General features: G+C 41.7%; 5 protein-coding genes across 6 annotated transcripts; 3 read left to right on the top strand and 2 right to left on the bottom strand.

The window, feature by feature from the left end:
• Positions 1-11,645: 11,645 nt before the first annotated feature.
• Positions 11,646-21,711, top strand: LOC121395805. The gene is made up of 2 exons (XM_041570157.1): positions 11,646-13,137; positions 18,279-21,711. The coding sequence occupies exon 2, from the start codon at positions 18,282-18,284 to the stop codon at positions 19,635-19,637; it is 1,356 nt and encodes a 451-aa protein (XP_041426091.1). The 5' UTR covers positions 11,646-13,137; positions 18,279-18,281; the 3' UTR covers positions 19,638-21,711.
• A 6,416-nt stretch (positions 21,712-28,127) lies between these two features.
• Positions 28,128-36,405, bottom strand: LOC108696023 (C-type lectin domain family 2 member B). Its single transcript, XM_018225003.2, has 5 exons — positions 36,099-36,405; positions 31,138-31,251; positions 29,101-29,276; positions 28,855-28,961; positions 28,128-28,465 (listed from the first exon to the last, which is right to left on the bottom strand). The coding sequence occupies exons 1-5, from the start codon at positions 36,196-36,198 to the stop codon at positions 28,336-28,338; spliced, it is 627 nt and encodes a 208-aa protein (XP_018080492.1). The 5' UTR covers positions 36,199-36,405; the 3' UTR covers positions 28,128-28,335.
• Positions 36,406-61,174: 24,769 nt separating this feature from the next.
• prdx3.L (peroxiredoxin 3 L homeolog) lies at positions 61,175-70,244 on the top strand. The gene is given in 7 exon segments (NM_001096147.1): positions 61,175-61,237; positions 61,998-62,118; positions 62,227-62,368; positions 64,883-65,018; positions 65,608-65,711; positions 65,915-66,080; positions 69,661-70,244. Coding segments are annotated over 7 exon segments (756 nt in total). The 5' UTR covers positions 61,175-61,201; the 3' UTR covers positions 69,712-70,244.
• Positions 70,245-77,961: 7,717 nt separating this feature from the next.
• grk5.L (G protein-coupled receptor kinase 5 L homeolog) lies at positions 77,962-106,104 on the top strand. Of its 2 annotated transcripts, XM_041570154.1 has the most exons (16): positions 77,962-78,126; positions 87,693-87,788; positions 92,771-92,883; positions 93,886-93,963; positions 94,279-94,379; positions 95,173-95,265; positions 95,565-95,628; positions 95,999-96,139; positions 96,294-96,484; positions 97,279-97,316; positions 98,106-98,195; positions 99,662-99,870; positions 102,694-102,831; positions 103,241-103,378; positions 104,706-104,837; positions 105,457-106,104. In XM_041570154.1, exons 1-16 carry the CDS (start codon positions 78,075-78,077, stop codon positions 105,553-105,555), a joined length of 1,773 nt encoding a protein of 590 aa, XP_041426088.1. In that variant the 5' UTR covers positions 77,962-78,074; the 3' UTR covers positions 105,556-106,104. The 2 variants fall into 2 exon arrangements, with proteins under 2 accessions (XP_041426088.1, XP_041426089.1); XM_041570155.1 differs by lacking the exons at positions 77,962-78,126; positions 87,693-87,788 and having other exon boundaries at positions 92,865-92,883; positions 95,169-95,265.
• A 2,575-nt stretch (positions 106,105-108,679) lies between these two features.
• rgs10.L (regulator of G-protein signaling 10 L homeolog) lies at positions 108,680-122,297 on the bottom strand. Its single transcript, NM_001092108.1, is given in 5 exon segments — positions 108,680-109,410; positions 110,284-110,427; positions 111,932-112,018; positions 116,897-117,015; positions 122,222-122,297. Coding segments are annotated over 5 exon segments (549 nt in total). The 5' UTR covers positions 122,271-122,297; the 3' UTR covers positions 108,680-109,260.
• Between the last annotated feature and the right edge of the window lie 677 nt (positions 122,298-122,974).

Genomic DNA, 122,974 nt, shown 5'->3' with positions numbered 1-122,974 from the left:
CGAAGTCGGTTACCAGGCAGGGGTCAGGATACAGAAGTCAGAATCGTCCAAAAACAGGCAGGGGTCACAACAAGAATCAGATCACAGAATAACAGAAGCTCAAATAGCACAGAAGCACCAGGAACAAGATCCTATAACAGGCAATGATCGAAAGCCCAGTTGCGCCTTTTAAACCTTTTAATTTTGCGCCATTTACATGCTGACGTCACACACCAGCGTGAATGCGCCTATAGAATACGCAGAGGAGCACCGCGCCCTAAGAATCCCCAACCCTGGAAGAAGAGGACTCGGCTGGCGACGGGCGTCCCCGCCGAGGGGACAGCAGGCGTCCCTGCCGATCCCCCACTAGACCACCACCACGGTATGTTGCATTACCCCCCCAATGTTTTGTTAGCTGCATCTATATCTAAATAAAAATGTAAAATTCCAGCTAGCTGTCTATGCAAGGACCATCTGCCCCTGATCTCAGTGTTGAGGATGATGCTGCATCCTGTGGACTTAAAGGAGAAGGAAAGGTTAAAAGTAAGTAAGCATTATCAGAAAGGTCCATCTAAATACACCAGTAAACCCCCAAAGTAGTGTTGCTCTGAGTCCCCTGTCAAAAGAAATACTGCATTTCTTTCCTTCTATTGTGTACTCATGGGCTTCTGTATCAGACTTCCTGCCTTCAGCTTAAACCTCATTGCCCTGGGCTTGAGCATGCTCAGTTTGTTCCTCTCCCCCCACCCCTCCCTTCTCTACTGTAATCTGAGCCCAGAGCAGGAAGAGACTCAGGCAGGAAGTGATGTCACACCACATTAATACTGCAGCTGCTATCCTAAACAAACAGAGAGTTTCTAGAGCTTTTTACTCAGGTATGGTAAAACATTCTACAGAATAAATATAGAATTCTAGCTTCCACTATTGCAGCTAATCTATTGGCAATAAAATGCCTCCGTAGCTTTCCTTCTCCTTTAAGAATAACCATTGCAAGCATAGACGAAACGCGTCGGCTGAACAGTGACGTCATCAGAGGGAGACCAGGAGCGCGTGTCCTACCAACAACGCCAGGCAATTAAACATCCAGAGTGGAACGCAGGACTGGAGAACCCCAAGACGAACTGTATTTATGCTTATTCTAAGCGCACATATGTGAGTGCAACCTGTATTTTTATCCTTTTATTATATTAAAGAAGTTTTTACACGATTTTAGCATATCTTTTTAGAAACCTAAAGTTAACCAGGATCGGGACAAAGAATCATATTATATGCTAGTGGCAAAACTAAACGTTTGTAAGTACCCATTACCTTACACAGGAGGTGGCCACGTATATTATTAAAAAGTCACGGATAAAGGGCACTTGAATCCCTTGGTGGAAGACGTCAAACCACACTATATAGCGGTTGCACAAAGGGGTGCAAATCTTATTCGAAAATACTACACTATATTTTATTTTTGTTTCTTTTGGTGTCTATCCCTAAGCTTTTAGCGTTGGTATATCTTCGTATGAAGGAAAGGTTTTTTACATTGTGGTCGATCTAAGGGAGAACAGATCTTTTACCGGCAAAGGGAGTGAACTGCAGAACCTTTGGATTTCATTTACCTTTCACATACTTATGAACAGCAGGGGGAGCCCCCGCCTTACTTCCCAGCCATGCAGAACTCAAGCTTGTCCTGTTTTGATCATTTATGATGATCCCTAAGCAGCCCAGATCACACTGAGCATGTGCACAGTCTTGGTCTTGCAAAGATGTATAACAAAGTTACAAGATGGTGACCCCCCTGTAGCCAACTTTGAAAGCACAAATCATTTGTTTGATTAGGCTTGTGGTGCAGTAAGTTCATGTTTATATTTAGTATACAAAATACAGCATTTCTAGCCTTATTCTATTTTACACTTTCCTTGTCCTTTAATTTTTGAGATCATTTTTAGTATAATGTAGAGAGGGATATTCTGGGACATTTTGCAATTGGTTTTCATTTATTTATTATTTGACTTATTTAGCTTTTTATTCAGCAGTTTGCAGTTTCAGTAATCTGGTTGCTAGGGTCCAAATTCCCCTAGCAACCATCCACTGATTTGAATAAGAGACTGGAATATGAATAGGAGAAGCCTAAATAGAAAGACAAGTAATAAAAAGTAATAATAACAATACATTTGTAGCCTTACAGAGCATTTGTTTTTTTTAGATGGGGTCAGTGACCCCCCATTGGAAAGCTGGAAAGAGTCAGAAGAAAAAGGTAAATGATTAAATAACTATAAAAAAAATAAATAATGAAGACCAATTGAAAAGTTGCTCACAATTAGCCATTCTATAACATACTAAAAGTTATTTTAAAGTGAACCACCTCTTTAGTACTTGAACATGTTATAAAAAATAAGAAATTACATGTAACAAAAAGGGATGCACCAAATCCAGGATTCGGTTCGGGATTCGGCCTTTTTCAGCAGGATTTGGAAAAACCCAGAATCCATCAAACTTACACAAAAGGGTTAAATATCCCCACACACACACGACTTAAAAAGTGAGCAAAATATAGTTTTATTAAAGTACAGCTGGGAGACCTGTTATACAAAATGCTCAGGGACCTGGGGTTTTCCAGATAATGGATCTTTCCATAATTTGGATCTTCATACCTTAAGTCTACTAGAAAATCATATAAACATGAAATAAACCCAATAGGCTGGTTTTGCTTCCAATAAGGATTAATGATATCTTAGCTACTGTTTTATTATTACACAGAAAAAGGAAATTATTTTTGGATTATTTGGATAAAATGGAGTCTATGGGAGACGGCCTTTCCGTAATTTGGAGCTTTCTGAATAAGGGATCCCATACCTGTACCAACATTTTAGTCTTGTGTGACCTTTGCCAAGGTGATGAAACTATATTTTATATATATATATATATGTCACTTTTTAAGCCCTTTAAGTGCAAATCTTTCACTAAAGGATTCTGGGATTTGTCTGAATCCCAAATTGTGGATTTGGTGCATCCCTGGTATGTCATACCCTCCCCTTTGAAAATAGAACGAGGGACAAAAAGATTTGGTGAGCGTGGCACGTCGAAACATTTTCGACCACGCCCATTTTTGTGACCACACCCCCTAATTACCATCCCCGTTTTAAAAAATTGGCCAGAATATGAAAGTTTGAACAGATTTCTGTGGTTTTTATGTGTTTACAGTTTTGCTAATGAAGGTGGATTGCCCTTCAAGCTGCAAGTCTCAGTTTCCCCAAGAGACCTGCTTATCTTAAATTGTTACAAATGTATCTAAGTGCACCTGCCAAGTATTCTGGGCTCTCTGCCAAAAGCCAATTAAGTTAGAAACGTTGTATCTTTTTCTGGCTGTTCAGTGAAGCAGATCAAAGGGAAAGTTAGGACATTTCGGTAACTGTGGGTAGAGCTGCCAAAATCGGGACTGTCCCGTGAAAAACGGGACAGTTGGGAGGTATGGTATCTATATACATACTTGAAATGAAAAATAAACACTTCAATAAGTAATAAGTGCTACTGTTTCTCAGGAGACAATAGGAGACACACAGCCTGTAAGGCACCAGGTCAGGGAGGCTTGACCCTTTCATTCCCTTGTTCCAGATATAATTCATACCCCAGCATTTTGCTCTACTGGCTACAGTAATACTGAGTATCTCTCTTCCCCAGGCCTAGACTGGAAGTCAAAATAGGCCCTGGTATTTCAATTACAGCCCCCACAGACCCATTAAACAGTGCGGGTCTACGGCATCTTACAGCAGCTGCCAGTAGCCACAATCCACTAACTGCCAGTCCAGTCCTGCTCTTCCCAGTTCAGCTCATACAGTAACATGTTCATTTCAGCTTTGGGATACATTGAGTTTGTGTCTATCACCGATCCCCTCAACCAAATCCTGATGTGTTTAACTAACAGGGAGATCAATTGTACTAAGTGCCTTACTATCTATGATTGTGTTTCCTCTTATTCACAAAAGATATCTTTTATACCACGTGCAAAGTGACAGTTGCTCTGCCTGCAGAGTTCCACGTGTGCGGTGCCTGTGTATTAAAGAATTGTAAAGTATAAAAATAAAAATTAGGTAAATAGATGTGAAAATGCACGAATCCAGGATTCGCTTCAGGGTTCGGCCAGGATTCAGACTTTTTCAGCAGGATTCGGATTCAGCCGACTCCTTCTGCCCGGCCGAACCGAACTTGAATCCTAATTTGCATATGCAAATAAGGGGTGGGAGGGAAGCAGCGATAAAAGAAGGACCCACTAGTCCACGTGTGACTTGTAATATAAGGCAGATTCAGTGCGGTAATTAGAGAAAAGCCATATTCCTCAGTTGAAGAGAGTTATGGTTCAAGCGTATGATGTGGAGATGTTCTTTTCCGCAATCTGTCCTATTTTTGCCGCGTTTCCTGCAGGGTAAACCGCATATGGTGAAGTACCGTCAGGTGAAGTGCCCTGCGGTCGTCTCTACTTACCGGAACGCTGACTGTTAAGTCACAAGGTGTATATTTCGGTAGTCCCACTGGAGCGGTTCCCAAAGGTGGGTTATCGGATGATGTGGAGTTTATTGGAGTGGAGAATTGGATCAGTTGTGATCGGAAACCATACCGGAAGCACTGCAGAGGCCCCCCAGCCCCGTAGAAAGGACCCACCTTTGGGAACTGCTCCAGTGGGACTACTGAAATATACAGTCAGCGTTCCGGTAAGTACAGACGATCACAGGGCACTTCGAATAAGAGCCTGACGGTACTTCACCATATGCGATTTACCCTGCAGGAAACGCGGCAAAAATAGGACAGATTGCGGAAAAGAACATCTCCACATCATACGTTTGAACCATAACTCTCTTCAACTGAGGAATATGGCTTTTCTCTAATTACCGCACTGAACTTGCCTTATGTTATAAGTAACTACAAAATGTTTTCCCTTTCCCACACCTAATTTGCATATGCCAATTCGGATTTGGTTCGGTATTCAGCCGAATCTTTCGTGAAGGATTCAGGGGGTTCAGCCGCATCCAAAATAGTGGATTTGGTGCATCCCTAATAATATAGTTAGCCAAAAATGTAATGTATAAAGGCTGGAGAGACTGGATGTGTAATATAATAGCCAGAACAATACTTCCTGCTTTTCAGCTCTCTTGCTTTCCACTGATTGGTTACCAGGCAGTAACCAATCAGTGACTTGAGGGGAGGTCACATGGGACACAACTGTTGCTTTTGAATCTGAGCTGAATGCTGAGGATCAATTGCAAACTCACTGAACAGTTATGTCCCACATGGCCCCCCTTATAGTCACTGACTAACTCCGAGTTAGAGAGCTGAAAAGCAGGAAGTAGTGTTCTGGCTATTATGTTACACATCCACTCACTCCAGCTTTTAGACATTACATTTTTGGCTAACTAACTATATTAGATACATTTTTTTATTTTGCACAGCCTATTTACTCAGTTTTTGTTTTTACACGGAACTGTTCCTTTAAGGACTGTACAGGGGCAGGCTGACCAATCCCCCAGGGAAAACAAAGGGAACATGTTCCATCCCTACAGGGAAGAGCCCACTAACATAACAGCAGCTGGAAATGAGTTTCCCCTTCAAAATGTTATATCTATTTTATAGACATTCTGTTTGAAATAAATACAGGTTCTCACATCACATTTGTGGGACATGGAGCTTCTCTGCAGTTTCACTTCAATAAATGAGGTTTCCTGTAACAGTTGCTTAGTGCAGCCAACACAAGTTTCGGTGCAGCCACAGTCTCTAAACTAAAAAGCCACTCCCACGGCAGAGTGCACATGTGATTTAAAGGAGAACTAAAGCCTAACTAAAGAAGTAGGTAGAAATGTTGTACATGATGTTTTGTGCTTCTGTACCAGCCCAAGGCAACCACAGCCCTTTAGCAGTAAAGATCTGTGTCTCCAAAGATGCCCCAGTAGCTCCCCATCTTCTTTTCTGCTGATTCACTGCACATGCTCTGTGCTGCTGTCACTTACTGAGCTTAGGGACCCACTCACAATATACAGTACACATAGAATAGAAATGTCACAATATAAGGCTTATTAGTAATTAATACACATAATTACTACATGGCAGCACAGAAACCAGTGCAATTAGCATCAGAATAGAATAATCAGCAAACCTGTAGCATCAGCTTATATTACAGCCAGGGAAGCTCATTTTCTGCTGGATAATTAGTGACGAGCCCTAAGCTTAGCTTCTCAACAGCCAATCAGAGCCCACTGAGCATGTGAGTGTCACAGACACTTTCCAAGATGGTGACCCCCTGTGACAAGTGTGAAGTCCTGGATCATTGCTGCTATTGACAAGCTGAAACTTTAGCCTCGTACAATAAGTTCACTATATAAAATATGCCATTTTTAGCCACATTCATTTTTAGGGTTTAGTTCTCCTTTAAGCATCAATTAAACCTGGATTACAGATGGACCAAGGACCACGTACAGACATAAGGTATCGTGGTTAATGTATAACCAAATACAAGTTAAATAGAACATTCAATGCCAAAGGAGTACAAGCAAAGACACATGCAAAAAATGAAAAGAAGAAAAAATAAAGACATAAATACAAAAGGGAAAAATTCACTAAATGGAGATTTTTCACCTGGGAAGTCATCGGCACACTTCGCGCCATTAATTCGCAGCACATTCGCTAATTCATCAAAATGTGAAGTTGCGTCTTAGCAGCCTAGCGAAACTTTGTTAGTTCATGTCATACATTAGCGTAAGTATAACACATATAGGTCATATATATATGTCTTTATTAGAGGAAATTACTGGAAGTGGCCACTTATTATTGCATATGTCCATGGAAGTAAAATACAGATTTTTCGGCAAACAGGATATGATGTCACTGACATGAGATTGAGGAGGATGTGGCTTCATCTTATCAGTTCACCAGGTCTAAGCTGGCGAAGGAAACTCTGGTGAAAGGAATAAAATAATGGAAAATTCTCACTGACTTTGCGGAGTAACGATCGTTCGCTTGAGCGCGAATTTGCCTGCCCAAAGGGCGCGAAACGTCATTAGCGATGATTTCTTTCAGCAATGAATTAGCAATGTCCCTGTGGATAGGGTTGCCACCTTTTTAAAAATGTTTTACCGGTTGCTGGGGGGCAGGGACACAAAGGGGCGGGCCGTGACGTCAAAAGGGGCGGGGCGTGATGTCAAAGGGGGCGGGGCCACCCCACGGAGGCTAGAAGAAGTACAAGAAAAGGTAAATTCCAGGGGATTGGGGGCAGGCCGAGGGCTCCTTTTAATCGTATTACAAATTTACCGGCAGCTACATTGCCGGTAAATTTGTAATACCGGCCCCGGCCTTGGCAGGTATTTTACCGGCTAGGCTGGTAAAATACCGGCCGGGTAGCCACCCCTTCCTGTGGATGGTATTTCTGCCGAATTTTCACCACTTCAACCTTTAGTAAATCTTCCCCAAAATCTTTAATTCTCTAGATTAAAAAAAACAAACATTTGCAGAAAACAACCAGTGTGAGTAAAAGCAAAGATTGATTCAGTGCCGTTGCTTCTTATACAGCCAGAGCCTAATTAAATATATTATTAAACAGAGACTCTCTCTTCTGGTTTCCTTCTGTCTGACAAATTATGGTAGAGAATTTTATAGATTTTCTCCCATTCACTTGGGTCCGTATTATTTATAAATGTGCTCTGAGTGTCCAAAACAAAGAGGTCTATTTTGTTAATTGTTGCCCCGAAATCGAATTGCTTCTTGGAAACACAAGTTGTGTGAATAGTCTAAAATAACAGATAAATGAGGTCTTTCTGTTTTCAACCGAAAAAAAGACAAATTGCTTTCTTTGAAGCAGCAAGTGAAATTTAGGACTACGGAGTCTCCAAATCTCTCAAACGTCAACTTCTTCTCCTTTTAGATTGTAAGCTCTTTTGCACAAGGCCTTCTTCACCTTTTGAATTGGTTACTGGCTGCTATCTGTGTAATTCTTTATGTTCTTTGTATAAAGCCATTTATTTTACAGCACTGAGGAATATGTTGGCACTCTAAAAATACGTAATTAAAGGACAAGGAAAATCTAAAATAGAATATGCTGTATTTTGTATACTAAACATAAACATGAACTTACTGCACCACAAGCCTAATCAAACAAATGATTTATGCTTTCAAATTTGGCCACAGGGGGTCACCATCTTGTAACTTTGTTATACATCTTTGCAAGACCAAGACTGTGCACATGCTCAGTGTGGTCTGGGCTGCTTAGGGATCGTCATAAATGATCAATACAGGACAAGCTTGAGTTCTGCATGGCTGGGAAGTAAGGCGGGGCTCCCCCTGCTGTTCATAAGTATGATTGTTTCCTTGCAGAGCAGTTAGGGACCGTCTGACAATTCCTATCCACAGCAGTAAATGAAGGGAGAATTTCACTGCAATATAATCAGGTTTCTTATAAAAACGGTACACATTTTTTAACTAAAGTATATTGGAGATAGATTTATTTTTGATTAAAGAAAGTAAAAATGGGATTTTATTTTTTTGCCTTTACATGCCCTTTAATAACAATAATAATTGAAGGGATATGCTTAATCAATAATCGTTAGGTCGCATAGATAAGTGCTAGAAACTGCTATTGCAAAGCTAAGTGAAACTTCAGGCTACATGGCTACACCCACTGCACAATATTATCTGAAACTTGCATGCATAACGGAAAAAAACAGAAGTAAATATGTTAGCACAAATGTAACCCCTGTGCTATTTCTGAATCATACATCCTGTTTTTGGTCATTTCTGCTTCCTGTAAACAAGGGAGTTCAAAGGGTATATAACCCAGGCGCACAAAACAACAAAGGAACAAGTATTTGCATCACATGTTGTGTATTGTAGTTCTTGTCCCCAGAGATCTCGGGATCCTGAGTGGGGTACTCCGGCAGGTGCGGCGGGTGAAGGCGCTCAAGGACCCCTACAACAACAACAATAATAGTAATAATAATATTTAATGACCTTGTAATTGGGTCAGATCGTATAACCAGAAATCATCGCGCAATGGTACAAATCACTGTATAACAAATACAATCCAGTTGAACTATTATGACACAGAATAAGTGCCAAACACAACTGATTTAACCAGGGCCAGAACTAGGGGTAGGCAGAAGAGGCACCTGCCTAGGGTGCAAAGATGTGGGGGCGCTGGGCAGGTACCTGTTCAAAAGTTTTCTGCCTACCCCTAGTCCGGCTTTGCTCCCCTGCTCGATTTCCTCCTCCCCTATCTCTGTTCGTCACTCCCCTTCCTTTTTCTCTCCTTCGCTCCCCTTACTCCCTCTGTCATCGTCACTTCCCTCCCTCTGTCCATCACGCCCCTCCATCACGCTCCTCCCCCTGTCACTAACCTGCCCTTCCCCTTTCCTTTCTTTAATCTCCCCGCATATCGCATGCGCACTCGCGCATGCGTCTCCCCCTATAGGGCATGCGGTAACAAGCTCACACGCTCGCATGGGGGAGGGTGGGGGTAGCTGACTGGATGCCTAGGGCACCCCGTCGGCTTGGCCCGGCCCTGGATTTAACCCTTTGCCACCCCGCAACCAGTGATTCCCACAGATACAGGTAGTTGCACTGAGGGTGTTTCTGAAGCTAAATGGGGATATTGGGAGTATTTGGGGGAATCAGTAATATCCCAAAGCTCAAAGCCATGATCTGACTGTGATTAAATAAAGGGAGAGCCATATATTTGTGCCTGGATACAGGTACGGGCTCTCAGACTGACTCCTCAATCAGAACCACCCCGATGTTTTAGTCAAAGGGAATTCTGAGAATTCCCCTTAGTAAATGCGGCTTTTTTCCCGGTGTCCCGCCGGGCCAGTCCGACACTGTTTGGGGCCACTTTTAGGGAGTGGTTAGAGGCTTCATGTTTAGCTTCTTAATTGGAGTTCCCTCCACCCATTGTTGTTTCCACAATCAGAACATCAAGCAACAGCCACTCACTATCATGGGGTAGTGCGTCTAACTCAAACCTCCCAACATTTTGGAATTAAAAAGAGGGACTAAAAAGTAGGCGCGCGCAGTGCAGCGAATGTTATTGACCACGCCCATTTTTGCGGCCACACCCCCTAATTACCATGTTCATTTTACAAAATTTGCCAGGTTATGAAAGTTTGAACATTTTTCTGTGGTGTTTTTCAGTTATTACAGTTTGGCTACTGAAGGTGAATTGCCCTTTAAGCTGTGAGTCTAACTTCTCCCAAGGGACCTGTTATCTTATTGTAACGCTAATCTGGGCTTTCCAGATCACAAGGGGTTAAGTGTCCAGCTAATGATATGAGCAGGGGTTACATTGCGACTCACACTTCAGCATCAGGGCCTTCGCTAAGTGGAAGCTTCCCATAAGGGTGTAGTAGAACTACAACTCTCAGGCTACTGTACATAAACATAGGAATGATTGGACGCCGGGAGGTACATCACATACGGCAGAACAGGCAGATGACACAGCATAGAGAATGTGACTCCCTTAAGGCATTGTAGTCAAAGAGTATATCAATTCCATCAGGCAGATATACCTCAAAGTGGTCCGGATCCCACCCAGTGGAGGGGTCAGGGAGAAGGAGTCTTAGCTTGATCCCACTCCACTGTGGTCCCTTCACTAAAGACAATCTAGGAATCTTGGGAAGCTACTCCCTACTACAGATCCTCGATGGAGCACAAAGCTGCTCTTTCTATAAAAGCTCTCTATCTTACTCTCCTATAGAGTCTAGAACATAACTATCCTGTTCTAGGTAAACCTCGTTCATCACTTAAGTTTGCGGTCCCTTTAGGGACGGTGGCTTTACTGGGCCTTGGTGAACCCAGACTCAATGAGCACAACCAGCAGGTAAGGACACCAGCAGCCAAAAGGAAGATCCACCCCTTTCCCAGCACTATATTAAAGTGTGGCAGGAAGTGGTCATTACACCTCTTGGCCAATAACACTGGTTATGTAAATAACTAACTAGATACATAGGGGCAAATTTACTTACCTTCGAAGTTGCGCCAGTGTTGGCTTCGCCGTCCTTCGCCAGGCGTAGATTAGCCAGGGCTGTGCAAATTCAGGAAGATCTGAAGCTGCACACAAGTTACAGATTATTTGCAAACTTGCGCTATCGATGTTACGACCAGCGGTTTCGAAGTTACGCTAGCGATGGCAAATTTGCATACGGCGTGCAGTTAAAGTACAATGGCCGTATTTGCAGCAGCAAACATATTACACTACACAAGGCCAGGGAAGCTTAATAAATGTTTTCTAATGCATATGTAGGGGGGGAAGGAGGGTACCTTAAAAAAAATTAGAGAGGGGTCATCTGGAGAAATACTGCAGCTCTAACTGTAACAGGAAGAGATCACCTGACCAGAAATACTGCAGCTCTAACTGTAACAGGAAGAGATCACCTGACCAGAAATACTGCAGCTCTAACTGTAACAGGAAGAGATCACCTGACCAGAAATACTGCAGTTCTAACTGTAACAGGAAGAGATCACCTGACCAGAAATACTGCAGCTCTAACTGTAACAGGAAGAGATCACCTGACCAGAAATACTGCAGCTCTAACTGTAACAGGAAGAGATCACCTGACCAGAAATACTGCAGCTCTAACTGTAACAGGAAGAGATCACCTGACCAGAAATACTGCAGCTCTAACTGTAACAGGAAGAGATCACCTGTAAGATTCTGTTATATTTTTAATTATACATTTTACTAACAAGAACTAATTCCAATAGTATCCTTGGCTCTTAGAGGAGACACTGTCATTAAAAAACCTTGGTCATCAGTCTGGTGAATCCCTATTCTTAGGATTAGGGTCATTCCTTTACATTCTTGTAGATCTATTCATGGTCTGTATGGTAGAGTGTGTGTGTGTGTTAAATGACAGGACAGCTGTCTTAGGTGAGGAGTAAGGAGAAACTATATTTGGTTTTTACTGTGATGCATGGCCTGGTCACAAAAGAGTTTGTACAGAAAAAACATGTATTGAGGTTTTCTCATTTAATAATAGTATATATATTATTCATATAAATAAGGAAAGGGGTGTTTTCTCTTGATGTATTTTGAACATATAAGGTTTTGTGATAATTTATGTATATTCATTTAAGGAAGAGTGATTGTTTTATATATCAGACACCATTTACATTATCCTAATGAATGGTCATTTGGACATATGCCAAAAGTAATCCTCTACTGCCCCCAAGAGGGGTAGAAACTTTGGAAGAAAATAAAAAAACCTACCACAACCTATTTCTAGGAAAGTACTAATATGGACTTAACCACAAGTGATGGGAGGATCTAGAGGTGTTCAATGCATTTGTATTGGACTGAAAAAGTATATAAACTGACCTTCAAGCTAAGAAGATCAGAGAGAGAAAACCATCAATAAGAAGGAACAACTCTTCTAAAGGACTTTGTCATCAAGGACTGCTCTCTCTCTCTCCCATTACCAGCACATGAAGATCAACTAAGGTTGTATACCTGTTTTGCAATAACTGAATTTATCAAATAAATAATCTTTTCTTTCAAAAGGCATAATTCTCTGAATTTTATAAAGAAGTACAAAATAGGAGCAATATCCAATTTTGTTGGCGAGCAGTTATTTTTCCTACATATTTGGCTAAAGCCAGCCAGGTTACAGAAAATCCTTCATTTTGGGACACCAATCCACTCCTCTGATCAGGTGATATCAATTGTTTTTAAGACTGCAAACACCTGTGGTTTTTTTTTTCATCTTAAAAAGGGGGGAGAAGACTGTCTGTACTAACCCAAATCATACAAGACTAAAGGATTTTTTGTTTAAAAGAACTGTATTCTGAAAGCCCAGGAAGAGGTTTTCTAGAGTAAGGAAAAGGCCCAACAGAGAGATTTCCTAGTTCTGCTGTTAAGCCCAGGAAGAGGTTTACAGAACAAAAGGGAAAAGAGCCTAGGAGAGGTTTTTCACATTGTACTGAAAGCCCAGGAAGAGGTTTACAGAACAAGAGAAAGCCCAGGAAAGGTTCCAAAGCCTGAACTGAAGGCCCAGGAGAGGTTTTCAGGAAAAGAAAAGAAGAAAATCAGTGGCCACTGTACAATTTTCCCTTGGATCCAGGTAGAGATTCAAGAGGCGCAGCTGCCAAGGTTTCCTTGAGTGTACATAAAGAGGAAAGTCTGTGGAGCTACGAAAGACATACCAGGTGAGTATGGATATTATTTCAAGTTTTGCAAAAGATAGTAATGTGATCTTTAACTTTACATATAATGTTAGAACAGATGCTGAGTTGTGGTATAAATTATATGAGCAGTGTGAACATGCAAATAATACGTTAGACAAACAGTTGATATGTGTTAATAGAGAAAAGAAAAAGTTGAGGAATATTTTAAAGATGATAAATATTTTTCATTCGATGATCTTTAAAGAAGATCATACACATATTGTTTGCATGAACACAAAAACAGAAATGCCAACTGGATGTAGTGATGAAAATGTAATTGATTGCCCCAACTGTGATATTCTGATGCAACATGTACATGAATTAGAGGAGCAAGTACAGTTGAGGACAGATATGGTGTGCAAACTTACAAAGAGTAGTAATACACAAAAAGATTTGAAACAAATCTGTGCAGGGAAAAATGTTAAGGGTGCTTCTGCTATTCCAGAACCAGAATTAGAAGAAGAAGAAGAGGAAGACGAAGGTGATGTTAGGGAGAAAAGGAAAAAGGAGTTACTCAGTAAGGCAGCACGGTTAAAAATTAAGATACACGACCAGTTAATGAAGGTTGTGAAGGATATGCCAGCTTACAACAGTAGTAAGGATGCATTTATCAATGCTGATATTTTTGAATCTCACACAGATAGATACAATCTGAGTGAGGAACAAAAAAACAAGGTATTCAAATTTTGGTTACCAACTTATATGAGTAGGAGATTAACACCACCTGTCAGTAGTCCTGAAACAGATATTCATGAGAATGTAGCAGTGCATGGTACAAGTAAGGATAGGCTGACACAATTAATTCATTTTACTACTGGAGAAAATGAGCCTAACACGGAAGTACTTGATACTCTTAAAACCTCTATAAATGAGGACCCATTTGCATTTATGGTCATATTTGAACAAGCTTACAGACTTGTCATGGATATAGAGGATGATCAGGTACCTAGGAAAATGATACAGGCATTTGTAAAGAAATTCAAATATTTAGATCCAGTAGCAATGGTTGCAGCCTCTAACTTTATGACATTAGAAGAAGCAGCAGCCTACATAGATAAATTAAGGCGTCAGATTAAAACTAACAGTTCAAAGGCTAAAATTTCAGAAGTAGTAAGGACAGAGAAAAAGACTGCCTATTACTCAACACAAGGTCAAAGAAACAGAGTGGGAGATGGGAGACCATTGTCAGGCCTACACAATTTATTTTGCCATAGATGCCGAAAAAGGGGGCATCTAAAGAGAAACTGCAAAACACCTGAACAGGATATAAAACCTAGAGAATCAGGTAATGAAAATGGATTTGTAAGGCAACCTTCAGCACCACCTGCAGAGTCTGCATGCATACCGCAACAGTCTCCATATGCACCACTAGTAAGACAGATTAGGGAATTGATTGCCCACACTGATTTACCCACAATTAAGCAAGACACATCCACTGAGTCTGTAAAAATATCTAATAGTCAGTGACTAAGCCATCCCATAATTCGTCCTCTAGAATTTCTAGCCACTTTACATTTAGACAATTGTGGCAGACCTTTTGTTAAGGCTGTGTTAGGAGGATTTAATATAGAAATATTAATTGATACAGGGGCTCAATTGAGTGTGACTAGTGAAAAATAACCAGTGTCAAAAGGATCACCTTTCTGCACCATTATAGGGTTTAATGGTGGAGAAAAGTCCACAGCAACAATGGTGGCAGATGTTTCTTTGGAGATACCAGGTTGGTTACAAACAAAAATTGACATATGGTATTGCAAAGGAGTAGACAGCATAATAGGAACTGATGTTATGCAAAAACGAGGATGGATTGTAGACTTAGGAAATAAGGCAATATGGAAGGATGCAAAAGGAAGGAAACCAATTGTGATTGATCCCACAGAATATGATCATGTAAAAACCATTTGCTCATTGGACACAAGTCCAAAACAGTTTCAATGGCCAGATACTGGGGGAAATCATGCTTTAAAACAGTTGGTGGAAACATTTCCAGGTTTATGGGCCCAAGGTAAGAACGAGTGTGGAAATTGAAAGGAGTTATAATTGACATCAAAGGTCCAGATACTCCACCCCAAAGACAGTATAGACTTCCACCTGATTCAATGGAATCAATTGGAAAAGTGATATCGGATTTGTTGGAAGTAGGGGTGATTCGAAAAGCAAACTCTAAGTGTAACAATCCTCTATGGCCGGTTAAAAAACAAGATGGATCTTGGAGACTGACAATTGATCTGAGAATGTTAAATAAATATACACCTCCCTCAGCTCCAATTGTAGCAGACATTCCAGATATAATGTCAAAGTTGATGGCAAATGCAAATTTTTATTCCAAGATTGACATCGCAAATGGATACTTCAGTATCAGGATGGCAGAATCATGTCAATATAAATTTGCATTTACATTTCAAAATCAACAATATACATTTTGTGTATTACCCCAGGGGCTGCATTGTTCCCCAAGTTTATTCAATCAAGCTTTGGCTGGGGTGTTATCAACTTTTTCAAAACCAGAATGTCTATTACAATATGTTGATGACATATTGTTACAAACGGTCACAGAGGAGGAACACTTGATTTTACTGGCCGAATTGTTTGAACTGATATACAATTCAGGATTGAAAATGAATACAAAAAAGGTAGTATTCCTGAAACCTGAAGTAGAATATCTTGGGGTTCAAATAGGTCCAGGTTACCGAAGGCCATTACAAGAAAGGATCAAGGCCATTGCAAATCTTCCTGTTCCTACTACGTATACAGGCTTACGACAGTTTTTAGGACTTGTAAATTTCTCAAGAGATTTCATTGAATCATTTGCAGAAAAAGCAAAGCCTTTATATGAGCTTCTAAAAGGCAATGATTCTGCATTTGGACCGTGGAATAAAGAACATCAAAAAGCATTTGAGACACTCAAAAGAGAGTTGCAAATGGCACCAACCCTTGCCACTATTGATCCATCTGCTCCTTTTGCACTACAAGTACATACCTCTGAAACGGCTGTTTCAGCTGTACTTCTGCAATTACAAGGAGGAGAGTGGAGATCAGTAGGCTATTTTTCCAAAATCCTTACACCAGTTGAGAAAGGATTTGACACATGCACAAGACATTTAGTGGGAGTACACTTTGCAATCCTGGCTTCAGAACATATAGTAGGTTTCAAAGAGATTGATTTACAAACACCACACACACCTTTAAAACTCCTTCTTGAGAAAGGAATTTCAGGGGTCTCAAATCAGAGATTTTCACAATGGTTAGTGGCGTTGTCAACCAAACGTGTAAAAATTGATCATAAAGCAAAGTATGTACTACCTCAACTGATGCAATATGAAGGTCAATCACATGAATGTCTTGCTAACATGGAAGATGCTTATTCTATTCTTTTCCGTAGAGAAGCAAACGAATCAGATGAACCTGTATTTGTGGATGGTTCTAGATTTTTTTCTGAAGGAAAATATTACACAGGTTATTCCATTTGGTATCCAAATAGAAATATTTCTGTTAAACACAAACTACCAGGTCACTATTCTGCACAAAGAGCAGAGTTAGAAGCAGTAAAAACTCTATTGACATTAAATGATGAAAAAGAGAGACATCATATGGTAATTTACAGTGACAGTTCTTATGTTGTAAGGTCATTGACAGATTATCTAGTAGTATGGCAACGAAGGGGTTTTGTAGATGCAGCAAACAAAATTCTAATACAGAAAGATACATTAGAAGAAATTTATGAATTTGCTTCAAAAGTACCTTGCCTCTATGCTATTGTTAAAGTACCTGCACATAAGAAAGGCGAAGACCCTATCACTATGGGAAACACCATAGCAGATAACTTAGCCAGAGAAGCAGCACTGACTGGAGACACATTAATAGTTTCAGAGCCAATAGTGATGTCACCTGTTAGAAAGACAGATACACATTTTCCATCTTTTATAGAAGAACAAGCAAAAGATCCGTCAATTGCGAATCTTCTGGTTAATCTGACATTCCCATTTGTTCATGAGAACGGAATGTTATGTTATGACGTAAATGGAAATCTGTGTCCTGTTGTTCCCAAACATCTACAAGTTGCTTTTACAAAATATAACCATGAAAGCCTAGGTCATATAGGTCAACAAAGACTACTTGAGGTGTTAAAAGGGAAATTCTATTGGGAACACATGAAAGATACTGTAGAACAGGTTCTAAAAGGCTGTCTTGTATGTGCGCAAGTAAATCCACGTCCAAAAAATCAGAAACCACCACTTCATCATATTGCCCCAGCTGATGGTCCATGGGCTACACTCCAAATTGACTACATAGGACCACTACCATCTGGTAGGTATGGCCTACGTTATGCCTTAGTGGTAATAGATGTATTCTCTAAGTGGGTGGAAGTAATTCCAGCAAGAAAAGATGATGCACTTACAACGGCTAAAATCCTTTGGGAACATATTTTTTCAAGATGGGGATTCCCTCAGATATTAGAATCGGACAGAGGCACACATTTTACAGGAAAATTAATGCAAGCCACCTGTGCAATTTTAGGTGTCAAACAAAGATTTCATGTTCCATATCATCCGCAATCAGCAGGAATAGTGGAACGAATGAATAGGACATTAAAATCCAGAATTACAAAAATGCTGTTAGACAAAGGGAATACGTGGGTAGAATCATTACCTGCAGTTTTATTGGGGATTAGAGGGACAACCTCATCATCTACCCAATACACTCCGTTTGAATTGATGACTGGAAGACGAATGCCATTAACATTTCCTTTTGAACCACAGCTATCGACTCCACAGAAAGATGCTATTGTAAAGTCTCAATGGTTGCAACATTTGCAAAATAATTTGGAAACCATTCTTCCACATGCTGCATCAAAAATGCAAAAGATGGTTCCACCTGATTTTACAAAGTTTCAAAAGGGGGGTATGGTGATGGTAAAATCGTTTCGTAAAACAGGTCCATGGGAAGCTAACTGGGAAGGACCTTATAACATCCTGAATACCATGGGTCAAATAATGATACAGGTGCAGAGGCCACCTAATTCAAAAAAGAATAAACGGAGGCAACAAATGTTTTGGGTCCATACGGACCAATGCAAATTGTATATACCAAATTAATGATACTGCATTTTTTGTTTTAAATAGGAAATGGCGATATATGGAAAAAACAACTTTTATAACAACAGGAGGAGAACATATCGGATTTTAAAATGGGATTCTATGGATTCTGTGGTTGAATCAGAGGTTAAAGGTGAATTATGTGTAGGAAGCGAGAAGGGTCCAGTATTAACATGTTGTGTAAAAATACAATTTAGTAAAGGAGATGAATTAAATGTTAATGTAACAGTTGGACCTAGAGGAAAATATCAATGGATGAAAGGGTTTTATATGCATAATAATGAATACAGGGCTATGGAATGCAACATTGAGGAAAAGGTTTTCTGGACCATGTTTATAAAAGGTCACCAACCCATTAAAGTAAACAGTAGTCCAGAAATAGGTGAAACCCCTTTAACAAAACAAGGAAGTTTACAACCTCTGAATATTTATGATGTACGATCTTGGATAAAATATGTTGAACCTGAGAAAATACAAGAAAATAATATTTCTAGTGATGATATTAGTAACAGAGAATGGCAGATTCAAATTAGTAGAGAATTTGCATCAGTAAAATTAGGATTAATATTTACTGAAGTTGAGATTGTGTTTCCAAATGTGAATGTATGGCCAAAAAATATAAATGTACAAGAAGGCCATAACATACGATTAAGTTGTAATGTGCAATTACAGTTACCTTATGGATCCACAATGTCATGGTCAAAAGGTAATGATTTTCGGGGTAGTGTATCCTATGGTTCGCAGGTTGTTATACATAAAGGCATAGTTGGGAAAGTGGAATGGTCTAAACAAAATTTCACTTATAGTCTAACAAATTTGAAAGTATCAGATCAAGGGGAATATCAATGTTGCATAAACATAGTAAATCAGGAAAGATGTAGCCAAGTCAAGATTGTGGTCAATCCTCACCCTGCGAATATAACTTGTGTAAATAAGTCATTTATTCCATCAAGTCCATTTCAGATAAATTATTTCCATTCTAAACCTTTGTTAATGAATGGACAGTTTATGACCATAATGTGGCATTTTAATTTATCTAATTGGAAAATTTCATCGAGATTTCCACAGTGTAGCAAATATCTTATAAATATGGAACAAGGTATGGAGAATTGGTTTGGTAAAATGAGTAAAAATATAACCAGATCAAAGAGAGATTTAATAGAAAAGGTACTTGGAGGTATAGGTACTTTGGGTACTATAACCAATAGTATGGGAATAAGTTCCCTACAGAAGAATTTAGAAAATGTTGGATTGTTGGACAGCAAAGCAATGTATGTTCAAAGAGGATTGAATCAGATTCTAAATAATATGATTGTGGAAAACAGCTTCTGTTTTCGGCCCTTCTGTATTACACCTCCAAGACATAACAATAGGTCTATTGAATAGTGAGAACGCTGCACAAGTTTCAAGAATTTGTATGGAAATCCAAATGGAATATTCGACTGATTTTAAAGTTATTGCACAAGCTTTGCAGGGTGGAATTTCTCCTTTAGGCATTAGGAATAGTTTACCCAAAGAATATAAAATAGCCTTAAATCATGTAGATTTATGGGTGAATAAATGGATTGGGTGTAAAAATTCTGAATGCCTAGGAACATCATTAATACCCATAGCAGGGGAAGAAGTACCATTATACTCCATGAGTGTTTTAGGAATTCCTATAAGCCAGTCCCAATTATTATATTATAATCTACAGTTTAATGATTTTATTGTAAATTCAACAGCTGAAAACCCGGTTCAGGTGGATTTGTCTGCATGTTTACGGTTTAATTCAAAGGTATTATGTTTACCTCACCAGTTAAGACCAATTTATCATTCATGTTTTCATAATCATTCTACTTGTACTGCAAGAATTGAAGATATGAAGTCTCCTTTTGAATTGGTAACACCTTTACAAGAAACAAAAGTTTGTTTACAGGTAATGGCTAAAACTGAATTAGTAAAGGTATATTTTTCCACTTGCACAGAGATAGCGGAATTGGAAAGAGGGTTATATTGTATAGATAAAAGTCCTTTAGGAATACTTTTACAAGGAATTCTGGTTAATATTCCTCAAATATTAACAACAGATATAGCTTCAAATCCTTTTCAATTTAATATCTCCCTTACAAATGAGTTTCCATGGTTAGAGTGGGCAAAACAAATTCAGAAAGATGAAGGCCTATTGCATATGTTGGGAAAAAGGTTACAAAAGACAGAAATTATTTTCCAGCATGAGCAAGGGAAATTAAAGGAGATAGAACATGAATATTCAGAGATGTCTGGGTCTTCCTGGTGGAGGAAGATGACAAAATCAGTAAACATGTGGTCAAAAACATCTGTAGGAACAGCTGTTGGAAATATTCTCATTCACCCATTAGTTATTTTGTTATTGATTATATTATTTTGTATAGGATTACAAATGTTTGTAATGTGTAAAACTCGATACATGTATAATCATTTAAAAGAAGTTATTGAACAGAGCGGAATAATTTTCAAGCAAATGGTATATAGGAAGGCCGAACCTCCATGCCTCTTAGCTAAAACAGCTGATTCATGTCAAGTTTAAATGTGATACGGAAGGTGTATGGATGAATTTTCCCATTTCAGACCATGAAAAGGGGGACTGTAAGATTCTGTTATATTTTTAATTATACATTTTACTAACAAGAACTAATTCCAATAGTATCCTTGGCTCTTAGAGGAGACACTGTCATTAAAAAACCTTGGTCATCAGTCTGGTGAATCCCTATTCTTAGGATTAGGGTCATTCCTTTACATTCTTGTAGATCTATTCATGGTCTGTATGGTAGAGTGTGTGTGTGTGTTAAATGACAGGACAGCTGTCTTAGGTGAGGAGTAAGGAGAAACTATATTTGGTTTTTACTGTGATGCATGGCCTGGTCACAAAAGAGTTTGTACAGAAAAAACATGTATTGAGGTTTTCTCATTTAATAATAGTATATATATTATTCATATAAATAAGGAAAGGGGTGTTTTCTCTTGATGTATTTTGAACATATAAGGTTTTGTGATAATTTATGTATATTCATTTAAGGAAGAGTGATTGTTTTATATATCAGACACCATTTACATTATCCTAATGAATGGTCATTTGGACATATGCCAAAAGTAATCCTCTACTGCCCCCAAGAGGGGTAGAAACTTTGGAAGAAAATAAAAAAACCTACCACAACCTATTTCTAGGAAAGTACTAATATGGACTTAACCACAAGTGATGGGAGGATCTAGAGGTGTTCAATGCATTTGTATTGGACTGAAAAAGTATATAAACTGACCTTCAAGCTAAGAAGATCAGAGAGAGAAAACCATCAATAAGAAGGAACAACTCTTCTAAAGGACTTTGTCATCAAGGACTGCTCTCTCTCTCTCCCATTACCAGCACATGAAGATCAACTAAGGTTGTATACCTGTTTTGCAATAACTGAATTTATCAAATAAATAATCTTTTCTTTCAAAAGGCATAATTCTCTGAATTTTATAAAGAAGTACAAAATAGGAGCAATATCCAATTTTGTTGGCGAGCAGTTATTTTTCCTACATCACCTGACCAGAAATACTGCAGCTCTAACTGTAACAGGTAGAGATCACCTGACCAGAAATACTGCAGCTCTAACTGTAACAGGAAGAGATCACCTGACCAGAAATACTGCAGCTCTAACTGTAACAGGAAGAGATCACCTGACCAGAAATACTGCAGCTCTAACTGTAACAGGAAGAGATCACCTGACCAGAAATACTGCAGCTCTAACTGTAACAGGAAGAGATCACCTGACCAGACATACTGCAGCTCTAACTGTAACAGGAAGAGATCACCTGACCAGACATACTGCAGCTATCACTGTAACAGGAAGAGATCACCTGACCAGAAATACTGCAGCTCTAACTGTAACAGGAAGAGATCACCTGACCAGAAATACTGCAGCTCTAACTGTAACAGGAAGAGATCACCTGACCAGAAATACTGCAGCTCTAACTGTAACAGGAAGAGATCACCTGACCAGAAATACTGCAGCTCTAACTGTAACAGGAAGAGATCACCTGACCAGAAATACTGCAGCTCTAACTGTAACAGGAAGAGATCACCTGACCAGAAATACTGCAGCTCTAACTGTAACAGGAAGAGATCACCTGACCAGAAATACTGCAGCTCTAACTGTAACAGGAAGAGATCACCTGACCAGAAATACTGCAGCTCTAACTGTAACAGGAAGAAGTGTGGAAGCAAAAGACACAACTCTGTCTGTTAATTGGCTCATGTGACCTAACATGTATGGTTTGTTTGTGTGCACCGTGAATCCTTCGATCCCAGGGGATGGTCCTTATTTTTTAAAATGGTAATTTTCTATTTATGATTACCCAATGGCACTTACTACTAGAAAAGTATATTATTATGAAAATGGTTTATTTACACGAAGCAGGGTTTTACATATGAGCTGTTTTATGTGATATCTTTTTATAGAGACCTACATTGTTCGGGGGGTATAGTTTTCCTTTCAATAAAGCATTCTGATCCACATGCCTTCAGGCACTCGAAGTATAAAATGTCCTTTAATAGGTTCCTGGGGCCATGATTCAGTAACTGTGATTTGAGGTTTTGGAATTAAGAAAGGTGGGGGCAGGTGGGAAGTTGGGTGAATAAAAAGATTTTTTAAATAGACATTTACTTATTATTGGGTTATCTACAGTGCAGCTTATTCTCATGATTTATATTCTCTACTTAAACAGCCCCCTCCCGGTTACACCATTATGGAAGCTGTGACCTATTTCTTATGAACCCGGCATTACCTTAGTATCTGTCTCCAGAAAAACAGGTTACATTTGTTTGATGACTTTGCCCCCCACCCTTTGGGAATATCTTCTGAGAAACGCCCACGTCTTTCTATAGTAACGGGAATGTTAAGCAGAATGATCAGAAATTGGCTAGGGATCCCTCAAAACCACTACTTTGGATTCGGACGAACCCCCAAATCCTTCGTGAAAAATTCAGACAAATACCGATCCAAATCTGAATCCTAATCTGCATATGCAAATTATGGGTGGGAAGGGGAAAAAAATTTTTCTTCCTTGTTTTGTGACAAAAAGTCACGCAATTTCCCTCCCGCCCCTAGTTTGCATATGCAAATTAAGATTCGGATTTGGTTTCGGCTGCCAGAAGGATTCAGCGGAGTCCGAATCCTGCTGAAAAAGGCCGAATCCTGGCCAAATCCCGAACCGAATCCTGGATTCATTCCACCCCAATAAATCAGCAGCCACCCTGATGGAAAATATGCCAAACCTGTTTCATGACTTCAAGCTGCCCAACCATATGTGTGTGTGTGTAATTTGCCAAATACAATACGTGTGCAATGAGTTTTAACTTGCAAGTGTCACACATGTACCCCTTGCTGGGACAAGAAAGATCAAGATCACAGGCAGTGGTGGATTAAGGACACGTGCGGGCCCCTAAACTACACTTTCCACAGCGACCCCTTCTAGGGCAAGGCTTTATATCATTGCGGTACGCGCCACTTTTTTTTAAAGAAAAACGCCACCCGACGTGTAAATTAACTCTCTGCAGAAATTATTTCACTGTCTGCAGGCTAGAAAAATTATTTTACTGTTTGCAGAAATTATTTAACTGTCTGCAGGCTACAAAAATTATTTTACTGTCTGTAGAAATTATTTTACTGTCTGTAGAAATTATTTCACTGTGTGCAGAAATTATTTCACTGTCTGCAGGCTACAAAAATTATTTTACTGTTTGCAGAAATTATTTAACTGTCTGCAGGCTACAAAAATTATTTTACTGTCTGCAGAAATGATTTCACTGTCTGCAGGCTACAAAAATTATTACACTGTCTGCAGAAATTATTTCACTGTCTGCAGGCTACAAAAATTATTTTACTGTTTGCAGAAATTATTTAACTGTCTGCAGGCTACAAAAATTATTACACTGTCTGCAGAAATTATTTCAGTCTGCAAAAATGATTTCACTGTTTGCAGGCTAAAAAAATAATTTTACTGTCTGCAGGCTACAAAAGTTATTTTTCTGTCTGCAGAAATTATTTCACTGTCTGCAGGCTACAAAAATTATTACACTGTCTGCAGAAATTATTTCACTGTCTGCAGGCTACAAAAATTATTTTACTGTCTGCAGAAATTATTTCACTGTCTGCAGGCTACAAAAATTATTTTACTGTCTGCAGAAATTATTTTACTGTCTGCAGAAATTATTTCACTGTCTGCAGGCTACAAAATTTAGTTTACTGTCTTCAGAAATTATTTCACTGTCTGCAGAAATTATTTCACGGTTTGCAGGCTAAAAAAAATAATTTTACTGTCTGCAGGCTACAAAATTTAGTTTACTGTCTTCAGAAATTATTTCACTGTCTGCAGAAATTATTTCACGGTTTGCAGGCTACAAAAATTATTTCACGGTCTGCAGGCTACAAAAATTATTTCACGGTCTGCAGGCTACAAAAATTATTGTCTGCAATTTTTCTCTGGCTGCAGTTCAGCTCTACAGCTGTTTCTGGGCCCGGCTGGGTCCCCCCTGCTACTGCCCGACCACCGCGTCACGGTAGCTTTTCATTTTAAAAAAACTCTCTGCCCGGTGCTCACTGGCACTGACTGCTGCAGCCTGTAGGACCAGGGTACTGCTACCACCACATTGGCTGACCCGTTGGGACCCCCCCCCCTGCATGCCTGGGACTGAGACAAGTTGCAGCAAAGTGCAGCCAGTAATAGGCAACTTGAACTTGGGCAGCAGCTTGGTTAAGAAATTGGCAATGGCAAGACTCAGCGGAGTGGTGAGTGGACATGGAGTCACGAAGAAGACAGACAGACTGCTTGTCTGCTGCCTCTACCTGTGTCGGACCCTGCGTTCAATGCTCTTAAGTAGCCACGGGTTTTCGTCGGCGCACACTGGTGAGCAACTGCCCTTCCACATGAAGATAGTGAGTGTAGAGATTGGTTGCACTACACTGTGACACAGAGAGATGCTGTGAGCCTGTGACACTGCCGCACACCTGCTTCATGTCTTCACTTGTCTCCCAAGGGGGGTTAAAAAACCCATGGGCCCCTACCACTAATGGGCCCCTAGTCTATAGCCTAGGCATTTTAATCCGCCCCTGATCACAGGTATAATGCCACAGGGCAGGATAAAAGCAGCTGATAAATATGTTGTTGTGCAGTGAATATACATGTAGCACACCCGTGAGTGTGTTATGAAATTGTGCTATTGGGTATGATCTTGCAAAGTATACTGGTGACACCCCAGATCCAGTGAACAGACAAACAAGAATGGCAATGCAACAGGCACAGCCTTATTTTATTTAACAGCTGAAGCTGTAAGAAAAGAGATTAGTTACTTAGAATAGTAGTAAATAACAATAATATAACAACAATAACAGCTGTAAGAATAGCCCAGTGTAACCCTGGTGTGCACACCTAAGTCTCTCCCAACAAGTTGCCAGCTGGATATAGTGTGTATATCGGTGGGGGCCCCTTGTGATGAATGCAATGCTGTCAGCCTTACTTATAATCCTTGCAGGTTGATGAGGTGACTATGCAATCCCTGAAATCACCTTCAGTAACTTTACTGGTTCACTGCAACACTCTCAGCTGATGATTGTAATAACAAAAAGGCACATCTGAACACATGTGAAAACATCCAGCAACTTAGGGGCTCCTCTGTCCATAGAAACCTCACAGTCTCACAGATAGAATAAGGCTGAATATTAATCTTCCAAACTGGCAGGGCAGGGGTTAATGATGACTCACAGTTTATCAGAACTCTGCTTCTCCTCTCACTGGATTTTCCTCCTGATCAAAATTGGCTGGAAGGCCACAACCCAGGATCACACCGACTACTGGGACCTTGTGCACTTTCCCTCCAGGGAATAACAGGAACCAACTTTCAGCAAAACTGCAGTGTCTTCCTCTGCAGATAAGTGACAGTTTCTCTTTCTGACTAATCACTAATCCTGGCTGCAACACAACTGCCCCAGTCACTAAGTCTTCCAGCACAGCACAGTCCTCCTTGCTGGTTCATTCCCCTTCCGGTTCCTGGGTTGGGCTCCTATTGGCTGTCTCCATGCACTTCCTGTAGCAAGGGCTTGTTGGAAATGTAGCAATAGTTCTGCATCCAGAAATATCAAACGTTTGCAGTCTCTGTTTTATCACAGGGAGCAATTTAGTAATCCATTGTCCATTAATACTAATTATAGTCCCGCATTATAATGTTCAAACAGTCTGCACACATAATAGGGTGCTACATACATAATATTATATGTGCCAGACACTCAGCCTTAGTCACTGTGACCCCAGAACGCATTCGGCTCCCCCCAATTTTATTTATTTACTCTTTGTCCTTCTTCCGTTGTTTCTGCCACATAAGGTCTGGCTGACAGTTTATCCCTCAGCCGCATCTCTTGTATAGTGACAACATGGCAACAGGATTTCTATGTGTTTATTCTTTCCTCATAACGAAATACAAAACTATAAATACAGTATATACAATCACACCCATACAAACACTGTACTGTAGGGTAAAGAATGAATATTTCTTACAATGTTATCTTAGAAATTTCATATTGAACTGTAATATTTTACAGTTCTCTGTATCCAAGTAGTGCTACATCAATACATTTACAAATATAAACACATAAAAATCACGTTTGCCTTTGTCAGATCATACACTGACTCATGCTACACAATAAAAAAAGGGTTAAAAAAATACAAAAAATCTCCAATATAAAGATATACATAGGAGACAATATGAGATGCTACACACAGTCCCATAAATGAACATTATACTGTATGGGGCAACATCAGTCTCATCTCATACAGTAAAATATTCATTTCAGCTTTGGGATACATTGAGTTTCTTACAGAACAACTGGCCAATTACCCAACCAAATCCTAATATGTCCAACTAAAAATGACAATAATTGACCTGAATGCCCTAAAAAGTATCTGGTTCTCTTTCAGCTCATTAGTTAAAACGTATTACTGTTCCTGAGCTCACGGAATTATCCCTCTGTCTGTAAATGTCTGGATTAAGGTTGTTCACCTTTGAGTTAACTTTTAGTTTGATGGAGAGACTGACCTGGTTCTCTACTAAAGCATTATCAACATTCTGTTCCATGGAAAATATTACCAAGAGGGTAAGAATGCGGATTGCAGGTTGCGGGTACGGGTTCTAGGGTTGCCACCTTTCCCTGTGCCTCCAGCCGGACAGGGGGCGGTCCCGTGACGTCACGGGGCGGAGCTATGACGTCGCGATCGCCAATTGGCCGATCGCGGCGTCAATCAAGCTAATCCCGCCCGGTTTTCCTTATTTGGAAAACCGGGCAGCCCTTCAAAATACCGGGCTGTCCGGTTCAAAACCGGACAGGTGGCAACCCTAACGGGTTCCAAAAAATGGACCCGGACTCTAACTCAATGTACATCTGCACCTGCAGCCACAGAGGTTTATCTGCCCATTCAGAGCTACTACCAGACCAGACACCCCTCCCCCACAAATACACTTCGGGGGGAGCGACATGTGTACACCCTCATCACACCCTCAGCCCCTCATGACCACCTACTTGTTTGCAGCAACTGGCAAATTTTAAGCAGCAGAAGGGGCTGGGGAGGGAAGAGCCCCTGTGATTTTGGGTCATCCCCCCAGTTGTGCAGGACTGGAGTATGTCAGTTACACTACGAATCATATTCCACACAAGAAAAGGCAACGGAACTGCACCCCCAGCTGCACATTTGAGCCAATGAGCAAACAGTAACAGTGGGGGTCATTTATCAACACTGGGCAAATTTGCCCATGGGCAGTAACCCATAGCAACCAATCAAATTGCTGCATTCATTGTTCTACTTGCAGCTGGCTTCAAAAAGCTAATCACTGATTGGTTGCTATAGGTAACTGCCCATGGGCAAATTTGCCCAGTGTTGATAAATGAGCCCCAATGTGTTTCGTCCTGTTTGGGACTCATCAGTGCAGCGCAGCCCACGAGGGGAAGGGCCCGGGCAGCCTGTAATGGGCACAAACCTCTGTGGCACGTGGGCAACTGCAGACACATGTGGCAACATCTCATAGTGTCTCCTATTAAAAATGTGGCATGTGACTATTTGCATCTATTTTATTACAGATCCATTTCTTGTCTACACGACACTCTGTGCTGCCAATACGGTTGTTATTAAGGTAAACACACGGGTAGTCTTCTTCTATACGGAACCTGTGGGGAGAGAAATAAACATGAGATCCAGGAATCAGCACAATGTCCTGCACAGAGCGACTATGAGAATAGAAACACAGGTCTCAGCAGGAACAGCCCATAAGTTTGCTCATAGTCTGTATAGAGAGATCCCATAAAACTATGGCAGCATAGGTATTCCCTGTACTAAGCACAATTCAGCAGGAACAGCCCCTAAGTTTGCTCATAGTCTCTACAGAGAGATCCCATAAAACTATGGCAGTATAGGTATTCCCTGTACTAAGCACAATTCAGCAGGAACAGTCCCTAAATTTGCTCATAGTCTGTACAGAGAGATCCCATAAAACTATGGCAGCATAGGTATTCCCTGTACTAAGCACAATTCAGCAGAAACTGTCCCTAATACTTACGTATTTCTGAACAAGGATCCATTGGCCCAGACCCACGCCGGCCCATCAATGTCTCTGTACAGCCCGATCCAGTGGTCATAGAGACCCTTATGTCTTCTTAGAAAATCCTACAAGTGATAAAACATTAATTGTGGAGAGAAAAAGAAAAAGAGAACCATACACACCCACGTCAGCATGAATTCCCTTGTTTATACAAAACACAAACACGTTATTATGCCGAGCTGAACCTCAACACTGGCTACTCACCAGTTCCTCCTGGGAGTCGATGAGAGAGAGAGATGCATTGTGGGAGGCACAGAAGTTCTGGCTGTTGTTCCACTCATCATATGTCTCAGAGAAATAATAACATTTCCCCCGGTACCAGATCCAGTCCTCCTCACAGGGGGCAGAATAACCACAAGGTTTGCATGATGAACAGGGTTCTGTGGCAGAAAGGGTTAAAGTTAATTCAATCCCATAATGGCTCTATTTTTGGAAGAATATTAACTTAAGGGAAACTAGATCCTTAAATAAATGTGGGCTTGTTTGATCAACAGAGATCAATTATCCCGAATACTCGGGACCTATGGTTTTCTGGATAAGAAGTATTTCCATCATAGTTGTGTCTCTTCCATCAGCCCAGTGGCTCTTCAGTTACAGCTTTTTATCAACATTTCACTCACCAGATTTCACCAATGCAGCTCTTTATGCCTGGGGTTAAGTGTTGAGAATACCAGGTGTGAGTGCCAAGCACTTGAGACTGGGGTTGTGAAACCAGTAAATCAGCCAAAGGGGGCTCCCCGTTTAAACTTTGCACATTAAATTCACACGATACTGCAGAGCAACTACTCCTGGAATCACTCAGGTGCCCAATCAACTGAAGGGGGCTCCCCTTCTAAAAGGGTTGTTCACCTTTGAGTTAACTGTTAGTATGGTATAGAGAGGTATATTCTGAGTCAATTTGCAATTGGTTTTCATTTTTTATTATTTGTGGTTTTTGTGTTATTTAGCTTTTTATTCAGCAGCTCTGCAGTTTGTAATTTCAGCCGTCTGGTTGCTTCGGCCCAAATTCCCCTAGCAACCATGCATTGATATGAATAAGAGACTGGAGTATAAATAGTAGAGGCCTGAATAGAAAGAGGAGTAATAAAAAGTAGCAATAACAATACATTTGTAGCCATACAGAGCTTTTGTTTTTTAGAGGGGTCAGTGACCCCCTTTTGAAAGCTTGAAGGAGTCAGAAGAAGAAGGCAAATAAGTCAAAGTATAAGAGAAAATGAAGACCAATTGAAAAGTTGCTTAGAATAAGGGCTCTTACACACGGCCGTTCCGACCTGCGCTCCCCTGCGTTCTGTTTTTTGGCGTTCAGCCGCAGGGGAGCGCAGGAATAGACGCAAGTAATGATTTGAAATGGGGCTGTACTCACTCAGGCGCGTGTAGGCGCCGAACGCAGGAAAAATGCAGCATGTTGCGTCTGAACCTGCGTTTGGCGCCTACACGCGCCTGAGTGAGTACAGCCCCATTTCAAATCATTACTTGCGTCTATTCCTGCGCTCCCCTGCGGCTGAACGCCAAAAAACGGAACGCAGGGGAGCGCAGGTCGGAACAGCCGTGTGTAAGAGCCCTTAGCCATTTTATATCATACTAAATGTTAATTTAAAGGTTAAATTCACCTGTTACTACAGAGCAACTACTCCTGGAATCACTCAGGTGCCCAATCAACTGAAGGTGCACTGCCCATTGCATTTCTATGTGCAGGAGCAGAATTACCTGGAACTTCAGAATTAAAATCAGGTATATTTTCCCCCAAATGACACTAACTGACTGATGGGGATGCCTTGTAACCCTTTGCCACCCCTTTGTCTTTAGGAGAAATACCACCCTGCCATTGACACAAGCTACTTTTAGGTACAACTACACGGACGATTTCTCTGCGTTTGTGCCGGATCCGATGCGCTGGGTCAAAACGCAGGCGTCAAGTTAGATGCGACGAAAAACAAGGTATGGTCCTACAGTCGTATCGCGTCAGATGAACGCTGCAACACCATGTGACCATACCTTGTTTTTCGTCGCATCTGACTTGACGCCTGCGTTTTGACCCAGCGCATCGGATCCGGCACAAGAGAAATCGTCTGTGTAGTTGTACCCTTAAAGCTGCCAGTCTGCTTGCAGTATCACAGGTTAAAGAACAAAAACAAATGATCAGCCACCAATAGAAATGATAAACACCACCAAAGTATTTGGCTTCTACATATGATTGACAGTGTTGTGCCCCTCCCCCTCACTTGCACAAAAAAGACTCACCTCTGATGTATAAAAGGACAGTCAAAGGCACAATCACACTAACGAATAAAACTGTAACGATACAGATCACTGGCACCAAAGGAACATGCCGGGAGGTTTTGTGTTCCCATAAAGCTGTAACATAAATAAAAATATCAGTTAGTTGTCGCATACCTCCGGACAGTCCCTCTTTTGACAGCTCAACCCTCAGTCCCTCATTTTTCTCTGCACTGAACAGCCAGAAACAGAAACAAAGTTTCAACTTAATTGGCTTTTGGCAAAGAGCCCAGAACAGCCACAGCATAAGATAAGTTACTTTTGTAACAATTTTTAGATAAGCAAATAAGTAATTGTAACAATATAAGATAACAGGTCCCTTGGCAGACGTTAGACTCACAGCTTAAAGGGATAGTGTCATGGGGAAAAAAAAATTTCAAAATGAATCAGTTAATAGTGCTGCTCCAGCAGAATTCTGCACTGAAATCCATTTCTCAAAAGAGCAAACAGATTTTTTTATATTCAATTTTGAAATCTGACATGGGGCTAGACATATTGTCAATTTCCCAGCTGCCCCAAGTCATGTGACTTGTGCTTTGATAAACTTCAGTCACTCTTTACTGCTGTACTGCAAGTTGGAGTGATATCACCCCCCTCCCTTTCCCCCCAGCAGCCAAACAACAGAACAAAGGGAAGGTAACCAGATAGCAGCTCCCTAACACAAGATAACAGCTGCCTGGTAGATCTAAGAACAGCACTCAATAGTAAAATCCAGGTCCCACTGAGACACATTCAGTTACATTGAGAAGGAAAAACAGCAGCCTGCCAAAAAGCATTTCTCTCCTGAAGTGCAGGCACAAGTCACGTGACTGGGGGCAGCTGGGAAACTGACAAAATGTCTGGCCCCATTTCAGATTTCAAAACTGAATATAAAAAAATCTGTTTGCTCTTTTGAGAAATGTATTTCAGTGCAGAATTCTGCTGGAGCAGCACTATTAACTGATTCATTTTGAAATTTTTTTTTCCCCATGACACTATCCCTAATAACCGGAAAAAAACCCCCAGAAATACGTACTACGCGCTGCAACTTTTATTTCCAAAGGAGGTATAACTTGTGAGAGGTGAATGTAGGACAATGTGCAGCCAATGACTCATGTAAGTGTTGGGATCAGACACACACAGCGGATATTGGCACTGAAATCACTTGTGTGTTTTGGAGCTGTTTTTTGGACCCATATCAAATAAAGCAGGGACTTTATCCTCTGATGTGCCTGTTAGACTTTAAAGCAATGGACAAAAAAACATACAATTCATTAGATGTGAGAACTCTAAAGATTATTATTGATTTACAGCAATAAAAAGACAAGTAAAGTCCATCAAGATAGTGAGTATAATGTTATTATTGTACAGTAACAACACGGAGTGGCCCCATCTCTTATGTTCTCAGTAGAACTGGGTTTATCAACATTCACTTTCTATTCACGGTTTTAATTCTTGTTCTGTGATCCCCAGATATAGAGCATTTGTGCTTCCATGTCTATTGCACATACACACACACACGTGTGTTACACTCACCAATTCTCCAAGCAAACGTTGCAACAATTTTATAGTTCAACAACATCCCTTCATTTCGATTCTTCCACCGGTGCTCTTGTTATTTCTTATATTTCACGATATTCCATTCTAAATTCACATTGAGCTTACACGCCATTTCCCTGCTCAAGTGTTCAAGAAATATATCCCACAAAAAGAGAGAGCACCCCAACTTAACAACTAAACAAAAAAGGGAAAATAGGAGCAAAGCTCCTCCTTGTCTGCACTTTTAGTATAAAGACTGTGGATCTTCCTCCTGAGGATCAATTCCAGTAGTCAGATAATCCCATTAAAGTATTAAAGGGCACATTTATACAATATATATAGTAAATAAAGTGCCCCCTCTTGTAAAATATAAGGATATTATAAGTTACCGAGGACTTTCATGATCATATAAAAGTACGAGGCCGAAGGCCGAGTGTTTTTATACAGGTCATAGAACTCCGAGGTGACTTCTAATATCCTCATATTTTACAACTGGAGGTACTTTATTTATTATAATACACAAGTTTCAGTGAGTCATGTGACAGAAATGACATCAGAACTCACCGTTTATAACTGATGACATCAGAACTCACCGTTTATAAGGATATAATTTACAAGATATTCATGGCTTTTGTGTATTATATACACATATATTACCATTTCCAATAAAATAAATAATACATATATAGCCCAATTCATGTACAGCAGCAATACATCAGCATCCCTCCCAACTGTCCTGTTTTCAGAGGGACAGTCCCTCTTTTGACAACCCAACCTGCAACCCTAACCCTCATTTGTACTGGGAAGTCCCGATTTTTCTCTGCACTGAACAGCCAGAAAAAGAAACAAAGTTTCCCACTTAATTGGCTTTTGGCAGAGAGCCCAGAACAGCCACAGCAGAAGATAAGATACATTTGTAACAATTTCTAGATAAGCAAGATACATTTGTAACAATTTCTAGATAAGCAAATAAGTAATTGTAACAATATAAGATAACAGGCCCCTTGGGAGAAGTTAGACTCACAGTTTAAAGGACAATTCACCTTCATTAGCAAAACCACAGAAATATGTTCAAACTTTTATAACCTGACAAATTTTATAAAAGGGGGTGTGGCCACAAAAATGGGCATGGTCAAAAATGTTCGCTATGCGCGGCAACTTTTTTGTCCCTCTTTTTATTTCCAAAATGTTGGTAGGTATGGATCAGTTAATAAATCACAGAGGTGCAGTCTGGACATAAGTTCATATAACACTAAAATATCAATTCATTATCCAGGACAACATCAGAGAACTGAGATAGGGTCGTATTGGAGCAATGTTGAGCAGTTGAATACGGCAAGATTTTGCAAGTGTTTGAATGTGTGGTGAAAAAGACAGATGAGAGTCTAAGATGACTCCTAGGCAGCCTGTGTGGTGGAATGAAAGGTGGTGTTTACTGTGAGTGATATCTGAGGGACAGGGGAAGATCTTGGAGGAAATATAATGAGTTCTGTTTTAGAAAGGTTCAGTTTCAGGTGACGCTGAGACATCCAGGAGGAGACATCAGAGAGACAGTCTGTGACTTGGGAAAGGACAGAATTAGAAAGATCAGGAGTAGACAAGTAGAGTTGGGTGTCATCAGCATAAAGATGATACTGAAGTCCAAATGACTGAATGAGTTTTCCTAGTGAAGTTGTATAGAGAACAGCAGGGGGCCAAGAACAGAGCCTTGAGGAACTCCAACCGAGAGTGGGAAAGTAGTAGAAGTAGAGTTAGAGAAGGAAACTTTAAAGGAACGGTCAGACAGATAAGATGTAAACCATGAAAGAGCAGTGTCCCGAATGCCAGATGAGTGTAGAATGTCAAGGAGAGATCTAGAAGGATTAGAATGGAAGGGAAATGCAACATGTGACAAAATGACACCGTATTGGCGGTAAATTCAGTTTTGCACTTGCACCAATATCCATTAGCGAGTTGAGCTAAATACAGCTCTGGTTCCAGTTAAAGTGGAACTAAACCCACTCTATTTTTTTTTTAAAGGACCAGTAACATCAAAAAAAAATAGTTAGTATACATCGGGGAAAAAAAAACCAAGACAAATTAAACGTTACAATCGCAAAGTCTTTATTAAGAAATAACTTATCGAAACTCTGCTTCCGCTCCTCTTCAGGAAGCGATTGGGCAATCCATCGTGTGGCGCTCAATTTCTCCTCCCTGCCTTTTTTTATAGGAGAGAGCCAGGGAGGAGAAATAAAGATTAGCAGAAGCGGAGTTTTGTTAAGTTATTTCTTAATAAAGGCTTTGCGATTTTAAAGTTGAATTTGTCTTGGTATTTAAAAAAAATAATTGATGTTACTGGTCCTTTAAGCACTAAATCCCCCCCCCCCCTCATTCAATTCATCACACTGTGCAGCTGTTACGACTCTCTGGTACCTGCTTTAAAGGAATTATAAAGTATAAAAATAAAAATTGGGTAAATAGACAGGCTGTGCAAAATAAAAAATGTATCTAATATAGTTAGTTAGCCAAAAATGTAATGTATAAAGGCTGGAGTGAGTGGATGTGTAACATAATAGCCAGAACACTACTTCCTGCTTTTCAGCTCTCTAACTCTGAGTTAGTCAGTGACTATAAGGGGGGCCACATGGGACATATCTGTTCAGTGAGTTTGTAATTGATCCTCAGCATTCAGCTCAGATTCAAAAGCAACAGTTATGTCCCATGTGACCCCCTCAAGTCTCTGATTGGTTACTGCCTGGTAACCAATCCGTGGAAAGCAAGAGAACTGAAAAGCAGGAAGTAGTGTTCTGGCTATTATGTTACACATCCAGTCACTCCAGCCTTTATACATTACATTTTTGGCTAATTAACTATATTAGATACATTTTTTATTTTGCACAGCCTGTCTATTTACCCAGTTTTTATTTTACACTGAACTGTAAACTTTACACTGAGAGTCTCTGACAGCTACAGACTATCAGTAACTACAGGGTTAAGAGTTCAGTACCAGAAAAGCTCACAGAGGGCGCAATGGAGCAGTTTATTATCACCCCCAGTTTGTGCCGTCTGTTCTCACGAAAGGATTGTGATCGTTATTATAGAGAAAAAGCAGTTTGGGGACAGGAGAAAATGAGGGAATTGTACTGTGTGTTTTATAGTTAAACTGACACAATAAGCCCCAATCCAATCAGAGTAGGACTATTGATCGTTATCTGCACTCAGGGGCGATCCTGGCCCCTCCGCCGCCTGAGGCAGCAGCAGTTGCAGTTGCTGCTGCCCCCCCTCCCCCAGAAATTCGCTCTTAAAGTACCAGAAGCAGCATTTTTGCTGCCCCTGGTACCTAGTGGGGCTTTGCCGCCTGAAGCGACAGCCTCAACTCGCCTCATTGGCGAAGCACCCCTGCCTGCACTTCTCCCCACGTCTCTTACCCGCAGCTCCAGGCAGCACAGTTCTGGGCAATGAGAACTGATCTGATCCCTCCGCTTTTTCTACATCTGTCGTCTCCCCGAGTGGAGTCTTTTCTGCCATGTCTGTCCCACAGCTTACACTTCAAAAAAAAGACTGACATTCAATAAACCAGTAAGTCCGGATATGAAAACTAAAGTAGGAGTGGAATATGCAAGTGGGGGGTGGCCCAAATCGTCACACACTCTAACACAGACTCCAGTGCTGCTACAGTTTAAGTAAATACTGAACCTCCCAAGCCTGAGCCATTTCCACTAGGGATGCACCGAATCCAGGATTCGGTTCGGGATTCGGCCTTTTTTCAGCAGGATTCCAGGAATACTTCTACCCGGCCGAACAGAATCCGAATCCAAATTTGCATATGCAAATTAGTGCGGGGAGGGAAATTGTGTGACTTTTTGTAATTGACTGAAAAATTATATTATTATATTGTGTATTCACTATTGCTGCTGTGCATATTTCTATGAACATTAAATATTTCATATATAATCTGTCCCTAGATTTAAATTGTATAATGCATATTCAAATTTTAGCCTACAGTGCTATTCATTTTAGGCCATCTATATACATACATTTTGGGTACATTGGTTTATTACTATTGTGCTGTGTTATTTTGTATAAAGCTTTCTTTGTTTTGATTTGACTTCTAAGAGAGTCTCAAGACGGAGGTTAACCAGTCACACTAAAGGTTGCCAATAATTATGCTTCTTATTGCACCAAATGTGTAACTCTAGTACTCACAAAGCCAATTGTCTCTCTCTTGTTTTAAATATGTCGTGGGAATGGAATGATGTAGCCTATGATTAAGTATCCTATTGATACGAAATGCGTTAGGTTGTGTCCTAGTGCACTGGAATAAATAAAATACTTTTTAATTGAAAAGTCTGCCTGGAAGATTGGTCCTTGGAAGTGCCTGCTCAATTTTTCTATATAGAGCTTAACATACCTCCCAACATTTGAAAAGAGGAACAAAAACACCACGCCCATTCAATGGCCACACCCCCAAAGGCACGCCTATTTTACAAAAATACAGGGCATTTTAGCCTTGTAACATTGAGCTTCAAGCATACATATAAACATGTTTAATTAGCATTTATTCATAAAGCACCCAGCTGTCCTTTAGTATAGGTAGCTATAAGTCATCATATGACCATCGTGGAATGAACACTGCCAGGCACTTAAACTCATTTGAGGCAGCCCTGATACTGCTGTGAGGTGTAACTAATAATTGCAACTGCCCCCTCCTCCACTCCCAGTGGCGTAACTACTCACCAGCGGGCCCTGGTATAACATGGGCACTTGGGCCCCCCTGTTGGGCCCTCCCCCTATGACTCGTGCAAGCTGTAAAATCTCCCCCTGTGCAGCCTCCGGCGATAACCGTTATTGCGGCTCCAGTGGGCCCCAAGGGGGTGCGGACCCGGGTGCGATCGCACCTCCTGCACCCCTGGTAGTTACGACACTCCCTCCCCCTAGTAACTTCAGCAAGAGCAGTACTATAATGAATTTACAATGAATCTCCCCCCTGCTCATTCATTATAGCATACCTCCAAACTGTCTCGTTTTTAGAGGGACAGTCCCTCTTTTGACAGTTTAACCCGCAGTCCCTCGTTTGTACTGGAAAGTCTTGTTTTTCCTCTGCACTGAACAGCCACATAAAGAAACAAAGTTTCTAACTTAATTGGCTTTACGGCAGAGAGCCCAGAACAGCCACAACAGCAGATAAGATACTTTTGTAACAATTTCGAGTTAAGCAAATAAGTAATTGTAACAATATAAGATAACAGATCCCTTTGGTGAAGTTAGACTCGCAGCTTAAAGGGCAATTCACTTTCATTAGCAAAACTGTAATAACTGAAAACAAACACAGAAATATGTTCAAACTTTCATAAACTGCCACATTTTGTAAAATGAACATGGTAATTAGGGGGTGTGGTCACAAAAATGGGTGTGGTCAAAACAATTGCTGCCTCAAATAAGTTTAAGGGCTCTTACAGACGAGCGGTTGAAACTGCGCTTCCCTGCGTTCCGTTTTTCTGTGTTCAGTCGCAGGGGAGCGCAGGAATAGACGCATTTAGCTTTTTCCAATGGGGCTGTACTCACACAGGCGCTTGTAGGCAACGAACGCAGGTTGAGACGCAACATGCTGCATTTTTCCTGCGTTCGGTGCCTACACGCGCCTGTGTGAGTACAGCCCCATTGAAAAAAGCTAAATGCGTCTATTCCTGCGCTCCCCTGCGGCTGAACGCTGAAAAACGGAACGCAGGGGAGCGCAGCTACAACCACTCGTCAGTAAGAGACCTAAGTGCCTGGCATGCTGGGCAGATCCTTAACTAGTCTATTGCATTAATTGTGCTTCATTGGCCTGAATAAGGTGAGCAAACAGTTAATGTCATTTTGAAACATAAGAAAAGGGGAATAACAACAAACTTTTGTTCCGTAATTTCCCTTGTTTCTTATTACAAAATTACATTTGCTGACAAACACAAACTAACCCTTTACATTTTGCTCAGTCAAACTCAAAGTTTTAGTCACGGACGCCAAAAGTTGATCAAGTTCTTTAAAAAAAGAACAGGGATACCAGGAAAACTCCCGGTGGGCCCAGGTGTCAGGGGGCCCTTGTGCTGCTAAATATTTGGTCTATTTCATGGTCATTGCCTATTTCTTTGAGAACAAAGAGACTAAATAGATGGAATAATAGATTATAGTATGTAAAGAATAGAGACTAGGGGAATAGAGGTTGAGTGAGAAAAGGAATTATAATAGTACTGAGAGTGGGACCCTGGTCTAAGGTTTTTGGGTGGGCCCCTGATGTCCCAGTACGACACTGAGCAGCAGTGAGCCATCCACACTCTTCAGTGCTGAGCTCTTCCCACCACAACAGAATCCAACAGAACAGCCAGAAATAATTGCCTTCCCTCACTGACACGCAGGACCTGAGAAGATCAAGCTGCTGGCATCTGGAGAGATCGGCTAGGGTTGACACCTTTTTTGGAAAAAAATACCGTCCTTCCCGTATATTTCGATTTTTTCCCTATTAATAACATTGGGCTCAAGCATCATTTTTACTGGCCAGTCCAGTAAAATACTGACCAGGTGGCAACCTTAAGATCGGCTCACGTGACTTCTAGCGTCTGAGCTCAGCTGAGAACACTCAAAGCAAGGCCCACACACCCTGAAGAAGCACAGTTAGAGACTGTAACTGCTCCGCCACTCCAGAAAGTGCAGACAAAACCCGGGAAGAAGCAAGAAGCCGGGAAGATCCGAAGAACAGGAACTAATTCCGGCACTGCGGGACATCCACACAAAGTATCCGGGACAGTGAGACAGACAGCGAAAATCTGGACTGTCAGTTGGGAGGTATGGAACTAGTGAGCAACAGTAGCCTGTGCTCCAACTAGGGGGGATAGTAAGGGGGTAGCTCTCCCCTCAAGTAAGACTGGTCTGTAGTGTAGGGGTCACAGAGTAACAGGGATTTAAGGTTAGTGATTTCCCTGATTCAACATGTGGGGATCCAAGTCAGGGTACAAAGATCCTGAGGGTGTATCTATCCATGTAGTACTCTGTCTCCACAAGGGCGTCTCAAGGTACATGAATTAAAGTCTATGGGCGACATTTTTTTTGATGCGCTACATTTTCTTTCTTTCTATGGGCATCATTTCCGCAGTGAAAATAAAATCACTCAACCCTACTGGATAGTATTCACTAGAGAAATTTTTGGCAGAACTTGTCATATTCTCCTATTACTAAATTTGTGATTCTGTGGCAAATGTTGCTTTTTGGTTCATCCTTCAGTAAATATTCTTATCCAGATTTCAGCCGCAGGGGAGCGCAGGAATAGACGCATTTAGCTTTTTCCAATGGGGCTGTACTCACACAGGCGCGTGTAGGCAACGTGGCAGGTTGAGACGCAACATGCTGCATTTTTCCTGCGTTCGGTGCCTACACGCGCCTGTGTGAGTTCAGCCCCATTGAAAAAAGCTAAATGCATCTATTCCTGCGCTCCCCTGCGGCTGAACGCTGAAAAACAGAACGCAGGGGAGCGCAGCTACAACCGCTCGTCAGTAAGAGACCTAAGTGCCTGGCATGCTGGGCAGATCCTTAACTAGTCTATTGCATTAATTGTGCTTCATTGGCCTGAATAAGGTGAGCAAACAGTTAATGTCATTTTGAAACATAAGAAAAGGGGAATAACAACAAACTTTTGTTCCGTAATTTCCCTTGTTTCTTATTACAAAATTACATTAACTGACAAACACAAACTAACCCTTTACATTTTGCTCATTCAAACTCAAAGTTTTAGTCACGGACGCCAAAAGTTGATCAAGTTCTTTAAAAAAGCAGCAGCAGTGTCGGACTGGCCAACGGGGATACCAGGAAAACTCCCGGTGGGCCCAGGTGTCAGGGGGCCCTTGTGCTGCTAAATATTTGGTCTATTTCATGGTCATTGCCTATTTCTTTGAGAACAAAGAGACTAAATAGATGGAATAATAGATTATAGTATGTAAAGAAAAGAGACTAGGAGAATAGAGGTTGAGTGAGGAGAGAAATATAATAGTACTGAGAGTGGGACCCTGGTCTAAGGTTTTTGGGTGGGCCCCTGATGTCCCAGTCCGACACTGAGCAGCAGTGAGCCATCCACACTCTTCAGTGCTGAGCTCTTCCCACCACAACAGAATCCAACAGAACAGCCAGAAATAATTGCCTTCACTCACTGACACGCAGGACCTGAGAAGATCAAGCTGCTGGCATCTGGAGAGATCGGCTAGGGTTAACACCTTTTTTGGAAAAAAATACCGTCCTTCCCGTATATTTAGATTTTTTCCCTATTAATAACATTGGGGTCAACCATCATTTTTACTGGCCAGTCCAGTAAAATACTGGCCAGGTGGCAACCTTAAGACCGGCTCACGTGACTTCTAGCGTCTGAGCTCAGCTGAGAACACTCAAAGCAACACCCACACACCCTGAAGAAGCACAGTTAGAGACTGTAACTGCTCCGCCACTCCAGAAAGTGCAGACAAAACCCGGGAAGAAGCAAGAAGCCGGGAAGATCCGAAGAACAGGAACTAATTCTGGTACTGCGGGACATCCACACAAAGTATACGGGACGGTGAGACAGACAGCAAAAATCTGGACTGTCCCGCGTAATCCAGTTACAAGCTCCAGTTATGTTTTTTCTGGTGTCCACTGGCCCAATCTGACTCAAGGTTCAGTGTTGGACTAGGGTGTTTAGGGCCCAATGCCCCCTTCATGGAGGATGCACCCCATCACAAGCCCTTCCCCTTTCCCCACCCGGATACTTCTTCTTGCAACTGCCACAAACGAATGCCTCCACCATGCAGATGCTGGACAGGCAGCAGGTCAGGGACCAATAAAATGTCTCCTGTTGGCCCAGTCTAATCTTAATTCAAAAGCAAAAACTCTTCCTCACACCACTTACTTGATTCACTAGGGTTACATAGTTACATAGGGTTGAAAAAAGACAAAGTCCATCAAGTTCAACCCCTCCAAATGAAAACCCAGCCCCATACACACACCCCTCCCTACTTTTAATTAAATTCTATATACCCATATCTATACTAACTATAGAGTTTAGTATCACAATAGCCTTTGTTTTATATCTGTCCAAGAAATCATCCAAGTCCCTCTTATAGTCATTAACTGAATCATCACCCGGCAGTGCATTCCCCAACCTCACTGTCCTCACTGTGATGAACCCCCTACTCTGTTCCTTTAAATGAAACTTCTTTTCCTCTAGTCTGAAGGGGAGGCCTCTGGTACGGTGATCCACTTTATAGGTAAAAAGGTCCCCTGCTATTTGTCTATAATGTCCTCTAATGTACTTGTAAAGTCTGATCATGTCCCCTCACAAGCGCCTTTTTTCCAGAGAAAACAACTCACTTCCTCGGCTTCCTGGTGCACTCACTTCCTCGGCTGCTCCCAAGCCAAATCCTATCCAATAACTTTGTATGGAAGAAGCACACTTATACACCGGCAGTTGCCTTTCAGTCCATTTACTGCAGCAAAAATAGCACAAGCTTTCGGGAAGTGCCCCCTTCATCAGGTGCAATACACATTTAGTGAGAACATATCCTTAAATACGTTTCTTAACATGTGACAGAACCATGTGGTCAATTACTCATTACTTTAACCCAAACTTCAGTCCGACATCAAAATGTCATAAGTTATCTTATTGAAGACACATTATAGTCCATTACCTAGAAGAATACAAAAATAATATTTTAATTATAAGTGTGTGGTGGGAGATGGGCTGGAGGGCTTAAAAGTATAGATTGCTAGCAGAAATGTTCACGGAGGTAAGGAACTAAAATCTAAATTTGTAATTCCGGACCTAGTGCTAGTTAAAATAGTATGGTCCTATGCTTCCTGTGTGTGCCATACTCTGCCTGCCCTATGTTCCCTGTGTGTGTCATACTCTGCCTGCTCTATGCTCCCTGTGTGTGCCATACTCTGCCTGTCCTATGTTCCCTGTGTGTGCCATACTCTGCCTGCCCTATGCTTCCTGTGTGTGCCATACTCTGCCTGTCCTATGCTTCCTGTGTGTGCCATACTCTGCCTGTCCTATGCTTCCTGTGTGTGCCATACTCTGCCTGTCCTATGTTCCCTGTGTGTGCCATACTCTGCCTGTCCTATGCTTCCTGTGTGCCATACTCTGCTGCTCTATGTTCCCTGTGTGTGCCATACTCTGCCTGTCCTATGCTTCCTGTGTGCTATACTCTGCCTGCTCTATGTTCCCTGTGTGTGTCATACTCTGCCTGTCCTATGTTCCCTGTGTATGTCATACTCTGCCTGTCCTAGTGCTCCCTGTTTGTGCCATACTCTGCCTGCCCTATGCTCCCTGTTTGTGCCATACTCTGCCTGTCCTATGTTCCCTGTGTGTGTCATACTCTGCCTGTCCTATGTTCCTGTGTGTGCCATACTCTGCCTGTCCTATGCTCCCTGTTTGTGCCATACTCCTGCCTGCCCTATGCTCCCTGTTTGTGCCATACTCTGACTGTCCTATGTTCCCTGTGTGTGCCATACTCTGCCTGCCCTATGTTCCCTGTGTGTGTCATACTCTGCCTGCCCTATGTTCCCTGTGTGTGCCATACTCTGCCTGTCCTATGTTCCCTGTGTGTGCCATACTCTGCCTGTCCTATGTTCCCTGTGTGTGCCATACTCTGCCTGCCCTATGTTCCCTGTGTGTGTCATACTCTGCCTTCCCTATGCTCCCTGTGTGTGTCATACTCTGCCTGTCCTATGTTCCCAGTGTATGTCATACTCTGCCTGTCCTATGCTCCCTGTGTGTGCCATAATCTATCTGCCCTATGCTAGTCCCTGTGTGTGCTAGTCCCTGTGTGTGTCATACTCTGCCTCCCCTTTGCTCCCTGTGTGTGCCATACATAGTATACAAAACGCATCAGGACTTTTAATGCTTTTAAACTGTTAAAATCGAGTGGTCTACGGAAAATGCTTGCCATTTCTTTTGAATGATCTGATGTAGCCTTGTCCCATGTTATTACATTTTCCAGGCATCTCTGTGCATGTTCTGCTTGGAGTTTTGTCATGAAGCAGAAGAGACGAGCTGAATTTACCAAATTAGTTACAGAAGAATGTATTTAGGAGATGATTGCACTGCATTTCCAAATATAACCATGGTTCCGAAGAAAGCACCATAAATGGTAACCATGTATGTACCAGAGCTCAAAAGGCTCAGACCCCAAGAATAGGCATGTGTCTGAGTGTTACTGCTGTTTGAATGTACTATGGGAATTTAGGGGAATGGGTCTGTTTTCTTTTCTATGTTGGTCTAAAGCAGTTTCAATTTTGAAAGGTATCAGTACTGAGATTATCTGGCACCTGCATTATTTACATCTGAAAAAAACACCTGCATTGACCCAGACTGAAACATGCCTGACAAAGGGGTTTTCCCTGAAACGTTGCACTGCACTCCCCTTTAAATAAACACTAGAAGTGTTCATACAGACCTGTGTGCCATTGGATTCTTCTTGCATTTTATTGGGAGGTGGCCGAGCCTCCACCTGTATGCACCAGGCTTATCTACTTCACTCGTAGGGTGTGCGAGAACACACAACTTCTTCTGGCCACACTGAAACTGCCCACATTGTTCACACTCATACAAACGGCTGAAGGGACACCAGCACTTTGTATGTAGCACATCTTAGACTGGTCCTATGTGTGTGACATAATCTGTCTTCCCTATGGCTACACAGCATCTTATTTATATAAACTATAGTAGTAGTACTTATCTGTTATCTACTGTGTATCCTGTGCTTGAATGGCTGCCCCCATGGCTACACAGCAGCTTGTTTATATAAACTATAGTAGTACTTATCTGTTATCTACTGTGTATCCTGTGCTTGAATGGCTGCCCCCATGGCTACACAGCAGCTTGTTTATATAAACTATAGTAGTATTTATCTGTTATCTACTGTGTATCCTGTGCTTGAATGGCTGCCCCCATGGCTACAGAGCTGCTTGTTTACAAAAACTATAGTAGTACTTATCTGATATCTACTGTTTATCCTGTGTTTGGATGGCTGCCCCCATGGCTACACAGCAGCTTGTATATATAAACTATAGTAGTACTTATCTGTTATCTACTATGTATCCTGTGCTTGAATGGCTGCCCCATGGCTACACAGCAGCTTGTATATATAAACTATAGTGGTACTTATCCGTTATCTACTGTGTATCCTGTGCTTGAATGGCTGCCCCCATGGCTACACAGCAGCTTATTTATATAAACTATAGTAGTACTTATCTGTTATCTACTGTTTATCCTGTGTTTGAATGGCTGCCCCCATGGCTACACAGCAGCTTGTTTATATAAACTATAGTAGTACTTATCTGTTATCTACTGTGTATCCTGTGTTTGAATGGCTGCCCCCATGGCTACAGAGCTGCTTGTTTACAAAAACTATAGTAGTACTTATCTGATATCTACTGTTTATCCTGTGTTTGGATGGCTGCCCCCATGGCTACACAGCAGCTTGTATATATAAACTATAGTAGTACTTATCTGTTATCTACTGTGTATCCTGTGTTTGGATGGCTGCCCCCATGGCTACACAGCAGCTTGTATATATAAACTATAGTAGTACGTATCTGTTATCTACTGTTTATCCTGTGTTTGAATGGCTGCCCCCATGGCTACACAGCAGCTTGTTTATATAAACTATAGTAGTACTTATCTGTTATCTACTGTGTATCCTGTACTTGAATGACTGCCCCCATGGCTACAGAGCTGCTTGTTTACAAAAACTATAGTAGTGTTTCTGAAGCAAACAGATCAGTTGTACCAGTGCAGGGCAACACCACATGATATTTTCATTACTTTAAAGCACTTATTTTTTGGTGTTACTGTTCCTTTTATTTCCTTATAACATACAGGCCAGGAGAAAAGAATGCTAAAGCAAATGCTCTCTCTAGAAGTTTTGTCTCCAGTCCTAAAGAGGAAATTGCAATGTTCAATATCCATAAGGCCACTGCACACTGACAAAATAAATGCCGTGCTTTGTGATTTTTATTGGCTCATATCAAGTAGACTAAAAAGGGCCTTTTTTGAACCTGACTTTATTGTACCTGAACAGGTCATTGTTGCAGCCCTGAGTCCAGATCTATTTTCCTCATTGTCTGAGGCTAGGCTGATTCCCCTCCTAATAAGCCCTCGGGTAAACTTTTTGTCCCAGAAAACCTTTGCGAGGCAGTTGTAAGAGTACCTGGTGGTCTAGTGGGGCGCTGGGATGCTGCTTTATGCGGAAGAAAGCCGTGACCAGGTCCTTGGAGCTAGTTCTGAGTTTGGGATACCTTACGTTACAGTTGGAGTATTATCACCCCCCCAGCAGCCAGAGAACAACAGAACAATGGGAAGGTAACCAGATAGCAGCTCCCTAACACAAGATAACAGCTGCCTGGTAGATCTAAGAACAACACTCAATGGTAAAATCCAGGTCCCACTGAGACACATTCAGTTACATTGAGTAGGAGAAACAACAGGCTGCCAGAAAGCAGTTCCATCCTAAAGTGCTGGCTCTTTCTGAAATCACATGACCAGGCAAAATGACCTGAGATGCACCTACACACCAATATTACAACTAAATACACTTGCTGGTTCAGGAATGACATTTTATATTGTAGAGTGAATTATTTGCAGTGTAAACAGTGTCATTTAGAAATAAAAACTGCATCATACCCTACCCCCCTACCCTACATAGATCCCTCTCCCTGCTCCCCCCCCCCAGCCTAGGTGTTACCCTGGGTAAATGCCCCTAACTCTGTACCCACCCCTCGGTGCAGATTCAGGGCATCGGAGTTCACGGGCGACATCTACTTCTCTTCGGAAATCTTTGGAATGAGAGCAGTGTATCGGCCCATGCACAGTTGGAGCAATCTTCCATTTAGCGACAAATGCACATGTGCCGGAAGTGGTGGATATTGCCGAAGTGAAGGAAGAAAACCCGAAGATTACTGAAGTGCCGGAAGATGGTGCCCGTGAACTCTGATGCCCTGAATCTGCACCGAGGGGTAAGTAAAGCATTAGGGGCATTTACCAGGGGTAACAGTTAGAATGGTGCAGCAGGGAGGGGGGTCTATGTAGGGGGGTAGGGATTTTTTTCATTAAGGGTTTAGTTCTCCTTTAAAGTTTTTCATGGACTTACCACTTGTGGCTTATGGGAAAGGACAGCCAAGGTTGGGAGTTTTACTTTGAAAGCAGCTAGTAAATTGCAGGTAAAACTTAGTCCCTTTGTAAAATGTATAATGAAGCAATTGAATTCTTAATGAATCAGATGAAAATTAAGTGTAGGACTGGCCAGATATGGGATGACTTTGACGTAGTTGGCCAGCTTAAATATATTGCAATATATGGACAAACAATCCCTGTGTTGTTTAAAGGGTAAGGCATTTTTTAGTAGCAGTATGCACAAAATGTCTCTGTCTTAAGTGTATTGATAATGGGTTGAGTGCAGAGGACCTCTTGTAGTTGATTATGGGAAAGGACATCACTTAAACAGTTCCCCCGCTCCAGTTCTCTATCAGTTACTCACACAAGCACTGGCAGTCACCACACCCAAGATAAACAGCCATGGGGGTGGATAAACCATAACATCTACCTTACACAGCTGAAATAAACCTGATCCAACACACCCATTTACTATCATAGGATAGCAATCCAACAAGGCGTGTAAAGATAAGTCATCACGGTACTTACCAACAGTGAAACTGTGAGTGAAAGAAATGCAACCACTAACTGCGGAAAAAAATTGCCCCAAAAAAAAATTACACTCTTTTTCAGCCGATCACCCTGAAAAAGGAAAAGATGCCAGCGTTTTTTGGGACTTAGAAAAATTTTCAACTATTTTTTTAGGAAGTCCTATCTAATCTTTTGCATTTTGCATGGTCTGAGTTGGCGAAGGCAAGTCTGGCGCAAGAGGTAACCTTCAATAAAATCCTCATCTTGGTGAATTTGCGTAGTTACGTCCATTCGCCAGAGTGCAAATTCGCCAGGCGTTGACCATCATTTTTTTTGAGAGCCCTGACCATCAATGTTTTTTTTGTTTTGTTTTCTTCGGGGACCTTGGCTGCTGTGTAGCCATTGGGGCAGCCATTTAAGCACAGGATACACAGTAGATAACAGATAAGTACTACTATAGTTTATATAAACAAGCTGCTGTGTAGCCATGGGGGCAGCCATTCAAGCACAGGATACACAGTAGATAACAGATAAGTACTACTATAGTTTATATAAACAAGCTGCTGTGTAGCCATGGGGGCAGCCATTTAAGCACATGATACACAGTAGATAACAGATAAGTACTACTATAGTTTATATAAACAAGCTGCTGTGTAGCCATGGGGGCAGCCATTCAAGCACAGGATACACAGTAGATAACAGATAAGTACTACTATAGTTTATATAAACAAGCTGCTGTGTAGCCATGGGGGCAGCCATTCAAGCACAGGATACACAGTAGATAACAGATAAGTACTACTATAGTTTATATAAACAAGCTGTTGTGTAGCCATGGGGGCAGCCATTCAAGCACAGGATACACAGTAGATAACAGATAAGTACTACTATAGTTTATATAAACAAGCTGCTGTGTAGCCATGCGGCAGCCATTCAAGCACAGCATACACAGTAGATAACAGATAAGTACTACTATAGTTTATATAAACAAGCTGCTGTGTAGCCATGGGGGCAGCCATTCAAGCACAGGATACACAGTAGATAACAGATAAGTACTACTATAGTTTATATAAACAAGCTGCTGTGTAGCCATGGGGCAGCCATTCAAGCACAGGATACACAGTATATAACAGATAAGTACTACTATAGTTTATATAAACAAGCTGCTGTGTAGCCATGGGGGCAGCCATTTAAGCACAGGATACACAGTAGATAACAGATAAGTACTACTATAGTTTATATAAACAAGCTGCTGTGTAGCCATGGGGGCAGCCATTCAAGCACAGGATACACAGTAGATAACAGATAAGTACTACTATAGTTTATATAAACAAGCTGCTGTGTAGCCATAGGGCAGCCATTCAAGCACAGGATACACAGTAGATAACAGATAAGTACTACTATAGTTTATATAAACAAGCTGCTGTGTAGCCATGGGGGCAGCCATTCAAGCACAGGATACAGAGTAGATAACAGATAAGTACTACTATAGTTTATATAAACACGCTGCTGTGTAGCCATGGGGGCAGCCATTCAAGCACAGGATACAGAGTAGATAACAGATAAGTACTACTATAGTTTATATAAACAAGCTGCTGTGTAGCCATGGGGGCAGCCATTCAAGCACAGGATATACAGTAGATAACAGATAAGTACTACTATAATTTATATAAACAAGCTGTTGTGTAGCCATGGGGCAGTTTAACCAGTTCAGAGCAACAGTGCATTAGATTTGAATTACTTTGCTACACTTTCAGTTTTTGGTGTTCCTGTTCCTTTAAAAACAGAAGAGTCAGAGATACCATAAATGGAGGAGTCGGAGTCAAAGGATTTATGTAAGGACTTCACAGCTCTGCCTGCTTTGGTGCAAATATACCAAATGGAGCCTCCTGTAGGCTGCCAGTACACATAGGGGCTACCCAATAGTCAATTCCAGTCTATAATTTGCACCCCGGGAACTCTTTGCTTATGTTGCTCTCCATCTTTATTTACATTTGAATAAGGTTAGGAGAACAAACGGTCACATGGGCCCCCAATTAAAGAATTGCAGCTGTCTTATATGTACAGGTCTTGGCTGAGAATCCAAATAGGCCCTGATATATTAAGTACACAGAGACCCAAACAGCCCCCACCAGCCCAATAAATAGTGAGGGTCTATGGCATCGTACAGTAGCCCTTCTGCCATTATATATGTGAGTGTCTGCAAAACAATGAAAAAGGAGTTACACCCATACAAGTTCACAGCTAATTAGTAATTATTAACAATGTGCTGCATTTCAGGTTTCTTTACTTCTCTTTAGCTGCAACTGAATCTTCTACGGTTTAAAAGAGAACTAAAGCCTTAACTAAGGAAGTAGGTAGAAATGTTGCACATGATGTTTTGTGCTTCTCTGCCAGCCCAAGGCAACCACAGCCCTTTAGCAGTAAAGATCTGTGTCTCCAAAGCAGGGCCAACCCAGGCTCAATCGTGACGAAGGAGAGGAAGGGGTGATTAATGGAAGGGAGGGTGACAGAGGGAAGGAAGGAAGGAGAGATCATAGAGATCCCATAAAACTATGGCAGTATTGTAGGTATTCCCCTGTACTAAGCACAATTCAGCAGGAACAGCCCCCTAAGTTTGCTCATAGTCTGTACAGAGAGATCCCATAAAACTATGGCAGCATAGGTATTCCTCTGTACTAAGCACAGTTCAGCAGGAACAGCCCCCTAAGTTTGCTCATAGTCTGTACAGAGAGATCCCATAAAACTATGGCAGCATAGGTATTCCCCTGTACTAAGCACAATTCAGCAGGAACAGCCCCCTAAGTTTGCTCATAGTCTGTACAGAGAGATCCTATAAAACTATGACAGCATAGGTATTCCCTGTACTAAGCACAATTCAGCAGAAACAGCCCCCTAAGTTTGCTCTTAGTCTGTACAGAGAGATCCCATAAAACTATGGCAGCATAGATATTCCTCTTTACTAAGCACAATTCAGCAGGAACAGCCCCTAAATTTGCTCATAGTCTGTACAGAGAGATCCCATAAAACTATGCCAGCATAGGTATTCCCCTGTACTAAGCACAATTCAGCAGGAACAGCCCCCTAAGTTTGCTCATAGTCTGTACAGAGAGATCCCATAAAACTATGGCAGCATAGGTATTCCCTGTACTAAGCACAATTCAGCAGGAACAGCCCCTAAGTTTGCTCATACTCTGTACAGAGAGATCCCATAAAACTATGGCAGTATAGGTATTCCCTGTACTAAGCACAATTCAGCAGGAACAGTCCCCTAAGTTTACTACCCATGGTAACTGGCTGCTCACTGCCACCCAAACTTGCCTCATGGCAAAAGTAGCCCTGATTACATGAGAATATTTATGGTGCAAATCAGCAGAAACGGCCCCTAATACGTAATTCTAAACAAGGACCTAATGGCCCAGACCCACACTTGCCCATCATGTCTCTGTACAGCCCAATTCAGTGGTCATAGAGACCCTTATTTCTTCTTAGAAAATCCTACAAGTGATAAAACATTAGTTGTGGAGAACAAAATAGTGACATTTCCCCCAGATCCAGTCCTCCTCACAGGGGGTAGAATAACCACAAGGTTCACATGCTGGGCAGGGTTTTGGGGCACCTGATTTGGGCGATATTTTTATAAGAATATTAACGGGAACGCTACACAAACACAACTTAATTTCAAGCAACTTTGCAATATACATCAATTAAAAAATAGACTTTTCATGATTTTTAATGGTTTCTGACAGTTCCCTAAACCCAGCCCCCTGCTCGCCTGCTGATCTGTCTGACTACTTTGCTGAGCTGTCTGACTACTGTTACCTTTTATCAGCAGCCACATACCTCCCAACTGTCCCATTCTTAGAGGGACAGTCCCTCTAAAAACCATCCAGTCTCTCGTTTGTACTGGAAACTAGTCCCCTTTTTCTCTGCACTGAACAGCCAGAAAAATAAATTTAATTGGCTTTTGGCAGAGAGCCCAGAACAGCCACAGCAGAAAATACTTTTGTAACAATTTCGAGATAAGCAAATAAGTAATTGTAACAATATAAGATAACAGGTCCCTTGGGAAAAGTTAGACTCAGCTTAAAGGGCAACTCACCTTCATTAGCAAAACTGTAATAACTGAAAAAAACCCACAGAAATATGTTCAAACTTTCATAACCTGGTAAATTTTCTGAAATGAACATGGTAATTAGAGGGTGTGGCCGCAGAAATGGGCGTGGTCAAAATGTTTGTTGCACTTCGCACACCAACTTTTTTGTCCTTTTTATTTCCAAAATGTTGGCAGGTATGCGGTCCTTGCACTTGTCCTTGTACCACAAACCCAAGGACTATGCATGAAATCATGTGGAGTAAACCACTAGCTGCAGGATATACCTGCAATGATTTCTCAGACTCATACTGAATAAGAGATGGTATCCTGCACTCAAGCCCGGACTGGCAATCTGTCTGTTTGGGCAAATGCCCGAGGGGTCGCTCTATATTTTGTTTAAGTGGGCCGCTCCTGAGTGATAATACTAAATAGAAACTTCCTTTCAATGCATCCAGTGGGCTCTAGGACCGCTCCTCCGTCCTATCTCCCACTGTGGCTCCGCCCCTCCCACTCCTCTCTGTTCTCTGCAGCTGTCTCTGCTGCTGTCTCTGCTGCCCACAGCCATATGGTAGATACTAAAAGTTAATTTAAAGGTGAACTACTCCTGTAATGTGTGTGTGGCATTCAAAACTATAGAACAAGAGAACATTTTGAGACAAGTGACCAGAGAAAATTGTGGTGTTCGCAAAGAATTTTACTAGTTCTTCTGAGCCATTCATGTAATGAATTTGTTGGGTATTTATTAATTATTTTGCGTAATCCATGGATTTATTGGCATCCCTTAATTTATTGGAACTGCCACTGGCACCTTGCCTTTAATACATATACTGGTGCTGATTTACTTACATTTTCAAACTGTTTTTGATTGATTGATTTCTATAGGCAACTGCACTAAAGAATCTTAGCACCAACACTAGTATCTCAGTACTGCTATTTTTTTGGAGGCTGATCTTTTATGAAGGCTTTTTTGGCATAATCTTTTTTTTTTTGTGTGCTTTGGGTAAAATTAAATAAAAATGTGGGTCTGCACCTGTAAGTGGACACAGGTGGGCTTTGTTCAGTTTATTTTTGTGTTTTGTGAGGAGAGACATTGCATTTAATTCCATTAATTAAAAATTAAGACTATAGTGTTAATGTTGCTTTACCGTAATATTAGAAGTCTGAGAGGGTTCTGTGACCATATAAAGGCACAAGGCTGCAGGCTGAGTTATACAGGGAACTCTGAGTATCACTCATGTATTATAAGGGATAATGTACCCCCTACTGTAAATGATAAGGATATTAGAAGTCACTGAGGGGTTGTTCTGTGACCATATAAAGGCACAAGGCTGCAGGCTGAGTTATACAGGGAACTCTGAGTATCACTCATGTATTATAAGGGATACTGTACCCCCTACTGTAAATTATAAGGATATAAGAAGCCACTGAGGGGTTGTTCTGTGACCATATAAAGGCACAAGGCTAAAAGAGTTATACAGGGAACTCTGAGTATCACTCATGTATTATAAGGGATACTGTACCCCCTACTGTAAATTATAAGGATATAAGAAGCCACTGAGGGGTTGTTCTGTGACCATATAAAGGCACAAGGCTAAAGGCTGAGTTATACAGGGAACTCTGAGTATCACTCATGTATTATAAGGGATAATGTACCCCCTACTGTAAATGATAAGGATATTAGAAGTCACTGAGGGGTTGTTCTGTGACCATATAAAGGCACAAGGCTGCAGGCTGAGTTATACTGGGAACTCTGAGTATCACTCATGTATTATAAGGGATAATGTACCCCCTACTGTAAATGATAAGGATATTAGAAGTCACTGAGGGGTTGTTCTGTGACCATATAAAGGCACAAGGCTGGGCTGAGTTATACAGGGAACTCTGAGTATCACTCATGTATTATAAGGGATATTGTAGCCCCTACTGTAAATGATAAGGATATTAGAAGTCACTGAGGGGTTCTGTGACCATATAAAGGCACAAGGCTGCAGGCTGAGTTATACAGGGAACTCTGAGTATCACTCATGTATTATAAGGGATAATGTACCCCCTACTGTAAATGATAAGGATATTAGAAGTCACTGAGGGGTTGTTCTGTGAACATATAAAGGCAAAAGGATGCAGAATCTTTCACTGACCCCATCAAAAACAAATGCCCTGTAAGGCTACAAATGTATTGTGATTGTTACTTTTTATTATTCCTCTCTCTCTTCAGGCCTCTCCTATTCTTATTCCAGTCTCTTATTCAAATCAGTGCATGGTTGCTAGGGGAAGTTGAACCCTGGCAACCAGACTGCTGAAATTGCAAACTTCAGAGCTGCTGAATAAAAAGCTAAATACTGTAAGTCAGAAACCACAAATAATAAAAAATGAAAACCAATTGCAAATTGTCTCAGAATATTACTCTATACATCATACTAACAGTTAACTCAAAGGTGAACAACCCCCTTTAAGGTAAAAGATGTAAAAGGACAACATTTACTAATATAAACATATTCCAGTTTGTTAAGATTCTTTAATAGGCCACTTAATATGATATAATCTGTTAATTATGTTTTCATTTGGGGGTATAGATCTCCTTTAAGCATTATCTTATAGAATTGAATTCTAAAATTTAAAGGCAGTATCCCCTCCCTTTATACAACACGAGCTGAATAAATAGAACTTGCGTTATACAATGTTCTGCCTATCATTTTAATTAAGAATTATCTATGGTTTTTGTTTTTCTTGTGCTCAGTCTTCTTAATCTGAAAGCAAAAGTGATATCATCAGTCCCTGCCCCAGTGAGTTTACAATCTAAGATCCCTATCACATTGCCATCAGTTCCTGCCCCGGTGAAACTTAAGAGTCTTACATCCCAATTACATTCCTATTAGTCCATGTCCCAGTGAGTTTACAATCTAAGGTCTCTATCAGATTCCCATCAGTTCCTACCCCAGTGAGCTTACAATCTAAGGTCCCTATCACATTGTTCCTGCCCTGGTGAAACTTAGAGTCTTACATCCCTATCACATTCCTATTAGTCCCTGCCACAGTGAGCTTACAATCTAAGGTCCCTATCACATTGCTATCAGTCCCTGCCCCAGTGAGCTTACAATCTTAGGTCCCTATCACATTCCCATCAGTCCCTGTCCCAGTGAGTTTACAATCTATGGTCCCTATCACATTCCCATCAGTCCCTGTCCCAGTGAGCTTACAATCTATGGTCCCTATCACATTCCCATCAGTTCCTGCCCCAGTGAGTTTACAATCTAAAGTCCCTATCACATTGCTATCAGTCCCTGCCCCAGTGAGCTTACAATCTAAGGTCCCTATCACATTGTTATCAGTCCCTGCCCCAGTGAGTTTACAATCTAAAGTCCCTATCACATTGCTATCAGTCCCTGCCCCAGTGAGCTTACAATCTAAGGTCCCTATCACATTGTTATCAGTCCCTGCCCCAGTGAGTTTACAATCTACGGTCCTTATCACATTTGCATCAGTCCCTTCCCCAGTGAGCTTACAATCCTATCACAGTCACACACACTAGGGGCAATTTTATGAGGAGCCAATTAACCTGCGTGTTTGTATCTGGAGTGTGGGAAGTAACCAGAGTACCAGTAGTAACCTATACAACGAGTGGAACAAATTTTCTGATGCAACTGTGGAATTACCAGTTAGTAATTTCCAGATACTGAGTTAAAACCAGGGACTGTCCCAGAGGGAACCAGACCTCCTCTTTTGACAGGGCCTGCAGAAAATCTTAGAATTGAACATTTCCAAAAAAAGAAAAACAGTTAAACTGACCAACATTTAATTCGCATTAAACCTTGCGCTTGCTGAGAACAGGGTCGGACTGGCGCAATCAGGGCCCACCGTGTCTTGAACCTCGCTGGTGAGCAGTGCGCGAGTGGCAGACGCATGCATGAAATACAGACTTACATCGCGCATGCGTGAACGAAAGGCCAACCACGCGCTAATGGTGAGCACACTGTGCCGCACTTTTTTTTTTTGCTTGGGGGCCCAGTCTGGGCCGGCGGGGGCCCAAGAGGGCCGGGGTCCACCGGGTTTTTTCCCGGTTTCCCGCCGGCCCAGTCCGACACTGGCTGAGAATATTTCAGTTTCTTCGTCAGGGTTCTGTGTATTTGCAGAGAATATATTTTAGTTTAGGAACATAACACCACAACAGCCACACGCTGCGCTTTAAATATCTCCCTTTGACTTTTAAATGTCAAATATTCTTTACATTTTATTATTAACCACACTAAGGGCTGTTCCACACGAGTGTTTTGGGCTACACTCCCCTGCGTTCTGTTTCAATCCGTTCAACCACAGGGGAGCGCAGGCCCAGACGCACTCATTTCTTCTGTATGGTCCTGTCCTCATGATAACGACTGTAAGTGCCGAATGCAGGTGGAACGCAACATTTTTCACCTTATGTGTTTCTGTGTGTCTCAGCTCTGGAAGGAGGGGTCAGCGACTCTCTAAATTAATACATTTAGTTGATACATTTCTTATCTTTGTCGCTGCTGAGTAGATGCTCTGGGTTTCATCAGCTGTTAAGGTCCCCATAGACGAAAAGATTTTTCTTTGGCGAACGACCAATTTTAGCGAAATACGACCAATCCGTCGATTTATCGTGAAGTTAGTGGGATTTGAACGATCGTACATCTTCCGATTTTTCGTCCGACATCTGTTGTCGGTACCAGTGCAATCTATGCAGTTTGTTTGCAGGGCCAAGCAGGCAGCTGCCCTTAGTTTTCCTGCCAATATCGCCTGAAATGGTCTTTTTTAGTTGATAAAACTTGAAACTTTAATTTAGATTCTAGCAGGTGGGAAGACTTTCGGGGAGATTAGTCATCTGAGGCGATTTGTTGCCGGGCGACTAAATTTCCCCGAATCTTAGCGTGTGCCCTTAACCTAAATGGATGACTAATGATGAGACACGAACCTGTGGGTGGGTGAGACATTGTATTAGAAGTGCCAGGAGGGGTTTTGACTTTAGTTAGATTCACTACAAGGAATTCAGGGCTAGAATTTAAGAGATAAGGAGCATAAAGAGGGATGGGTTAAATTGGGGTACAGCAGTGGGGTGAGCGGTGTGAGCAGGTGGTAGATCTGGGGATACAGAGGAGTCACCAGGAATGTAGGGAGGCAGAGAAGGAATGTAGGGAGGTGCAGTGAACTATCTGAATTGTCTCCTCTGCTAATTTAAGGCAGAGATTAAAAAGGTTGTTCACCTCTGACTTAACTTTTGATGTAGAGCAGTGCTGTCCAACTTCTTTGGTGCCTAGGGCCAGAATTTTGTGAATCATCTGGCTACAGCTATATCATTTCAGGAGTCAGAACCAGCAGTGCGGAGAATATAAACAGAGATATAGCGAGACAATAAGCAGAGATACTGCTGTTACATTTATAGATACATTCATAACCGCAGGAAATGTGTACTGAATGAATACTACAGCAATGGTCTTTTTTTTTTCTTTTTATCCCTGGCCACCAGTGTTTTTTGTTTTTTTTTAATTTTATGGGGGAAGGAGAGCCCTGACCACCAATTTTATTTTTTACTTTAATTGGGGGACCCTGGCCACCAATGGTTTTTTAACTTGGGTTGGGGCTGGCCACCAATTTTCTTTTAACTTTTATTTAGGGGCCTGACCACCAATGTTTTTGTTTTTTTAAACTTGTTGGAGGGGAGCTGGCTGCCAATGTTTCACATTTATATGTTAGCTGCTTTTTGATTTTTTGTTTTGTTTTTTTAGTTTTTTTTTTTGCCAGGGTTGCTTTTTATTCCCGGCCCTGCTGCCAATCACCTTTTGGACAGTCCAAACCAGGATATATTTGACTCTTTCCCTTTAATTTACATGCTGCTGTAAAACCAAGTGAATTACTGGGCATTTGCCGACACCTGCTGGCCCATGTTTGTATTTACCAATCCATTTTAATTTATTGTGACTGTATTTATCACATGGTAAATTCAGTAAATGTAATAGGTCCACCGCACACCTCTTTTCTCACACACTGCACTGGTGGTGCTGACTTTCAGTTGACCTGGCTTGGTCCGAAAGCAACTGCAAAATATACAGAGCCGCACACACTCATTTACATTTATTGTAACACCAAAAGTATCACCGTATTGTCCTGATGACAAAGAAATAAATCTGCCCCTTTCCCTCATTTTACAGCAGTTTTACTTGTGGGCTCAACAATACAACATGCATTTCCCTGGTTTTACACCTTTTTTTAATCCATTTATTTGAATCAATTCAGGATGTAAGAAAGATGACTCATTTTTTTTAACTTGGGGGGGCCCTGGCCGCTGATGTTTTTTAACTAGGGGGGGGCTGGCTACCAATGTTTTTTTTTACTTGTAGGGGGCCCAGAAAATGTTGTTGTACGGTGCCACGCAAATTCTGAAGGTGGCCCTGTGTGTATGGGGTGTTATAGAATATACTGCTTGTTGTAACCTTTGTCTGATTGTAGGTTGTTAATATATTGTGGATTATGATTATTGTTTGTTTAGAGTGGTTTGCCTACATACTACATATAATTTGTTATCATCCTTTTCAATGATAGATTGTGGAGTTTCCTTTTTTCCTATTTATATGTAAATGTTATTGTTTTATTATTTTCTATAATTGTGTTTTGATTTTATGCATAAAATCATCTTTTCAGTAATACGGTGAGTGGGATATCATTCGTTTGCCAAAACTGCCTGATAGAACCTACAGTTATAGTATTATTATATAGTGAATAAAGTACCCCCTCTTTATATTATAAGTTACCGAGGAGTTTCATGACCAGATAAAAACACAAGGCCATACAGGTCATGGAACTCCGAGGTGACTTCTAATATCCTCATATTTTGCAACTGGGGGTACTTTATTTATATAGTGAATAAAGTACCCCCTCTTGTAAAATATAAGGATATTATAAGTTACCGAGGAGTTTCATGACCATATAAAAGTACGAGGCCGAAGGCCGAGTGTTTTTATACAGGTCATGGAACTCCAAGGTAACTTATAATATCCTCATATTTTACAACTGGGGGTACTTTATTTATTATAATACACAAATTTTAGTGAGTCATGTGACAGAAATTACATCACTACTCACCGTTTATAACTGATGACATCACTACTCACCGTTTATAAGGATATAATTTACAAGATATTCATGGCTTTTGTGTATTATAAGGATATAATACACATAAGCCATAAATATCTTGTAAATTATATCCTTATAAACGGTGAGTTCTGATGTCATTTCGGTCACATGACTCACTAAAATGTGTGTATTATACTAAATAAAGTACCCCCAGTTGCAAAACATGGAGGATATTAGAAGTTACACTCGGCCTCGTACTTTTATATGGTCATGAAACTCCTCGGTGACTTATAATATCCTTATATTTTACAAGAGGGGCTACTTTATTCACTATATAATTTACAAGCTATTCATAGCTTTTGTGTATTATATAGTGAATAAAGTACCCCCTCTTGTAAAATATAAGGATATTATAAGTCACCGAGGAGTTTCATGACCATATAAAAACACGAGGCCGAAGGCCGAGGTAACTTCTAATATCCTCATATTTTACAACTGGGGGTACTTTGTTTATTATAATACACAAATTTCAGTGAGTCATGTGACAGAAATGACATCAGAACTCACCGTTTATAACTGATGACATCAGAACTCACCGTTTATAACTGATGACATCAGAACTCACCGTTTATAAGGATATAATTTACAGGATATTCATGGCTTTTGTGTATTATAAACTAATATTAAATGTTCATATTAATATTGATATTAGAACCTACAGGTATAGTATTATTATAAACTAATAATAGTGTATAATAATATAGACTATAGAATAAAGAATAATAGGGGCGCATGCCACCCATCTGCTTATCGGGGGGTACAGCTCCCCAGTGCTCCGGTGCAGGCGCATGTGTATATGAGTGTGTAACACCTATTTGGGCTGCATAGCACACAAATAGTTAAACTGTCCAGCTAGCAGTAGAAGCATGGGTTACACGCGACTTCACACAACAGGGTCAGGGCCTTCGCCATGTGGAAGTGTTCCCTCTATGGTGTAGTGCAACTACATCCCCCAGGCTACTGTGCATACAACAAAAGATGGGCGCCAGGAGGTTCTTGCAGTAAAACAGAAAACGGTTTATGTAACTATGCACAAGGCAAGTGACCACAGGTTTAGTACTCACGCAGGAGCTGAGGCAATAGCACATTTCTCACACAGAGCTGCAGGCATTAGGCATTTCTCACAGAGGAAAGGTCTCCATTAGGCATTTGCAGAATTCACACACATTCCCTCCTGGAAGTTGTCAGGAAGCAGCTTGTACCCTACAGTCCCTCTTCACTGAGGTCCCTGACTGGAGGCAACACACAGAGCCTCTGGGAAGCTCCTCCCTTACTGCAAATCCTTGTTGGAGCTTCAGCTGCTCTTTCTCTCTCACCTCTCTGCCTTTCTCTCCTAGAGAGACTATGACAAGTCTGCCCTAGTGTATCTGTTCCTCATTCACGGGGTTACCTGGTCCCCGACTTCTTCTTCCAAAGCACATGGGCCTTTCTGGGCCTAGCTGTGCCCAGGCTCCCCTGAGCTCACCCAGCTGGATCAGCATCCACAGGCCAAAGAGGAAGTGGCCACTCCCTACACACACTATATAGCAGTGTAGCAGGGGAGTGTCATTCTCTCTGGCAGATCACTCTAAGAAAAAGGTGGGGGCCTTAAAGCTGCAGGGCAGATTACCCAGTAGGGGCCCCTACAAGTGTATACGGGCCGCGAGACAAAGCACCAGGACCGCCAGGCCTCGGGCGCCAGGCCACTAAATCCAGCCCTGGACACTTTTGTAACAATTTTGAGATAAGCAAATAAGTAATTGTAACAATATAAGATAACAGGTCCCTTGGGAGAAGTTACACTCAGATCTTAAAGGACAATTCACCTTCATTAGCAAAACTGTAATAACTGACAGTGCTATGCAATATGGTGGCGCTATATAAATACATGTTAATAATAATAATAACTGAAAAACACCACAGAAAAATGTTTAAACTTTCATAACCTGTCAAATTGTGTAACATAAACATGTGAATTAGGGGCTGTGGCCACATAATGGGCGTGGTCAAAACAATGTCACCACCAACTTTTCTGTCCCTCTTTTATATTTCCAATGTTGTGAGATATGCTAATAACAGACACTTTCCCACAGTGACCACATAGTGTGACAGTCAGGGCCTATTTGTAGTCATATTAGGCCACTAGATGAACTGTAGGAGTAACAGACACGTCACAGCCCCGCCCCTAAGTCACAACTGGAGCAGCGCTCTGTGTCTCCTACGGAACGCGTTTTAGGACATCCTTAGGCGAAACACCTACCTCCTACGGCCGTAGTCTCCTGTCAAAACCAGAGTTAAAGCTCCCACACAGCCTCCAGTTACAACTGCACCTCACACTGTCTCAGCTTTCAGCTGCAACTAGAAGTGCTAAAAATCCCAGGTCAGGTGAGGAAGCCTACAAATAACAGCCAATAGAATCGTTCCGTGTGAAACCCCGCCCTAGTATGCGGACTCGGCACTCTGTCAGCGAGCAGCCAATGAGAGAGCTCTTTTGTTCCCGTCACTGTTTTGGCTTTTCACTAAGCTCCTCCCCGCATTATTATTCAACGCTGAGCGACTAGAGGCGTGTGTCTTAAGCTCCTCCCACTAAAGCGTGAACGCTCGGCAGGTTGTGTCAGTGTCCAACAGACAAGATGGCGGCGTCCTGCGGAAGGTTACTGGCATCGTGGGTGCGTATGAATATGTGGAGAGGAGGCAGGTGTTTGTGTGGAATGTGAATGAGCGCTACCTACCTACCTACCTACCTACCTTCTTACTTACTTACTTACTTACTGCTGCTTGTGGGACGTGTGGCCTCGCCATGCGGAGTTACCGGCTACAAGTCTGTGGGCAGGGCTTTTTATTTAACTAAAATAGTTCCCTTATTCATCATAGAGTTCACTCTGGCTTCTTGTTCTGCTCCGAGAAGGGCACTGGGAGTTGTAGTTCAGCAATTGTGTGAGACTCACCATATTAAAGGGATAGTTCACCTTTTAGTTAACTTTTAGTATGTGATAGAGTGGCTAATGCTAAACAACTTTTCCATTGGTCTTCATTATGTATTATTTATAGTTTTTTTAGTTATTTGCCTTCTGAATTACTCCAGCTTTCCAACGGGGGTCACTGACCCCATCTAAAAAATAAACAAATACTCTGTAAGGCTACAAATGTATTGTTATTGTTTTTATTCCTCCTCTTTCTATCCAGGATTCTCCTATTCATATTCCAGTCTCTTATTCAAATCAATGCATGGTTGCTAGGGGAATTTGGACCCTAGCAACCAGATGGCTGAAATTACAAACTGGAGAGCTGCTGAATAAAGTCAAAAACCACTAATAATAAAAAATGAAAAGCAAATGGTCTCAGAATATCCCTCTCTACATCATACTAACAGTTAATTTAAAGGGGAACAATTCCTTTAAGGCAACTTCTTTTGTTCCCCGGGTGCAGGTGGGTCGCAGTGGGCGTGTCGCTGGGCGTGTCCCCCGTGCCGTTGGGTCTCCTGTGCTGAGAAATACGGCAGCCATAACTCCTTCTATTTGTGCCGCTCAGAAACTCCAGTTCAGCACCAGTGAGTAGCCAATGACTGAGCTTATTCCCAGACACAACAATATATACATCTCTGCTATGGGATATTCATTGGTGTAACTGTATTTTTGTGTTTTTTTTTTTTTAATAGGTTCCTTGCGGTTCGTTCCTGCCGTTACCCAGCATGCTCCACATTTTAAAGGCACCGCTGTCGTCAATGGGGAGTTTAAAGACTTGAGCCTGGAAGACTTTAAGGGGAAATATTTGGTTCTCTTCTTCTACCCTCTGGACTTGTAAGAGTCACACACATCTATCCCAGTCTAGTAACACACGGCAACCAATCAGATTTGACCAGTGAAAGCTGGCTGCTGATTGGCTGCAGTTCTGGAGCGGGGCAGCTTTTTGCTTTTATTATTAACTAGTTCTTCCAGTGAGGGTTTTCTCTTATTGCTGAGTAGGTTGAATGTCGCTTCAGTTGATTATGAAATCGCTTAAATATTAACTCAATAAAGGAGTTGTTCACCTTTAAATTAACTGTTAGTATGATGTAGAGCGTCATATTCTGAGACAATTGGCCTTTGCTTTTCATATTTTATTATTTGTGGTTTTTGACTTATTTAGCTTTTTATTCAGCAGCTCTCCAGTTTGCAATTCAGCCATCTGGTTGCTGGGGTGCAAATTCCCCTAGCAACCATGCACTGATTTGAATAAGAGATTGGAATATGAATAGGAGAGGATCCAAATAGAAAGATGAGTAATAAAAAGTAACAACTGTGTAGCCTTGCAGAGCATTTGTTTTTTTAGATGGGGTCAGTGACCCCCATTGAAAAGCTGGGAAGATTTAAAAGAAGGCAAATAATTTAAAAACTATAAAAAAAAAAAAAAGACCAATAGAAAAGTTGCTTATAATTGGCCATTCTATAACGTGCGAACAGTTAACTTAAAGGTGAACCACCCCTTTAAAGTGCTCCCAGCTCAATGGGCCCTGAACTGTACATGACTCCGTGTAAGAGAAATAATAGTTCCAGTAATGAAATGATAAATAGTTGGACACTGGCTGCTCTCCCAAGGCTGATTAGAGCCCATGTAGGGAACACCCTTAGTACAAGGATAGAGAAGCGCTATCTGTGCGTTCCAGCTGTGCACTGTCGGTTATCCCTACTGAAGCCGTCTCTACTCTTCTTCCATTTTCCCCTGAAGATGTGACAGGGTATTTTCCTGCAGAGTGTGCCACTGCCATGTTTTCCCTGATACCCTACAACAGCCCCGACTGGGTGAAAGCACAATATAGTACAGCTATGGGATCTGTTCTCCAGAAAACCCCAAATTACAGAAAGGCCAACTCCTATAGACTCAATCAAATAATTTAAAGCTTTGAGTTAACTTTTAGTATGTTATAGAATGGCAAATTCTAAGCAATTATTCAATTGGTCTTCATTTTTTCTTTTTTTATATAGTTTTTGAATTATTTGCCTTCTTCTTCTGACTCTTTCCAGATTTCAAATGGGGGTCACTGACCCCATCTACAAAAACAAATGCTCTGTAAGGCTACAAATGTATTGTTATTGCTGCTTTTTTATTACTCGTCTTTCAATTCAGGCCTCTCCTATTCATATTCCAGTCTCTTATTCAAATCAGTGCATGGTTGCTAGGGGAATTTGATCCATAGCAACCAGATGGCTGAAATTACAAACTGAAGAGCTGCTGAATGAAAAGCTAAACAACTCAAAAACCACAAATAATAATAAATGTAAATTGACTTAGAATATCACTCTCTGTGGCATACTAAAAGTTAATTTAAAGTTGAACAACCCCTTTAAGTATTTAAAAAGTATTTCCTTTTTCTATGTAATAATAAAACAGTAGCTTGTACTTGATCCCAACTAAGATATATTGAATTCTCACTGAAGGCAAAACAATCCCGTTGGTTTTCTTTAATGTTTAAATTTATTTTAAACAGGCTTAAAGGAGAACTAAACCCTAAAAATGGCATATTTTATATAGTGAACTTATTGCACGAGGCTAAAGTTTGAGCTTGTCAATAGCAGCAATGATCCAGGACTTCAAACTTGTCACAGGGGGTCACCATCTTGGAAAGTGTCTGTGACAGTCACATGCTCAGTGGGCTCTGATTGGCTGTTGAGAAGCTAAGCTTAGGGCTCGTCACTAATTATCCAGCAGAAAATGAGCTTCCCTGGCTGTAATATAAGCTGATGCTACAGGTTTGCTGATTATTCAATTCTGATGCTAATTGCACTGGTTTCTGTGCTGCCATGTAGTAATTATGTGTATTAATTACTAATCAGCCTTATATTGTGACATTTCTATTCTATGTGTACTGTATATTGTGAGTGGCTCCCTAAGCTCAGTAAGTGACAGCAGCACAGAGCATGTGCAGTGAATCAGCAGAAAAGAAGATGGGGAGCTACTGGGGCATCTTTGGAGACACAGATCTTTACTGCTAAAGGGCTGTGGTTGCCTTGGGCTGGTACAGGGTCTGCTTCCTCTGTAGTTCCTATAAAAGCATAATCCATAATCGGTCACTTTTGTTATGTTTTTTGTTTAACTGACCCTGTTGAAGATTTTGAAAACACCATTTTCCTTTCAGTTTAGTCGGCTGATTGTTACTAATCCTTCTGGAATACGGTAAAACCTGGAATTTTAATGAGCAAGATTTGGATTCCAAAGATAAAGAAGTGTTTGTTGTTTTGGACTCTGAGCCGATATCTGAATAAATCACTATTAATTTCAGCGCTGCAAGTAAAGTGTGACAGCGGCGATTGTTTAATGAGAATTTGTGTTTCTAGCACTTTCGTCTGTCCCACGGAGATCGTGGCTTTCAGTAACAAAGCCAATGAATTCCATGATGTTAACTGTGAGGTTGTGGCCGTGTCTGTGGATTCTCACTTCTGTCACCTCGCCTGGACCAACACCCCCAGAAAGGTATTTATTCTTCTTTATTTATATGGCACTGGCATAGTCCACAGCGCTGTACAGACCTTATACATGATTATCCCTTTCTTGGTGGATTTATTAGGGATGCATGAATAGTTTTGGATTCGGCCAGACCCCCCCCAATCCTTTGGGAAAAATTTGGCCGAAAAACTGAACCGAATACTAATTTGTATATGCAAATTAGGGTTGGGAAGGGGAAACCTTTTTTACTTCCTTGTTTTGTGACAAAAAGTCACATGGTTTCCCTTCCCACCCCTAATTTGCATATGCAAATTAGGTTTCGGTTCGGGATTCAGCCTTTTCAGCAGGATTCGGCCAAATCCTTCTGCCCGGCTGAACGGATTCTTAATTTGCATATGCAAATTAGGGATGGGGGGGAAATCATGTGACTGTGAAAAAGGCCGAATCCCAAACCGAATCCTGAAATCGGCTAAATCCTTCTGCCCGGCCGAACTGATTCCTAATTTGCATATGCAAATTAGGGATGGGGAGGGAAATCATGTGACTTTTTGAAAAAGGCCGAATCCTGAAATCGGTGCATCCCTAGTATTTATTTATTTTTATTTTTTTCACGTAGAATGGAGGGCTGGGTAAAATGAACATCCCCCTGCTGTCCGACCTGAACAAACTAATCTCCCGGGATTATGGGGTTCTGCTGGAGGCTGCAGGCATCGCTCTTAGGTAGGATTCTTGTTCCTTTTCTGCAATATCCGGTGGGATAAAATTAGTGTTCCTCGCTATTCCTAAAAGCTTGGATTTAACCCTTTAGCAGAAAGCTTGTAGCACAACTACAGCACTGAGAGTTTTCATGATGGAAAGGTGCTCCATGAACACTCGTTCATTAAAGCTTTGGCTTTATACTCTCTCTTCTTATTTTTTTATAGGGGGCTTTTTATTATTGATCCTAATGGAATAATTAAGCACATGAGTGTGAATGACCTTCCAGTCGGGAGGAGCGTAGAGGAGACCCTCCGACTAGTGAAGGCTTTTCAGTTTGTGGAGACGCACGGGGAAGTCTGTCCAGCCAACTGGACTCCTGACTCACCAACAGTAAGTTCTTACCGAAATCCATCAGTTTATACAATATATTCCTACAGTCATGTTTATTCTTCGGACTGGGGATGGAGCAGTCACTGTGGCCATTAGAGGGAGCCCCTGCACCACCACCATCATCATCATCATCCTAAAATTATTTCTCTCTAGTCGTATTTCTGGTTCAGTAGGAGGTAAAGTTGTTGTACTGTGTTAGCCAGTCCCATAACAGATGGTATAAAGGTGATACAGGTATGGGACCTGTTTTCCAGAATGCTCACAATTTCTGGATAATGGATCTTTCTGTAATTTGGATCTTCATACCTTAAGTCTACTAGAAAATCATATAAACATGAAATAAACCCAATAGGCTGGTTTTGCCTCCAATAAGGATTAATTATATCTTAGTTGGGATCAAGTACAAGCGACTGTTTTATTATTACACAGAAATAAAGGAAAATCATTTTTACAAATTTAGATTATTTGATTATAATGGAGTCTATGGGAGACGGCTTTACCATAATTCAGAGCTTTCAGGATAATGGGTTTCTGATAATGGATCTCATACTTGTACCTTTATTGGCTAACTATGATAATCATAGCAAGCTTTTAAAACATTTTAGTTCCTTTTTCAGCTTGAAAGCTTGCCGTGGTTATCTTAGTTAGCCAATAAAGGGATCACCTTTATACCACCTGTTTTATTTTTCTTGCCCTGGTTCAGTAGGATTAAGGTTAGGGCCACACAGGGGCCAAAATCAGATGAAATGTGCTGTCTGATTTCAGCCTTACAGCAGGCAGTAGCCTCCCCTTCTTTTCTGCATTTGCATTGCATACTGAGTCGATTCAATGTCTGTAAACGCAGAAAAGAGAGGAGGCGAATGCCTGCGGTACAGCACGAGAAAAATGGAGCACCAAAGGAGCCGATTATTCGTGAAGTGGCCGGTAGCCACAAAAAGTGGGCAGCCTACAATATATTCTGGCCATGCCTTCACCATTATTCATGATTCTTTAATAAATTTCTATTTTTTAACGGACAAATAATCGGCTCCTTTGGTGCTCCATTTTTCTCGTTCTCTATATGAAACTTGCCCGTGTGGGATCACATTGTTTGTGCAGCTGGAGCTGAATTCTGACCGGTAAGTGCTCCCACGTTTATTCATTGCTGTAATGCCTGCAGTAGAGCTGAAATCAGCCAGCGCATTAGAGGGATCTGATTTCAGCCCCTGTGTGGCTCAAGCCTAAATATCGGGAAGTTGTAGATTGGAGTTTTGGCCAGATCTCTAGAAGTTTTGGTCGTCAAAGATGAAATGACAGAAACATGAAAATTGTAGGGGAATTAACAGAGCTGAGGAGGAACGCACTCCCTTAGCTTAGAAATAGGGGTCAGTAAAGCTTAATTTTCCGTTACTCATCTGTATATGGGAATCTGTAATTACCTGGTACTTTTTGTGTGTTGAACTGGGGGGGCACCACTTGAAGTTTGAGAGAGGAAAGCTGGAACGGAGCATAATGGTGATAGATATGTGAAATAACTAGGGATGTGCCGAATCCAGGATTTGGGTCAGGATTCGGCCTTTTTCAGCAGGATTTGGCCGAATCCTTCTGCCCAGCCGAACTGAATCCGAATCCTAATTTGCATATGGAAATTGCGTGAATTTTTGTCACAAAACAAGGAAGTAAAAAATGTTTTTCCCATCCCTAATTTGCATATTATATATATTATATATTATATATAGGATTCAGTTCGGTATTCGGCCGAATCTTTCACAAAGGATTCGGGGGTTCGGCCGATTCTAAAATAGTGGATTCGGTGCATCCCTAGAAATCACATTTACTGAAAGTGTAGGGACTACAATAGGTTGTATTGAATGGATTGGGACATACCTTGTCTGCTCAGTTTGAAACCTGGATGAGACTAAGGCTGGGGCCACACGGGGCTGATTTCCTATCACTGGCAGTAGCCTCCTCTCTCTCTTCCACATTCAATTGGCTCGTTGTGAACAGGTAAAGACTATCGGTTCTTCGCCAGAACCCTCAGTCGGTTTGCGCTGAGCCAATTCATTGCAGAAGAGAGAGGGGGCTACTGCCTGCACTAAGGCTAAAATTAGCCAGCGGATTCAGTTATCTGATTCGGCCCATGTGGCCCTAGCCTTGGAAGTGACACTGTAATTATAATTAGCTGCTGCATAGCTCAGGCCAGTGCTCCTGTAAGCAGAAAACGACACTGGCTGGGGCTACTTCTGAGTGGGCACCACAGAGCCATCGTCCTCATTCTTCAGTAGCCCTTGCCAAACGTAAGCTCAATAGAGTGAAAGGTTTATGCTTAAAGTTCAGCTTTTCACTCTACTGCACCCACGAGAAAAATGAAGAAGCTGAGAGAGAATTAATTGACCCTTAGTTGGGCAGTTTTCTGCCAATAGGAGCACTGCTCTGGGGTATCCAGTAAGTGAATATAATCACTGGGGGGGGGGGGCTCGCACCTCACCAGTAATTTAACCTTATTTTCTTCTGGCTACATGACCTGTCACTTAAACTGATAAAACTTAAAAATAAAGAGTTATAAAAAAGAAATGCAAATACAAGTGTGTATAACTATAAAGTTAAAGCACCTAAATGACACCCATGTGTTATTAAAGTATAAGTAAACCTTTAAAACAAGTGAAATTGGATGTGGGTGGGATTCTAAGCTGTTTTGTAACATGCATTAATTAATTATTTTGCTTTTATTTCCAAGATATTAAGAGATACATGTGCTGTTAATATGAATGAATTTTGTTACAACAGCGCCACCTGCTGGTCAGTTTCCCACCAGTCTGACCAGCAAGTAGTCAAGGAAGTTGTCAGGAGAAAGAAAGAGGCTGATGTTCTTCTGCTTAGGAATAAAATTAGAAACCTTTCTCACATCTTTCCTAAGCAGAAGAACATCAGCCTCTTTCTTTCTCCTGACAACTTCCTTGACTACTTGCTGGTCAGACTGGTGGGAAACTGACCAGCAGGTGGCGCTGTTGTAACAAAATTCATTCATATTAACAGCACATGTATCCCTTAATATCTTGGAATAAAAAGAAAATAAATAATGAATGCAAATTACAAAAGTGCTTAGAATAGCCCCCTCATCCATTTTACATTCACTTGTTTTAAAGCAGTGGTCCCCAACCAGTAGCTCGTGAGTAACATGTTGCTCTCCAACCCCTTGGATGTTGCTCTCGGTGTCCTCAAAGCAGGAGCTTATTTTTGAATTTCAAGCTTGAAAGCAAGTTTTAATTGCATAAAAACTAAGTATAGTGCCAAGTAGAGCCCCTTGTTGGCTGCCTGTCAACATAGGGGCTACCAAATAGCCAATCACAGCCCTTATTTGGCACCCCAAGGGACTTTTTCATGTTTGTGTTGCTCCCCAACTCTTTTTACATTTGAATGTGGCTCACAGGTAAAAAAGGTTGGGGACCACTGTTTTAAAGGTTTACTTATCCTTTAAGAGGCACTCAAAATGCAGTTTAAAAGTGCGTGAAACATGGTGTCTCCAAAACTGTCCTGTGTGCCATTACCCTACACTATTGCCTGCTGTTTTCTTTAAACTTTCTCTTTCCCTCCCTCACAGATCAAACCCAGTCCAGAAGGATCCAAAGACTACTTTGAGAAAGTGCACTAACCCCAAAAAGCCTGTGAATTCTTCCTGTGACTCTTCCTCCAATCAATACAAATGTATATTTTGTGTAGTTAAACATTAGACCTAAGCTGCAGTGGTTAATAACCAGGAAGTCCAGGATCTCTGGTATGCATCGGGATTCGGCCAGGATTCAGCCTTTTTCAGCAGGATTCGGATTCGGCCGAATCCTTCTGCACAGCCGAACTGAATCCTAATTTGCATATGCAAATTAGGGGCAGGGAGGGAAATTGCGTGACTTTTTGTCACAAAACAAGGCAGTAAAAAATGGTTTCCCCCTTTCAACCCTAATTTGCATATGCAAATTAGGATTCGGTTCAGTATTCGGCTGCATCTTTCACGAAGGGTTCGGCCGAATCCAAAGTAGTGGATTCGTTGTATCCCTAATTTCTGGATATCCTCACATTCATCAATTACAATTTAATCGAGGCGCTGATTATAAAAGCAGGAGACTGGACACATGTAAGGACTGGCTACTACTAATTGTACTTCATCTGTAGAATAAAGGACAAATACAGTGTATGAGGACTTTCTTTTTAATGCTGTGCTAAAGCCTGGGGTCATGCAGACCAGTCCATCTGGTAGGGACACCATCTTGGATTGGAAGTATTTTTGTTGCACCTGTTAACATGGGGCAGCACATGGGGGGGGGGGGGGTCAGTAGTAGAATCAGGCCCTGGTAAGGTGAGGTTTCAGAGTGATAAACAACTGACAGTTGTGAATGAAATCATTCCATAGGCCGGAGATTCCAGCTGGAAAGAAATGAACCAATGGAGAGTTCACATTACTCTCCTTCCAATTGATGGTGGAACCGCTGCCTATTTGCTTTTGTGGCCAGAGACTTTCAAGTCAGTGAGAGATGATCCAGGCCAGACGGCAGCTGTTTTGTCTGTTGCTACAAGAAAAGCCATTCCATTGCCTTTTAACTCCCGTGTTTATGATTTAAGATCATTAACTAGAGCTTATTACATTCTTCATATTCATCTCGGTGTGTAAGCTCTCTATTCAGTATTCACCCTTAAATACATATGCCCCTAAACACCCTGTACTAAAAAACAAAGATCTGGGGACTCCCCCTCCCCCCCCTCTGCTTAGGTCTGATGCTCTATTACTAATATTTGATACATGTGCCCCTGGGAACTGATTTTTGGGTCTATAGATCAAGGACATACTTCTATGCAGTTGATCATGTTTTCAGAACAGGGACAGAGCGTTAAAACCAAGGGCTGTCCAAGTCTCCATGTATATTATATACTGTAGCAAATAGACTGTAGCTACAGATATATCTATGGATTCTGCATTCTCAAATTCTACCACAAGATGGCAGAGTGATTCCATGTTTCTCTGCAGGTAAAGTGTTACAGGACAGATTCTGCATTCTGAATATTTCCCATATTCCCTGTCTTTGCAGCACCTGCAGCTCTTATACACAGTCATACACACAGTTACACACAGTCACACACACTGTTATACACAGTCACACACAGTCACACACACAGATACATTGAAATCAGAGTCTGACAGTCACATCCTACCTCAGTACAAAGTAAATGAGGATGAAAACAGACACGTCCACCAAGTTCACCCCTTTGTCCAAGTGACTCCGGCCTAATTCTATTGCACCCTGTCTTGTGTATCTGTAGGGTTTAATTTTTATATACAGTCTGAGCTCATTGAGAGAGTGCTAGAGAATGGCAGCGCGGGAGTTAACAGACCTCTAGGATATTCTCGACATAAGGGATATATTGGGGACACTAAGGGGTATAATGGGGACACAAGGGGGTATATTGGGGATACTAGGGAATATTGGGGATACTAGGGGGATATTAGGGACACTGGAAGGATATTGGGGACACCAGGGGGTATATTGGGGACACCAGGGGGTGTATTAGGGACACTAGGGGGTATATTGGGACACTAGGGGTATATTGGGTGTATTAGGGACACTAGGGGTATAATGGGGACACCATGGGGTATATTGGGGATACTAGGGGGTATATTGGGGACACCATGGGGTATTTTGGGGACATTAGGGGTATATTGGGGACACTAGAAGTATATTGGGGATATTAGGGACACTAGGGGGTATATTGGGGACACTAGGGGAATATTGTGGACACCAAGGGGGGATAATGGGGACACTAGGGGTATATCTGGGATACTAGGGGTTATATTGGGGACACTAGGGGGTATATTGGAAACACTAGGAGGTATATTGGGGACACTAGGGGGTATATTGGGACACTAGGGGAATATTGGGGACACTAGGGGTTATATTGGGGACACTAGGGGGTATATTGGGGACACTAGGGGTTATATTTGGGACACTAGGGGGTATATTGGGGACACTAGGGGGTATATTGGGGCACTAGGGGTATATTAAGGACACTAGGGGAATATTGGGGACACTAGGGGAATATTGGGGACACTAGGGGGTATATTGAAGACACTAGGGGAATATTGGGGACACTAGGGGTATATTGGTGACACAAGGGGGTATATTGGGGACACTAGGGTGTACGGTGCAGTAAAGGAATTCAGCTGGTTTCAGCAAGCTAATGTGAGTTTGGGAATTACAAAGAGGGTGGGGGGGCAGGGCACAGATGTAGTTAAAGGGGGTAAGAGTCCTTTTAAAGGGGGTGGTTCTCCTTTAATTAATTTATAATATACTATAGACTGGCTAATTCTAAGCAACATTTCCATTGGTCTTCATTATTTATTTTTTATAGTGTTTTGAATTATTTGAGTAATGTGGACCCTAGCAACCAGATGGCTGAAATTACAAACTGGAAAGCCGCTGAATAAAAAGCTAAATAACTCAAAAACCACAAATGATAAAAAAGGAAAACCAATTGCAAATTATCTCAGAATATCCCTCTCTACATCATATTAACAGTTCATTTAAAGGTGAACAACCCCATTATATGAGTCCAGTTCCAGGGCTTTGCTGTATGCAGTTGACAGCAGTTGATGGGTGATTGACAGCAGATGCCCAAGAGGTTCTGTAGCAGCTGCATCATTCCCTACTCTGTGTGATGAACTGGTTGATTTTCCTCATTGCAATTGTGGTAAAAGTATAAAAATCACTTTCTGACGGGACTGTGCCCCTATAACTGCCAGTGTGCGTGGGTAAATAGTGATACTGAGTATGTTTGTGGGGATCCTGGTTGTTACGTGACTGGGAGGGATGTGTCTCTGCAGTGTTTCAGCCTCTGTCAGTCACTATATGACTCACTCATGACTCACCCACTGCTCCTATTCCTGCTCAGCAAAACCTCCCTTATCTCTTATTTATTCCTGCCTTGTGTAGTGTGACGGCCAGCGAGAGAGGGGGCGCCACTGAGAGAGAGAGGGGGCACCACTGATTGAGAGGGGGTACTGCAGAGAGAGGGAGGGGGCGCCAGAAAGAGAGGGGGGGTGCCACAGAGAGAGGGGGGGTGCCAGAGAGAGAGACAGAGCGGGGGTGCCAGGGAGAGAGGGGGCACCACAGAGCGAGAGAGGGGGGCGCCGCAGAGAGAAAGAGAGGGGCACCCACAGAGAGAGGGGGGGTACCAGAGAGAGAGAGAGAGGGTGCCACAGAACCAGGAGAGAGCGTCAGGCAGGGAGGGAACTTACCAGGGAATAAGGAAATCTTTCAGTCTTAGTAGACTGGTAGGCAGGAGAGCAGATAAGAAGCCGACACGGCCCACTCCCTGTCTGTACAACACGGGCTCCCATCATTAGTGCTTCTCATAGTTCTTTATATAGTTAAAGGGATACGTGTTTTTTTTCAAAACACATCAGTTAATAGTGCTGCTCCAGCAGAATTCTGCACTGAAATCCAGTTCTCAAAAGAGCAAACAGATTTTTTTATATTTCATTTTGAAATCTGACATGGGGCTAGACATATTGTCAGTTTCCCAGCTGCCCCCAGTCATGTGACTTGTGCACTGATAAACTTCAGTCACTCTTTACTGCTGTACTGCAAGTTGGAATGGTATCACCCCCTCCCTTCCCCCCCCCCCCAGCAGCCTAACAACAGAACAATGGGAAGGTAACCAGATAGCAGCTCCCTAACACAAGATAACAGCTGCCTGGTAGATCTAAGAACAGCACTCAATAGTAAAATCCAGGTCCCACTGAGACACATTCAGTTACATTGAGTAGGAGAAACAACAGGCTGCCAGAAAGCAGTTCCATCCTAAAGTGCTGGCTCTTTCTGAAATCACATGACCAGGCAAAATGACCTGAGATGCACCTACACACCAATATTACAACTTAATACACTTGCTGGTTCAGGAATAAATTGTTATATTGTAGAGTGAATCATTTGCTGTGTAATTTAGAGATAAAAACGACATTATAAAAATCACAACAGAATGCCTTTAATAAATATAGTGAGTTCCTCAGCCTAACTTGTTCTCAACCAGCTGCCGCCTACACACACTTGCTGTTAGTCACTGTCAGGTTTACCCTTCTCTAACTGGCCGATTCCAACAATGACACTGACACTTTGCAGGACTGGGTTGTTCACAGCAGAAAATCATTCTGGGTTGAGGCAACACACTCACAAACTATTCATAACTCAAAATAGAAATAATAAGAATTTTTTTTTCCAGTCTAGTTTGACCTAGCAACCAGGCAGTGGTTTGAATAGCAGACTGGGAAGAGTCTGAATAGAAATACAAAGTAACAATAAAACTGTAGCTTCACAGAGCAACAGCTTTGACTCCCAGTTGGAAAGAGAAAGAAGGCAAATCCTTTTATAAAATAAAAGATCAACTCAATGTCAGCCCTAATGCAACTCCAACTCCTCATCTCTACACAAGGCATCGTTGTCAGAAGACCAAACCCTTTTTAATGACTGTTTTTTTTATTGTAGGAGAAAATATTTCTGCATTTAGTGTGGAGACCATTTTTTGGGACTTCACCCCTAAGGATTCATACTGTAGTGTATAGACAGGTCACTGTAGTTGTATTGTGCCCCTCTATGTAGCACAACATATATCCCTCTATATAACATACAGGGGTATACTGCACTGCATGATATGTATCCCATCAATCTTCTAAGTCTTATATGGAAGGGACTTTATTTTCCAATATATATTGCACTGTAGGAAGTACATTAATCCCAAATTAATGTATAGATTGAACTATGTTATCCAATGATTACTGTACAGTAGGTAGAACATCACCCCTATAGAATGCACAGAAGGGAGTTTCTTATCCTGTATTTAAAGTAGGTAGGACATTACTCCTATAGAATGGATAGTAGGGAGTATGTTCTCCAGTATTTACAGTAGATAGTACACTAGCCCCCCTATAGAATGGATAGTAGAGAGTATATTATCCAGTATTTACAGTAAGTAGAACACAAGCCCCCTATAGAATGGATAGTAGGGAGTATATTATCCAATATTTACAGTAAGTAGAACACCAGCCCCTATAGAATGGATAGTAGGGAGTATATTATCCAGTATTTACAGTAGGTAGAACACCAGCCCCCCTATAGAATTCACAGTAGGGAATATATTACCCAATATTTACAGTAAGTAGAACACCACCCCCATAGAATGGATAGAAGGGAGTATATTATGCAGTATTTACAGTAAGTAGAACACCAGCCCCTTGTAGAAGGGATAGTAGGGAGTATATTATCCAATATTTACAGTAAGTAGAACACCCCCACTATAGAATGGATAGTAGGGAGTATATTATCCAATATTTACAGTAAGTAGAACACCACCCCCCTATAGAATGCATAGAAGGGAGTATATTATCCAGTATTTACAGTAGGTAGAACCCCTGCCCCCTATAGAATGGATAGTAGCGAGTATTTTATCGAATATTTACAGTAAGTAGAACACCACCCCCTATAGAATGGATAGAAGGGAGTATATTATCCAGTATTTACAGTAGGTAGGATATTACATCTATAGAATGAATTGTAGGGAGTATATTATCCAGTATTCACAGTAGGTAGAACCCCAGCCCCCTATAAAATGGATAGTAGCGAGTATTTTATCGAATATTTACAGTAAGTAGAACACCACCCCCTATAGTATGGATAGTAGGGAGTATATTATCCAGTATTTACAGTAGGTAGGACATTACATCTATAGAATGAATTTTAGGGAGTATATTATCCAATATTTACAGTAGATAGAACACCAGCCGCCTATAGAATGGATAGTAGGGAGTATAGTATCCAGTGGTTACAGTAGATAGGACATTGTATCTATAGAATGGATAGTAGGGAGTATAGTATGCAATATTTACAGTAGGTAGAACACCAGCCCCCCTATAGAATGGATAGTAGGGAGTATATTATCCAGTATATACAGTAAGTAGAACACCAGCCCCCCTATAGAATGGATAGTAGGGAGTATAGTATCCAATATTTACAGTAGGTAGGACATTACATCTATAGAATGAATTGTAGGGAGTATATTATCCAATATTTACAGTAGATAGAACACCAGTCCCCCTATAGAATGGATAGTAGGGAGTATAGTATCCAATATTTACAGTAGGTAGGACATTACCTCTATAGAATGGATAGTAGGGAGTATATTTTCCAGTATTTACAGTAGTTAGGACATTACCACTATAGAAGAAATGGGGAAGGTTTATTTTAAAAAAAATCACAGGATAATTCTACCCCACAGAATTTACAACTAGTTGTGATGATACTACTTGGTTAGAATAGACAAATGATAAAGAATCTTAAACTGATGTATATGTTCATTTCTTAGTATTAAGAGTGAGAGGAAGGTCAGGCCATTTCTCCTGAAGACCCCAATTCTCTCCTAAAAAGTTCCTAAATGAAATTGCCAGCATTCCCTCTGGAGCTGACAGTTTCACAAGAAGTCATGGTGGCACTGGGTAAATGGTTTACTCCATTCGGTCGGCTCTGTCAGTGAGTCCACAACACACAATAATATTAAGGATTATGTACAGACACTGACATTATTTGCCCCTTACAGCAGCCAATCAGCACTGAGCTTTTTCGTGTCTAACAGAGGCAGAAAAATGAAAGGAAGCTTCTGATTGGTTGTTGCAGATTTGCTGGAAGTAGGGCACATGCCACTGACCAGGGAGCAGCTCTTTGGGGAGCAGCAAATATCTATAATGAACGTCTGTATTACTTTCTTGCTATAAAGGCAATATAGGGGAGAGCCAGGTTTATTGGGGTGACAGCTGTATGGGACAGGGGGAAAAACCAACAGAGCTGACCAACTGCACCTTTTGATTCAACTTTTAGTAAGATGTAAATACAATTTGCAATTGCTTTTCATTTTTTATTACTTGTGTTTTTTACTTATTTATCTTTTTATTCAGTAGCTCCCCATTTTGCAATTTCAGCCATCTGGTTGCTAGGGCCCAGATGACCCTAGCAACCATGCATTCATTTGAATAAGAGACTGGACTATGAATAGGAGAGGCCTGGATAGAAAGATGAATAATAAAAAGTAGCAATAACAATACATTTGTAGCCTTACAGAGAATTTGATTTTTAGGTGGGGTCAGTGACCCCTATTTGAAAACTGGAAAGAGTCAGAAGAAGACGAAGGCAAATACTTTAAAAAGAAAAAATAAACATTGAAGACCAATTGAAAAGTTGCTTAGAATTTAAAGGTTAATTTAAATGTGAAAAGCGCAGTGTGTTGTTGCTCCTGAGCTGCAGCTGACAGTTGGGCGCTGTATTAGCGGTGAAGTGTCAGCAGGGGTCGCTGCGCGTGTCAGTGAGTGTGACGTCAGAGCGCCGGGCACAGAGTGTGAGTGAGGTTGGCACATGATGTGAGTGTCGGCCGCTAATGGGGCACAGGGAGTCACTGGGAGAGAAAGTCCTGAGATTTCCGCACTGACAGTTAGTGGCCCCCGCAGCACAGTCTGTTTGTGAATCTTCTACCCCCCCCCACCTCTGGGGATAAATATATAAATATGTGGAACCCTCAGTGGATGACATGTCGGGGGTGTCTCATCCCGGTGCAGTTCATTATAGGGGCCCCCTGATCTTTACCTCCCCCCCCCACTCCTCACCAGCTGGGGGGCTTTTTACTTCTTTCCTTGTCAATCAACCCCCCCCATCACCCCAAATACCCCCCCTCACTCTCCTTCATCCCCCCATTTACCTTTTATTATAACCCCGAGCCCCAACTCTCCCCCCTAACTGTCACCTGTTCCCCCCCCCCCAAATCATCTCTTCCCCCATCTCCCCCCCAGTCTCCTCTCCCCCCTCCCCTTCCTCCCCCCCTCCTCTCCGCCGCCTCTGGCTCCTGCCGCTGCCGCTGCTCCTCCTCCTCCTGCTGCTGCTGCTGCTGAATCGCTCCCAATAATCGCTCCGGTCTCTCCCGCAGCCGCTGTCAATGGAGCTGGAAAATATCGTTGCGAACACGGTGCTGCTGAAAGCGAGAGAAGGTGAGAGCTCCGGGCCGGGATGTGGCTGCAGAACCCCGATACTTCTCTCCCCCCTCTCTCTCTCTCTGCATCAGTCCTGCAAATCCCCTCATACCTCTCTCCTATTGTCATTAACTGCAGCCCCCCCTGACCCCCACCCACCCAACAACCCACCGGCATCTGCACCCCGGGGCCCCTGCACCCCCCTCCTCCTCCTCCTCCTCCTCCTCTGAGTATTACATGGGGGGCCTGTGTATATCTATATCCAGTGTGTGTGATTATTATATCAGTGTCTATAGGCTTCACTGGATACATTGTGTTGTGTATTATATATATATAGTAATTGTGTGTCTGTGAGTGTGTTTATATATAACATGTATCTGTGAGTGTGAGTGTACATATTAGATACATATAGACTGTGTGATTTATATATACCAACACATATATATGTATGTATGGGGGTGTAATGAATATCAGTATATATATATATATATAGGTGTGTGTATATGACTATATAAATATATATATATGAGTGTATAGCTGTGTATATCAGTATATATATATATATATAGGTGTGTATGAGTATAAATATATATATATATATATATGAGTGTATAGATGTAGATATCAGTATATAAATATAAATATATAAATGTACATGATTGTGTCACACACATTGGGGTCTATATGTTTATGGAGCAAATCTGATGCACCTGTTCTCACACTACACGACGGGCCTGCGGGTGGGAATGGCAGGAGTGGGGGGGCCGGGGGTTATTAAACACTTATTTCCCAGTACAGACGACATTTCCATCTCACTGATCTGTAGGAACCCGGGGCCAATGGGCAAAGCTGTGACTGTGAGATGAAGACTGTACTGGTACCAGAGTGTGCGACACATTTCTTTCTTTTATCCATTTGTAACTGGGGGAGGATTGGGGGTCCCTGGGCCTCATGTTATTCACTGTAAATGGACTTTATTCAACTGACCCCCTGGGGTTTCATCTGCTTCTCCTGAAATCTGATCCTCATGGGAAATACACCCCCCACTGCACTCACACACCTACACACTTACTCACACTTACTCACACACTTACTTACACACTCACACACTTACTCACACACTCACACACTTACTCACACACTCACACACTTACTCACACACTCACACACTTACTCACACACTCACACACTTACTTCCACACTCACACACTTACTCACACACTCACACACTTACTTCCACACTCACACACTTACTCACACACTCACACACTTACTCACACACACACACACACTTACTTCCACACTCACACACTTACTCACACACTCACACACTTACACACACACTCACACACTTACTCACACACCTACACACTTACTTACACACTCAAACACACACTTATTCACACACTTGCTCACACACTTACTCACACACCTACACACTTACTTACACACTCAAACACACACTTATTCACACTCTTGCTCACACACTTACTTACACACACACTTACACACATACACACTTACTCACACACCTACACACTTACTTACACACTCAAACACACACTTATTCACACTCTTGCTCACACACTTACTTACACACACACTTACACACATACACACTTACTCACACACTCACCTCTGCAGTCTGATAATAATGTAGATTATTTCTAGACCTGGGGGGAGCCACAGGAGTTTAAATCCTTTATGATCCCAGATTTCCAGTTGGCTCTGTCTCTGCTCGGCTCTGCTGCTGGGGGGTCTCATTGTTCCTTTTTTATTTCCATTTATACAATTGAACAAGGATTTGTAATCACGTTGCTTCTGTTAGATGCACTGCTCAAAGGTTCATGCATTTCAGGTGGCAGTTTATTTGTGGGTGGGGGCGCTGTTCTATTACTGTCTATGTAAGGAATCAGCTCTGGGAACAGGTGAGCAGTGGTACTGCAAGTCATTCACTTTTAAGCATCTTGCAGAGGAGGATATAATATTTATATATAATGCAGAAGTTAACCTGTTATAACACATAACATATTATAATTGTGCAGCCTTGTGCCTTTATATGGTCACAGAACCCCTTAGTGACGTCTAATATCCTTATCCTTTACAGTAGGGGGTACATTATCCCTTATAATACATGAGTGATACTCAGAGTTCCCTGTATAACTCAGCCTGCAGCCTTGTGCCTTTATATGGTCACAGAACAACCCCTCAGTGACTTCTAATATCCTTATCATTTACAGTAGGGGCTACATTATCCCTTATAATACATGAGTGATACTCAGAGTCTCCTGTATAACTCAGCCTGCAGCCTTGTGCCTTTATATGGTCACAGAACAACCCCTCAGTGACTTCTAATATCCTTATCATTTACAGTAGGGGGTACATTATCCCTTATAATACATGAGTGATACTCAGAGTTCCCTGTATAACTCAGCCTTGTGTCTTTATATGGTCACAGAACAACCCCTCAGTGACTTCTAATATCCTTATCATTTACAGTAGGGGGTACATTATCCCTTATAATACATGAGTGATACTCAGAGTTCCCTGTATAACTCAGCCTGCAGCCTTGTGTCTTTATATGGTCACAGAACAACCCCTTTTATATGGTCATTGAATTCCTTGGTGACTTATAATATCCTTATATTTTACAATAGGGGGTACATTCACTATATAATTTAAAAATTAACTGAGTATGTTAATTAGTTATTGATGAACTAATACTAAACGGGTATACAGACCATTACAGTCTGCATCAACATTGAGCCCTATAACATCAGTGTGTATGACAGGTGTAGCCAGTGGCATAACTACCGGGAGAGCAGGGGGGTGATTGGGCCAGGGCCCGCACCTCCTCGGGGCCCGCAACCATTTCCAGCCGATTCCAGGCATAAGGAGGGGGCGGGGACCCGGCTGCGCGTCCTGCGCCAGGGCCCGCCCCCCTCTAGTTACGTTACTGGGTGTAGCCTCCCTTTCTGTTAATGTTCTGATTTCTGATGACCCCTAAATTCAGCTTTTCAGCAGCCGCCCAGAGCCCACTGAGCATGTGCAGTGCCGCTGACTCACAACAAGATGGGGCAATTGAAGGCCGGGATCATTACAGTTATAGGGGCTCTGGGCTGGTACAGTAAGTACAGTGAGTACAGTAACTACAGTGAGTACAGTAAGTACAGTGAGTACAGTAAGTACAGTAAGTACAGTATGTGAATACAGAATGTTTTAAGGCTTCTCAGCAGGACTCTGGGCATGTGTTTCTTTAAGCTCAGACGTATGTGTAGCAGCAGAATGGGATTGTTATAGGAGCCGCAGCCTTTAGTGTATGTAGTAATGTACATAGTAATGCACGTCATGCTGTAACCTGAACTGCTATAAATGCCTCTTAAAATATATCCAGTTGTCAGTGCGGCGTATGGCGATTTTATGGGGCAGCCTTGTGATTGGCTGTGGCTCTGTATAGGCCCTTTCACCCCAGGGTGCCCACCGACTGAATGTCACGTGAATGACATGCCCACCTTTATATCAGACCCCGTATAGGTATTAGGTCCGTGGGCTGATTTATACACCTGTACAACATTGTATCGGGGGGGCGCAGCCTGGGTAGGGTAACACTGGGGGGCAATGCGCAGTTCGAAGGCTGGTTTCTAATTGGGTAAAATTAAAACAATAAGTAACAGAGAAAATCGCAGGGTGGTGCCTAACAACTTGTCACCCCTTATATTTTACCCCTTTTTATAAAGCACCAACATATTCTGCGGCGATGCACAATAGATTTATACTGAACATGGAATTGGTTGCTGTTATATATGTGAGATTGCTGGGGGGCAGGAGCTATTGGGGGGATGAAATATGACTTATTTCCATAGTTTAGGGGGGGGCCTAAAATTATTTAGCTTTGGGGCCTGGGAACTTGCTAGTTATGCCCCCGGAGTAAAGGAGGAGTTGCTACAAGCGCTCCAGTTTTATATATGGTCTGGGAACCTTAAACGGGGTTGTTCACCTTTAAATTAACTGTTAGTATTGGGGATGCACCGAATCCACTATTTTGGATTCAGCTGAATCCTTTGCGAAAGATTTGGCCGAATACTGAACCAAATCTGAACCCTAATTTGCATATGGAAATTAGGGGTGGGAAGGGGAAAACAGCTTTTACTGCCTTGTTTTCTAACAAAAATCAAGCGGTTTCCCTCCACGCCCCTAATTTGCATATGCAAATTAGGATTCGGTTCTGCTGGGCAGAAGGATTGGGCCAAATCGGAATCCTGCTGAAAAAGGCCGAATCCCGAACCGAATCCTGGATTCGGTGCATCCCTAGTTAGTATGATGTGGAGAGTGATATTCTGAGAGTGATTGTATTCTTCTTCTGACTCTTTCCAGCTTTCAAATGGGGGTCAGTGACCCCATTTAAATAACAAATGCTCTGTAAGGCTACAGATTTATAGTTATTGCTACTTTTTATTACTCCTCTTTCTATTCAGGCCTCTCCTATTCATATTCCAGTCTTTTATTCAAATCAATGCATGGTTGCTAGGGGAATTTGGACCCTAGCAACCAGAGTGCTGAAATTGTAAACTGGAGAGCTGAATAAAAAGCTAAATAACTCAAAAACCACAAATAATAAAAAAATGAAAACCAATTGCAAATTGTCTCAGAATAACCCTCTCTACATCATACTAAAAGTGATCTCAAAGGTGAACAACCCCTTTAAGGGGTTATTATTTCTGCTTGTCTAAGTAGCTTGGAAGTGCCGTATTCCCTGGTGATGTTCTTCACTGTCTTTGGGTTCATGTTCAGTGTTGGACCGCACCTTGTAGAGCCCAAAAGTGAAGAATAAGAAGCCATATGTAATGGTAGTCGTGCAAATAAGAATTGTCATTGGCTGGGGGGCACTAGGGCCGGGGGAAATAAGAGGAGATCCAGTTTATGTTCCTCTATGTGCTGCAGTATTTAGTCTGTATTTATTCTGGGGGAGATTGTGGATGCACACCTAAGGCCAATTTCAAAAAGTTTAAAGCCCTGTCTAAATGATTCAAGTAAATATGCAAGTGCATGTAATTTTGGTCTCAGTGAAAACCTGGGTGTAACAGTCACACTCCTGTGGGTCAGGGGAATTATCTCATGAGTCTGATGTGTATTTGCCCCCAGGCAGTAAAGGATGAGGATATAATGAATAACATCCCATAGTAACATAGTAACTGAGGTTGAAAAGAGACACACGAGTTGTATCCCTTGTGTTGGACACCTTTCAGCAGTGCAGGAATTACCTGGAAGCAGTGATAGTTCCCCAGGCTGGTGCAGTTATAGACTAGGGAGTTTGGACTGCTGGGAGTTGCAGTTCTGCAGAGTTAGGACAGGTATATTGATGCCTCACTGTTCCCCCACTGTGCCCCATCCTCAATGGGAGCAGAACAAGATTGGCACAGATCTCGGTTTAGGGTTAGGATTAGGTTTAGGGTAAGGGTTAGGGTAAGGGTTAGGGTTAGGTTTAGGGTTAGGATTAGGGTTAGGGTTAGGGTTAGGATTAGGGTTAGGATTAGGTTTAGGGTAAGGGCTAGGGTAAGGGTTAGGGTAAGGGTTAGGTTTAGGGTTAGGATTAGGGTTAGGGTTAGGATTAGGGTTAGGATTCGTTTTAGGGTAAGGGTTAGGATTAGGTTTAGGGTTAGGGTAAGGATTAGGATTAGGGTAAGGGTTAGGATTAGGGTTGGTATTAGTGTAAGGATTAGGATTAGGGTTGGGATTAGGGTGAGGATTAGCATTAGGACATGGTGCCGGACACAGGAAGTTGGAAATATTAAAATATTATTTGTAACAAAACAACTTGAATACCTGTCGGGGACGGGAGTAGTGTGAGAATTAAACCCCCGCTTCCCCTCGGCAGCTGAATGGCACAAAAAACCCCGTCCCATTAACCCTTGCTAAAGGCAGTATCCCTGAGCCTGACCACTTGAGTCTCTAACCTGGTGGCCTTGTCACTGTAGGTTACTAGCCCTCCTGTAGGCTTGCCATCTGTCTGGTTTTGGGAAAGGGCTGTCCGTGTGACAACCCTACAGGAGGGCTAGTACCCTGCAGTGACAAGGCCAGTGTATTAGCCCTAACCCTAACCCTGCATATAGGGAAAGGAAACAGCTTCCCTTGTAGACTGAGGAGCCAATCTAGTGACTAAGTTCTGCCCAGGGGACCAAAGGAAATTAAAGACTGGGGTCTTCTTGCAACCCAATTAACTATGTAAGTCTGTAGTTCTTCTCTCCAGTTTGTCATTTAAACTATTTGGTTGCTAGGGTCCCACATACTATAGCAACCAGGCAACAGATTAAATGACAGACTAGAAGAAGAAAAGTCTCAGAATAAATTTATATTTTTGGAGTGTGGAAGGGACCCACTTCTGAATATTACTGGACAGCGGGCGGGTGGGCTGCTTTGTGATGTCACATAGGGCACATGTCATTCCCTGAAAATAACCCTGATTGGCCCAACCAGGTGTTATAATGTCTCCCAAAGGGGAAGCAAGTCAATATGGTGGATTCCTGAAACAACTTCCATTGTTTTTATTTCCCAACAAGCGCATCTGTTATTTTATAATGTGATATTATTTCATTCCATTTATATCAGAGACTTTTGCTCATTCTCCTTTCAAAGCAAAACAGCAGATGGTGAAGAGAATACGTTCTATAGTTTATAAATCGGGATTTTCTTACAGTTCTGTGAGGTTGGCTGCTAATAAATGGAAAGTACTTTCTAATTACTAAATTAGGGCTGATAGTGATGATCCATCAACCTGACGGGTGGATATTCCCAGAAGTTGGCAGGATATTGGGGTCCGTGTGTAACTGGGCTTAGATGGGGTGGATCAGGGTCAGACCTAAATAAATTCAGTTTTCAAGATATAAATTTGGGTGGTAAGTGAATGTGTAGTTATTTGAACTGATCATATCATCCCATCCCCCTCTTTCCAGCACCCCCTTTTTATGCACAGATTGGTTCTTCTGACCATTATTTCATACTTTTAATTTACATTTTAATCAAGGGCCCGGAACTGGTTTTGGTGCTTTTGTTTTAGTTGTTGGGAATTTGATCACCTTTAATCAAAGCCAATCAACGAATACACTGTTATCTGTGCCATAAAGCAGGGCACTGAAATCCACTCTCACAGGTGTAGGCTAATCGGAGCATAGGGGCTGAATTTCAATCTGTTTAAGATTTCAACCTGCTTGTAATAGCTCCTAGGTGTTGGAATTATGTGCCCAGAAAAGTTCCCAGGAGTTGGGACTATGTGCCCAGGATAGTGCCAAGGTGTGGGAACTGTGTGTTCAGAATAGCTCCAATGTGTTGGCACTGTGTGCCCAGGATAGTGCCCAGGTGTTGGAACTGTGTGCCCATTATGGTGCCCAAGTGTTGGCACTGTGTGCCCAGGATGGTGCTCAGGTGTTGGAACTGTGTGCCCAGAATAGCTCCCATGTGTTGGCACTGTGTGCCCAGGATAGTGTCCAGGTGTTGGAACTGTGTGCCCATAATGGTGCTCAGGTGTTGGAACTGTGTGCCCAGGATAGGGCCCAGGTGTTGGAACTGTGTGCCCAGGATGGTGCACAGGTGTTGGAACTGTGTGCCCAGAATAGCTCCCATGTGTTGGCACTGTGTGCCCAGGGTAGTGCCCCGGTGTTGGAACTGTGTGCCCAGGATAGTGTCCACGTGTTGAAATTGTGTGCCCATTATGGTGCCCAGGTGTTGGAACTGTGTGCCCAGGATTGTGCCCAGGTGTTGGAACTGTGTGCCCAGGATTGTGCCCAGGTGTTGGAACTGTGTGCCCAGGATTGTGCCCAGGTGTTGGAACTGTGTGCCCAGGATTGTGCCCAGGTGTTGGAACTGTGTGCCCTGGATTGTGCCCAGGTGTTGGAACTGTGTGCCCAGAATAGCTCCCATGTGTTGACACTGTGTGCCCAGGATTGTGCCCAGGTGTTGGAACTGTGTCCCCAGAATAGCTCCCATGTGTTACAACTGTGTGCCCAGGGTAGAGCCCAGGTGTTGGAAGTATGAGCCACAATGGGACAGAATTTTGATATCATGGATAAATGGTTCAGTGCTGGCTAATACAGTAAATAATGATGATGATGATGATGATGATGAAGCAAGTTGCTACTGTACAGCCTCCAGTTCTATTAAGGGTTTGTTCCCTGTGATTACTCATTCCCTATGAACAAACCTGTATAATTTAGCAAGGAACCCCCTCGCCCCCGTGCAATGCCATTTATTGCTAATAAAGTCCCCATTGTGTGAGTAGAGAATAGAGCTCATGCGTATGTATGGGCACCGCTGGGAAGTGAAGTGCCAGTGAGTCACGGTCCTATTCCATATATATATATATATATGTACTGTATATAGTGTATATATGTATATAGTGTAGGTGAGCTCAGCAATAAACACTGCACAGAGCTCACCATAAATATTAATAAAGGTCTTTCTAAATCTTTCCTTTTTAATTACGTTTTCATCTCCCCACGCTCTGCCCCAGTGTGTCTATAGGGTGCCCAGCCCCTCACTATATGAGTGCCGAGTACCTGCCGTAATCCACTTATCCGTTTTCCTTGCAGGGTTACTGACGCAGCTACACAATGTTGTGCATCCCAGTGCTGCCTGTTCATGTGTCGTACAGACACACACGTGTAATAAACATGCAACATAAGGAACTGATCATGTATTGTTATTAATATATATTGATTGATATCTATCAGTAAAGGATATAAAAGATCTAAGGGGGTCCTGCTGTCCCTGTGTGCATTTGGGAAGCTGACCTCATTGGAGCCTCTGGCTGCTCTACTAACTACCCTCATCCTACATCTCACTCCTATTACACAATCTCTAACATCCTCTCCACTCATTGTCGGACTGGGGGTCCTGGAGCCCACTGGGACTGCTACCTCAGGGGTCCCCACACAGTGTCAACTGGGACACCAGGGGCCCACCCAAAAACCTTAGACCAGGGGCCCACTCTCAACCTCTATTCTCCTAGTCTCTTTTCTTTAAATTCTATAATCTATTAATCCATCTATTTAGCTTCTTTGTTCTCATATAAATGAATAATGACCATGAAATAGGCCAAATGATTGAAGCAAGAGGGCCCACTGACACCTGGGCCCACCGGGAGTTTTTCTCTTTTTTTTTTTCCGGAGTTTTTCTGGTATCCCGGTGGGCCAGTCCGACACTGTCTCCACTTACACAAACCCTCCACCATTCCAGGCCCTTCAGCTCCAAATCCTCCATCAAGTGGAGAACAAAAGAAGCCGAGCACACCTGCTTCCCCTTTTATAAGTAGGAAACTCAGTCTATCCATGAGCAGGGGCACAACATGAGTATTTTTATATTCTTTTCCCTCTGCTCATGTTTTTATTGCTGCAGTACCACTGGCATTTGTTATGTGTTACTCACTATCTCTCCCTGCTGGTGGGTCGGTGCAACGGCAGGAAGCCTTAGAGATACAGACCTCTGGTTGTTGGTCCATCTGGCTGAGAACATTGGGAACTGTAGTTCAACAACACCAGAACTGGAACTGCCTCCTCATTCATGGATCCATTAAAGTCTTATTCTTGTTGCAGGTGGAGGTGGGAAACGCAAGGGGAAGAGCAAAAAGTGGAAGGAAATCCTAAAATTCCCCCACATCAGTCAATGTGAAGAGCTCCGGAAGGCCACAGGTGAGAATGATGTACCTGCCTATAGAACTCAGGGGTGTCCTACCTGCAGGGCTCCAGCTGTTATTTTACTACAACTCCCAGCACCCACCAATAACTTATAATATCAGTGTGTTTCTTCTGCCCCATTAGAGGTTTGATGTTTTTGTTTTTCCTCTGTCTGATCAAGCTTCACTTTTCCTCCAGAAAGGAAACTAAATTCCCCCCTTTTTCACATTAAAGGGGTTGTTCACCTTTAAATTAACTTTTAGTACAGGTGTGGGATCCGGAAACCCATTATCCAAAAAGCTCTGAATTATGGAAAGGCCGTCTCCCATAGACTCCATTATAATCAAATAATCCAAATTTATAAAAATGATTTCCTTTTTCTGTGTAATAATAAAACAGTAGCTTGTACTTGATCCCAACTAAGATATAATTAATCCTTATTGGAGGCAAAACCAGCCTATTGGGTTTATTTAATGTTTATATGATTTTCTAGTAGACTTAAGGTATGAAGATCCCAATTAGATCTGTTATTGGGAAAACCCCAGGTCCCAAGCATTCTGGATAACATGTCCCATACCTGTATGATGTAGAGTGGGAGATTCTGAGACAATTTGCAATTGGTTTTCATTTTTTATTATTTGTGTTTTTTATGTTATTTAGCTTTTTATTCAGCAGCTCTCCTGTTTGCAATTCAGCCATCTGGTTGCTAGGGTACTGATTCCCCTAGCAACCATGCACTGATGTGAATAAGAGACTTGAATATGAATAGGAGAGACCTGAATAGAAAGATGAGTAATAAAAAGTAGCAATAACAATAAGGGGCAGATTTATTAAAGGTCAAAGTGAAAATTCGAATGAAAAAAAATTCTAATTTAGAGCTAATTTTTGTGTACTTTGACAAGGGAATAGTCCAAATTCGATTTGAAATTTGAAAAAAATTAGAAAATTCAGATATCGAAATTTATCATGGACTGTCTTTTTAGAAATTCGACTTCGACCATTCGCCATCTAAAACTTGCCGAATTTATGTTTTAGCCTATGGGGGACCTCCTAGAACAATTGGTGGACTTTGAAAAGTCGAAGGTTTTTTTTTTTGGAAAAACTTAGAATCTAATTTGATCGAATGCGCTGTTACTTCGATTCCTAAGATTCAAATTCAATCAAAAATGGACCTATTCGCCCAAAAAAAAAAACATAGATTTTTTGATAAATTTCGATTGCTCTTTTTTATTTCGAATTTCAAAAAAACTCCCATTACTTCGAAATTCGACCCTTAACAAATCTGTCCCCCAATGTATAGCCTTACAGAGCATTTTTTTTAAGATGGGGTCAGTGACCCCTATTTGAATGCTGAAAAGAGTCAAAAGAAGAAGGGAAATAATTAAAAAACTATAAAAAAATAAATAATGATGACCAATAGAAAAGTTGTTTAGAATTGGTCGTTCTGTAACATACTAAAAATTAACTCAAAGGTGAATCATTTTGCAACACGTGTTCCATTGTGACATGGATTCTGTGCACCCGCTATTAGTATCAGTTCTCCTCCAGGTCATTTGATCAGCAGGCTACTGCTAGTCCTGTTTCAGGAGTCAAAACCAGCAGTGCAGAGAATATGAACCGCCAGACAGAAGCTGCTTTCAGTGGCAGATACAGGTTAAAGCAGAGTCGCTTGTATTGGGGTGAATGTATGTGCACGTGGGGCGGTGGAAAATAACGTGCGTTGGTGAAGGAGCGAGTGTTAGAGCGCGGGGGACACACTGTGCGTCACTGTATTATCTGCACGAGCAGCTGCTGTCGGCCTGGAGTCTCTCACTGACATTAAACACAGGAATGGGAATGCTATAGGTATTTTCACAAGCCCAACGGCCACATCACATTCCTTTGCTGACTTTCCCGTACAGGCAAATATTTATGTCTGAGTCGCTGCATTGTCTGCTCTCGGCTTCACATTGTGTCGGGTCTCTGGGCCGGAATCTGCCGGAAATGGATCTTATAAGGAGGGTCCCATTAATATATAATAATAATATTGTCAGTACATTGTCACTGAAAGGATTGTATCATATTCTGTAACATCGCCTAGTCTGGGAGGGGGATTAACTTCTAAAAGAAAAGTGTCACTTTTATAGGTTTTATGGGAATTTGTGTGTCTCCACTTGTGCCAGAACAGCAGTGTAGTCTTGCTTTGTGGCAGGGATGTAAAGTCTGTGCATGCACCAATCATGGAAGAGAGTGGACTCTCTCCTAAGTTCCACCCCCCAGATTTACTTACAAATGTCCAATGGCAGGCTGGGGGAGGAGATTCTTTTTCTATATAGGCACTAGTGATGTGCGGGCCGACCCCTGCGGGTTCGGGCCGACCCCTGGACAAAATGCTCGGGTCAGGGGCAGGTGCGATTGAGCTCTTCTCCTGCTCTCCCCGCCCGCGACCTAGTACTGCCGGCTTCCGGCGCCGGAATTTATTGACTTCTGCCTGCCCCGCCCCTTTTTGTGACGTCACTGCGGGACCGGCACGGGTCTATAAATACAGGGGAGCAGCAGGCCCGGGTCGGGTGCGGGTAGGGAGCGGGCAGGTTAGGGTCGGGTGCGTGTCAAGAAATTTTCAACCCGCACATCACTAATAGGCACCCGACGGCTGCCCTCCCTAAAATTGTTCTCCTAGACATAGGTCCTCTTGTCTCTCTCTCTCTCTCTCTCTCTCTCTCTCTCTCTCTCTCTCTATATATATATGTAAATCTCCAACAAGCCAAAAAGGTCTGCACTCGCAGGTCTTACACACACCTCCCAACATTTTGGAAATAGAAAGAGGGACAACATTTTTTGGCCACACCCCTAATTACCATGTCTAATTTACAAAATTTGGCAAGTTATGAAAGTTTGAACACATTTCTGTCGTTTTTATGTGTTTTTACAGTTTTGCTAATGAATTGCCCTTTAAAGGATAAGTTTTAAAAATAGTTATTAAAAATAAATGAATGTAAAATTGATGAGGGGGCTATTCTAAGCACTTTTGCAATGTACATTCATTATTTATTTTTTCTTAAAGGATAAGTTAACCTTTAAAATAAGTGATGTAAAATTGATGAGAGTGTATGTCTAAGAACATTTGCGATTTACATTCATTATTTATTTTCTTTTTATTCCAAGATATTAAGGGATACATGTGCTGTTAATATGAATGAATTGTGTTACAACAGCGCCACCTGCTGGTCAGTTTCCCACCAGTCTGACCAGCAAGTAGTCAAGGAAGTTGTCAGGAGAAAGAAAGAGGCTGATGTTCTTCTGTTTAGGAAAGATTTGAGAATTTTTTTTCTTAAGCAGAAGAACATCAGAGCAGCCTCTTTCTTTCTCCTGTCACTGGGAGTTAATCTGTGTAAAGAAAAAACAAAAAAGGGACATTTGGGGGGAATACGTATGTAGAACCAATTAGATCAATTTATTAGTGGCTACAACAGAAACCTCAAAGTCAATAAACACAAACAACTCGTGTGTAATTAACATGTGGGGGGAGGGAGGCGCTAGTTGTGACATCATATTACATCACCAATGTGAGGCAAGAAACATTTGCATATATAACTTTTGCAAAATTTGCTCAGAGGTTCAACCTGTTTTGTCATCAACAAAAGAAACATTTAGGAGTCGGCTGGAGATTGTCCAGGGAACTATAATAGTAATAGTATTGGATTATTATAAGGGAACAATGTGAGCCCCACACCAAAAGGACAAAAAAGGTGCAGCGAGATAAAGAATCCCCTGTGAATCATTGTTTGGTGAGAGGAATTGATATATTGGAGCATTACTTTAGACGGGACCAGGTTACTATTCTCTGGCTCTATAATAAAAACACTAACTATAGGATCTTCCTATTTCCTTTCTTTCTTTCTCTATTTTTCCTTTCTCTGGTACATTCACTTATCTGGTAATGTGCACTTTGCCCTGGTCTATAAGACTCGATTCAAAGGATGTGCTTCCCCCATGCTGACAGCTGCTGTATGGACTACTTGTCCCACAATCCTTTGTGAATCATGTTTAGTTAAGTGAAATGATAAATAGATAGATAGATAATAGATAGATAGATAGATAGATAGATAGATAGATAGATAGATAGATAGATAGATAATAGATGATATGATAAATAGATAGATAGATAGATAGATAGATAGATAGATAGATAGATAGATGATAGATAGATAGATAGATAGATAGATAGATAGATAGAAGACAGATAGACAGATGATAGATAGATAGACAGATAGATAGACGACAGATAGATGCACCTTTACACCTTTATACCTTTGGGATGTGCCTAAAGGGGGATTGACTGACCTCAGTATCCAGCGTTCTCCTTTGGGTTCCATTACATTAGGACAGTTGTGACAAGCACTACAGTAATAGTGATGTAATAGTGATGTAATAGTGATGTAAGACTTAAGTCTAAAATGAATGAGCACATATATAAGTTTGCTCATTGGTCAAACAACTCATTTTAAACCCCAAATTAATGTGTTTGATTTTACACTGGTGTCATACATCACATCTCCTTCTTTGATATTGGCTCCTGATATTACAGATCCTGTGGCTCATACAGCTGCGGCTTGTGGCTCTTTTTTATATTCTCTTTTTTTTAAAATCTTTTTGGCTTGTTGTCGCTACTACATTGGACTGCACCCAGACTGTGACATATATATATATATTATTTTATTCATATTGGCCCAATTATATATAAGTATTTTATTCATATTGGCCCAAATACAGTTTCTATGGAACGGCAGAAATCGACTGTCACCAAAAGAACAGCTACTGTGCACCCTCTAATGGTTGAAGATGGTTTTGCAACAGATGTATCATAGAGGATTGTTAGGGGTTGGGTATATTCATTGTAACTATGTGATAGCTGTTAAACTACAACTCCCAGCCCCGGGAACCAGCCTCCCTGCATTGCCCGGGATCCTTTCATGTCCGACACGTGTTCTGATTCTTATGTCCCACTTGTGTCACAGAGAGAGACTACTACAACCTGTGCGAGAAGCAGCCAATCGGGAGGCTCCTATTCCGCCAGTTCTGCGAGGCCCAACCGGACCTGGAATGTCTTATCCACTTTCTGGATGCCGTGGTATGTCAAATTATCATTATAGAATTCAATTCATTATCAGCACAAACTAAGTTTGAGTCTAGAAACCCACAGAAGCTAATTAGACACTTCATTTTAAAGGAGAACTAAACCCTAAGAATGAATATAGCTAAAAATACCATATTTTATATAGTGAACTTATTGCAGGAGGCTAAAGTTTGAGCTTGTCAATAGCAGCAATGATCCAGGACTTCAAACTTGTCACAGGGGGTCACCATCTTGGAAAGTGTCTGTGACACTCACATGCTCAGTGGGCTCTGATTGGCTGTTGAGAAGCTAAGCTTAGGGCTCGTCACTAATTATCCAGCAGAAAATGAGCTTCCCTGGCTGTAATATAAGCTGATGCTACAGGTTTGCTGATTATTCAATTCTGATGCTAATTGCACTGGTTTCTGTGCTGCCATGTAGTAATTATGTGTATTAATTACTAATCAGCCTTATATTGTGACATTTCTATTCTATGTGTACTGTATATTGTGAGTGGCTCCCTAAGCTCAGTAAGTGACAGCAGCACAGAGCATGTGAATCAGTGAATCAGCAGAAAAGAAGATGGGGAGCTACTGGGGCATCTTTGGAGACACAGATCTTTACTGCTAAAGGGCTGTGGTTGCCTTGGGCTGGTACAGAAGCACAAAACATCATGTATAACATTTCTAGCTACTTCTTTAGTTAAGCTTTAGTTCTCCTTTAAACAGCACAGCAGTAAATGTTAGCTGCTGATTGGTTGCTACTAGAACTCTCAGAAAACCAATCACAGGGTTAACTGCCCCCTTAGTTTTAAACAGATAGATCCCTTGCTAACCCTCACCTCCTTGTCTATAGCCAAACTACAGCTCCCAACATCCTTGGGAAGCATCAGGGCACAGCCAATAATATGTTCCCATTACTGAATTAGGAATATCGTCAGGAAAGATATAATTCTGCTATTTTATTTTCTCCTCGCTCTCCCTGGTGCCGCTTCCCCTGCCAATCTCCATGTTTCAGGCAGAATATGAGGTGACCCCTGATGAAAAGCTGGGAGAGAAAGGGAGGGAGATTATTCTGAAATACCTCACCCCAGAGGTAAGTACCTGTACCCATCTACCTATATTCCCTGCACATGTTATTAGTGGATAAATATGTTGGGGTTCTTTTCCTTTGTTCCCCTTCCCACTTGGGGTCACCTATTGCCCCACTTTTTTTGTTAATTGTAAGAACAGAGTAACGTATCATTTGTGACTCTCTACTGAACTATGAGCGCTCTCATATATATCTCACATGTTGCTGCTCTCATACAAATGTTGCTGCTGGTTGCTGATCGGTGCCATGCACTTACCCGACCCCCCGACTGTGCCAGTTATTGTGTTATTATTAGTGTCTGCTTTGTCCCCGTTCCAGTCTCCGGTATATGTCTCTGAAGTTGGCCAAGATATTGTTCACCAAATGGAGGAGAAACTGGAGATCTGTCCCTACAAAGAGCTGTTTTCTCACTGTGCAAAGTAAGTGTCTCCTAAAGTACAAAAAAAATACATATTTTGTGAGGGGTGGAGCATAACAGCAAAATGGCCCTGCCAATTACAAGGGAGAGATCTTTATAACAAGATGCATTTGCTTTTCTGTCACTATTTAGAAATGACAGTTAGAAAAAGAAATGACAGTTAGAAATGACATCTAGAAGTGCCACTTAGAAATGACAGAAACACTGCTTAGAAATGACATCTAGAAGTGCCAGTTTAGAAATGACAGTTAGAAATGACATCTAGAAGGGCCATGTTTAGAAATGACAGAAACACTGCTTAGAAATGACATCTAGAAGTGCCAGTTTAGAAATGACAGTTAGAAATGACATCTAGAAGGGCCATGTTTAGAAATGACAGAAACACTGCTTAGAAATGACATCTAGAATTGCCAGTTTAGAAATGACATCTAGAAGTGCCAGTTTAGAAATGACAGTTAGAAATGACATCTAGAAGTGCCAGTTTAGAAATGACAGTTAGAAATGACATCTAGAAGTGCCAGTTTAGAAATGACATCTAGAAGTGCCAGTTTAGAAATGACAGTTAGAAATGACATCTAGAAGTGCCAGTTTAGAAATGACATCTAGAAGTGCCAGTTTAGAAATGACAGTTAGAAATGACATTTAGAAGTGCCAGTTTAGAAATTACAGTTAGAAATGCCAATGGATTTTCAAATGCACCTAGGAATTCTAGGAATTCTTGACTTGCATAGATACACCGGGTTCTTGTACCAGATCTGGACTATAAAATGCCTCTCCTTGTGCCTCTGAGATAGATCTGTGTTCGACTTCTTGAGTGGAGAGCCCTTTCATTGCTACTTGGAGAGCATGTACTTCGACCGCTTCCTCCAGTGGAAATGGCTGGAAAGGTGAGGATGATGAGGAGGCACTTGGGGCATGATGGGTACAGAGCTCTGTCTTGGCCAATGTGATGGTTTCCAACTTGTGTACATATGGTCCCACCATTAAGCCAAGAGAGATTGGGGGAATGTTGAGCAGTCTCACAAGCCTACATATTGGCTATGGGCAAGAGACATTACTATGTATGAGAGATATGTGGGAAGTAGGGAACCCCCAGCACCCCAGCATTTTGAGAGAAGTTGTCTAATTGGTTGGTTGTTCTTGGTCTGATCTAATTCAGTTGAATGGACTTGCTGATGTTTTACAGACAGCCCGTAACTAAGAACACTTTCCGGCAGTACCGGGTTCTGGGTAAAGGAGGCTTTGGAGAGGTGAGTCTCAGGGTCACGGATCTATTGCTGAGAAATCCATATGTTTGTACCCGTAAGTCACTCGTTAAATTTACCTGTTAAATATATATTTATAACCACTGCTCAGTGATGTCATCTCTTAATATTGGGACATTGTAATGGCAATTAGTGATGTCACTTTGGGTCGGCAGCTAATCAGCAGGGAGCATTTACATGTCTGCCCTTTGAGAACCAATCAACTTTGTCCTTGTTACTGTATTGCCCCCCTTGGAATCAAGGTGCATATCATACAGTGACACGGATAATACTGGAGTCTCGTTCCTCTGTGTCACATGATGAGGACAGGACAGGCTACTAGCCCAGGTAATAACTAGGAGTCTGTGATTGACAGGTGTGCGCTTGCCAGGTCCGAGCCACGGGGAAGATGTACGCCTGCAAGAGGCTCGAGAAGAAGAGGATCAAGAAGAGGAAAGGGGAATCCATGGCTCTGAATGAGAAGCAGATCTTGGAGAAAGTCACCAGCAGATTTGTGGTAAGGACAGGTCAAGCAGGAACAGCCGGGCGGTTCCTGCAGGACTAGGATATTTCTCTTACTGATATCTTTATCATTGCCTGGCTGTATTGAAAAGTCCCAAAGAGGATGAATGTAGATATCTACAGAATGAGACTTTTCTAATTCACCCAAGGTGAACCTGGCGTACGGCTACGAGACCAAGGACGCGCTGTGCCTGGTGCTGACGCTAATGAACGGCGGGGACCTGAAGTTCCATATTTACAACATGGGGAATCCGGGATTTCAGGAAGAAAGGGCTTCTTTCTACGCAGCCGAGATACTGTGCGGCCTGGGGGACCTTCATAAAGAGAACATTGTCTACCGGTGAGGACCCGGGGGAGGGACACGGGGACAATATTAGTGATTAATGTACTGACCCCACATGCCCTGACCATGACGTCTGACCTGTACACATTCCCCAGGCGTCTAGTGGAACCCCTTTGAATTTGTAACATGTCCTCACTTGATGCATTCACTGGCAGGGAAGTTAAAAATCGCCTCTTTAAAAAGCAAAGAAAAAAGAAAAACATTACTCACATCTCATTATTTTACCTTATAGGGGTTGTTTACCTTTAAATCAACTGTTAGTATGATGTAGAGATGGAAATTCTGAGACAATTTGCAATTGGTTTTTATTATTTGTGTTTTTTTAGTTATTTAGCTTTTTATTCAGCAGCTCTCCAGTTTGTAATTTCAGCCATCTGGTTGCTAGGGTCCAAATTACCCTAGCAACCATGCATTGATTTGAATAAGAGACTGGAATATGAATAGGAGAGGCCTGAATAGAAAGAGGAGTAATAAAAAGTAACAATAACAATACATTTGTAGCTTTACAGAGCATTTGTTTTTTTTAGATGGGGTCAGTGACCCCCCAAGCTGGAAAGAGTCAGAAGAAGACAATTATTGGAAAAAAAAAAAACTATAGAAAATAAATAATGAAGACCAGTTGAAAAGTTGCTTAGAATTAGCCGTTCTATAACATACTAAAGTTAACGTAAAGGTGATGCAGCCCTTTAATGAAGGAACTTGGAGTTATTTCTAAAGCATCAGTTGGACATTTAATAAATGAGACTGTGGTTTTTAGTCTCCTCTCATTTCACCGTGTCTCTTTATTACAGGGACCTGAAACCTGAAAATATTCTTCTGGATGATTATGGTGAGTGGGGTCTGCCGTGTCTGTGTGATACTCCCGTGACTCTCTCCTCTTCCTCTCGTATTCTTCTCCGAGTTGCCACTGCAGACAGGAGAGGCTTTAATAGAATAATGAGAAGAAGGAAACCAAAACCACATCACCAAAGCTATACTTTATCATTTATTATATATGTTACTATGCTTAAAAACTGGCACATACTTCCCACAAAGCACTTTGATTTCCCAGAATTCCAGTGTTCATGCAATTCCCTCTATAGCGCCACCGTGTGTGTCGTTCAACACATAGCACAAACCTTTACTCCAGGTTGTAAATAGCGCACGTTTGGATTCGATTTGCACCTACCAAGTTAGAGGTAGAAGTTGCCTGTGCCCCTTACATGGGTGCTACTCACTAGGCACAATGAGGCCATGAGGGAGCAAAGCACAGGAACATAGTTAGGCACAATTACTACAAAGTTAAAGGGCATTTGCACCCATTAGCTCACCTACACTTGCACCTAGTCAAAAAGACAGGTCCTCCCGGTCTTCGGCTCCAGAGTGGTATTAAAAACATGTATTGAGGATATCCAAGTTCTTAAAAAGGAAGTTTACACCTAGATTACTGACCTAATTGTTTTAATTGATTGTAAGCTCTAATGACCAGGTTGTTCCTATTAGATATTGTGCACAGTGCTTTAAGAAAGTTTGATGTTGAATTTAATACTAAACACAAATAACTTGCTCACATTCCATTTTTGTCTATTTCACTACCAGGTCATATAAGGATTTCCATTTTTATCTATTTCACTACCAGGTCATATAAGGATTTCTGACTTGGGCCTGGCTGTCAAAATCCCAGAAGGCGACTCAATTCGTGGACGGGTGGGGACAGTTGGGTATATGGGTGAGTGACAACAACAAACTCAGAATTGACATTAATAGCTCTAATGTCTTTCCTATATTGCATTATGTAAACCAATGAGTATTCTAATTAAGCCTAGTATTATAATTAAACCTAGTTTTATAATTAAGCCTCCATCCCCTCACTAGACAGGAAGAGAGCAGGACTAGACAGGAAGAGAGCAGGACTTGACAGGATGAGAGCAGGACTAGACAGGAAGAGAGCAGGACTAGACAGGAAGAGAGCAAGACTTGACAGGATGAGAGCAGGACCAGACAGGATGAGAGCAGGACCAGACAGGATGAGAACCGGACTAGACAGGAAGAGAACAGGACTAGACAGAAAGAGAGCAGGACTTGACAGAATGAGAGCAGGACTAGACAGGAAGACTAGACAGGAAGAGAGCGAGACTTGACAGGATGAGAGGAGGACTAGACAGGAAGAGAGCAGGACTAGACAGTAAGGGAGCAAGACTTGACAGGATGAGAGCAGGACTAGACAGGATGAGAACAGGACTAGACAGGCAGGGAGCAGGACTAGACAGGATGAGAGCAAGACTAGACAGGAAGAGAGCAGGACTAGACAGGAAGGGAGCAAGACTAGACAGGAAGCAAGCAGGACTAAACAGGAAGGAAGCAGGACTAGACAGGAAGAGAGCAAGACTTGACAGGATGAGAGCAGGACCAGACAGGATAAGAGCAGGACCAGACAGGATGAGAACAGGACTAGACAGGAAGAGAACAGGACTAGACAGGAAGAGAGCAGGACTTGACAGGATGAGAGCAGGACTAGACAGGAAGAGAGCAGGACTAGACAGGAAGAGAACAGGACTAGACAGGAAGAGAACAGGACTAGACACGAAGGGAGCAAGACTTGACAGGATGAGAGCAGGACCAGACAGGATGAGAGCAGGACCAGACAGGATGAGAACAGGACTAGACAGGAAGAGAACAGGACTAGACAGAAAGAGAGCAGGACTTGACAGGATGAGAGCAGGACTAGACAGGATGAGAGCAGGACCAGACAGGATGAGAACAGGACTAGACAGGAAGAGAGCAGGACTAGACAGGAAGAGAGCAGGACTTGACAGGATGAGAGCAGGACTAGACAGGATGAGCGCAGGACTAGACAGGAAGAGAGCAGGACTGGATAGGAAGAGAGCAGGACTAGACAGGAAGAGAGCAGGATTTGACAGGATGAGAGCAGGACTAGACAGGAAGAGAGCAGAAAGTAGAAAGAAACAGCCCTGAATCTCAGTGTGTATTGAAGACAGAGGGGATTCACTTAATCTGTGTGTTTCTAATGGCTAATGCTAATAACTTAATACAAAAGGCCACTCAACTTTTAAAACTGTTTTCAATATAGATGTGGGTACTGGCTCTAAGTTAGGCCTGGGTCTGTCTTCTGCTGGGTAGATTGGAAATGCCTCCAGACAAGGGATCCCATTAATATATGTCTTTTTCCTCCAGCACCAGAAGTTCTTAATAACCAGAAGTACACCTTCAGTCCTGACTTCTGGGACCTGGGCTGCCTGATCTATGAGATGATAGCTGGCCAGTCTCCATTCAGGGGGAGGAAGGAAAAGGTGAAGAGGGAGGAAGTGGACAGGAGAGTCCTGGAGACGGAGGAAGTTTATTCTCAGAAGTTTTCTGACGAGGCCAAATCAGTGTGTAAACTGGTGAGTCCAACATAGAACTTCTACCTGGTTTGACCGAAGTATTTACATACAAATGATGGGTGGCAGGTCAGGCAGCACTCATATGGAGTGTTAGAGTCCCCACCCAACCCTGGTCTTGTCATCTTGCCCTACTTCTGCCATCTTGCTCTACGATCAGCTCCTTGTCCTACTGCTGCCATCTTGCTCTACGATCAGCTCCTTGACCTAGTGCTGCCATCTTGCCCTACTATCATCTCCTTGCTCTACTGCTGCCATCTTGCTCTTATATCAGTTGGGCTGCACCCAGGGCCTTCATGTAAGTAAACCAACCCCTTGGTGGTAATCAGTCCAGACTTGTCCATGCCCAGAACACATGGCCAGCTTAAGATAGTTAGGAGACGTCCAGAAATATGACCAGTTATTTGCTTACGGCTCCATCATGAACAGGATTAAGCTGAATTGTAAATTTCTTAAATTCCTTGCACTTATTACATTCCTGAGATACAAGGACATGGGTAAGTGCTCTCATTGCCTGAGTACCTGCCGTTCCCAAAACCTGCCATAGGAATTTGCTATTTTTGGGGCCTCTTATCTGCTTGGTAACGGCAACCAAGTGGCTTCCAAGTATTACAAGTCTGACTTTGTGGCTCTTGAAAGTTGCAGTATTTTGCTTTGACGTCAAGAAACTGTCCATCAACACCAAGTTCTTTATATAATTATAGGCTTGTTGTACATCTTCCCCAATATATCACAATACAATAACTCCACTCTCTAACAGTCTAATATACAACAGACATAAAATCAAGGGCACAATGAAACATAAAGTGGCATTAAAATATTTCATAAATAAATCGGCTCTGGGTTTCCATTATCAGAGAAAGTTTGGATTTTAAGCTTGTAGGAAGGGATGGTCAGTCTTGGGAGCCAAACACAGGAGTGCAGATATCTGGAGCTAAATACGGCCATTAGAACTGTAAAAATCTTCCAGATTGTCTTCAGTCATGTATTATATAAAAACATGGATGTATTAAATCAAAGTCAAAATCCCAAGAGGCCATTTTTAAGGGGAGACAGTAGGGGAAAGGGGTATGAAAATAACTTGGAGTACCGCAGGGCTCTGTACTTGCTCCTTTGGTTTTCAACTTGTTTATTAATGACCTGGAGGTGGCCATTGAAAGTACTGTTTCTATTTGTGCAGATGATACTAAATTGTGCAGAACTATAGGTTCCATGCAGGATGCTGCCACTTTGCACAGTGATTTGTCTAAACTGGAAAACTGGGCAGCAAACTGGAAAATGAGGTTCAATGTTGATAAATGCAGGTTATGCACTTTGGCAAAAATAATATAAATGCAAGTTATACACTAAATGGCAGTGTGTTGGGAGTTTCCTTAAATGAGAAGGATCTTGGGGTCTTTGTAGATAACACGTTGTCTAATTCTGGGCAGTGTCATTCTGTGGCTACTAAAGCAAATAAAGTTCTGTCTTGTATAAAAAAGGGCATTAACTCAAGGGATGAAACATAATTGTGTCTCTTTATAGGTCCCTGGTGAGGCCTCATCTGGAGTATGGGGGCAGTTTTGGACTCCAGTCCTTAAGAGGGATATAAATGAGCTGGAGAGAGTGCAGAGACTAAGTGCAACTAAACTGGTTAGAGGGAGGGAAGAGTTAAATTATGAGGGGAGACTGACAAGGTTGGGGTTGTTTTCTCTGGAAAAAAGGCGCTTGTGAGGGGACGTGATTAGACTTTACAAGTACATTAGAGGACATTATAGACAAATAGCAGGGGACCTTTTTACCCATAAAGAGAATCACGTACCAGAGGCCTCCCCTTCAGACTAGAAGAAAAGAAGTTTCATTTAAAGGAACAGAGTAGGGGGTTCATCACAGTGAGGACAGTGAGGTTGGGGAATGCACTGCCGGGTGATGATTCAGTTAATGACTATAAGAGGGACTTGGATGATTTCTTGGACAGACATAATACAAAGGCTATTGTGATACTAAACTCTATAGTTAGTATAGATATGGGTATATATCATTTATGTGACAGTAGGGAGGGGTGTGTGTATGGGGCTGGGTTTTCATTTGGAGGGGTTGGACTTGATGGACTTTAAAATCAATGTGATTTAACTATGTAACTGTAACTATAAGTAGATGAAGTGCTGTCTTTAGAGGATCCTACTAGGGGTAACTGCTCAGACAGATACAGTTGGTGGAGAATGGAGGTGGTGGAGTAGCAGGTGTAGTAGGGTAATAATGGAGGTGATGGTTGTTGGGTAGCAGGTATAGCAGAGTAATAATGGAGGTGATGATGGTGGGGTAGCAGATATAGTAAGGTAAAAATGGAGGTGATGGTGGTGGTGAAGTAGCAGGTATAGTAGGGTAATAATGGAGGTGATGGTGGTGGGGTACAAGTATATTAAGGCAAGATGGAGACAAAAACACTTTATATCATTTTAAAACATTTGCCCTTCTGTTATTGCTGAAGGACAACTTGTTGAACTTACCATTAATATGGCCTGAAAAACCACAAGTCAGACTTTACTTCTTTGTACAAAACCAATTTCTAAAGATAGCTCTGTTGGTCAAGCTATTGGCTTTGGAAGTGAACCTGAAGGCAATTTGTGTGGTGTGAAGGTGACTGGAGGGTAAGATGGATGGAAGAGAAGTAGTGGGCTCTCCTGGGCAATGGGAGATTTATTGGGAAAGATTAAGGGGCTCAACATGGGGAGACTGGCTTGGAAAACAAGACGCGGAATAGAAAGACTGAGAAGAGGAGAGTAGAAAGACAATGGGGGAAACATTGAATGTCGAATCTCATTTGTTCTTCTTTTTGACTGACAGCTACTCACCAAAGACGTGAAGCGGAGGCTGGGGTGTCAGGAGGGAGGTGCAATGGACGTAAAGCGACACCCCTTTTTCAGAGTCATAAACTTTAAACGATTAGAAGCAGGTATAATGGACCCCCCCTTTGTTCCCGATGTAAGTACCACACTTATTTAACTCTAAAACATTATTCACTTGTCTTCAGTTGTAAGTAATGTTACAGGGGAAATGTAATGTCAAGGGGGAAAAGTAAAACAACAAGTACTTCCTATAAAGCAACACAATGTTGTTGATGATGTCACAGCTTATCCCTTATGACATCATTTTTATCAATAGTAAGAGCAATCTTTATCGGTTGCTTTACAGAGTCACACTATCAAACTACATTCGCTCCATCTTTAGATCCACAATTTATCAGTCCAATGTCCCTAAAAATGAAATAATGTTGGTCCAGCAGAACATATCAAAGTACAATATTAACTCCCTTTTCTACAACTAATAAATCTAATGAAACACTTATTCAACTGTGTGGAACATTATCTAAGGAAACATTGTTCTGTTGCAGCCCCGTGCCGTATACTGTAAAGATGTCTTGGACATAGAACAGTTCTCAACAGTCAAAGGCGTCAACCTGGACCAAACCGATGATGACTTCTACACAAAATTTTCAACAGGCTGTGTGTCAATCCCTTGGCAAAATGAGGTGCGTAGACTTGTGTCGAACACTCAAACCAACGTTGAACCAAGAGGTGAAACAGGAACGTGAGCATTTCACTTGCACCTTCATGTGGCCCTCAAGTAGTTGCTCATCTCCCAGCATCAAGTGCCATTGGCTGGGTTCTAGACTTCCTGCTGGGTTCTAGACTTCAGGAGGTTGCAGATCCCTCTGTCAGATTCCAAATCCTAGATCATCGTGGTCTTCAGGATAACCACTGTCTATAATCTGCACCAACTGTACATAATATTTTCACTTACAACTTTATTTGGCCCTCAAGTAGTTGCACATCTCCTGGTATCAAATGCCATTGACTGGGTTCTAGACTTCCTGCTGGGTCTTCAGGAGGTTGCAGATCCCTCTGGCAGATTCCAAATCCTAGATCTTTGTGGTCTTCGGGATAACCACTGGCCATAATCTGCACCAACTGTATGTTATAATTTCACTTACACCTTTATTTGGCCCTCAAGTAGTTCATCAAATGCCATTTACTGGGTTCTAGGCTTCATGCTGGGTTCTAGACTTCCAGAGGTTGCAGATTGCTCTGGCAGATTTCAAACCCCAGATCCTTGTGGTCTACAAAGTGTTCAGGATTATCACTACCCATAATCTGCACCCACTGTACATAATAATTTCACTTACACCTTTATTTGGCCCTCAAGTTATTGCTCATCGCCTGGCATCAAGAGCCATTGGCTGGGTTCTAGACTTCCTGCTGGGTTCTAGACTTCCTGCTGGGTTCTAGACACCCTGCTGGGTTCTATACATCCAGACTTCAAGTAGTTGCTCATCTCCTGGTATCAAATGCCATTGGCTGGGTTCTAGACTTCCTGCTGGATTCTAGATACCTCTGGCAGATTCCAAATCCTAGATCCTTGTGCTCTTCAGGATAATCACTGGCCATGATCTGCACCAACTGTGCATAATAATTTCACTTACACCTTTATTTGGCCCTCAAGTAGTCGCTCATCTCATGGCATCAAATGCCATTCTAGACTTCCTGCTAGGTTCTAGACTTCCTGCTGGGTGCTAGACTTCCAGAGGTTGCAGATCCCTCTGGCAGATTCCAAACCCCAGATCCTTGTGGTCTACAAAGTGTTCAGGATATCCACTGTCCATAATCAGTTATCATTTCATTTTTGGTTTCTTTTGGTCACAAGACCTCAAGCAAACTTCGTACCTTTTATTACTTGACCCCCAGCATTTCCTTATTAGTCATTGAAAGGAACAAACATTGAAGGAGAGAGTTTCAAATAAACCAGTGGGGTTTCTAATAAACATTATTATAATGGTAAATGTTATTTGATTGTAACAGATGATCGAGACAGAATGCTTCAAAGAGCTGAATGTTTATGGGCCGAACAGGACGCTCTCCCCGGACCTAAACAGGAGTCACCCCCCGGAACCCCCCAAGAAGAGTTTGCTTCATCGTATCTTCAGACGCCAGGTGGGTGGAGCTGCTTATATATCTTATGTATGTAGTAGGAAGACCCCCCACATGCAAAGAAGTGCCTCTTTTAAGATTTAGGCAACAACTGTACTACTGCCTGTGAGCTCCCACTTTACTTAGACTTGTGTAACTGCCATTGTCTTTAGCTGGCTCAGCACATCTTTCCTATAACCTCCCATAGCCTTCCTGTAGTGTTATAATGGCCAGAGAAGGACATGGTTTGACATCATTCATAAAACTATGGCATGTACTAAGCACAATTCAGCAGGAACAGCCCCCTAAGTTTGCTCATAGTCTGTACAGAGAGATCCCATAAAACTATGGCAGCATAGATATTCCCTGTACTAAGCACAATTCAGCAGGAACAGTCCCCTAAGTTTGCTCATAGTCTGTACAGAGAGATACCATAAAACTATGGCAGCATAGGTATTCCCTGTACTAAGCACAATTCAGCAGGAACAGACCGTAAATTTGCTCATAGTCTGTACAGACAGAGATCCTATAAAACTATGGCAGTTTCCCTGTACTAAGCACAATTCAGCAGGAACAGTCCCCTAAGTTGATTGTATCTTAGTAAATACTATGTGGGCTGTTACAGTTTTGTCTTTTCTCCCAGCACCAAAACAATTCCAACAGCTCCCCGTGTACCAAGTCATCTTTAAACCATGACGTGAACACAAACCACATCAGTACCAACTCTACCGGAAGTAGCTAGTGGCATCCAATCATCAGCGAGGAAAACAGCGTCTGGTCAGCTGACCCTCCTCCGCTAATGACAGCGAGAGCGCGAGGGGGAGAGTAGGAGAGAGAGAGGAGACCCTGGAACCTCACAGCCCACCAGGAGAAGTTTGTGTTTGTGTCTTAGATGGGACTGGGGGAGGGGGAGCTCATATTTCTCTTCTCGCAGTGGAGCCTCACAACGAATGGCGTCAAACGTTCGCTCAGGTCTGTGCTTGCGTGAGGGGGGGGTGGTCATCTCCCCTCCCCTTTTACAAATGGCGTGGAATACGGAAAAAAACAAAAAAGACGTGATCAATAATCAATGTCCCATGTCCACGTGTGCAATAGAACATTGCTGCTTGCATGTAACAACATCTCGTCACCCGGGGGGAGACTCACCCCCCCAGCGCCGTCGCTCACCCTCGACCAATCATGAGGGGCCTGCAGAGCATCGCACCATTCTGTCTCACGTTAACGTACGTTATGTACTTTCTTTTTGGTTTCTTTGTTTTTATAAAAAAAAATTAAAACTTTTTTTTGTAAACAGTTCGTGTGGATTTCTGTTATTTACCTACGGACGGGGGGAGGGGCCAGGCCGAAAACAATGGAATCTGAGGCAAGGCTGAAGCTGCACGCTGAGAAACCCCTTCTTAAAGGATAAGTGAACCTTTAAAATAAGTGAATGTAAAATTGATGAGGGGGCTATTCTAAGCACTTTTGTAATTCATTATTTATTTTTAATTCCAAGATATTAAGGGATACACGTGCTGTTAATATGAATGAATTTTGTTACAACAGCGCCACCTGCTGGTCAGTTTCCCACCAGTCTGACCAGCAAGTAGTCAAGGAAGTTGTCAGGAGAAAGAAAGAGGCTGATGTTCTTCTGCTTAGGAAAGATTTCAGAAAGGTTTCTAATTTTATTTTAAAGGTTTACTTATCCTTTAATTAATATCTCCACTGGATACATACAGAGAGAAAATACCAATATAAAGCTCTTCTAACCATTTAAGGAGTCGAAATGGGCGCCGTGCCTCGTGTTCCACCCGGGGTTCCTGCCAAGTCGCACAGGGAGATAAAATGATGTTTATCTGTTTCCGTCCGTCTCGTGATCACGTCTCTTGTTGCGCCTTTAGATGCAAATAAAAGAAATCTAAACTGAACTTTTTATAGTTTTTTTTTTTTAATTATTTTCCTTCTTCTTCTGACTTTTCAGTTTTCAAATAAGGGTCACTGACCCCATCTAAAAAACAAATGCTCTGTAAGGCTACAAATGTATTGTGATTGTTACTTTTTATTCCTCATCTTTCTATTCAGGCCTCTCCTATTCATATTCCAGTCTCTTATTCAAATCAGTGTATGGTTACTAGGGGAATTTGGACCCTAGCAACCAGATGAATGAAACTGCAAACTGGAGAGATGCTGAATAAAAAGTTAAATAATAAAAAAATGAAAACTAATTGCAAATTGTCTCAGAATATCAGGGAGGAACTCCACCGGCGATTTTGGCGGGATCCGCCTCACTGAGAAAAAACGCAGGAGTCATGCGACGGAAAAAAGGTAAGTAATAGCATTGTCGGATGGTGTTGCAGCGTTGCATCTGACAGTCGTGTTGCGTCAGATCAACGCTGCGACTTCATCCAATATTTCCATCTCTTACCTTATTTCCGTCGTATCCGACGTGACGCCTGCGCTTTTGCGCAGCGCAGGGGATCGTGCCAAAATCGCCCGTGGAGTTCCTCCCTTACTCTCTACATCATACTAAATGTTAATTCAAACATGAACAACCCCTTTAAATGAATTGCATTTTCCTTCAGGTGACAGGGTGCTGGGAGTTGTAGTTTAACACCAGTTTGTCCAACTGCTGCAAATATGGGACATTTAAGTGGAATAAGACATTGAAGCTGCCTATACTAATCATATATATATATATATTTATATCAGATGCAGATGAAGGTGGAAAGTGTCGGCGGTGAGGTTGGTGAAGCAACTAGACTTCCTGTCTGTCAGTACAACAAACTGCCATGTGCATCACTGATCAACTGCCACCTCACTCTCCACCCTCACCACTTCCCGACTGCTCACTTCCTACAAACTATGAGGAGTTGCATTAAATTTGTTTGTAACAGGGCTGCGCCGGAATCCTCTCTCATTCTTATCTGCCCCACATTTTGTGCAGTGGTCAGTACATAAGAAATATATATATATACTTTGTATTTTTATTATTTGTGGTTTTTGAGTTTTTTAGCTTTTTACTCAGCGGCTCTTCAGTTCGCAATATCAGTAATCTGGTTGCTGGGGTCCACATACCCCTAGCAACCATGCATTGATATGAATAAGAGATTGGAATATGAATAGGAGAGGCCTGAATAGAAAGAGGAGTAATAAAAAGTAACAATAACAATATATTTGTAGCCTTACAAAGCATTTGTTTTTAGATGGGGTCAGTGACCCCCCATTTGAAAGCTGGAAAGAGTCAGAAGAAGAAGGCAAATAATTCACAAATGAAGACCAATTGAAGAGCTGCTCAGAATTAGCCATTCTATAACATACTAAAAGTTAAAAGTGAACCACCCTTTTAAAGGGATCTTCAACCCCTACAATTCCGACCTCGAACCTGCTTTTAATTCCTTATGCAGCTTTAATACAAATGCACCTGATAGAATTCCTCACTATTCCATGGCTGATCCTTTTCCCATCAACATTATGGGGGGGGGGCAGGATTCAGCCCACAAGAGAGAATCTGATCAAAAGAATTTACCTTGATATAAGGATGGCAGCTGCCTTTATGTGTATTACTTAACCAATGACATGGTATTAAGGCAGTTGATTGAAAACGAGTCCCATTCCTGGATTAGGGCAATACTAATACCTTTACTCATAGCCTTTATTATTTAATAATATGAAAACTACTTCAGCTGCTGTGAGAGATGAACCTTATTCTCTGCTGGAAATTTCCCATGTCCTCTAAGCAGCCCAGAGCCCACTGAGCATGTGCAGTGCCGCTGACACACACAAAATCAGGAGCTAGGGGGCAGCTCTGGACAGTAGTTGAGTTTATAAAATACAGCATTTATATATATATATACTGTATATATGCAAATAAAATCAAACACAAGAAGTTCTATTTATACACTGTATTATGTTGGACCCCCCGTTGCCATTCACATTTGGCTCAGCTAAACTTGGAAAGTCCAAAACATGACCCACTTCCAAAATACTTGCCCCCCACCCCCACCCATTCTGTAAGCTTTCCTTTTACTTCCCCTTTAAAAACCGGTGTAACTGTCTAATTAGCGATTATTTAAGAATTATTTGTTAATAGCAGATTGTGTGTGTATATAAATGTACTGTTCCTGGTGCAGATCTATCCAATGGCAGCACAAGGAAAGGTAGAAGGCAGCTAGCAGGCATGGACTGGCAGTCAGTAGAGGATCTGCAGTAAGCTGACAGTTAGTATTTATTGGGCCTCTGTGTATATGAAATGAAACAATTATTATGAATGTCAGTCTGGGGCTGATATCCAATGGTATGCGCCAGGGCACCGGGGTTGGGTACCCCATACAGCAGTTCATACACAGATGTCCCAGCATGCAACACAAATGCTGTGAAATAGTGAAAAGCGAGAAGTCGGTCAAAAGGCCGTAGGGGGCAATAGTTTCCCCTTTAATCTGCATGTGGCTCTGCCGTGTCCCCGGGGAAGTCACGTATTATAAATCCTAGAGGCTCGTTTGGGCACGGATTCGCCGGCGCTAGAGGCGGAGCTTTCATTCTCTTCTTTGGTCTTCAGCTTCAGGAAAGTCTCTGACTTGAGGAATCGACTGTAACTGTCATATTTCATGAGGTTGAAGATCTGTAGTGGCGAAAGAAGGGACGTCATCAATACGAGCTCCGTATAATAAGCGTCTCGTTAGATTCATTGTCAATTAATATATATCTTATACCAACCAAGAAGCAGGAGTTAGAGGACGGGGCACTTCATGCTTCCCCCCAGCTCACCCCTTATAAAAACAACAATACCAAGTGCAGGGAAGGGTTAAACTAAAGAAAATATGGCAGATTGTGCCTTTGTTTTGCACTAAGAACTCATTTTTCTTTAAAGGGGTTGCTCACCTTTAAATGAACGTTTAGTATGATGTAGAAAGTGATATTCTGAGACAATTTGTAATTGGTTTTCATTTTTATTATTTGTGGTTTTTGAGTTTTTATTTTTTTTCTATTTCAGTAATCTGGTTGCTAGGGTCCAAATCACCCTAGCAACCATGCATTGATTTTAATAAGAGACTGGAATATGAGTAGGAGAGGCCTGAATAGAAATATGAATTATAAAAAATAGCAATAACTATACATTCTATGGCCATTCTATAACTTACTAAAAGTTATCTTAAAGGTGAACCACCCCTTAAAATAACATAAATGCAATGGTGGTTCTGTAACCCATAGCAACCAGCCAGCAGTTGTCTTGGATCGGGCCAGTGTGAGTTACACCAGTTGTTCAGTTTGATAAACTTCTAAGGAAACTCTATGAACCTCGGGGCGTATGTTGTGCCCATTGCAGGGCAATTTTGCAGATCAACCTTCGGTGCAATTTCACCCGACTAGACCGTGGCCACTGATGCTCAGATGGTAGCCAAGCCCTTCCTGGAAGGTGCCAAACTAAGCTTCATTATAGGTCATGGGCTGGATGTAAGTAACGGCTACACGTAAATCTGCCGGGCCACCTCACCTGATCCTGGTGCTTCTGAAACATCAGCGGGTGCGGCTCTTCCAGCATCTTCTCACTTATCTTCGACTGACCCTCCACATTGACCTGAGTAGAAGCTTTGCTAGATAGGAAGGTTGTGTAGATATCGTGAGCCTTCTTCAGCATCTGACGAGAGAGAAACAGCGTTGGTATGGTCTATAGTAGGGGGCCCCAACTTTTTTTATGAGCCACATTCAAATGTAAAAAGAGTTAGGGAGCAACACAAGCATGAAAAAAGTCCAGGGGTTGCCAAATAAGGGCTGTGATTGGCTACTTGGTAGCCTCTATGTGGACTGGCTTTGGTTTTTATGTCATTAAAAACAGGCCTTCAAGCCTGGAATTCAAAAATAAGCACCTGCTTTGAGAACACTTAGAGCAACATCCCAAGGGATTGGTGAGGAACATGTTACTCTAGAGCTACTGGTTGGTCTATAGTTACTATTTTGCCTCTTCTGGCACCTAAATGCACCTGAACTCCATAAAGAACCATCCTGAACACTTCCATAGTCAGGCAGCTTGTATCAGTCATCCTTCACCATTAGCAGCCTAGCTTCAACACAACTACTGGATCAACCCTCAATTGCCCAGTAGTCTACACTGTCTCTCCTGCAATCTTACTGACCCGTAGACATTAAAGGGATACTGTCATGGGTAAAAATGTTTTTCAAAACACATCAGTTAATAGAGCTGCTCCAGCAGAATTCTGCACTGAAATCCGTTTCTCAAAAGAGCAAACAGATGTTTTTATATTTGATTTTGAAATCAGACATATTGTCAGTTTCTCAGCTGCCCCCAGTCATGTGACTTGTGCTCTGATAAACTCCAATCACTCTTTACTGCTGTACTGCAAGTTGGAGTGATATCACCCCCTCCCTTTCCCCCCAGCAGCCTTACAACAGAACAATGGGAAGGTAACCTGATAGCAGCTCCCTAACACAAGATAACAGCTGCCTGGTAGATCTAAGAACAGCACTCAATAGTAAAATCCAGGTCCCACTGAGACACATTCAGTTCCATTGAGTAGGAGAAACAACAGCCTGCCAGAAAGCAGTTCCATCCTAAAGTGCTGGCTTTTCTGAAATCACATGACCAGGCAAAATGACCTGAGATGCACCTACACACCAATATTACAACTAAATACACTTGCTGGTTCAGGAATGACATTTTATATTGTAGAGTGAATTATTTGCAGTGTAAACAGTGTCATTTAGAAATAAAAACGACATCATAAAAATCATGACCGAATCTCTTTTAGTTAATGGCTAACTGAAGGCAGACTGGAATGAGTCAGGGCAGACTCCAAACACCTTACCTGCCGTTGGATCATTCAAGTGCATCTAGACCATTGATGCTCCTCTCTGAACAACTAGTAACTTTTTTTTTGACAGATATACAGGCCTCTATGGGAACAGCCAGAAGCAGAAGTGGGATAATCAAGCTGATATGGATTTTATTTTAAAAAAAAAAAACAGAATTTCATGGGGCGTCTCTTATACCTTGTGAGATATGTGGTTGCTCTGCTGCCATAAACTATACGGGGTACCTGCAATATCTCAAAGAAATGTGATATATCCCAATTCACACTTTGAGAGGAGGAATAACGGAGACAGACAGTGGGTGGAGCTCGTACCTGATCCTTGTCCCGTGTTTTCTTGAAGTCCTCGCAAGCCAACCAAAAGAGCAGGTTCTCCTCACTGAATTCCTTCTTCAGGAAATCCTAATGTACAAACAGAACCCGTCACCTTAGGTTTCCATGGGATTAAAGGGACACTGCCGTCCCATAACTACATCCATTTTGTTAAAATCCCAACTAATATTTTACAAAATGTTTAAACTCAGATTAGACCAGTGGCTGTTGGACTTGAGCTGAAGCTCCTCTAACCTTTAGTCATCGCCCCCTAATAAAAGGTTAGAGATATAGGAAAATATCCGCTGTGAGCCAAGCGTTGCTAGGGTTGCCACCTGGCTGGTACTATACCGGCCTATCCGGTAAAAATGATGGTTGATCCCAATGTTATTAATAGGGAAAAAAGATAAATATATAGGAAGGTCAGTGATCCCAATGTTATTAATAGGGAATAAAGATAAATATATAGGAAGGCCAGTGATCCCAATGTTATTAATAGGGAATAAAGATAAATATATAGGAAGGTCAGTGATCCCAATGTTATTAATAGGGAATAAAGATAAATATATAGGAAGGTCAGTGATCCCAATGTTATTAATAGGGAAAAAAGATAAATATATAGGAAGGTCAGTGATCCCAATGTTATTAATAGGGAATAAAGATAAATATATAGGAAGGCCGGTATTTTTTCCAGAAAAAGTGGCAACCCTAAGCGTTGCACATCTGTATATCTCAATGTCCCTTTCAGGCAGGTCCAAGAGATTTCTATTTGTGGCTCTGTATATAGACTTCAGCTGTGAAATATACGACTCCACTTACAGGGAAGGATCTCAGAGGGAAAGGTTTATAGTGGGAAAAACTCAGCTGATTCATAACCTCTGGCACAGGGATATAAACTTGTCCTCGGATTCTCTAACTCGGCCCAGGGACAGTAATTCATGGACATGACTATATACTTGAATGGGTGTGAGGGTCCAAAATATCAGAAATCCCTCAACTGAAAGCAGTAAAATAGGACATTTTCTCAAACATAAATGGTATTGGCAAGTTCCAAGAATAGAGGCAGACTGGCTCACTGGGATACCAGGAGATCTGCTGGTGGGCAAACGCTTTAGTGGCCCATCCAGTCTATCAAGATACTTGGTCTTAATCTCCTGCCACCATCTTGGATCTCCTACCCAATCACAGTATGGTGTGCTCCTATACAATCACAGTATGGTGTGCTCCTACCCAATCACAGTATGGTGTGCTCCTACCCAATAACAGTGTGGTTTACTCTTGGGTAATCATCATGTGGTGTGCTCTTGCCCATATTGTGTACCCCTGCTCAATTTAAACATCCCTGTCTTCTAAAGACTGAAGAAGACCACCTTGGAAGTGGCGCAATGGATAGACGGGTGAAATACAACATATAATGGCTCGTTACTAGCGCATTTCCCCGACACTTGAATTTGTAAAAAAGGATAATTAATGCCTCTGATCTGTCCTGGACAATTGATCTTTAGGGTCTTCAAATTGAATCACTGGGAGGTGAACCCCCTATATATTAAGGGACAGGAATACAGCCTCAATTCCAATGTGATCCGTCAGTTTAGTTTTTTTCTATAATGACTTCTCATCCAGATTATCTCCATTGCACCCAAATACTGGTAATCTCTTCCGGATAAATCCATAGCATCCTGTGGAGGCCGCTACTTCAGATATTAATTCTAAATCAGAGGATGTAATTCTTCCAGATAATCCCAGTCTCTTCCAGGATGAACCCCTACTGTATATACAGTAATCCTATAGAAGGGAGGTCAAGTGAAATCCGGCCACAGCAGAAGAACATGTGGAGCCTCTTACTCAACTGAGCCCTTGCAGAAGTGTTGGAGGAAAGGATGATGTAGCTGAACTGTAGTTCTAATGTGCTGTGCCAGTAACAATACTGGAATGATACTGGGGTACAAGACAGATGGCTGTGCAGTATAATCTTGCCTACAGTGATGACACCTCTGTGTGTTGAACACCTTTCCACTTTGAGTCCTACAATAGTGGGGGTGTTGCCTGAGGTTTACTAAGTCCACGCTGCTCTTCTTACATATCCCGGCCTAAAATTCCTATAGTGTACTATAACAGGAGCTGATATGTAACTTGATAAAACCTTATTTTAGCAGGTATCCCTGATGTCACTAAACTGATGCCTTAGGCCTTCAAGCTTCTCCTCCAGTACTGAGGCCTCCCTTTAACTCAGGCCTTCCAAGATGTCCATCCTGCTGCAATAGTAGAGCTCAAAGATGAAGATGCATGGGCTCCCTCCCCTTTAATAGACTAGGGAACTAAGAAACCATAACAGAACTTCACATCCCCTTTATTTCTTTCTGATACTAAAGGAAAAGGAAAGCCAACACATCAACTTTTCACCATAACGCAGCCTAAATGCCCCAACCAGAACTTCTCTAAACATTAAAGGGATTCTGTCATGATTTGTATGATGTCGTTTTTATTTCTAAATTACATTTTTTACATTGTAAATAATTCACTCTACAATATAAAATGCCATTCCTGAACCAACAAGTGTATTTTTTTAGTTGTGATATTAGTGTGTAGGTGCATCTCAGGTCATTTTGCCTGGTCATGTGCTTTCAGAAAGAGCCAGCACTTTAGGATGGAACTGCTTTCTGCCAGGCTGTTGTTTCTCCTACTCAGTGTAACTCAATGTGTCTCAGTGGGACCTGGATTTTACTATTGAGTGCTGTTCTTAGATCTACCAGGCAGCTGTTATCTTGTGTTAGGGAGCTGCTATCTGGTTACCTTCACATTGTTCTGTTGTTTGGCAGCTGAGGAAAAGGGAGGGGGTGATATCACTCCAACTTGCAGTACAGCAGTAAAGAGTTACTGAAGTTTATCAGAGCACATGACTGGGGGCAGCTGGGAAACTGACAATATGTCTAGCCCCATGTCAGATTTCAAAATTAAATATAAAAAATGTGTTTCCTCTTTTGAGAAACGGATTTCAATGCAGAATTCTGCTAGAGCAGCACTATTAACTGATGCATACCATGACAGTATCCCTTTAAGAACAGATTGTACTTGGCACTGGGGTCCATCTTGGAATAAAGTTTTTCCAAAGTTTTATCAGTACTAAATATGGAACTTTCCACTTCTCTATTGTCTTGACTTGACTATTGACTTGACTTTTCTGCACTGAGAAGAAAACCCCATCATTCTTCAGGATAAATATTTTTGGGAATGTCTGTGTAGTTCTGGCGAGCCCCACCGGCCGGCACATCTTTGCTGTTTATACTTCCTATCATTTGCTGAATGATTAAAGCAGTGTTAATTCCTTTGTTTAACAGCAAAACATGCAGGAGAGATCCAGGAACTCTCGGATTTGTCCAACGCCGATCCCGCATGGCATTCTGGGATTGATACTGGTGGGGGAAACGGCCTTGTGTTTGTGACATGTTTGTGTTAAGACTCAGACTGATCCGATTCTGATCACTTTTCTAGAATAAGATTTTGCTGTCGGACAAATATGGATAAATTTATCTTCTAAAAAGTGACACTTGTCCTTGATTTCCTCCCAGCCGCGTGCACTAATTGTCAGTCGCTGATAATTCCTCTTATGCACAAAGCAGAGATTTGGAACAGAACTGCCTCGACATTCAAGTTAAAAATGAAATAATTTCCTTATGTTAAAGGGAAATCAAACCCTAGGCTTGCAGATGGTATTGGGATATTAAGGTAGGTTCTAGCAGGAGGGTTATTCTCAGATAGACATACAGGTCTCTGAAACACCAATACATCACTCTTGATTCTTTTTATCTGTCAGACAATGATGTACAAGACCTACTACAATCTTTACCTAACATTGACCAGCTTTATCCTGTTCATTACTTTCTTCTTCATTCTCTCTCCACCGCAGTTACCCCAATAGCCATCACCATCATCATCATCACCATCATCAGACATTTCAAGCCCACACTTGAGCACCAGACTATGTGGTTTGAGAGTCCTTCTCCCCACAGCTGGTTCAGTGCCAGGCAACTATTAAACTACTAACTCAGTGTTTCTCATTCCATGACTACATTGCTCCTGACTCGTGTCTTTGCTAATTGTCCTTGGTCTATCTGTAGCATTGGCTACTGTTGATCATCTCCATAAAGATCTCCATTACTTGGAATCCATCATAGAGTCGTTTCTTGATTTCCTGTAGGCCTGCCGTGCCATATCCTGGTATGACCACATACAATCCCCATCAATCACTAGACCCTGCTCATTTCTCAATAACTCCTCGCTGATGGCAGACCTTCTTGGTTGACCTCCTACCCAAGACTTCCTTTAGTGTTTCTGACTCTCCCATCTCTTCTGTACTTTGACTTTGTTGTTGACTAACCTAGAGTCCCAGCTCCTCTCCTTTGCATTCTGTGCAGACTCCCTTGGCAAATAAGAAATATCATCTTTAGGCAGATGAGACCTGTCATCCTCACTTCATTGTCAGCTTTCCAACTATCTCATGACAATGTCACATGGGATGAAAGTGGTGCCTGAAACCCAAATGGTCATCAGCCAATACAATAAAATAAGTTGTCTGTTGCTGTCTGCAACTCTGGCGTCCAACCCCTTCCTCATTTCCATTGTTTGAATGACTCTTTTTCCAAAACCACATCCTCCAATTTCTAGTTCCCTCTCTAAAACATTATAGAATTTACACATTTCTCACTTTCTCCAATCATATTATTCATTGCTGGCTAGGCTCACCCATTTGAACTGCTGAAATGTACATTTCACTGGGGGTGTTCATCAGCAAATACAATAGGAACATTCTTCTAGGCATAATATAAGGGTCTCTCTTATTATGTTGTGGTGTAATTGGTTCCTCACTAAGGAACCAATGTCAATGTCTAACCCATATACTAGTTAACTTGTTGCAAAGAGGAGCAGTTTGGCATATTAACTGCCCCACCTAGAAGTAACATTACTCACTATGAATTCCGCCACCCCTTTGGGATCATCCAATAGACTTTCCAGGGAGGTGGCCCATTTGCGAGTTCCTTTCTGTTCATTGTCCTGGGCATTGAGAGGCGACTCTCCAGTATGAATCTCTGTGCAGAGGGAAATTCACATAATTAGACTTTAATTGACCTACGAGCCTTTTAATAAGTCATTATGGGGAACGATAGGAGCAACTTGTGAAATGAACTGAAACAATGGGTCACGGGGTTGCTCCTCAGGCATCAGGCCTCGATTAGATATTAACTGGATATTACATATTAACTGGAGAAGTAACGTTTTTGATGCTATACCCGGAGTGCTGCCAATTTGGTCAAGAGAAGCTGAACTGGCAGCAGATGTCTGGCCGTGTATGGTCACCAAAAGGCCATGGGTTGGAAACTCTACCTCAAATAACTGTCCCTCATTCTATTACCACAGAGGAAATGAGGGAAGAGAATGGAAAGTCACAGATAGAGATGTTGTGAATTCCATAGAAGTAACATTCTTCTTGTTATTTATTTAAAAAAATCCAAACAGCTGGGCCGAGAGAGGAGAGAACTAAACTTTACACAAAGTCACATTTGCACAAAAATATTCCCTGCATAAAACTGACCCTAGAATCTCAGCCGCCATAAAGCAGGACAGAAATACTGCTTACAATGGGGATCAGATAGGATCTGTGCAGCCACTGGGACAGAATGTTCTGTTATACAGATAGCTAGAATCTCAGCTGCCATAAAGCAGGACAGGACTGCTGCTTACAATGGGGATCAGATAGGATCTGTGCAGCCACTGGGACAGAATGTTCTGTTATACAGATAGCTAGAATCTCAGCTGCCATAAAGCAGGACAGGACTGCTGCTTACAATGGGGATCAGATAGGATCTGATCATTGGACAGAATGATCTGTTATACAGATAGCTAGAATCTCAGCTGCCATAAAGCAGGACAGGACTGCTGCTTACAATGGGGATCAGATAGGATCTGTGCAGCCACTGGGACAGAATGTTCTGTTATACGGATAGCTAGAATCTCAGCTGCCATAAAGCAGGGCAGGACTGTTGCTTGCAGTGGGGAATAGACAATATCTGTGCCGGTGTCCCAGCAGTAAATAACCCCTACAATATTGTTACTTTAATAAAAATGGCATATACATACGATGGCAGGTCTCTCTTGATACAGAAGGAAGCTGTGCCGTAGAAGCTTGCACTTTACCCTAAGGGGCAAATTTACTAAGGATCGAGTGAATTTTCGAAGTACAAAAAGTTTGAATTTCGAAGTAATTTTTTGAATACTTCGACCATCAAATAGGATACTACGACTTCGAATTTACTTCGACTTTGATTCGAAGTAAAAATCGTTCAATTATTTGACAATTCAATAATCGAAGTATTGTCTCTTTAAAAAAACTTCGACTTCAATAATTCGCCAACTTAAACCTGCGGAAGCGCTATATTAGCCTATGGGGACCTTCCAGAGCAATTTTTTTTATATTTGAAGGAAAATCAGAATACGATCGTACGATGAATAAAATCCTACGACTTCGAATTAGAATATATCGATCTATATATAATTTAGTGTATGGAGCTCTATGATTTGTGATGAGCCCTTCCCGTTCCTTCACCCTCCCCCCAGGGCCATTCATGTCTCTGCCTGTGCAATTATCATGACAATCCGAGTAGGTGAATATTATGGGACACAAAAAATCAACACTCCCAAAATGCCTTTGTGATCACATGATGTTGGCCGACAAGTTGCAGCAGGAAAACATTTACTGCATAAATGAAACAAGAAGTAGCAAAGAATAAAGCACAAATTGTTACTTTCCTCCTCCCCACATTGATAAACTCTTCCTCTTTTACTACAAAAACTTCCTCTCCCTAATTAACTGGTGATGCACCTTCAGCCCCATCTCATATACACACAGACAGTAAGTGTATAATATATAGACACCCCCATATCATATACACACAGACAGTAACTGTATAATATATAGACACCCCCATATCATATACACACAGACAGTAACTGTATAATATATAGACACCCCCATATCATATACACACAGACAGTAACTGTATAATATATAGACACCCCCATACAGGCCTGGACTGGGAGTCAAAATAGGCCCTGCCATTCCAAGTACGCAGAGGCCCAAACAGCCCCCTACCAGCCCAAACAGCCCTCAACCAGCCCACTCTATGGTAACTTTCTATGGAACCATACAGCAGCCCTTCTGGCATTTGCCAGAACCCACAGATTGCCAGTCCGGGCCTGCCCCCATATCATATACACACAGACAGTAACTGTATAATATATAGACACCCCCATATCATATACACACAGACAGTAACTGTATAATATATAGACACCCCCATATCATATACACACAGACAGTAACTGTATAATATATAGACACCCCCATATCATATACACACATACAGTAACTGTATAATATATAGACACCCCCATATCATATACACACAGACAGTAACTGTATAATATATAGACACCCCCCATATCATATACACACAGACAGTAAGTGTATAATATATAGACACCCCCATATCATATACACACAGACAGTAACTGTATAATATATAGACACCCCATATCATATACACACAGACAGTAAGTGTATAATATATAGACACCCCCATATCATATACACACAGACAGTAACTGTATAATATATAGACACCCCCATATCATATACACACAGACAGTAACTGTATAATATATAGACACCCCCATATCATATACACACAGACAGTAACTGTATAATATATAGACACCCCCATATCATATACACACAGACAGTAACTGTATAATATATAGACACCCCCATATCATATACACACAGACAGTAACTGTATAATATATAGACACCCCCATATCATATACACACAGACAGTAACTGTATAATATATAGACACAGTGTCACCCCCATATTATATACACACAGACAGTAACTGTATAATATATAGACACCCCCATATCATATACACACAGACAGTAAGTGTATAATATATAGACACCCCCATATCATATACACACAGACAGTATAATATATAGACACCCCCATATCATATACACACAGACAGTAACTGTATAATATATAGACACCCCCATATCATATACACACAGACAGTAAGTGTATAATATATAGACACCCCCATATCATATACACACAGACAGTAACTGTATAATATATAGACACCCCCATATCATATACACACAGACAGTAACTGTATAATATATAGACACCCCCATATCATATACACACAGACAGTAACTGTATAATATACAGACACCCCCATATCATATACACACAGACAGTAAGTGTATAATATATAGACACCCCCATATCATATACACACAGACAGTAACTGTATAATATATAGACACCCCCATATCATATACACACAGACAGTAACTGTATAATATATAGACACCCCCATATCATATACACACAGACAGTAAGTGTATAATATATAGACACCCCCATATCATATACACACAGACAGTAACTGTATAATATATAGACACCCCCATATCATATACACACAGACAGTAACTGTATAATATATAGACACCTCCATATCATATACACACAGACAGTAACTGTATAATATATAGACACCCCCATATCATATACACACAGACAGTAACTGTATAATATATAGACACCCCCATATCATATACACACAGACAGTAACTGTATAATATATAGACACCCCCATATCATATACACACAGACAGTAACTGTATAATATATAGACACTCCCATATCATATACACACAGACAGTAACTGTATAATATATAGACACCCCCATATCATATACACACAGACAGTAACTGTATAATATATAGACACAGTAACCCCATATAATACACAAAAGCCATGAATATCCTGTAAATTATATCCTTATAAACGGTGAGTAGTGATGTCATCAGTTATAAACGGTGAGTAGTGATGTAATTTCTGTCACATGACTTACTAAAATTTGTGTATTATAATAAATAAAGTACCCCCAGTTGTAAAATATGAGGATATTATAAGTTACCTCGGAGTTCCATGACCTGTATAAAAACACTCGGCCTTCGGCCTCGTACTTTTATATGGTCATGAAACTCCTCGGTAACTAATAATATCCTTATATTTTACAAGAGGGGGTACTTTATTCACTATATAATACACAAAAGCCATGAATATCCTGTAAATTATATCCTTATAAACGGTGAGTTCTGATGTCATCAGTTATAAACGGTGAGTTATGATGTCATTTCTGTCACATGACTCGCAGAAATTTGTGTATTATAATAAATAAAGTACCCCCAGTTGCAAAATATGAGGATATTAGAAGTTACCTTGGAGTTCCATGACCTGTATAAAAACACTCGGCCTTCAGCCTCGTACTTTTATATGGTCATGAAACTCCTCAGTAACTTATAATATCCTTATATTTTACAAGAGGGGGTACTTTATTCACTATATTATATACCCGCATATTTAGAAACACCTGTATGGGCACAAGTCAATATCGGTCATTGTATTGTAGTTATAACATACATTGTCCCTATGGAAATGAGAGGAGTGGGCACAGACAGGTGACTTTAGCTTTTGGTTGTTGGTTAGCTGCTAAAAACACATCATGTAAAAAAAAAACTCCTATGTTCCATTGCATTTGGATATAGACTGAGCCCCCCCCCCACTGAGAGTGACACTATTATCAGTATCTGCCCACACACCTCTTCTTCATGCACCTCCTCTGTTATCTGCCACTGGCACCCACACACAATGTACTACTGGATGTAGTTGTGGGGTGCACAGGGAGAATGTAGTAGGGGAATTAGTTGGGGGTACACAGAGAGAATGTATTTGTGGGGATAAAGGGAGAATGTAATTGGGAGGATAAAGAGAGAATGTAGTTGTGGGGATAAAGGGAGAATGTAATTGGGGGGATAAAGAGAGAATGTAGTTGTGGGGATAAAGGGAGAATGTAATTGGGGGGATAAAGAGAGAATGTAGTTTGGGGGTACACAGGGAGAATGTAGGGATTGGGTGGAATATAGAGAAGCAGAAGAGCCGGGAGATGAGCGCTAATTAGCGCTACTATAAATAGTTACAGACGCAGCGCACAGGACGCACACGGGGTAAGTTAGCGACACGCGGCAGTGCAGGTAATTACTGAATATTTGTAGCGAGGGTTTAGCGACAAGGCGCAGACAGACACATCCAGTTCTAGGGAACCCCGAGTTGTACAGACCCCCCAGGATTCAGCAGGAGTCCGTCACCCCAACACATCTCCTACCTGACGGGGGTCTCTTCCTTCCCAACCGGGTAACTGCCCGAGTGAACATCTCCTGCCGGGGCGCCGACTCTCTGCCTGGCGGCCGCTGCTTCCCCTCCCTCCTCTCTCTCTCTCTCTCGCTTCCTCTGAGCTGGGGGTGGCGCTCACATTTAGGCTCCTCCAACTTTCCGGGGCGCTGAGTCTGTTCCTCTGATATAAAACGACTGACAGACAAGGGAGAGACTTCTGCTACATTGTGTCCGGAGACGTAACCAGCAGTGCACAATGGGACAGACAAGAGCAGAATCATTCGCTAATACCCCAGTGGCGTTTGTCATTATTTTGTCCATTCATTTTGGGAATTTGCTTGTGGTTACAATTTATTTCATGAGGCAAATTAACTTATTCTTATGACTGTGAGTCTGACATCTGTCCCTTATACCTGTGTAACCCCTACTTTCCTTTATGAGACTGACACCCCCAAATGTGATCAGCCCAACCCCCACCCCTATCAACTCCATATTCAACCAACACAACTATGTTACCCTAATGTTTCTATATATCTGTAACCTTGTTATGAGCTAAGGGGGCCCAGTCTGAAGGTCAGTTGGGGGGAGATTTGGGGTGAGTGCTTATTTGTGCCCTGGGTACCCCTGGAACTATAGCAGGGTGACTGTTACCCCAATGTTTCTATATATCTGTAACCTTGTTATGAGCTAAGGGGGCCCAGTCTGAAGGTCAGTTAGGGGGAGATTTGGGGTGAGTGTTTATTTG

This window comes from Xenopus laevis, chromosome 7L, assembly GCF_017654675.1.
Source record: "Xenopus laevis strain J_2021 chromosome 7L, Xenopus_laevis_v10.1, whole genome shotgun sequence".
In the NCBI taxonomy this organism is placed as follows: Eukaryota; Metazoa; Chordata; class Amphibia; order Anura; family Pipidae; genus Xenopus; species Xenopus laevis.
Note: the sequence above shows the minus strand (reverse complement) of the source record. Positions and strands in the feature narration are given on the sequence as shown.

Bases quoted from the DNA above. Each gene is read 5' to 3' on its own strand.
- LOC121395805 (XM_041570157.1), top strand. From the start codon at position 18,282: ATGGCGATATATGGAAAAAACAACTTTTATAACAACAGGAGGAGAACA.
- LOC108696023 (XM_018225003.2), bottom strand. From the start codon at position 36,198: ATGGCAGAAAAGACTCCACTCGGGGAGACGACAGATGTAGAAAAAGCG. The intron at 28,962-29,100 runs GTGAGTAGCCAG...TATCACTTGTAG, and splicing joins TCGACTCCCAGGAGGAACTG to GATTTTCTAAGAAGACATAA. The intron at 28,466-28,854 runs GTAAGTATTAGG...CTCTCCCCACAG, and splicing joins GGATCCTTGTTCAGAAATAC to GTTCCGTATAGAAGAAGACT.
- grk5.L (XM_041570154.1), top strand. From the start codon at position 78,075: ATGGAGCTGGAAAATATCGTTGCGAACACGGTGCTGCTGAAAGCGAGA. The intron at 78,127-87,692 runs GTGAGAGCTCCG...TTCTTGTTGCAG, and splicing joins GCTGCTGAAAGCGAGAGAAG to GTGGAGGTGGGAAACGCAAG. The intron at 96,140-96,293 runs GTAAGGACAGGT...AATTCACCCAAG, and splicing joins AAGTCACCAGCAGATTTGTG to GTGAACCTGGCGTACGGCTA.